This window comes from Pinus tabuliformis, chromosome 3_2 (assembly GCF_031772625.1).
Source record: "Pinus tabuliformis cultivar Carrire ecotype Pingquan chromosome 3_2, CPIR1, whole genome shotgun sequence".
Taxonomy (NCBI): domain Eukaryota; kingdom Viridiplantae; phylum Streptophyta; class Pinopsida; order Pinales; family Pinaceae; genus Pinus; species Pinus tabuliformis.
In genome coordinates, this window is record NC_142302.1 from 1285818785 (window position 1) to 1285962963 (window position 144179).

Sequence of the window (144179 nt, forward strand, 5' to 3'; positions counted from 1 at the left end):
CACATCTTTGGCACCTTGGGCACTTCAAGGCTTAAGCGTGAGCATCCTTAAATAAAGTGGGCCAATAGTAACCAACCCTCACTACCTTATGTGTAATTGTATCACCCATGAAATGTCCACCTATTGGTCCATTATGCAAATATTTTAACACCCTTTCTGTCATAAGGCTCTAAACATCTTAGCAAGAAACCGTTATGGTGCTTTCAGAAAAGCACTCCATGTATGAGCTGATAAGAGATAGTTTTAAGAAGAATTTCCCTTTTTTGTTTATTTAATAAATCCATAGGCAATGTGCCATGCTCTAGATATTGTCGTATATCATTATACCAAGACGTTTGTGAACTTGTCAGAGGAACTTGTTCAATATTGTACATTTGTATTTCTTGTTCCCATGATGAAATATCTTCTTATGGAGCATGTATCACTTCCACTACTAGTCAACAAAGGTAGTGGCCCTTCACAGTATGAACTGGCTTAAACTCAAAATCATATTCTTGTAAACAGGTCATCTAGTTCACCCTCTTCTCTCACATCTCTTGTTGCATGAGGAATGTTCTGACAGCTGGATGGGCCACATATATGATCACGTGATCTTTGAGGAGATAGGGCCTGAAGTGCTTAACTGCCTTATATATTGCATAAGGTTGTTTATCAATGGTAGGGTAATCCAACTATGACCCTTGTAAACCGACACTCAGAAAAGAAATAGTTCATTCATTTCCTTCATTATCCTTTTAAGTCAATATGGCAACAATGGATGAATCAAAAGCGGAGATATATAAAAGGAAATACTTTCCATATTTTGGAATATATAATGTAGGAGCATTAGCAATAGCTCTTTTGATACAGGAAAAATCATCCTTTTCACTTGCATCCCATTTATAAACTACATATTTCTTTATCATCTCTTGTAGCAGCTTCACAATTTGTGCATAGTCAGAGATGAACTTACGTGGGACATTAATCATCCCCAAGAATGATTGCATGGCCTTCTTGTTTACAGGGAAAGGAATCTGAGCTATATTTTTTACTCTTTCCAAATCAACCTTGATTTCGCTTTTAGTGATGATGTGTCCTATGAGGGTACCTTCTGACACACCGAAGATGCTATTTTTGGGATTCAAAGAAACCCCATACTTCCAACAACGCCCAAATATCTATTTTACGTAACACACATGATTTGATCTCCTTTTAGAAAATACAGTTACATCATCTAAATAGACCACTACACTTTGTCCAATTAAGCCACAGAAAGTGATGTCCACAACCCTTTGAAATGTAGTGTCAACATTGATGAGTCTAAATGGCATACGCTTAAAGGAAAAAGTCCCCAACTTTGTCCTAAAGGTGATATGTAAATGGTGTGGTTCTGCTACTAGCATCTAATTATATCTAGAGAATCCATCTACAAGTGAGAACATCTCTGACCCAAACATTGTTTGGAGTATTTGTTCCATAAATGGCATTGGGTAGTTATGTTTGTCAAATGCCTAGTTGATATTGCAAAAGTCGAGACATAGGCGTATCTCACCAGATTTTTTCCCAACAGGGACCAAGTTTGAAACCAAAATAGAATGTCTAACCTTGAAAATAATCTGAACGTCCAACAACTTCCTTAATTCCTTTTGGATCAGAGGCTCAAGCATTGGTTGAACTTTCCTCATATTTTGTTGAAACCACTTCGCCCCTTCTTTGATAGGAATGACATGTTGAATAATGTGACACCCTCCTCCCACATCCACCCAAGTAACCATGTCAACTGGGGTAAACATGAGACGAGACACTACAATGATCAGATTTCACCTCCTATGTGACCTTAAGGAAGTGGAATCGATGGAAACATCACATACAATCATCCAACATCAGCTTCAAAATCCTCATGAGACATGTCAACCACTCAAACAACCTATCCCTGGGTCCCACTGATGTTCTGGATCTTAAGGCCACAATCGTTATCATGATATAGGCAAGGTAGAAAACAACAACCTAAAGTCTCTCTCATAGGTTTGTCTGTCAGTGACTAGAGACCAAAATTGCCAGTTATGTGCAAGTGACCCCGGGATTTAAGCCACTTTTTCAGACCTAGAGCCCATGCCGCTGCCCAGAATGTAGTGATAGCTTAGAATCAGTAAAAGTACAGGGAAACAATGATGCAAAAGAAATAAGTTGAACAAGACCATAACCAGGCCCTACTAGCCATGACAAGAATTTTGTCAAACATATCATGAACATGTAACCTATAGGTGTAAACAACATAATTAAGTGTGGGGATCTCATACTTATCTGAGAATCCTTATGAGCCATTTTTCCCTCATGTCATTTGTTGCATTATCATCTATTAGGTCATAGACACATTATCCATTCAGGTACAAGTAAAAACAAGATGAGATACATACATATTTGTTGTCATAAAATATACATATAACCAACATAATAGGAATAGAAATACCATAAACATATTAGCCATCAAAATATACATATACATCAGTACATTTACACATGAAAATCAAGGGAATGAATTTTTCATTAATGAATTCAATGAACCAACTAGAGATGGGACTACCACGTTCCACCCGACCATAGATTGGCTAAGCCAAGTCTCTCTTTAGCCAATCACCCCTGTGCCATATTCCAAGCATGAATGTGGGAGTCCATAGAACACATCAAAAACACCAATCAACATGGATTCCATCAAAGTTATCCACCTACACCATGAAGAATTTGAGTGCCTCCTAGTCTCTTAGGCTTTACCACAATCCACAGTCTCATCCCGGGATCACTAGGCCCTACACCGAGACATACTCTCCAAGCTTTATCGTGCATCCCATCTTGGGACCACTAGGCCCAATGGAGAGAAAATCCACCTCTTGGCTTTACGTATATCTCGTCATTCACCCACAAGGATTCCTAGGCCCACTGAGGCACATAATTTGGCTTTACCACAACCCATAGTCTAGTTCAGGGGTTATTAGGCCAGTGGCTTCGTGTTCCACAATCTGGTTCAGGGACCACTCAAACCATGTGTTTATCAATTTGGAGATCCACCCCACTCAGTTTCGAATCCAATCCTACCATCCCACATAAACCAAATGAGAGAACCCATCTCATTAGAGCTACCAGGAAATGGCAATGTTAGGTTGAAAATACTGTTACACCTGAAAAAATCCATTCCATGATAGAAGACAACCACATGAAATCCCATGTATGCCAAATCTAGCAAGGAAAATACACATGCAAGTCAATATCTGCAAGGAAGCCTTTTGTAGCTGCTTGATCTTGCCTTTCCCTTCTTGATATTTGCTTCCTCTTGCCTTCTTTGCCTTTCTTTCTCCAATGCCAAAGTGCTCCAAGAAACTCTTGTACAAGAGTGAGAGAGAGATATATAATAATGAGAGAGCTCCAATATTAAACTGACAAAAGGTTACCAACTGATCCTCAGAAGCCTTTTTATGAATGACGCCTCTATTTTCTTCATTTTCCATTATTTTCCTTCAATTTCCTCCTCACATGAAACCTATGACCTTTCATCTCATTTTTCTCCTATTTTCCATTATTTTCATAAATAAATGTGCCAAAATTTCTATTTTGCCTTTCCAAAGCCTTAGCCATTTCCTTTGCCAATTTCCTTAGCCATAAACAACCAAATGAACACCCCTACAATGTCTTGCCAACATTTAGCTTGGAATAATTGTCCCATTTACCATGGTTATTGTTTTTAATTTTTATTACATGGAATTTTCACTAGGGATATTACAAAACCCTCCCCCTTGGGGACACCTTCCTCGATGTTCAATAACACATATACCTCAGAAACCTACTGAAAGAAGACATACTTCTCATGGAGCTTTATAACATAGCTCGATGCAGTATTTACATTGAAACGCCTGCTCAAAAGAAAAACATCATGACAACATAACATATAATGGGGCTTCATAACATAGCTCATTACAGTATTTACAATGATCATCATGCTAAGTGCCAACCCACATGACATCATAACATCATGATAACATAACCACATGATAGCATAGTGACATGACAACATAATCATAATGGAATGACACCCATAACGTATACTGGAGCTTTATAACATAGCTCATGGTGGTATTTACATCCATATACATATGTACATATAGAAATATCGCCAAAAAATATATACCAAAAACATATACCAAATCATATATATCAAAACATAGACCAAACCCCATATATAAGCATATACCAAAATACCATATTAAAGCATATACCAAAACACCATATCAAAGCATATACAAAAACACCATATCAAAGAATATACCAAGCCACCATATCAAAACATATACTAAATCACCATATCAAAGCATATACCAAACCACCATATCGAAGTTGTTTTGCCTCAACCAGAAAACAAGGAAGGATACATAGCCCGCATTTGATCCGTCATCTCCCATGTAGCTTCATCGGGCCCAAAGTGCTTCCATTTCATTTTAACTTTCTCGATTGCTCAGTTCCAAAGCATGAACACCTTTTTCAGCAATATACAATGAGGCTCCAGCTCGAATTCTCCATTTGGTTCCACCTACAATATAGACCAGTCAATCACATTATCATCATCCTTAACATACTTCTTAAGAAAAGATACATGGAAAAATTCATGGAATTTCACTATCGGAGGCAGTGCAAGTGAATAGGCCACTGGCCCAATCCTCTCAATGATATTGAAGGGTACATAAAACCATGGTGCCATCTTGGCACATGATCCAATCTGCAAGGAACTATTCTTTTGTTTGATGCACAAGTACACTTGTTCCCTGACCTAGAACTCCTTGAACAACATGTTCCTATCTGCATAACTCTTCTGCCTATCCTATGATGCCTTTAGATTCTTATTGATCACCTTCATTTCTTATTCCATGTCCACCAACATATCTGGTCCAATCAATACCCTACTAACCGAATCACTCCAACTGATAGGAGTGTTACAACTTCGCCCATACAGTGCCTCAAAAGGACTCATCTTCAATGACCCCTGATAATTGTTGTTGTATGTGAACTCTACCAAAGAGATATACTCTTCCCACTTTTGTTTTTGATGCATTCCATACATCCTCAACATGTCCTGCAATATCCTATTGACCCTCTGTGTCTGTCCATCTATCTATAGATGATAAGTTGTGCTGAAGGCCAACTCTGTTCCTAAACCTGTAAATAACTCCTTCCAAAACATGGAAGTGAACTTTGCATGCCTGTCTGACATAATATTATTTGGAACACCATGTAGTCTAATCACATCTCTAATGAATACATGTGCCACATCGCTATCTAAGAATCTAGACTTCACTGGAATGAAGTGTGCAACCTTTGTTAACCTGTCCACAATGACCATGATGGAATCATGCTGGTTCACTATCATAGGAAACCCTGTGATGAAATCAATGGACATAGCAGTCCACCTATATGTTTACACTCTTCTTTCACTCGTTGACAGTCAAAACACATCACTACAAAATCTACTACATCCCTCTTCAAATTCGGCCAATAGTAAAATATCTTCACCACTGTTAGTGTCTTCTAATAACCTAGGTGACCTGAATAAGGTTTTCTATGAAAATCCCTCAAGATCACCTTCTTGAGCTCATTGTTATCTGATACATATATCCTGTCTCGAGACCTGACCAATCCATATATTGTAAGATAATAATCCATACCCTATGCACCTGCACCTGTAGATGTGCCAGTACCTATTTTTATACTTGTACTACCACCTAAACTTGTACATGTACCTGTACTACCACCCGTACCTATACCAGTACCCTGCTGCAACCTGTGCACAATATCCATATACCTAACATCTTGATGACCTACCTACAAGATCTTATCTTGTAAGTCTGTCCCATAGGAGCTCATAGATGTCAAGTGATGTACATGTACCCGTATACTGAGAGAATATTCCACCCTGTTCTCTTTACCTTTGATGTACCTGATCTCGAAATAAAACTTGTTGATCATGGCCAACCATCTAGCCTACCTGGCGTTCATATTCAACTCGTCAAACAAATACCTCAACCTAATGTGATCACTCATAAGTACAAACCTCCTGCGAAGAAGATAGTGTCTCCACATCTTCAATGCATGTATGATCCTTGCTAACACAAGATCATGTGTCAGGTTGTTCTGCTCATGCTCATTTAGTTTTTGGGATTCATAGCATACCACTTCTCGATCCTGCATAAGGACTCCACCAAGCCCTCTCTTGCAAGCATCTTTGCATATGACAAACTCTTTGTCCGGATCTATAGTCTGTAAAATGCATGTAATGGATTAATGGTTGTTGTCATGAATGAGGTCATAGTATGCATTTCTGATATGGCCTTGCATTGATGACAATGGAGTAATGGTTGTTGTCATGCATGATGCCATAACATGAATTGCTGATATGGCCTTGCATTGATGACTGGACCCTAACTAGAGTGATGTTTATATGTTGATACATTTATTTGTGAATGTATATATGTTGTTATGTTTATGTCATATATGTATCACGCTGATTTGGTGATCTTGCAGACAAGGTATCCTACCCAAGCTATACTAAGGTACATTGATTTATTGGCATTTGGTTCATCTGACATATTATGCATTGCATGAAAGAGATCAAATGGCTAGCAAGATGGTTGGCTACAAAGACTCTCTTAATGAATCTAAAGAGAAGTATGGTTTTGGGCACTCTTCTGATTTGGCAGTTACATTGAGAATTTTGAAGGAAGAGATAAGGAATTGTAAGGAAAATAATGGTCAAATCATATAGGCACAAGAGAAACACGCAGAGGTTAATGCTATACTTCTTCAGAGTTTGTTAGACTTGCAGGGAAAAGGGCCACTCTAGATCAGCCATGGACATGGGGATGGAACTAATGGGGCATATGTTAATAGGTCTCCTGGTAGAGACGGGTTGGATAGATCTGACACAGTGAGAGATGGCAGGTTGGAAACTTTAGATAGGAAGGGTGATAAGTACATGTACTATTCTAGTTCTGGTTCCGATAGACATCATAATTGTCATCGTTATCATCCTTATAGGAGGAATGATAGGGGATACTTTTCGGATGAATTCAAGAAAGAAAAACCACCTAATTTTGATGGAGATGTGAAGAAGTTGTAAGACGAAGAGGCTTGGATACTTGGAACGAACAAATTCTTTGAGTTGCATGATTACGCAGATAACATGAAGGCCAAAGTAGCTATATTCAGCTTGAAAGGTAAAGCAGACATCTGGTGGGAAGATGTTAAGCGGGTCAGAGACATTAGAACATATGACTTGAGTTGGCGAGAGTTCAAGAGGCTTTTCAGGAAGAAGTACTTGTCAGAAAGGTACTACGATAGTAAGGATAAATAATTCTATAAGCTAAAGATGGGATCAATGACATATGAAGAGTACATGACTAAGTTTCTAGAGCTATTGAGGTATGTACCGTATCTTACTGATGAGAAGGCTAAATTTCAGATATTTGTCAGTGGTTTGCCATTAGAATTTAGAGATCAAATTGAGTATGATGAGCCTTGGTCACTTGAGGAAGTCATTGGGAAGCATTGCTATGAACAGTTAAAATGTAAGAATGAATCTCAACATGGATGGAAGGGAAAAGAAAAAGGTAGAGGTAAATGGTTTCCTAAGAGAACAAGGCCTCAGAATGTAGATAGGAAGGAAAATATGGCACCACAAAAGAAGTCAAATGCAACTAGATAGGGAAATGGGTCACAACAACAACAACATAGAGGTGAGGGCATTGGTCAGTTGGAGTGTTGGACATGTGGTGAGGAGCACCTTAGGAGAGAGTGTCCACAACATCAGGGTGGTAGGCCTAAGATATACAGTGCACAGGAGGCGCAAACTGTTGGGAATGTTGGTAAAAGTATTCCTCATATTTATGCGTCCGTGGACAATAGGCAGGCAGAACAGTAGGCATCTATCATTGAGATGGACGGTAATATTTGTGATCAAGCTATTTATATTTTGATTGACCATGGATATGTTGGTCCTGAATCAGTGGATAAATGTGGTTTGAGTAAGGAATTGCATGCAGAGTCTTGGTTAGTGCAATTAGCTATAGGTACAAAGAAGTGAGTTCATTAATGGGTAAGAGCTTGTGCATTTGATTTGAATGGTATGATTATCACAACACATCTAGATGTACTACCATTGCGATTATACAATATGTTGTTGGGAATGTATTGGTTGTATCTTCATAGAACCAAGGTAGACTTCTATGATAAAGCTATTGAGTGCGTTGATGACAATGGGGAATCAAGAGTCTTGTAGGGTAAGAAGAAATCCACATTAGTTAGGAAAGTGTGTATGTTATTTGCAGTACACATTTCTAGCGATAAGGGTAAGGAGGTTGAGGATGCAGATGTGTTGAGCAGGTACCCAGTTTTGTGGCAATTCAAGGATGTATTTCCTAAAGACATTACATAGTTTCCACCTCATAGGGAGGTAGAATTTTCTATTGAAATAGTGCCAGGGGAAGCTCTAGCATCAATGCATAAATTCATGTAATCGTTTTGAAAATGAAACAAGATGATGGAGCTTAGTGGAAAGGAGTCGCCTTCACTAAGTGGGCCCGCAGGCTATTTTTGGCGCAAAGTCTATTTTTAGACATATGGATCATGGTCTATGAGTTGCAGGATGTTGTTTATGGATGATTGGTCATGTTGGGAAAAATAGATGGACTTCTATTTTTGGTTCACAACGGAGTGATCAGAGTCTATTTTTAGACTGCCAGGCTAAAAATAGAAACATTCAAATATTATTAGCCCTTAGTAATATTTGGACTCTAAACATTATCTTATTCTCTTGGAGCACTTCAGTTCGAGCTACGGATGTGGCACATGCAGCTGACAGAAGGAAACATGTGGTTACTTATGTGTTAGTTGAGCTATTGCATGGAGGACTTCGGTTAGAACTCATGCATGTGAGTTCTGTGGAGTTGGATGTGGAGTTGATGCAGTTGTGTTCAGTTTGACTTGGTTGAACTAGTTGTATTCAGTCTAACTAAAGAATACACTAGTGATTAGTTGTGTGAATTGATTATTAATTAATTCAGTAATTATTAACTCATAAAGCAACTAAAGAATACATCAATTAACTCAGTGCATGGACAATTCAACAGAGACAGGTGTTAGAGGTAAGTGAAAGGGTGAGTTGTGACTATCAGTTGTGCATGAGATTTTGCACATGCATGGATTGAGTTATGCCAATGAGGATTGCGCAGTGTGGGCCAATACCAAGGCAATTGTATCTTGTGCTCACGTGATTTTGGATCAGCCAAGGTAAATAGGAGTTTGGATCAGCCATTCTCATTCATTCTCTTGCTGGACAGTTCAGTGGAGGCAGGCAAAGCAGCGGTGGAGATTTGAACCTGTGACTTGTTCGGATCTGAGCTAGTTTTGTGTGTAACAGGTGGAGATAGTACTGAGTACTTGTGAGGAGTATTGTACTATGTATTGTTACATGTTCTCAATCATTATAATATACAGATAGTGTGGGGTTTTCAGCTGTATGCTTTCCCCGAGTTACATAGTGTGTTAATGTGGGTATGCGATTGATGTTTCATTGTTTTTTGATGCTGCTAAATTGATGATTAGCGTAGAGGAGATTATGTATTGTGCATGTATTCCGCAATAGTGTATAATCGGGATAATCTTTGTGAATAAGTTATTAATTATTCAAAATTTCTACAAATCGAACAGGGAGGTAGAATTTTCTATTGAATTACAACAACTACACCTATGCATAAACGCATGTAGTCAAACATAGGAAATCAATTCTTGTAATCAACCTACAACACTGATACATGTAATCAAAATATTCAAAAATGTAACCTAATATACAAGGATGTAAGTAGGTGACATAAAATGAACAAGTAAGTGACATATAATTGATATGCAACCAATCACATACTCATGACAAATGAATTCCACAAAATCAACATCAAATTCTCCATGGCAACATTACTACAACCATAATCAATCATAAAGAAAATGAAACAAGCACATGGAATGCAAGTGTAAGAGACACACATGCAACTGACATGCATGCTTAACCAACACACACTGCCCATCCAATCCAAGGGTTGAACCATGCTCTGATACCACTCTATAACACCCTCCTCCCACATCCACCCAAGTAACCATGTCAACTGGGGTAAATATGAGACAAGAGGCTACTATGATCATATTTGACCTCCTATGTGACCTTAAGGAAGTGGAATCGACGGAAAAGTCACTCACAATCATCCAACATCAGCTTTAGAATCCTCGGGATACATGTTAGCCACTCAAACAGCCTGTCCCTAGGTCCCACTGATGTTCTAGATCTCTTAGGCCACAGTCGCTCTCATGTTATAGGCAAGGGAGAGACCAACAACCCAAAGTTGCTCTCAAAGGCTTTCCTGCCAGCAACTAGAGACCAAAAATTCTAGTTTTGTGCCAACAACCCTAGTATTTAAGCCACTTTTTCAAGCCCGGAGCCCAGACCACTGCCCAAAAAGGAGTGATAGCTTAGAATCAGTAAAAGCACAGGGAAACAATGATGCAAAAGAGAAAAGATGAACAAGACCATAACCAGACCCCTACTAGCCATGACAGGAACTTCGTCAAACATATCATGAACATGTAACCTATAAGTGTAAACAACAAAATTAAGTGTAGGGATCTCATACTTATCTGAGAATCCTTATGAGCCATTTTTCCCTCATGTCATTTGTTGCATTATCATCTATTAGGTCATAGACACATTATCCATTCATGTACAAGTAAAAACATTCTGAGAGCCATACATAGTTGTTGTCATAAAATATACATATAACCATCATAATAGGAATAGAAATACCATAAACATATCATCCATCAAAATCCACACATACATCAGTACATTTACACATGAAAATCAAGCGAATGAATTTCTCATTAATGAATGCAATGAACCAACTAGATATGGGACTACCACGTTCCACTCGATCATAGATTGGCTGAGCCAAGTCTCTCTCCATCCAATCACCCCCGTGCCATATTCCAAGAATGAATGTGGGAGTCATAGAACACATCAAAAACACCATTAAACATGGATGCCACTGGAGTTCTCTGCCTGCACCGTGAGGAATTTGAGTGCCTCCTAATCTCTCAGGCTTTACCGTAATCCACAGTCCGATCTAGAGATCACTAGGCCCTACACCGAGACATACTCTGCAGAATTTATCGTGCATCCCATCTCGGGACCACTAGGCCCAACAGACATAAAATCCACCTCTTGGCTTTACTGTATATCCCCCCATTCACCAGTAAGGATTCCTAGGCCCACCAAGGCACATAATCTCGCTTTACCACAACCCACAGTCTGGTTCAGGGGTTATTAGGCCATTGGATTTGAGATCCACTGTTCGGTTTAGAGACCACTCAGACCATGTGTTTGTCAATTCAGAGATCCACCCGACTCAGCTTCGAATCCAATCCGGCCATCCCACATAAACCAAATGAGAGAACCAATCTCATTAAATCTATAAGGAAATGGTAAGGCTAGGCTAAAAATATTTTCACACCTAGAAAAACCCATGCCATGATAGAAGAGAACCACATGCAATCCCATGCATATCAAATCTAGCAAGGAAAATACACATGGAATTCGATACCTGCAATGAAGCATGTTGTAGTTTCCTGATCCTGCCTTTCCCTGCTTGATCTTTGCTTCCTCTTGCCTTATTTTCCTTTCTTGCTCCAATGCCAAAGTGCTCCAAGTAACTCTAAGTGTCTAAGAGTGAGTGAGAGAGGGAGAGAGAGAATAATGAGAGAGCTCCAAAGATAAACTGATAAAAGGTTACCAATTGATCCTCATAAGCCTTTTTATGAATGAGGTCTATGTTTTCTTCATTTTCCATTATTTTCCTTCAATTTCCTCCTCACATACAACCTGTGACCTTTCACCTCCTTTTTTTTCCTAATTTCCATTATTTTCATAAATAAATCTGCCAAAAATGCCATTTTTCCTTTCCAAAGCTTTAGCCATTTCCTTAGCCATAAAAAATGAAATGAACACCCACTAGGACGTCTTGTCCAACATTCATCTTGGAATAAGTGTCCCATCAACCGTGATTATTATTTTAAACTTTTATTACATCAAATTTTCACCAAGGATGTTACAAATAATATGTGTATAGTATGTCTTTAAATCATCGTATGTCCATGCAAACACATTGCAGTACTATTTGGAAAGACGAATAAATTCCTCTTGTTCTTGTAGAGAACAATAGGTACCAAGGTTTACATATTTCAGATCATCTTGATTTTCCAAATTGACTTGTTCATATGATAACTTTGAGCTCCGAGTCTTAGTATTAATTGGTCCTCTGAGACATTTTTGTAGGTCGTAAACTTTTGCCAGAGATACCACACCTTTAGGAAAAGTATTCCCTTTCATTGCTTCAGTTTCTTCCTGCAAATCCTTATCATGCTAATCTTTTTCAATGGATGCATCTTTAAATACGTTCACATTGGCCATAAAATGCAGTGTTTTTTGGTCATCATTGAAAGCACGAAAGTTAGTTACATTATCGGTCATAGATGGTTTATAAATAATTTATATAGAAAAAGCATCTCTTAAAGGTGTGTTGACAGTGTTGGACCCACCAACATGTAAGGGGATCTCCCAAGTAAGAAGTCCCAATTAGACCTCAGACCGTTTGGTGTAGGAGTCCTAGCAGTGGGTCGTATGATAATGCTTTAACCGCGGTTTCGCACATAGGCAAGTAATATGTCCCTGTTGGTAGCAAGGGTGTGATAGTTGCAGTATGTCAAGGAAGGCATATGAACAGTTCTGACACATGGAAAGTGATGTGAGTACGCCCCTTGGAAACCTGTGATAGCACGGAGTTAAGAAGGGAACACACAAGCAGAGATGAACCACAAAATGGAAGGCAAGTTAGCTAGCAATCCAAAATGATGGTTAAACCAACAACATGTTTCAGAAAGATTCATACATACTTATACAGAATAGTCCATACATGCATGTGTAAGCGAACAAATACAAATATCATTTAGAGTAAACTAGATAGCATAGAATACAATACAACATATGCATGAAATGTGTTGGCTTTGTTATATTAAGAAGTGTAAGTTCCAGTCATACAATACATCCATGTCCAACCACTAGTTTTGATAGCGGAACATTATAGCGACAAAGACCTACTCCTCCAAAGAGATATACTAGCTTTGCATAGTGGAGAAGCCAAGGCTCATTACAATATTGTCCAAGCTCTCTCTAACATAGTCCTATCGGAAGCTTGGCTGACCAAAAGCCTTTACAATGAGTTATGAGGTTCTATTTATAGCAAAGGGTGGGGTGTCCCTTGACATTACCCTTTGTGACAGTTCATCTGCCCTCATGACTCTTCATTTACTCTATGATTGTTAGATCCAACTATTGACACTTGAACTTCCACTTGACAAGACGTTACATTACAATGCACATGTGCCCATGTGAGAAAAAATTCCCTGAGAAAGTATTGCAAGACATCACTAGCACTCGATCTCTTGTGATGAGACCAACTCTTTGACATGCTTGTGATGGTGAAGGTGGTGATTTGATGCCAAGCTTGGCCATTCGTGATGGTGGGCATGCACTCCATGGTGACATATTGCTAAAGCGAACTCTTGCCTACATTGTATCCCGATGCATTGGTGTGGCTCCTCCATCCAACTCATCTGCTAACATGTGCATGGTCTTCTTAGGTATGGCCGAACCGACAACAAACTAATGCATAGTGTCCACGTTGATCTTCCGGTGTGTGCTAGTGGTCATGTGCATCAACTATCAACTGCATGTTCAGCTCTAGTTGGACTTGCTTCTTCTCTTTGCCTCGGTGAGTGTGTTGAATGGGTGGGATTGCATGCGTGCGCACAATGACATGTATGATGCTGAATTCCCTTGCATGTGATCAACAAAACTACTCACCATGTCTGCTCCATGCCAGCTTCTGGGATGGATCTATAACTTGTATGGGCACAGTTTCATCTTTGAGTGCATGTTGCGCCTGTTGTTGTACTTGTTCCTACTGCAGCTCATTCTCTCATCTATGCAGCTCCTGTTCTTCCTTGAGTTGCTTCTTCAGCACATGCAACTCCTTCTCTATTATGTTCTTTGTCTTTGTGCGATCTTCATGTCGCATTGTCATCTCATAGCCAGAGTCTCCAAAGTTGCTTTCATCACAAGTGGATCTACTTGAGCTTGCAACTTTGTTCCATCTTTGTGTTGTCAACAATCTTCCTCTTGCATTCGTTGCATCCAGTGTGATGCCTTCAGCTATTGTTCATGGTCTTTCCTGCTATGATGTTGTTGCCATCATATCTTGATGTCCTTGTCTATGAACAACTTGATGTCTTCATAGGTAGGCAAGCTCATAAGCACTTGCTTGGTTGTAACCCAAGTTGTGCTCTCAACAGTGTCCTTTGACTCTACTCTCTTGAAAGCCATTGTACTTGTGCTCTGAGAGGCAGATGAATACTTGTGATAGCTAGAGACATGGCAACACCCATTGCAAGAAATCTGTCAGTCGAAAACAAAAATGAACTTGAGAAGTGACTTGCAACATACCTGTGTGACTGATCATGAAGAACGCGCAATTTTGGCCGGGAGGTCGGGAGACTGACTACCAAAACTGCACAAGGCACAATCCGGGCTGTCAGGAGGATGACTAACTACTGGAACTATGCAATGCACAGTCTAGCCTGGCCTATTGAGGACTGAAACTACGCAATGCGCAATTTCAGTAAGCAGTGACATGCAACCAGCAAATTGCATTGTGCAGTTTCTAGGGGCAACAGGACATTGCCTCCAAGAATTGTGCAATGCAAGCCTAGAGGTCAGTGCCTAGATAGAATTGTGCAATTTCTGGAGGGAAGGAAGAGTCTTTGCTTCCAGAAATGCGTAGTGCTAGCTGGGCAAGCCACGGTCCAGGCCAAGGCAGCCTAGTCCGGTTGACAGGTGACAAAAAACATGAGAAGTGTGAATGCATGATGAGATGAGTGCAAACAAGGGTGAATGATCATTCATGCAAACAAAAAGTGTAGTATTCAAGAAATGGGAAGGCATGCATGTGTGTGAAGTGAGTCACCACAACGATGACCGTCCGTGCAAAAATAGTTTCATGCATTCCACAGCAGTGAGATGTTAACACAAACTGAAACAGTGCTAGTACAAGCTAGTATGTATCAAAATGACAACAAGCACTCACTGAAATCAAGCAGACACCATTCATATGAAGCAAAACACAAAAAGCGCCAGAAACACAGCGCGAGACATGAAAAGTGGGCTTACCCCAAAATAGCTGAGTTGAATGTGTCGACGACTCCTAAATGCAATGTGGGATGTCAGAGCTACAAGATCGATGTGAGGAATGAGCTCTGCAGCGTCCAGTTGATGAGTGTTGATAAAATTGAGGTTGTGACACGCATGCCACAAATATAGGGAAAGTGACACTTGGTGGGAGGTTTCTGAAATGATCTTTGGATGTAACCTTTAGCTGCTAAAAATAGATCCCTAAAACAAGGGATACCTTTGCATGCTGCCTTGGGAGGAGTAGACCATGCACGCAAAACAGTTTTTCTCAGTCCTAGAGAGAACCGATCAACTCAACTGCACATGCAACAGTCTGCTCAACTAGGAAGAAAAAATGTGCATTTCTGGGAGGGAGCTGGGCTAGTTGCCCAGAAAGATTGCATAATTTTTAGATAGAGCAGCTGAGTGCTGCCCAAAATTGCGCAATTTCTAGGCTAAGCAGTCATGTTAGGAGGAATTTCACAATTTTCTCAAAGAACAGTGACAGGCAGATTTGCACAATTCTAGAGCCCAATAGGCTGCCAAACAGAATTGTGCACTTTATTGAGGGAAGGCTGGTTGCCCTCTAGAATTGTGAAATTTCTTGAGACAGTTTCTCAACCTACAGCTAGACTAAGTCCGGTGAAACAGACTGTGAGGTGGATGCAACAATCTTTGATGAACAGCCTGTCATTCCGCAAGAAAACCACTGAAGCTTGTGTACTAGACAAGACAAGACATGCTACTGTGAAAGGTTGGTAGGGAGGCTCCAAAACAAAGCTAAGGAAAAATTTTGGAGTGTGGTTGTAATGCTACAACACTTGGCAACACACTAGTAGAACGCCAACTCTCTGAATGGACCTTTTTCGTGAAAAGCAAGTCTAACGCCTCCGGAAGTATTATTTAGTTCTCAATTCATCTTGGTTTCCACACTTGCTTGATTATAAGATGTAGCATCTACCAAGCCCTTGGCCAGTCAACACACATTCCATGCCAAGCCAACACAGTTGTTTCAATTGGGGTTGAGGAGCATATGATGCACAAGCAGTATAGTCGTCAGTCTAGCTTCATCTCTGGTGTTGTTTCCTTGACAGTAGGCCTGGACACTACCCCGACAAAGTCACGCATGAACACAAGCATGGCTCCACTACCAGTGAGCCTAGTCAGTACCCCAACGGAGTTACTTGTATATCCTCTCTGTGCAGGAAGCCTTTCTCTTCTTTCGCCTTATTCATTTTTCATTTTTCCAAAAAAATTTCACTTTTTCACTTTTCATTTTTCATCTTCATAACTGTGCATAGCATTTATACATTTTAGAGGCAGAAGAGGGATCCCGACTTATTGAGAGAAAAAGAGGTTGTTCCTTTAGAGAAGTAGTTTATATATACCTATGATGTGCTTGTTAAGATTTTCCCCCTCACCTTACTCTACTTGACTGAGCTGACAAGGATTAACCCAAAAACAACCGACTAGAGTACGTGATACTAAGTGAGCAAGCATTGTGTTTTCACCAAGGTTCACTTTGAACAGTATGTATTTTCCATTGATGTATCATGGATTGAAGACAACAAGTTCTTACATAAGAGAGCGGACAAAAGATAACCAAATGTTCATAGTTGTACAAGTCCTCTTGTACTTTACCCATTTTGTTTCAAGAGTCGCACACGGTCCATGTGAAACTAACCTATGGACAATAACAAGAAAACAAACAAAAAAGCAAAGCAAGAAGCAGAAGCAAATGCAAAAGCAAAGCAAGTAAGCAAAAAAACAAGCAAGAAAACAAACACACAAAGAAAGAAGCAAACTTACATCCAAGCAAACAACTAAAAGGAAAACAATACTCCTACTCCTAAGCTAACAATCCATGGGTCATCTCACATGAATTGATACTTCCAATGCAGCCACCGATGCATTGGTTGACCCATGTTGGTGAAGGCATGGTTTGTGAACATCGCAGTTGCGCAAACCAACAAGCATGAAAGATATAACGATGAAGACGGACACACTTCAAGATTATAAGCGACCACAAAACAAAGATGAGTGAAAGCGCATGACATGCACTCTGTGGAGCTACCATGGTGTTGTGCTACACTGTGTGCAAATGTTGAGTGTATGCATCCTCTTTATTGTGACATGAAAACAAACGTAAGAAAGGTATACCACTTATGTTGTGCATGTGTGCTTGCTGTGTAAGATTCCTCCAATGCATGAGCGATGGGATTGTGTAATTCGGGTGGAGGAAGCAAAATCTGGGTGTTTGGTTGTTCTTCAATGCAAAGTAGAGAGTGATGAGGAGCCTTGAGTGTTTCAACAATTCCCTGATCGGAAGTCAAACCAACCTCAGGACAGTGAGGGCCTGTCATAACCATCAACTCGGACTGAAGTGCCTTGATAGTCTGTAGGGATTCAACTTCGTTGATAAATAGATCATCGTATACCAGTGCCTTAGATAGATTAAAAATGATTGAATCAACATCATAATCAGATGAAGAAGTAGAGACATCACGACAACCAAGATCATAAAATTCAGAATGTTTGTTTGCATCCTCATGATTTGATGAATCGGGTAGAGGGGTAGATGAGAAGCAAAAGTGTTCACCCTCTGTGTTTTAGAATGACAGATGATAGACTGGACAGATTTTTTTAGGAAGATGTGTCCTCTCCACATTGTGATGACAGACTCACATCTGACGTGGCCTGTGAATTATTGGAAGTAGAAACATCTGGAAATGGGTTTTCAAAGGGGAAATCAGCAGTGCAGAATCACAAGGGATGTTAGGATAAAGCGGATGAGGCATGGCTAGAAGGGAGTCATCCTTCACCACAAGTTCTTCTTTAGATTCCCGCACACACTCATCATGAATGATGGCGCAGGTTGGCTGCATAACACCAACTCCATCAACAACTTGATCCTCATTCACAACAAGTGAGGATTCCGAAATGGGAAAACACAAGACAGTACAATCCCGAGGATCAATAGAACACGGGGATGGAGGTTGAGGGAACGGATCCATGTGACAACCAATGGGCTTGCAAGCCAAATCTGCATAGATATCAAGAGCATGTAGGGTGGGAGGACGTGACATTTCAACAGATGTGTGTGCATGATCTCCCACATCACTCCGCGGTGGTGGAGCAGTTTGAGGAGGTGAAGGTGGACAGTCACTTGTGACAATAATTGTGCATGCCTGTGATTGCGCAACTCCATCACCGAAGTGTGCTGAGCAGGGTTCAGATATGCGAAGAAGATACTAAAATCTTCCATAAAGAAATTCCCAATCAATTTCATCTTCAGGAAATCAGTATGCAAGATCACAAAAGCGTGTGTAAAACTAATCAATAGATTCATCCGATGCTTTTCGTAATTTCAAAATTTCTTGATCGAGTGCTTTATGGTTAAACTGATTGAAAGCACGGTCTATCTCTGCGACCAGATGAGCAAGAGAATGAATATATTTTTCGAGCAGCGTGGCACGCTAGTGCATGGGGTGCCCTTGTAGTGTATAGATGAACAATGCGCAGGTCATGCACTCTTCAAAGATTCCATGTCTTTCGCATGAGCCTACAACGCCGACCATGTGCCTAACCAAGGCTACGTGGCCTCCACCATCAAATGTTTTATGTGACAAGTTATCTGAGAGATTTTTCGAGATAATGAAGTCGTTTCCATAAGACATACACTCCGAAAGAGAAACTCTGTAGTTAGTCATGATAGATATGTAGATATTCAAAACAGATGTGAGGACTCAGCTTGTCATTTGGCCCTCCTTCTAGCACCAAAATGTTGATGGTGCTAGACCCACCAACATGTAAGGGGATCTCCCTGGTAAGAAGACCCAATTAGAGGTCAAAACGTTTGGTGTAGGAGTCCCAGCAGTGGGTCGTATGGTAATTCCTCGACCTTGGTTTTGCATAGAGGCAAGTAAGATTTCCCTATTGGTAGCAAGGGTGTGACAGCTACAATAAGTCAAGGAAGGCGTATGAATGGTTCTGACACATGGAGAGTGATGGGAGTGCGCCCCTTGGAAACCTGTGATAGCATGGAGTTAAGAAGGGAACACACAAGCAAATATGCACCACAACATGGAAGGAAAGTTAGCTAGAAATCCAAAGTGATGGTTAAACCAACAACACATTTCAGAAGGATTCATACATACTTATATAGAATAGTCCATACATGCATGCGTAGCAAACAAATACATATATCATTTAGAGTAAACCAGATCGCATAGAATACAATACAACATATGCATGAAATGTGTTGGCTCTCTTATATTAAGAAGTGTAAGTTCCAGTCATACAATACATCCATGTCCAACCATTAGTTCTGATAGCGAAACATTACAACGACAACCGCCTGCTTCTCCAAAGAGATATAATAGCTCTGTGCAATGGAGAAGCCAAGGCTCGTTACAATATTGTCCAAGCTCTCTCTAAGATAGTCCTATTTGAAGATTAGCTGACCAAAAGCCTTTACAATGAGTGATGAGGTTCTATTTATAGCAAAGGGTGGGGTGACCTTTGACATTCCCCTTTGTGACAGTTCATCTACCCTCATGACTCTTCATCTACTCTATAACTGTTACATCCAACTATCGACACTTGAACTTCCACTTGACAAGATGTTACATTACAATGCACATGTGCCCATGTGAGACAAAATGGCTTGAGCAAGCTATGCAAGACATCACTGACACTCGGTCCGTTGTGATGAGACCAACTCTTTAACATGCTTGTGATGGTGAAGGTGGTGAGCTAATGCCAAGCTTGGTCATCCGTGATGGTGTGCATGCGCTCCATGGTGACATCTTGTTGAAGCGAACTCTTGCCTCTATTGTATCCAGGTGCATTGGTGTGGCTCCTCCATCTAACTCATCTGCTAACATGAACATGGTCTTCTTGTGTGTGGCCGAACTAGCAACACATTGATGCATAGTGTCCATGATGATCTTCTGATGTGTACTGGTGGTCATGCACATCAACTTTCAACTGCATGTTCAGCTCTAGTCGAACTTGCTTCTATCTTTGCCTCGGTGGGTGTGCTGAATGGGTGGGATCGCATGCGTACACACAATGACATGCATGCTACTGAATTCCCTTGCATGCGATCAACAACACTACTCTGCATGTCTGCTTCATGCCAGCTATTGGGATGAATCTATAACTTGTACAAGCGTAGTTTCATCTGTGAGTGCATGTTGCGCCCGCTGTTGTACCTATTCCTACTGCAACTCATTCTCTCATCTATGAAACTCCTATTTTTCCTTGAGTTTTTGCTTTAGCACATGAAACTTCTTCTCTGTTCCATTCTTTGTCTTTGCATGATCTTCATGCAGCGTCGTCACCTCATAGCCTGAGTCTCCAAAGTTTCTTTCATCACAAGTGGATCTGCTTGAGCTTGCAACTTTGTTCTTCATCTGTGTTGTCAACAACCTTCCTCTTGCATTCATTGCATCTGGTGTGCTACCTTCAGCTGTTGTTCATGGTGCTTTTGGCTATGATGTTGATGTCATCATATCTTGATGTACTTATCTATGAACAACTTGATGTCTTCATAGGTAGGCAAGCTCATAGACACTTGCTTGGCTACAACCCATGTTGTGATCTCAACGGTGTCCTTTGACTTTGATCTCTTGAAGGCCATTGTACTTGTGTTGCTGAGAGATAGATGAACACCTGTGATACCTGGAGACATGGTAACACTCATTGCAAGCAATCTGTCAGTTGAAAACCAAAACAAACTTAAGAATTGAATTGCAACATACCTGTGTGACTGATCATGAAGGTCAGGCAATTTCGGTAGGGAGGTCAGGAGACTGACTGCCAAAACTGTGGAAGGCACAGTCCGGGATGTCAGGAGGCTGACTGACTATTGGAATTGTGTAATGCACATTCTAGCCTGGCTTGTTGAGGACTGAAACTACACAATGCCCAATTTCAGTCAGCAGTGATATGCAACCAACAAACTGCATTGCGCATTTTTTGGGGTCAACAGGACACTGCCTCCAAGAATTGCACAATACAATCCTGGAGGTTAGTGCCTAGCTATAATTGTGCAATTTCTGGAGGGAAGGTAGAGTCTTCGATTCCGAAAATGCGTAGTTCTAGCTAGGCAAGCCACGGTCCAAGCCAACGCAGCCTAGTCTGGCCAACGGGTGACTGAAAACATGAGAAGTGTGAATGCATGATGAGACGAGTGCAAAAAAGAGCGAATGATCATTCATGCAAACAACAAGTGCAGGATTCAAGAAATGGGAAGGCATGCATGTGTGTGAAGCGAGTCACTGCAAAGATGACCGTCCATGCAAAAATAGTTTCATGCATGCGACAACAATGAGATGTTAACAAAAAATGAAACGGTTCTAGTACAAGCTAGTATGTATCAAAGTGACAGCAAGGGCTCACTAAAATCAAGCAAACATCATTCATATGAAGAAAAACAAAAAAAGTGCCAAAACATAACGCAAGACATGAAAAGCGGGCTTACCCCAAAACAGATGAGTTGAATGTATCGACGACTCCTAGATGCAACGTGGGATGTCAGAGCCGTAAGATTGATGTGAAGAATGAGCTCTACGGTGTCTGGTTGATGAGTTTCGATAAAATCGAGGTTGCGACAGACATGCCACAAATCTAGGGACGGCGACACTTGGTGGGAGGTTTTTGACATGATCTTTGCATGTAACTTCGAACTGCTAAAAATAGATCCCTGAAACAAGGGATGCCTTTGCATGTTGCCTTGGGAGGAGCTGCCCATGCATGCAAAATAGTTTTTCTCGATCCCGGAGAGAACCGATAAACTCAACTGCACATGCAACAGTCTTCTCAGCTGGGAGGAAAAATGTGTATTTCTTGGAGGGAGCTAGGCTAGTTTCCCAGAGGAATTATGAAATTTTTGGGCAGAGCAGCTGACTACTGCACAGAATTGTGAAATTTTTGTGTTGAACAGCCCTACTGGGAGGAATTGTGCAATTTTCTCAATGAATAATGCCAGGCAGATTTGCACAATTCTGGAGCCCAGCAGGCTACCATGCAGAATTGCACAATTTCTTGAGGGAGCTGCTCAGCCTGCAGCTGGACTAAGTCTGGTGAAATCGCCTACGAGGGGGATGCAACAAGCTTTGATGGATAGGCTGTCATTCTGTAAGAAAATCACTAAAGCTTGTGTACTCGACAAGACAAGACATGTTGCTGTGAAAGGTTGGTAGGGATGCTCCAAAAAAAATCTAAGGTAAAATTTTGCGGGGTGGTTGTAGCCGCTACAACACTTGGCGACACACGGGTAGAACTCCAGCTCTCTGAATGGACCGTGTTCATGAAAAGCAAGTCTAACACCTTCGGAAGTATTGTTTAGTTCTCAATTCGTCTTGGTTTCCACACTTTCTTGATTGTAAGATGTAGCATCTACCAAGCCCTTGGTCGTTCAACACACATTCCAAGTCAAGCCAACACAGTTGTTTCGATTTGGGTTGAGGAGTATATGATGCACAAGCAGTATGTTAAAATTGGAAACTAGGGCCAAACTCCATGTGGGTCATATTATTTATGGCAGCTGATATTTTTATTGGATCCCTCTCATTGAGAGGTGTAGGATTGATCTAAAGATCATCCGATTCTGATAAGTATTTATGAAGTTATGAATTTATTTATGTTATGGACAAATTGTTAAGTCAGCCAGCAACTTATGTAGGCTCAGAAGCCCAACAGTCATGTCTATTCAACCTCTACGTTTTAGTATAAATAGAAGAGGACTTCAAGTCATTTCTACACACACTTGGATCTCTTCCTCTCTCTACTTGTCTTTGGGTTTTAGTAGGAGGAGAGATCCTAAGGAAAAGCCGAAAAATCCGGAACTACTGGAAAAGCCAGAAAAGTCAGAAAAGCCGGAACTGCCGGAAAATCCAGAATAGCCGGAAAAGTCAGAAAAGTTGGAACTGTTGGAAAATCTGGAAAAGCCAGAATTGCCGGAAAATCTTGAAAAGCCGAAACTACTGGAAAAGCCAGAGATCCCAGAAAAGCCGTAAACACCAGAAAAGCCAAAAAAGCTAGAAAAGTCGGAAAAGCCAGAACTGTTGGAAAAGCCAAAAAAGTGAAAAAAATCCAAAAAAGCCAAAAAAGCCAGAAAAGCCAGAAATACCAGAAAAGCCAGAAAAGTTGGAAAAGCTAGAAACGCCGAAATTGTCAAAACTGTCAGAAAAGCCAGAACTACTGGAAAAGCTGGAACTACTAGAAAAGTCGAAAACGCCGAAAAAGTTGGAAATAGCGAAAAAGCCAAAAAAGTTGGAAAAGCTGGAAAAGCCAAAAAAGCTGGAAATGCCGGAACTGTCGAAATTGCCAGAAAAGCTGGAACTGCCGGAAAAGCCGGAACTACCAAGAACTGCTGAAACAGCTAGAGCATTTGTCTCCAAAGGAAGGCAGCATGATGTATGAGATCATGGGCAGCATAATAAGCAGCATGATGATATGAGCATGGGCAGCATAATAAGCAGCATGATGATATGAGCATGGGCAGCATAATGATGCATGATGATATGAGCATGTGCAGCATAATGATGAATGAGATCATGAGCATAGGCAACTTGATGATGAATAAGACCATGGAAGATGCAGCATGATGAGCAACATGAAGATGAGAGCAGCTCAGTCATCAAGGTTCAACACATGTGACAGTACAGCAAGGTGTCACACGGTAATGTGCAGCAAATAGACGAGATGCAACACTATGATAGGTGAATGAGTCACCTTAGAGAATCAGTTGAAGAAATATGTCTTCAACTAATCTCATGCCGATATGAAAAGTCAAAGTGATTGACCTCTATTATAAATGTACTATCTCTCTCAGTTTCTCTGCTGAACTTTGAAGAACATAAAGAAGAATTGATCAAGGGTTTCCCCACATTGGGTTTTTTCCCTGGCTAGTGCCAAATCTTGTGTCCTCTTCTCTTGACTTGTCTTCTACGATTTATATTTATCTTCTATCTATAGTTTACTTTATGCTGATGTGATTACTAATGTGAAAAACAAATTGAAATAAATTGCTCTAGCATAGAACATACCTAAAATTAACACAGTATAGTCATCAAAGTCTTATTTTCATCTCTGGTGTTGCTCCCTTGCCAGCAGCCCTGGACAGTACCCCAACGGAGTCATGCAAGAACACAACCATGGCTCCGCTGCCAACGAGCCTAGTCAGTACCCCAGTGGAGTTACTTTCATCACCTCTCTGCGCAAGAAACCTTTCTCTTCTTTTGCCTTATTCATTTTTCATTTTTCCAAAAAAATCCACATTTTCATTTTTTCATTTTTCATCTTCATAACTGTGCATAACACTTATTCATTTCAAAGGCAGAAGAGGGATCCCGACTTATTGAGAGCATAAGAAATTGTTCCTTCAGAGAAGTAGTTTATGTATACCTCTGACATGCTTGTTAAGGTTTTCCCCCTCGCCTTACTCTACTTGATTGAGCTGACAAGGATTAACCCAAAAACAACCGACTAGAGTAGGTGATACTAGTTAGTGTGCAAGCGTTGTGTTTTCACCGAGCTTCACTTCGAACAATACGTATTTTCCATTTATGTACAATGGACTAAAGACAACAAGTTCTTACATAAGAGAGCAGACAAAAGATAACCAAATGTTGATAGTTGTACAAGTCCTCTTGTACTTTACCCAACTTGTTTCAAGAGTCAGGCGTGGTCCATGCGAAACTAACCTATAGACAATAACAAGCAAACAAACCAAAATCAAAGCAAGAAGCAGAAGCAAATGCGGAAGCAAAGCGAGTAATAAAACAAACACACAAAGAAAGGATAAAACCTGCATGCAAGCAAACAGCTCAAATGAAAACACTACTCTTACTCCTAAGCTAGCAATGCATGGGGCATCTCACGTGAATTGATACTTCCAATGCAGCCAATGATGCATTGGTTGACCCATGTTGGTGAAGGCACGGTTTGCGAACATCGCAGTTGCGCAAATCAACAAGCATGAAAGATATAACAATGAAGATGAACACACTCTGAGCTTACAAGAGACCACATAACAAAGATGAGTGAAAGCACATGACATGCACTCTGTGGAGCTGCCATGGTGTTGTGCTACATTACGTGCAGATTTCGAGTGTAGACATCCTCTTGATTGTGACATGCAAAAAAACATGAGAAAGGTATACCACCTACGTTGTGCATGTGTGCTTGTTGTGTAAGATTCCTCCAATGCATGAGTGATGGGATCATTTAGTTCGAGTGGAGGAAGCGAAATCTGGGTGTTTGGTTGACCTTCAATGCAAAGAAGAGAGTGATGAGGAGCCTTGAGTGTTTCAAAAATTTCCTAACCGGAAGTGAAACCAACCTCAGGACAGCAACCATCAGCTCGAGCTGAAGTGCCTCGATAGTCTACGGGTTTTCAACTTCATTGACAGATAGATCATCGTAGACCAGTGTCTTAAACAGATTAACAATGATTGAATCAACATTGTGATAATATGAAGAAGTAGAGATATCACAACAACCAAGATCAAAAAATTCAAGATGTTTGTCGGCATCCTCATGATTTGATGAATCGAGCAGAGGGGTAGATGAGAGGCAAATATTTCACCCTCTGTTTTTTCGAAAATGACAGATGACATATTGGAAGATTTTCAGAGGAAGACGTGTCCTCTCTTCACTGTGATGACAGACTGACATCTGACGTGTCCTATGAATGATCGAAAGTAGAAACATCCAAAAATGGGTTTTCACAGGGGAACTCAGTAGTGGCAAAATCACAAGGGATGTCAGAATAAAGAGGATGAGGCGCGGCTAGAAGGGAGTCATCCTTCACCACAGGTTCTTCTTCAAATTCCCACACACATTTATCATGAATTATGGTGTAGGTTGGCTACATAGCACCAACTCTATCGATAACTTGATCCTCATTCACAACAGGTGAGGAGTTCGGAATGGGAAAACACAAGATAGTACAATCTGGAGGATCAACATAACACGGGGACGAAGGTTGAGGGAATGAATCCACGTGAAAACCAATAGACTTGCAAGCCAAATATGCACAGATATCAAGAGCAGGTGGGGTGGGAGGATGTGACAGTTCAAATGATGTGTGTGCATGATCTCCCACATCACTCCTCGGTGGTGGAGCTATTTGAGGAGGTGAAGAAGGACAGTCACTTGTGACAGCAACTGTTCCTACCTATGATTTTGCAGCTCCATCACCGAAGTGTGTTGAGCAGGGTTTGGATATGCGAAGAAGATTCTCAAATCTTCCATAAAGAAATTCCCAATCAATTTCATCTTCGGTATGCAAGATTACAAAAGCATGTGTAAAACTGATCAACAGATTCTTCGGGTGCTTTTCATAATCTCATAATTTCTTGATCGAGTGCGTTAGGGTTAAAGTGATTGAAAGCACAGTCTATCTCTGTGACCAGATGAGTAGGAGAATGAATAGATTTTCAGGCAGCGTGGCACACTAGTGCATGGAGTGCCCTTGTAGCATGTAAACGAACAACACGCAAGTCATGTACTCTTCAAAGATTTCATGTCTTTCACATGAGCCTACAACGCCGACCACATGCCCAACCAAGGCTAGGTGGCCTCCACCATAAAATGTTTTATGTGGCAATTTATCCTAGAGCTGTGCTGAGATAATGAAATCATTTCCATAAGACATATACTCCCGAAGAGAAACTTTGTAGTTAGTCATGATAGATATGTAGAGATTCAAAACAGATGTGAGGACTCGTCTTGTCATTTGGCCCTCCTTCAAGTGCCAAAATGTTGACGGTGGTAGACCCACCAACATGTAAGGGGATCTCCCTAGTAAAAAGTCCCAATTAGACATCAAACCGTTTGGTGTAGGTGTTGGGCATGGGATCCCCCCAAGGCATGTTTTGGGGCTTAAAGCCCAAGTTTTGACTAAGTCCATTATAAAGACTCTGCGATTTGTGGGTGTGGAGTGTGAAGTTGTAATAGAGTCATAGGGCTGTTTGCCCTTGTTTTTGTAATGTAATGTTGGTTTGAAAGATCTACCCATGGTCCGTTGTTCGCCCTTGTTTTTGTAATGTAATGTTGGTTTGAAAGATCTACCCATGGTCCATGGACCATGGGATTATATAAATAGAGCGAGGCTCTAAGTGTAAAAGAAACAGGAACGAATCTAAGGAATTAATGAAGTATTGAGTCAAAGTGTAAGTTGTGTCTTTGGGTCGTAGAGTAGGAGAAGGCTCTGCAGCTGAGTGCACAGAGGCCTAGTAGTCTACAGCTGAGTGCGCGGACCCCTGCAGCTGAGTGCGCAGGGTAGGTTGAGTCTGTAACCAGTTGAAGCATTATTAAAGAGAAGTTTTACCATATTTTTGTGTATCATTTCATGTTTTATGCATTGAAGTGTATTGGGTATAATTTTACTGTTATTTTGTTGTGCAAACTTATATGAATATGCTAAACAAGTAAATATAATATAAGGCATTTGTGTACGTGAAGATAACTAATTGTTATAAGAAGATAAGTAATACCAGCAGCAAAACTTGAGGAAATAGCACAGAATGCTACCCTAGTAGCACAAAATCCCCACATCCCCTAGTTAAGGTTAAACGAAGTCAAGTATAATGAGGGCATGAAGGCCCCACAAGTCAAGAAAGTGCGTGAAGTGACCTGCACAAAGGTACTCACGGTTGGACTAAATCGACCCCTCAGACATCTCAAGGGTGTTGAAACCTAATTCCAGCATCTCCCCGTACTACTTCGGGTGAGACCTCAATCCGCACTCCGCAGACTGTTGCTGAAAGGGCCAGTAGTATAGCAATGTGTTTGGCTAATTAACTCCAAACCTCGGTCAGGCCCTGACAAGCCAACAAATGGTTCCATTTCTGAGACCGGAATCTGCATAGAGATGTCTGATGTCATATCATTGGAATCCAACTAAGAAATAAATTGAAGGCTGGTTGGACAAGAGAATTCACGAGTTCGTGGTGCAGGAGAATAGGAACCTGCAACTATCAAAAGAAGAGTGGTTAGACTGCTACGTGTACACAGAGATCCATGAAATTTTCTTCACATATTTCCCCACTGAGCTATACAAGTGGATTGCAAAGCTAGCAGATAGCCAAGGAAGGTGCAAGCTCGACAGTCCTATTATGTGGACCCCAGAGTTGGTGCACAGATTGGAAGCATCGGAGGATAATATCATGCATGTTGTTGATCACTGGCTCGATCGAATTACAAGAGGATTCATTACTAAGTTCGCGGTAGATACTTCAGTCAACTATAGCGAGGCAGAGCGATGCTTTCTCAAAGGACCGTGAGGTAAGTACATTAAGTCTCTGAACATTTGGATTAAAATTCTACTGTGTGAAAAGCGGATTATGTGAATACATTGATGTTCAGGGCTACGCGAAGTGGAAGAATTTACAGAAACGAAGGTAGTGCAGAACTAGAAACTAGCCCCTTGATTTCACCTCCGCGAGGGGACGAGGAAGAGCTCGCGAAGGTCTCACCAAGAAGTGTGATCAATTTGATAAGGCAGAGGATTCCGCGCATACCACCCCCACCCACACCACCACTAGTTTCATCGTCTTCACCCCCATCTTCACCCATACCACCTCCGCCACCATCGCAAGTCAATATGGCAAGCACAATAAAGTTGTCGGTGTTCAAGGGAGTAGGAAATGAAGATCTGGACCAGTTTTGGTTCGTGATAAAGGTTGTATGGGAAGCGCAGGGAGTTACAGATGACAATATAAAGAAGGCAATGTTGGTCAGCACTCTGCAGGATCACACGCTGAACTGGTATATTAAGTATTCTAATGACAATCTGAATGTAGGGATCGCGGATATCCAAACTAAGCTGAATAGAGAATTTAGTAGGCCGAAGTTAGAGGCACAGTCGATCATTGGATTCAAGAAGATCATGATGCTACCATGGGAGACCCCTTGGGAATTAGATCAGAGACTTAAGTGCACGATTCGTGAAGCTAATAGGACTTGACGGATGGACAACGCCGCGAATGGTTTGTAGCATCGCTAACGCTGCATTTAAGGAATGATTTGTCACAAAAAAGGTTAAAAACTCAGTCAAAGGCCTTGGAGATCGCAATGAGGCTGCATGAAACCCCGATACAGGATACTAACCTGGGAGTTCAGCAGATCCACGCATAGTTGAAAAACTTTTTCCTTGAGATACAGAGTCTGAAACAAGACAGGATAGCTCACCCAAAAGTGCACGACGAGGTATGATGTGTTAAATGTAAGGGTCAGGGTCATGACAAGGACCACTACCCAGTGTTCGTGAATTACCTCGCGGGAGGAGGACCGATGCCGTTAAGACCGGAGGCCCAAGCAGGACCTAGCACAATGCTTGCGTTGTGGTGCGTGATTTGTCAAATAGGAGGAAAGCATGCTACAGACAACTGCCATTTGTTGCAGAAGTACACGCAGAATTCGCAACAGTTGTTCTGTAATTTCTGTAGATCAGTGGGACATGATGAGTACACCTGTAGAAGTTATGAGCTGATGATGGATAGAACTCCTACCTACATAGTTCAGGCCGAAATGCGGCCCCTTGACCAGAACACAGGAGTGGCGCGAACTGGATTTCAGGGGTGCGGACGAGGCCAAGGTGGAGGAGGACCTGGAAGAGGTCGTGGACAACTGATATGTTACAATTGCGGAGGGCTAGGACATTATGCCCGTGATTTCACAAATCTGACGCATCCATCATTCTTGTTTTATACATTGTTTGATCCTAAGACGGAGGATTTTCCCACACTGATCGCAAGGCTGCGCGACAAGGGAGAGCTCCAACCTCCCCTGACTCAGAACCTGCAAATGATGAGGTCTGAGCCATGTGAGGAAGACCCTAACGTAAACATTGTGCTCCAAAGTGGTATAACAATGTGGGATGATAAAGACAAGTAGCCTGAAGATAATACTTGGGTTTGCAAGGCTCCGACGAAACAACCAGAGTTTGATTTGGAGCGCACTAAGGAAACCTTCATGGAAGCTAGGAAGAGCTTCACTGATGCCTCCACTTCAGGAAGCAAAGACATACCGGAGCCCAAAATGGAGCCATCAATGCTCACGACGTTCCTAGAAACATGCATGAAACTACTGCACGACAGTAAGGCTGTAAAGGGATTGCAGGAACTCATAAATAGATGCATTGGGACTGAGCCAAGAGAACTGTGCGTAGTCTGGAAGATTGGAAATCATGTGACAAGGATGGGAAGAGAAATGAGATTGACCACGCAAATTGGCGAATATGAGATGGACCAACTGATTTTGGATCTAGGATCCAATGTGAATGTTCTGCTGAAGTAGACATGGGAGTGCATGGGAAGGCCTACACTACAATGGTCTCCTATCCAGTTGCGAATGGAAAACTAGCAAAAGATAATACCTATGGGAATATTGCAGGGAATCACCATGGATATTGAAGGAGCAAGCACGCTAGCATATTTTGAAGTGATGGAGATTGTTGATGACAGCAATCCCTACCCTGTGCTATTAGGAATAGATTGTGCCATGAACATGAACGGGGTGATAAATCTGAAGAAGCGCAAGATGATTTTTGAGAAAAACTCTCTATGCGTAGTCGTACTTTTGGACCCTGCAGAAGGATCGCGCTACATGGAGCCAATGTGTGAATATGAAAGGGACGATGACTTAGATTGAATCTACAAGATAACCGTGCGAGAGAAAGACTAGGTAAATCCCACCATGGATGGACGAATCTCATGGGAGCGTGAAAGCTCCTATACATCGGATTCAAATGAAGAGATAGAGCGATGGCAGAACCGATTACACGAGGTAACCACGCTGAACTGTAACATGATGACAAGATCATTGCATTGCATATCGATAGAGGTAAGGGATCTGCCTACTTATGATGGGTTAAGTGAGGTAGATGCTTTCTTGAACAGATTTGAAAGGGAGGTGTCGGAACAACAACATTTCGAGGCTTTGAAATGGGTACTGTGCGCTACACCCGCGAGGTGGTGGGGCACGCACCAAGGAAGGTTTGAAGACTGGCACGAATGCTGGAGAATGATGCGCATGCATTTTGGGAAGCCTCAGATGCGATTAACAGACAAGATTCCTAGATGGAATGATCCATGTGCGCAACTGTCCATATGGGTACAGGTATATGCTAAACAACCTGCACGAATGCACATGGACTTCGTGTTCGGGAACACGGTCAATAAGCAGGTGTTGGCAAGGCAATTGCGTGAATAGTTCCTCCAGTTGGGCTGACGAAGTGTGGAAGGAACGAGTGCATAGACACCTTCTAGGTTGGTCTATGGAGCAAATGATGTAGTTCCAATCGAGTACAATATGCCTAGTCCACACATAGCAGAGCCGGTAGATATGACGGTTCGCGAAGCCTTGGAAGAAGGAATAGCGCAACTGAACAAAGAGGAACACTTGGGACCTAAGGACGAAATCTGACAAAGTGATCTTAGGCTCAAAGAACTTATGAAAGAAAGGGTGTGATTAAGGGAGAAAAGCACTCTGGTGGAAGTGGAAGTCAAAAATCTTTAGGAAGAAATAAAGAAGGATTTTCTCGATAAGAAAATCAGGATGATAAAATAGGGTACGCACGATTGTAGTGACGAATTTGGGAACTACCACTGAGAGTTGATCAGCCTGATGCCTTGGATTATACCACATATTACTAAAGGGATCACCCATGGTGGCGCACTGCAGATGGTAAAGTGCGCGACAGTAAAAATAAAAGATAGATTTTTTCCAGGGAAAGTGATGGATGACCAGTTGAAACCCTATACCAGTGGCGCGGCCACCTGACTAGCCATGGAAAGTACATTCTTAGTGCTCCCGAAAGTTGAAAGGAGGCGTAGGACTATAAACTACTCTACTCGAGAGTTGCACGATGTCAAGGGTGCGCGTAGAAGCAAAGTGTCACAAGGTCTGCGACCACACAAGGGGGGATGTGATGCCGCATCGGTTGGTTGGAAAGTGACCATTGTAGTCACTATTCACAATGTGATGCTTAACTTGAGACCAAATGGAGCAGCAAACAGGCATTTAAGATGAGCTTTATGGGCAAGATTTGGGAAAATTTTCCGCCAAAGGAGCATTAATGGACCAGATTTGGGGGGAACGGTTGAATTCAAATTCAAAGGGTGCTATAAAATACAAAGGGCTGCTGAGCAAACAACCCTTGGTCATTTGCAAATTGAGTTGTCGAGTGCCCCGAGTATTCCGAACCAAGATCTGTTTGTCCTATGCAGAGCATTGTTTGAGCCCCTAACTGAGTGGTTGAGAGTTTTTGGGACGAACAAGATGGCAACGTCTAAGGAAGCCAGGGAAATCACAGAGATGACTGCTGAAGAAGCCGCACAGGCCATGACTATAGAAGATGCCCCTAAGAACGTCAAGCTTGTGGTGGAAATCCCTAAATCACCGTGCACACCATGACCAAAGAAAGATAAACAACCAATGATTCTAGTGCGTGTATCCCCCCGAAACCCGCTACGAACCAAATTAACTATGGAGGAAAAAGGGAAAGAGGTTAACCTGGAAACCGATGAGGAGGAAGAAACCGAGGGTGCGCTCCCTCTAAGTAAGTTTCCTGTGTATGTCCCTCCGCGGAAGGGGAAGGCGAAGGTTCCCAAGGACATTGATGAGAGCAAGAGCTCTCTACAGACTCCGCTCCTCCCACATGATATCATTTTTGAAGGCATGCATCTGGGACAAGTGTCGAATTTTAAGTTCAAAGATTGGGATCTCGCTAGCCATGAGAAATTTCCTCACTTGGAGACTGCATAGCTCATGAAGTCTAAGCAGAACACCACAATGGGAGTTATAGAATTGGAGCCGTGCAAGTGGTTACGCAGAGTCGAAAAGGCAAGGTTGTTGAACCTGCTCTGGGTGTCACATTACCATCACGCCCCAGTGACTATCTTCATCATCAGGTAGCTGCTCTACTGGTGCATGGTGGGTGTTTGTGGCTGGAGGAGCCCATCCCCATCACAGACCACCTATTCCATCGAATTACCCAACTCTTGTGTAAGGGAGAGGACCCGATAGACATTTCGAAGGGGAAGAGCAGTGATTTGGCCATTGCGGAGGCGATGAAAAATAAATACAAGCTGGAGAAGAAGAAAACGAGCTATGCAATCTCCAACATCAACAACAAAGCAGTTAAAGTTGCGACCTAGATACTGGCAGGAAAGCTCATGCGGAAGTGTCACGCGGACGAGGTGCTCGCACTGGTGGTGGCACTTGCTGAACAGTGTGGAGAAGGGGTCCAGTTTAACTAGCCCAAATTCTTGTGCAAGGAGTTCCTAGAAAATTGCTGCGAGGCACAGGAACAAGGAAAAACTTTCCACTATGCATGACTTTTGCTGTCCATAGTGCTGGTGGCTGGAGAATTGTCGAAGGATAGCCAGTTCCCCACAATTGCAAGGGAACTCCCACAGACCGCGAAGTACGCTTCACTATGGGCCACTAAGGACATGAACAGGATCTGCGACAACAAAATATTCTAGGTGTTCATGGAGGTGAACATCAGAATGGGGATTAACTGCAAGCCGCAATTATCACCCACTGTCTACAACAGCCTGCAAAGTTTTGTAGAATTTAAAGCAGATTTTCATCACATCTACCTCAGGGCATGCAAGGACCCTGCCAAGAAATGGACTGAACTACCTTATATAGCAACAGATGATGTGATCTTCGATGTTCTTGAGAAATTGCCGCCGGAGTGGCATGCTCTGGACATCTCTGCGCTGGAAAAATCTGCTACGCAGAAGAAGAAGGAGGAGGAAAAACTACGTGTGGTGCAGTTGGCAGAAAAAAGACAAAAAGAAGTAGCCACAGCAAAAGTGCAGGAGGCGTGGGACGTTGCGCACACAGCAGCAGAATAGAAAAAGGTCGCTACAGCTGCAACACAAAAGGCAGCAGAGAAGGCAAGCGAGGGCCAAAAGTCGCCTTCACCTGAGCAGGAGAAAGAGATGGAAACAAAGGAAGAAGAGGGCGGCGCAGACCCACAAACAGCGTCAACACAATTGAAGCGCTAGCACCCGAGCAAGCGGACAGGGTCGTGCAAGAAGGTAAAAGCATTCAAGTTGTCTATTGACCTGATCACCCTTACTGAGGGGGATCTGCATGATATAAGCGAAAAAGTGTGCGACGTCACCAGAGAGGCCCTGTAGAACTTCGCGGAGGAGAATCAAATTGTGTTGGGGGCCCTCAGAGCACAGATTTAGGAGTTGCAAGTGCGCACTCCTCAGGCTGGTACCCTATCGACCAACCTCGTAGTAGGAACAGTCGTAGCCAAGGAAATGTTGCGTGCTCATACAACCAACACAATAGTGCTGCCAAAGGGGCACTGGTTACAACAAATGATGCCGACCAGCCTACGGTTAGTACATGGAAGGGGATAGGGATCAACATGGTTGTGCTCCTATGGGAGACACTTTATGTTATGCAGGATGGGATTACTATAGAACTGCGGGCTAGGGAGAGCCACGCGTTGCAGGTGTTGAGTGAGCAGAAGATCAACATGGAGCAGTTGAGCTTGCAGCGTGACAAGCGCATGTCTTAGAACAGGCAAATGGTGCAGGTACTAGATGAAGCCTACCAGATGGTCCCTGAGCTGGCCATCCCAGCAGAAGCACCAATAGAGGCGTGCATCCAAAGATTAGCAGCAGGGGTGCACGAGGCACGAGAAGAAATGGATAAGGTTCAGTTGGAGCTGAACCTTCAGATAGCAGAGTTGTGGTTGAAGGTGTAGCCTTCAACTCCTCTAAAGGTAAGGGAACAGTGCGCCAGCGCCATTACATCGGGGCTGGAGGAGACCAGTAGTTTTGTAAGGGACTACATTAGAATGTTGGAAGAATCATTCAAGGTCCTCACAAATCTGAAGGAGGACCAAAACATACAGTGCTTGGAAATAGAGGCGCATGAGCTACAGAAGCAATACAACAACGTCAAAGGGACCATGCAGACGTTGGCCCTCACTCAGTGGCTCACATGAATGCAACAAGCCAAAGTGCTGAAAGAGCAAGTAGACGTAGCACGACACAAAGAAGCAGTTTTAAAGGCACGTGTTCAGCCTTGGATCTATGAGGCCTTTGTAATCATAGCAAAAATTGAAGGCAAGCTCGCACATATGCAGGGGACATAGGAGCAGATGCAGGGGAGAAGTTCCGATACCACGATCTCAGAACAATTTGTACAGGAGATTCAGCAAGCAGCCGCTCAGTGCGTTGCCGACCTTGCAGCCATCCGAGTAGAGTTGGTAGGTCTCCGCGCGAAGATCTCTGCACCAACAGAGTGACTCAAGGGCGAGTCACGATGTTTGTGTTGGGGGCCTGTTGGGCCTGGGATCCCCCCAAGGCATGTTTTGGGGCTTAAAGCCCAAGTTTTAACTAAGTCCATTATAAAGACACCGTGATTTGTGGGCGCATAGCGCGAAGTCGTAATAGAGTCATAGGGTTGCCCGCCCTTGTTTTTTTAATGTAATGTCAGTTTAAAAGATGTATAAATAGAGCGAGGCTCTAAGTGTAAAAGAAATAGGAATGAATCTAAGGAATTAATGAAGTATTGAGTCGAAGTGTAAGTTATGTCTTTGGGTTGTAGAGTAGGAGAAGGCTCTGCAGCTGAGTGCGCAGAGGCCTAGTAGTCCACAGCTGAGTGTGTGGACCCCTGGAGCTGAGTGTGTAGGGCAGGTTGAGTCTGTAACTGGTTGAAGCATTAATAAAGAGAATTTTTACCGTATTTATGTGTATCATTTCTTGTTTTATCCATTGAAGTGTATTGGGTATAAGTTTATTGTTATTTTGCTACATGAACTTATATGAATATGCTAAACAAGTAAATATAATATAAGGCATTTGTGTACACAAAGATAACTAATTGTTATAAGAAGATAAGTAAGACTCATGGCAGAACTTGGGGAAATAGCATAGAACGCTTCCCTAGCAGTGCAAAAGCCCCACATCCCCTAGGTAGGGTTGCACAATGTCAAGTATAACGAGGGCGCGAAGGCCCCATAGGTTAGGAAAGCGCGTGAAGTGACCTACACAAAGGTACTCACAGTTGACTAAATCGACCCCTCAGACATCTCAAGGGTGCAGAAACCTGGTTCCAACATCCCCCCATACTACTTTGGGTGAGACCTTAGTCCACGCTCCGTGGACTGTTGCTGAAAGGGCCAGTAGTACAAGGATTTGTTTGGCTAATTAACTTTGAACTTGGGTCGGGCCCAAACAAGCCAACAGTAGGAGTCCCAGCAATGGGTTGTATGGTAATGCCTTGACCATGGTTTCGCATAGAGGCAAGTAAGATGTCCCTATTGGTAGTAAGGGTGTGACAACTCCAGTAAGTCAATGAAGGTGTATGAACGATTCTAACACATGCAGAGTGATGTGAGTGCGCCCCTTGGAAACCTGTGATAGCACGGAGTTAAGAAGGGAACACACAAGAAAAGATGCACCACAACATGGAAGGAAAGTTAGCTAGCAATCCAAAGTGATGGTTAAACCAATAGCACATTTCAAAAAGATTCATACATACTTACACAGAATAGCCCATACATGCATGCTTAAGAAAACAAATACATATATCATTTAGAGTAAACCAGATAGCATAGAATACAATATAACATATGCATGAAACATATTGGCTCTGTTATATTAAGAAGTGTAAGTTACAATCATACAATACATCCATGTCGAACCACTAGTTCCGATAGCAGAACATTACAACCATAACTGCTTGCTCCTCCAAAGAGATATACTAGCTTTGTGCAGTGGAGAAGCCAAAGCTCATTACATTACTGTCCAAGCTCTCTCTAAGATAGTCCTATCAGAAGCTTGGCTGACCAAAAGCCTTTACAATGAGTTATGAGGTCCTATTTATAGCAAATGGTGGGGTGACACTTGACATTCCCCTTTGTGACAGTGCATATACCCTCAGGACTGTTCATCTACTCTATGACTGTTACATCCAACTATTGACACTTGCACTTCCACTTGACAAGAAATTACATTACAATGCACACGTGCCCATGTGAGACAAAATGGCTTGAGCAAGCCATGCAAGACATCACTGACACTCGATCTATTGTAATGAGACCAACTCTTTGACATGCTTGTGCTGGTGAACGTGGTGAGCTAATGCCAAGCTTGGTCATCTGTGATGGTGTGTATGTGCTCCATGGTGACATCTTGCTAAATTGAACTCTTACCTCTATTGTATCCCGGTGCATTGGTGTGGCTCCTCCATCCAACTCGTCTTCTAACATGCGCACGGTCTTCTTAGGTGTGGCCGAATCAGAAACACACTGATGCATAGTGTCTGTGTTGATCTTCCAGTGTGTGCTGGTGGTCATGCGCATCAACTATCAATTGCATGTTCAACTCTAGTGGGACTTGCTTCTTATCTTTGCCTCGGTGATTTTTCTGATTGGGTGGGATCACATGCGTGCACACAATGACATGCATGTTGTTGAATCCCTTGCATGTGATCAACAACACTTCTCACCATGTCTGCTCCGTGCCAGTTGCTGGGATGGATCTATAACTTGTAAGGGTGCAGTTTCATCTGTGAGTGCATGTTGCGCCCACTACTGTACCTATTCCTGCTACAACTCATTCTCTCATGTATGCACTCTTGTTCTTCCTTGAGTTGTTGCCTGAACACATGCAACTCCTTCTTTGTTTCATTCTCTGTCTTCGAATGATCTTCATGCCGCGCCATCACCTCATGGCGAGAGTCTCCAAAGTTGCTTTCATTACAAGTGGATCTGCTTGAACTTGCAACTTTGTTCCACCTCTGTGTTTTCAATAACCTTTCTCTTGCGTTTGTTGCCTCCAGTGTGCTACCTTTAGTTGTTGTTCATGGTGCTGCTTACCATGATTCTGCTACCCTCATATCTTGATGTCCTTGTCTACGAACAACTTGATGTCTTCATAGGTATGCAAGATCATAGACACTTGCTTGGCTGAAACCGACATTGTTCTCTCAACGATGTCCTTTGACTCTGATCTCTTGAAGCCCACTGTACTTGTGTTGCTGAGAGGCAGATGAGCACCTGTAATGCCTGGAGACATGGCAACACTCATGGCAAGAAATCTATCAGTCGAAAACCAAAATGAACTTGAGAACTGACTTGCAACATACCTGTGTGACTGATCATGAAGGTCTCGCAATTTCAGCCGAGAGGTCGGGAGACTGATTGCCAAAACTGCACAAGGCACAATCTAGGCTATCAGGAGGCTGATTGACTACTGGAACTATGCATAGCATAGTCCATCCTGGCTTGTTGAGGACTGAAATTGTGCAATGCATAATTTCAATCAGCAGTGACATGCAACCAGCAAACTACATTGCACAGTTTCTAGGGCCAATAGGACACTACCTCCAAGAATTACGCAAAGCAAGTCTGGAGGTTAGTACCTAGCTAAACTTGCGCAATTTCTGGAGGGAAGGCAGAGTCTTCTCTTCTGAAAATGCGCAGTGCTAGCCGAGCAAGGCACGGTCTGGGCCAAGGCAGCCCAATCTGGCTGACGGGTGATTGAAAACATGAGAAGTGTGAATGCATGATGAGATGTGTGCAAACAAGAGTGAATGATCATTCATGCAAACAGAAAGTGTAGGATTCAGGAAACAGGAAGGCATGCATGTGTGTGAAGCAAGTCGCCGCAACGACAACCATCCATGCAAAAATAATTTCATGCATGTGACAACAGTGAGATGTTAACAAAAATAGAAATGGTGCTAGTACAGGCTAGTATGTATCAAAATGATAGCAAGTGCTCACTGAAATCAAGCAGACATCATTCATACGAAGTGCTAGAAACGTAGCGCGAGATATGAAAAGCAGGTTTACCCCAAAACAGCTGCGCTGATTGTGTCGACGACTCCTAAATGCAATGTGGGATGTCAGAGATAGAATATCAATGTGAGGAATGAGCTTTGCTGTGTCCGGTTGATGACTTTCAATAAAATCGAGGTTGTAACAGGCATGCCACAAACCTATGGAAAGCAACACTTAGTGGGAGGTTTCTAAAATGATATTTTCTTGTAACCTCCAACTGCTAAAAATAGATCCCTGAAATAAGGGATGCCTTTGCATGTTGCCTTGGGAGGAGCAGCCTATTCATGCAAAACAGTTTTGCTCGGTCCCGAAGGGAACCGATCAACTCAACTACACATGCAACAGTCTGCTGAGCTAGGAGGAAAAAATGTACATTTCTGGGAGGGAATTGGGCTAGCTGCCTAGAGCGATTGCACAATTTCTGGGTAGAGCAGCTAACTGCTACCCATAATTACACAATTTCTGGGCTGAGCACCTCTGCTGGGAGGAATTGCACAATTTTCTTAGTGAACAGTGACAGGAAGATTTGCACAATTCTGGAGCCCAGCAGGTTGCTAGAAAAAATTGCACAATTTCTAGAAGGAAGGCTAGTTTCCCTCCAGAATTGTGCAATTTCTTGAGGGAGCTGCGTAGCCTGCAGCTAGACTAAGTCCTGTGAAACAACCTGTGAGGGGGATGCAACAAGCTTTGATGGACATGCTATCATTCTGCAAGAAAATCACTGAAGCCTGTGTACTCGACAAGACAAGACATGATGCTGTGAAAGGTTTGTAGGGAGGCTCCAAAACAAAGCTAAGGCAAAATTTTGGAGGGTGGTTGTAGATGTTACAACAAGGTGATATCCCAACATTTGTATTAGCTAATGTATTTGCGGAAACGTTACAAACTCTAGGAACCGAAATAATATTAAATGCTTTAAAATGAGAAATGCGTCGCCATAACTCTTGCTGATATTTTTTAAACTTGGCAAAACATAGTGGATAGTGTTCCGAACCTAGTGAGTGACAAACTTTAAATCACCAGTTACCTTAGGCACCTCTACCTTGAGCAAGTCAATGTTTTTCTTTAATCACAAAATGAGTGCTTCATATTCGATAGTTTTGTTTGTGCACTTGAACTCCAAGCGACATGATAAGATATGCTTCTTATAGTGGGTCTGTAAGAACACAACCAACTCTGGAGCCATCCTCAATTTTGGAACCATCAAAATACAAAATCCAAAGATTGGTAGCTACTAAGCTAGTTCCGATATTATTACTACAATGTACATCTATGTTATAAGATTCATTTGCACCAATTGGAGTGCAAGGAAGGAGTTGCAACTATGTATCTGATGGGACGGGTGATGATTGTGCTTGATAACACCTGTGATCAACCTCTAGGAAATAATTCCCAAAAATAATGTCTGAAAAGCCGACAAGTTCTTTATAACCCTCAAGTGGTGTCATAGTATATTTCATGTAGGTATCACTTTCTACTCGAATCTAGTTGTTTGTGCCCTTACATGGAAGCCATAGATGTGTCTAGTCTATTGAGAAATATCCTTGTAACTTACTGGACCAACCTCTATTGAAAAATAAATTATAGGAATTGGGAATGTCCACAATAACAATGCTAATGCATTGGTGGTCAAATGGAAAACTAATAATAACATTTTTGAGTTCACCAATTACCTGGACTAGCGATCTGTCCAGATGAATGATTCATGCGTCAGTTTTGTCCCATTTAGCATTGATTTTCTTTGAAACAGATAGAGGCATTACATTTGTGGATGCAATAGAATCAGCAAGATAATTATGGACATTATAATTAAAGATTTCAAATTTTAGGAGAAAATGGGGGCAAAGAGTGTTAATATTTAAATTTACAACATTAACTACATATTCGAGAATACCAAGAGACTTATCAGACATCGTTTGAGAAGAAGAAACTTTATTACCTAGTGGAGGCTATGATGAGAATGCTTGGACAATCAACTTGCATTGGCATGTTATCTTTGCGAGCTCAAATATCGAAATGTTGGCATGATCTTTCTTTGTGTCCTCAATGATGTTATAATCGATACTTACATTTCTAAAAGGCAGTGTCGAAGTATCTAGAGGTGTAGCCTTATTTGAAGATTTCGAAGTGACAAACTTGTTGTTATTGTTGATGGAAGGGTTCTTCAAAGTAGGAGCACTTCCAAACTTATTTTGAGCACTCTGAGTAGGATTGGTTAATGGTAAAATTCTTCTTAAAAAATTCTTCTTCAACTCTTGTTTTTCCAACTCCTACTCATAAATGGATCCTTTGCTCCTAAAATTATAGCAACTAGTTTGTTTTTGAGGAAGAGATTCACTTGCTGGTGGTTCTTTAGCACCTTTATTATCAAAATTAAATATGATATCAAAGGCATTAACTGATTGTCCAACACATGTACTTTCCTCGATCGTGGGAGGCTATTTGTTTCTTTTGTCTCCTAAGACTACTCATCTACTAATAAGGTATCAACAATATGGGCTTCCATAGCATTCATGTTGTGGTTCCACTGTGGGCATGTTTACTTTGAATGCTTATCTTGATGGAAAGTTCAATAGTTTTCCATGCCTAAGCTTTCAACTTTAAACACAACATGTGGACTCTGTGTAGATTTGGTTGGTTGGTTACCATTATTTCTTTTAAGGAAAAAAGGATTAAAGGAATTGTTGTTGGTAGATGCTTCACTTGACTTTCTCTTTAATTTTGATACTTCATTACATTACAGAAATTTTGAGGTCTTAAATGGGCCTCTTAAGGAATATTATAAAATAATAGTGGAAATAATAAAATAAGAATAGATTACCTCATCAAGTTTTGGAGGGAAAAAAGAAAAACATGTTTTTTCAACTTACCTACCTATGATTTTACTCAAATTTTGAGCGGGAGCACTCGTTGGATGTGGAATTTAATTTTTCATCCAAGAAATACCTATGTTTCATACTTTTGATGGACCCTACTACACATAAACTGTGAAATACATGAAAAAACATGATTGAAAACATGTTTTTTCATGTATTTCACATTTTTCATGTAGTAGGGTCCATTGAAAGTATGAAACATGGGTACTCCTTGGGTACAAATTTAAATTTTGTATCTAATGAGTGCTTCCACTCGAAATTTTATTAGAATCATAGGGATATAAGTTGAAAACACGAGTTGAAAAAGTAGTTTCTTTTCTTATATATATTTTTACCCGTTTACTCCAAAAATGGTGAATCATCCCCCATGGTTGACATCATCATATTGAATCATATTGGTTCTTATAAAGTTTATTTTTGTTGTGGATTTTTGTTTTGAGGCCCATTTTTTTCCTAAAAATTTCTTTAATGGTAAGTGACTTTAAAGATTTAGCCAAGCTTTCCATGTCTAAATAATCCTTTCCTTGGCTCTGGTTGAACAGGCTTGAGTTTTCTTACCAACATCCTTCGTATATTCAGAATCCTCCTAATCTTCAATCACTCCAATGGAACACAAGTTCATTTCAACTGCAATGGCTTCTACAAAATTGAAATCCAAAGTCTCCTTTGCATCTCTCTTAACAAATACATAAATGTTTGTGGGAAAGACAATTGTATAATAATCTTTAGTGATAGTTTAGTGTGGTTGCACATCTGCGGGGAACTTATTCAATATATAGCTAAATATTTGATTGAAATACTTCACCTTCTCTTTATCCCCCATCTTTATATTTCCAAGTTCTTTTAATAATGTGGTGAGAGTCTTATCATCCACAAAATTTTCTAAAAACAATCTCTTAAACTCCCTCAAACTATGAATTGAATTGGTTGGAAGACTGTGATACCATACAGACGATCTACCTTCTAAAGTGTACAACAAAAATTGACAAGAAACATCATCAAAGCATACCTCAAGCATTTGTAAATGCATGAAGAAATCATTGATATGATCCTCAGCTTTAGTCTTCTTTCCGAGATTGAAATTTAATAACAACTTTTCCATATGCTTTGGAATTTTATGTAGATTGTCTAGAAGAGTAAGTGGCCCTTGGGCCATCCAATCCAAATTTTGATCAACCATGTATTATTCTCCTTCCTCCTCTTCTTTCTCTGAATCTAAAGAGTCTTCTCCTTCACTGTCCAAATCTTCGTATCTTGGTTGTTCTTCGTCAAAAAATTGAAAATCTCGCTCGTCACCTTCTAAACCTTCCTCAATAGGTATAAGATCCCCATGTTGAACTATCTTTTCTGAGGGTTATGCTAACTCTTCAAGGGTGGAAATAATCAAATATTCCACTAAACCAGTGCACTAGTATGAGTTGTTTCTTTCTATCTTGGATTATGAGGAAGATTATGAGCAATGAGAAGTAATCCAAGATCTTTTGCAAACTAACGCGTAATTGTCTGAAGTGTCTAAATTTGATCGTAAGTGACTTCAAAAGTTTGTTCTGAGCCAAAGTGAGAAGTTTATGCAATATCAGGAATGGGATATGGAGTTGAACTCACACTGTTATTGCTTTGCAAAGATGCTTCATTGTTGGGGTGAGGTGGATTATCAGCCATAAAAATTTGGTTGCCCTCCTTCTAGTGCCATAATGTTGACATTGTTGGATCCTGCCAACATACAAGGGATCTCAACGAAATGAAGTCCCAATTAGACCTCACACCATTCGGTATAGGAGTCTCATCCGAAAATATGGCTTGGTTGCCATTAACTTAATGATTTTCATTGGCTCGAACAATTAGCATAAGAGAGTAGTGCACATGTACTTCTGAACGAGAAATAGAGTATGCTTTGTGAAATGTTCAATTGTAAATGTATCAAGCTTATTTTACTACAAGGAACAAAAGTGAGTCTCTAAAATGAAAAGTAATATTTCTATTCTAGTAAAGGCACACAAATATAAATAAGGAAGAATCGCTAGTCATCAAGTGAAAAAGATCACATAGATGCAACGATCATTAAAGCAATCACAACACACTTTCAACATGATAATCACTGAAGCCACCAAAATAGTTCAATTTCTTTAGTACAGGTGAATGTCAACATAAACCACAAACATTTGAAGAATAGCCTTGAAAAATCCGTTATCTATGCATGAAAATGTGTTGGCCCAATAGGCTTCAAGTATTAAGAAAAATTTGAAAGATACATGAGTGTAGGATTTAACCATGTGCAAAAATCATGCACAAAACCATAGGTAGTTCTGCCCAACCTAACATAGGGTCCAAAACCAAAATTTTCCGGGGCGCTACCCCGAACCCCATAGAGTGGGGTTACCTGCATCCCTCAAACCCCCTGTGACTCCTCCCACTACGCAATTAGCGCAACAAAGGGGGGGCTCCAACCCCCTTCTAACCCTCGATTAACTACATGGGCTACTCGTGGAAAGAATATAACACAACCCAACAATGAGTACAATGAACACCACTAGCTCCAATAGTGGAGCATTAGAGCCACTACTTTCTCTCCAAAAGAACTATCGATGTCTCTCTAATGCCTTATGGGAGAAGCCAAGATGAAAAGTCCCTTTTTTTTGAAGTAATGAGGCTTCTTTTATAAATAGAGGCATGACTCTTCATATCCCCATGAATCTTGGAATTGTTACATGACTTTTCAAATTCTAATGACCTTTAGACTTCTATACAGCCTTTTGAATTCCAAATGACTTTTGAACTTCAACATGACTATTGGACTTATACATGTCTTTTGGACTTCCACATGTGACCTTTGGACTTCTCTGTGTGGCTCTTTTGTCCTTATATGAATCTTGGACTTCCACATGTTACATTTACAAAATTAAATCATAATTTACACATCATCATGTGATGACATCAGATTACTTGGACCCATAGTGACGTGTGACATGGAATTTATTGAGACGTGACAATGCTACCACCTATGTCTTTGATGCTTGGTGCAGATTCTTCGTTATTGTTTCCTTTTACCCTCCAAATGTTCTTAGATCATATGGGATATGTATGAATCATTATGACCATCTGAATCCAGTGTTATTCGACTTGTCGCAATCATGTGTTCTTTATCTTTGGATGTTTCTTTCTGTCACTTCCTTCAACAAGTTTCCTCATACATCCATGTTGTATTATTCTAGAAACACTTGCAAGTAATATCATTCATGGTAGGAAAACATCAGCCCAAAAATATCCTATACTAACACTATTCATACAAATTTTCAGATTTTGAAGCACCATTTCCTTGGGGAAGATAAAAGGAGGTTTTTGGGGGCAAGGTGCACTATTAAGGAACAAGGGTTGAGTGTTGAGGACTAAGGATGTGTTGTGTGCTCCATTGGAAAGATGAGGTTTGATTGAAGGAACAGGGCATAGTATCAAGTGACAAGGAGGTTCAACTGGGAGGCCTGTCACAAGGAGTGTGTAAGGCGGAGTGTCAGGGGTCAAGGAAAGCTTGACTTTTACTTTTGGTGCACCATGCACTTAGATGAATCATTACGTAGGCTCGCAAGGTTGGAAATATCTATAAGTCTAGAGGATGAAATATGGGAAAAACACAATGAGTTAGGAGTAAAGCTAAGTGCAACACATACCAACTCATTAGTAAAACTTAGAAAGGACCTAATACTTAGAAGTATATACCAAAAATCTAGTTTACAAATTCTCTCCAATTATAACAGACAAAATATGCGCAATTGCGACCAAAAGTGTCATCTTATGACTAGAAAGCGTGTTATGACTATGGATTGCACTGTAGAAGTTCCTAATGATGAAACAATGCTTAAGAAAGAACAAGGACACTTAAAACATGTAAAATAACATGAAATGACACTTGGTGACCAAAAGTGATGCTCCATACGATAGTGAGGTAGGCTCCAAAATATTTTGGAGAGTGTTGTAGGAGCGAAAACAACTTCAAAGGCCTAGAGGGTCTATAGTCTAAAGAAAAGGAAGACAATAGTAAGAAAGGATGTAAATATTTAGGAAGAATTTTCATCCAAGAAGTCACATGAAACCATTTTAGTGATGGAGGATGAGGGATAGGAATCTTTGAAGGTTGAGATAGGGTCACCAAAGACACTAGCAATTTCTATTTCAAGATTACAACCTTCAAATGAGAAGGAGACGTTATCCCCTTCTAGTTCTATTAGGAGACCCTGATGGCTCACAAAAACATCGAGGGGTTCTTAAGAGTATGTTGACTCTCCTAGGAGAACATTTAGGGATAGCGGACCTCTAAAGAAGTATTTTATTTAGATGAAATTGATGAGAAACAGCATTGATTCTAAGCCTTCCTATTCTCAAGAGGAAAAAACAAGTATGTATGGCAGGTTTCCATGGTGGGGGAGTACATCTCTATTATGAAGAATTATGTTTGATACAATGTGCCAAGGCTGGAGGGGGATGTCAGTAGTAACTTCTAATTGGCTCTAAAAAATAAAGCATACTACATATGGAAACATCAACAAATTCAAGAAAGGTTTGTGGCAAGAGGGTTCTCCTAGAAAGATGAATGGACTATGAGGGGACACTTTCTCTAGTCACCTATGTTAGGCTCATGAAAATGGGAGAGATAATAAGATAAACATGAGATACATATCTTATTGATATGATACAAGAGATCTATTGGACTTCTCGTGATTGTTCATGTTCACCTTAGGCTTTCTAACTTCCTCTCAAGTGAAAAATTCAATTTCACTTTATCCCCTAAGGATTGCATTTACAACAACTAGGTACACTTCCATTAAAGGAATTATATCTTTAGCTTCAATAATCGAATGGAGGATACATCAGATGGATGTGAAGGCAACATTCATTTATGGGATTATTAAGGAATAAGTGTACATAGAGAAACTTTAGGGCTTTAAGGTGAATGGGAAGGAATCTCATGTTTGCAAGCTTCAGAAAGCCTTGTATCGACTCAAGAAAGCACCAAGATCATGGTATTATAGTATCAATGGATATTTTCTGAGTATGGGTTGTTGGGATCAAACAATATTGAGAAGGGAGTGTAGGTGAATCAATATTGCATAAACTTTTACAAATTATTGATTTTCAAAACTTAAAAAATATGAAAAAAGATGCAATAGTAAAGCACAATTAGCACAATACAAGAACACTACAATTTTAGGTGGAAACCCTCTAGGGGAAGAAAACCACCATACTTCTTTTGCTTCTCTTTTGAAAATCTTCTCTTTTACATATATGAGCTAGCCCCAACTAGTTATTTTGTTGGTCACCACTAACAAGGAGACACCACTCCTAACAAAAATTAAGAAATCCCCCACTTGCATGAGGCCACAACCTCAACAATGACAATTTTTAAATCTATGTGAAAAAACAAGGAAATTATTTCACTGAACTAATACAAGAAGTTGCATATATGAAATAAGTATAGAATATGTAGAAACCCCTTCAGCTTCCTCTTGAAAATAACTCAACACAATCTAAATGATAGGGACAATTATCCAACACTTTTCTTCATTCCAAACTTTCATACCCTGCATAAAAATATGACTCATACATGCACTGTAATCTTTGATATAATTCTTTGATATTCTTCAAAAAGCTACTATAGTAATTGAACAAATATATCCTCACATAATTTTCTCACAATGAATAACAATTTTACTCACTCCCAATGGAACCAACCCCAACTTTGCAATTTTTTCTCCTATAAATAATTTTTCTAGAGTGACTAAATAAAAATAGCTAGAAGAAGTGGAGAGACAAACACTCATGTTCATGCATTATTGATCTGGTCCTATGCAATGAATTCCTCCTTGACTCGATCCACCATAATATTCATTGAATGAGAGATATTTTCAACTTTAACCACCTTCTAGATGAAGTCTAATTTTCCTTGACTTAGTGGAGCAATTATCATGTGCAAATACAAAAGAAAATGCATGTTATTTAATTTGAGTGCACGCATAAATAGGAAAAATTTAATCTATAGGCAGTGCCATGGTCATGTAATAGGAAGACAACAACAATTAGCAGTGTTGTGGAGGTGTTTGTAGAAATTCCTTGTAGATTCAAACTGCTAATTGTAATTTACTAACACAATAGACTTGAATCTACGCTACTCATCAGCGAAAACAATTAATTGATCGAGAAATCATGAAGCATACAAGAGAAAGAAATAAATCAACACATTACACAATGATTTCTTGAGGAAAGCCACAGCTAAAAACCCCTGCTATCTATATATTTCATTAGTTAGAAAATACAAGAAGATTACGATTATTTTCTCAAGCCTGAGAAACCTCTGCATTATCTCTATCTATCTCACAACTTCCTAGACAAGCCTAGGCCAATACTTAACCAATTTTGTACTTGTTCAAGTCCTTATTTTATTGCAATGTTTCCTTGGTAATTAGCCTCTATTAATTAGGGAAATTCCTCCATTGGAATTGCACAATCCTCATAGGACTTCCTCTGACTACATGCACCACCTGTACAATTTGGATGATTATACAACTAATAGTACCCTGCCCTTGAACTCCAATATCAACTTGGTAACTCTTAGATCTGACATGTATCAATTATTTATGAGTGAATCATCAGTTAACTAGTTGAACACGTGAAACAACACCCCACTTTCTAAGCTTCTACTAGTTCCTCCATCAGTTGGAACTAGTTTAATTGACTTTAACTCAGTGAAACTGAATCAATTAATTACAACTCAAAATAAACTCAACCAAGGCTCCTATAAAGTAGGAGACACTCTACATGACTCGAGTTAGACCCTCAACTCGAATTATCTGAGCCAACTAAGTCAAATAAAATTAGTTAACTCATATAAGTTGTCTTGTGATGTGGAATTACAATTTTATTCCTAATTTAATTCAAGGACAAAATTAAATTAGGTATTTTCTTGTTGCATTTCAGACACTCCCTCTCAACAAGAAAGGGCAACAAGAAAGGGATTATCAGATACCCCAATCCTGCCTCTATGGAACTCGAAGTTTCCTCTTGATAGTGCCTTAGTTAAGATGTCTGCATCCTCTTCCTCTGTAGGAATGTACTCCAGCAACATGATTATCCTCTACTCACAATCTCATAGATGGTGATACCATATGTCGATATTCTTGTACCAATCATGAAAAATTGGATTATCAAATATTTTGATACAAATCTGATTGTCACAGTACATCATTGTAGGATCCATCTGTTGACCAAATAAATCAACAAGGATCTTCCTCATCCAAGTAGCCTCACAAGTTGCTTGACTAGCAACCATGTACTCTGTTTCTTCTGAACTGAGTGCAAATGATCTTTGCTTCCTGTTGTACCAAGAAACTGTTGTTGACCCCATACTAAAGATTCCCCATGATGTGCTCTTTTTTTCTGATGGACTCCCTACCCAATCTACATTTCCCTTTGTCCATTTGTACCAAAGACCAAATTGAGTGGTGTATCTGAGGTATCTCAACAAATGTTTAGTTACCTTCCAATAGAGTTTGGTTGGCTTAACCATTGCTTGACTAAGTTGGTTAGCTAAAAAACATATGTTCGGTCATGTGCTCACCAAATACATAAGTGAACCCACAATCTTCCCATAAATAGTAGCCTCCACTACTTCACCTGAAGTAGAATTTTCCTTCCTCCGGTTCTGCGCTAGAGGAGTCTCCATGGGTTTACTGCTCTCCATGTGGAACTTCTATAGTATCTCGTTGGCATACTTTCCCTGAGAGACAAACAGTTCCTCATCTCCTTGCCATACTTCCATACCAAGGAAATAATGCATGAGCCCCAAGTCCTTCATCTCGAATGCTCTTGCAAGATTTTAGCAGCTTCTCATCCCCCGTAAGAATTAAATCATCAACATATAATACTTTAATCAATAATTTACCTTCAACCACAATATGGTAAAGGTTTGCATCTGCTTTACTTTTGGTGAAGCCCAACCTGGTGAAATAGTTGTCAATCTTGGTCTACTAAGCACGGGGTGCTTGTTTCAATCCATATAGCACTCGCTTGAGTCTGCACACATGCGACTCTCTGTTGAATTTCTCAAATCCTTCCAGACACTCAATGTAAATCTCTTCCTCAATCACTCCATTGAGGAATGTTTTCTTCACATCCATCTGATGTATCTTCCATCACATATGTGCTGAAAGTGATAGAATAGATTTGATTGAAGAGTATTGTTCTACTGGAGCAAAGGTCTCTTCGTAATAAATTCCCTCCACCCAGTGAGAGAACCCTTCGACCATAAACATGGTATTGTGTTTCTCCACACTCCCATTTGTTACTTGCTTCACCTTGTAAATCCATCTAGAACTCACCATTGACTTGTTTGTTGGTCTTAGGACCAATTCCCAAATATTGCTTCTAATAATGGAGTCATACTCCTCTACCATGGCATCAACCCATACTGGTTGTTGAACTACTTCTGCGAATGAGGATGGATCAGTCTCTACACTTTCGCTCATTAGAGCTATGTAGCCAGCGTACTAATCTAGTGACCTCCTCTGCCTGTGTTATGATATGTGTGCTCCCACATTCTCTCTAGCATCATGCATCAATTTGTCAACTTCTTTGGTGCACTTCCTTCCATCTATGGAAGTCTCTGCATGAGTGGATGCTTCCACTCTCTACTTCTCTGCATGTGGCTGCTCCACATCATTTTGAGGCTCATCCTTTGGAGCTAAAATCTCCTCATCTACATGTAACTGAAGCTCCCTCTCAAGGGAACATCTCATGGCCTTCTTTTCATCAAAATTCACATCTCTACAAACAACTTTCATTCTTTGAGATGGAAGGTACACCCGATAGTTGTGAGGTGTATTAATGTACCCCACAAATATGCCTAACTCAGTTGTATTGAAATCACAAACTTGATGGGTAACTCCTGCACATTTGAAGTGCCCTAGGGGTTGTTGAATCCATATATGTAGTGAAAAAACCAATTTAAATAACACAAATCAAGATTTCACTTCAAATTTTTCTGCCAGATTCCGGCACCGAAAAGTCCAAAAAGTCACATTAAAGACAACTCCTTTTCAAGGGAGTTGTCTCTAGTGTGACTTTTTGGAAGCTTTTTTGGTGGGTTTTTCCGGTCTAATTTCTCTAAAATCCAGCAGAAATTTATTGAAATCACAAGCTTGATGGATAACTCCTGCACATTTGAAGTACTCTAGGGGTTTTTGAGGGTGCTAAATCCATATATGCAGTCAAAAAACCAATTTAAATAACACAAATAAAAATTTCACCTCAAATTTTTCCGCAAGATTCTGGCACCGGAAAGTAAAAAATCGCACTAAAGACAACTCCATTTTCAAGTGTTAAATCAAGAAAGAATAAAAAGATGCCAACACGTTAAGCTCTTCATTTACAATTTTTTAATCAACAAATTATTAAAATTGGTTAGTGAGTGCAAATAGGGTGCTCCTCGTGTGTAGGATTACTTAAAAATATTTAAAAAACATATTTTTTATTAAAATGTTAATCTAATGTTATTGGTCAATGTTATCCACTAATATAAATAAATTTTATTAAAATAATATCCGAAGGTTATTAGTTAAGGAGTTGTCTTTAGTGGGACTTTTTGGACTTTCCGGTGTCGGAATCTGGTGGAAAAATTTGAGGTAAAATCTTGATTTGTGTTATTTAAACTAGTTTTTTCTACTGTATATATGGATTCAGCACTTTTGAAAATCCCAAGGGCACTTCAATTGCACAGGATTACCCATCAAGCTTGTGATTTCAATAAATTCTTGCTACATTTTAGAGAAATTACATGGGAAAAACCCACCATAAAAGCTTCCAAAAAGTCTCACTAAAGACAACTCCATTAGTTAAAAAGGATTTGATGTAAACAACTCTGTGTCATAATCCCTACGAAATAATACGTGTTTCAAGAAAATGACAATTATTATTATTCCACAATTAAACATTATATACTTAAATTATTGTTTCTATATTATTATTATTATTAGGAGTTGTCTTTAGTGTGATTTTTTAGATTTTTTGGTGGTGAAATCTTGATGTGTGTTATTTATGGACTTAGCACCCTGAAAAACCCTAGGGCTCAAACTTGTGATTTTAATAAATTCGGATTTTAGAGAAATTAAACCAGAAAAACCCACCCTAAAAGCTTTCAAAAAATCACACTAAAGACAACTTGTTATTATTATATATAAATAAAAATCTAAGATTAATAATTTTTTAATGATGTGTGTATGTCTTAATTAAAAAGTGAATTAATATATATATTTTTATATAATATTATTATTATTATGTATAAATAATGGGTTATATTTAAAAAATCTAGTATTTTTTAATGATATGTGTATGTCTTAATTAAAAAGTGAATTAATAAGTAAGGAAGTTTTGTTTTAATTGGTTTATTTTATGAAAAATATGATAATTTGGATTATTTAAAAATAAATTATAATTGTTAATAACAAAATTCTTATCAATTAAGTAAAGTTATAATTTCTAATAATTTAAACAATTTTTATTTGTTTACAAAATTTAGAAAAAAAGTTTAATAAAAGAAAAGTTAAGATTCCCCTGTGTATATGTGTGTGTATTAATATAGATTTATCTTAAATTTGAATTTATTAAGTATTTTACACCGGAATTTATTACATTAGAGAAATCAAATTTCTTAAAGCATTTTTTTTTAATCATTTAATACCATACCATGTCATATATTAATTATATCTCAAGAGATTGGATCCCCCTAGAGACTTATAAATCTAGGTTTAAGATGCTTATTTAAAGTGTTCCTTTTGGTTTTTTTATTGGGTCATGTATGTTTTTCCTGCAAGTTAGGCAACATTTATATTACTTCACTAATAACATATATACAAAATTAGCAATGGCTACTATTTTACCACTGGGGAAACCGAATGAGTATCACAACAAAAATATATTTTGTCTAGATAAATAATTTGAATTTGATAACAATATTTAAAAGATAACTTAGTTTTTGCCTGTCTAATTGGTTGCTAATAAACACATTGCTAACTCTATCCACAATTTCACCCTTGCTATCAACTTTAGATAAAACCAAAATATTAAAAACAATCCATCTATTTGGATTGAGTCAACCTGAATGATATTAGGATAAGCTAATGCCAACCTAAGCCGCACATACCCACAGTATGCAAATAAAATTGCATGTCACACTATGTGTCCAAAGAATTCCGAAATTGCATACTTAGTAAAACCTTCACAAATCAAGGTTTAAGGCTCCTTAAATAAATGCTTAAGCGGAAACATAACATCTGATCGAAACTTACTTTATCAAAGGTTAATTCTTTAAGCGGAAATATATTCGGTTCTCTCTTAGTCCTTATAACTCAACCCTTCGGTTGATTTTATTACCCGCGATAACAAAATATCATATAAGCTTCGACTATGATTTTAATCACCCGCGCTTATCAACCATACCATGGTCTTTAGACTTTGGTTAAAACTCAACTTAACCCATAATCATTAATCCCACTTATTTCTATTATAATTCTCATATAATAGAAATATTTCATAAACCACACTTAACCTTACCTTTCCGCCATTCCACAAACCTTTGCACATATTTTGATACTCTCCTTAGCGCATTCAACCTCTGCCGTCGATCTCATTCCTTCAGATCCAATAGTTATCGCGTCTTCCACTCATCAACTAACCCGAACAATCTCTACTGTCGATCTGCTTCGTCCGATCCAATGGCTATCACGCAATCCCGCGTGAAATATTGCACAATCGATATCAGGTCAAGAGCGCGCAAGAAAAGTGGTTTTATCTTTCCTTTGTGTGCTATGTGTCAACAGCTAAGGTTGACCACGTGAATTTTCCAAATACCATTTACGACCTTTTGAGCACGCGAGATACCACTTACCCCTTGCGAATACTACCCTGCGTCCATTAACACGTGGCTTCATCTGATCTCTTCATTTCTTGACTTTATTCTACGCAACTTAATCCTAGTCATCTATCTCCCTCACTCTCGTTCGTTGATCTAATTGATCCAACGACTCTCATTCTTTGTTGTTTAATTCTTTCTACGTCTCATTGTATAATAGTCTTCTCGCCTTACGGTATTCACTTGTTCTGATCCCGATCTTCAACTCCGTTACTTCGTCCCTTTGCACCTTTACGCTTCTGCTGCGTAACTCCTTAGATTTTTAGGAAACCTTGCAGTTATACCTTCGTTGTAACATTAAAGGCTTTCTCTAATACGGACTGTGTGTAAACCTGTAACACTCCTCTCTGTATTTTGTCTCTCTCAGATTCTTTTCAAATTCCCTGCACACTTGTGCTATGTAAATACTCTGATACTATGCATATTTTATAATTCAATTATACAATACAATCCACACAAACTCAGAAATTACGCTTTCTGTATTAATAGGTAAATATTTACACAATGAATTCCTTCTCAACCTAATCTTCTATATCAGTGGCCTTTTGACACTACTTCACTCTATCTACCCGTAGCTCTCTAACTAACTCACTTACTAACTCCTAGCTAGCTAACCCTCTTCTATGCCTTTTAGGCTTACATTTATACAAAAGGTTCTGTAACCCATTTCTTGGTTCAGATCCTTAATCTTCTCATCAAGTCCTAAAATCTCTCAATGATCCCTTGAGGATCTCAACAACTTAACTAAATCCTAAGGATTCTCTTTAATCCCCAAAATCATGAAACCAATTCCTAATCTAAGATTTACAATATTTCAAAATCTCTCAATCCTCACTAATCACTCATCATCACTCATGTTCTCCTACATTCGAGAACATTTACAAATATCCTCACAATATCTAATTAATTCCTATTCTAAATATCTCTTATAAACTTACTTGAAAACCCTTAATTATTACATTAATTTAATACTCAGGAAACCAACTCCCTTAAAACACAAGACCCCCTATGTCTACTAAAATACAATGATATTTATGAGCCGAATGCTCCTGCATCATAAGCATTGTCTTCTTCAAAATATGTGAAATCTAGGTCTGCAAGTTTCTTAACCAAGCTGGTGACGCTCTCATTGAGATTCCTAATTTGTTTTTGCATCTCATAGATGGACAATAATATATTTTATTGAGCTTTTGAGCACTCCACCAAGATTTTACCCATGATAGTTTTTAGTTTCCAATAAACGTCTATGGCCTACATGTATTTAGTATATTGGATCTTGGTATTTCTAGTATCTGAGGGACCCAACCTCCAACCTCCTCCTCCACATTAGTGTCAATAATAAACCTTCTTTCTATCCTAGCTTACCTTCCAACCTCTTAAATTTCTCTCTCGATTTCAGGAGGCGAACGTTGCACATATGCAATATCAGAGCATTCTACTAAACATTGGACTTTGAGGCAGGTAGGGGGAGGTTGAGCTCTTTGTCCCCTGTAACCCTTAGCGTGACTAAGGTGGATTATTGTTATAGGAGAGGAGATAGTCAACATGTGACCTTAGCAAAAAGACATGGGATAAGGAGGAAGTAAGCAAGCTAAATGGAACAGGTAGATAACAGGGAGGGTGGGGGATTTAGGAGCTATGGATATAACATTAAAAACCAGAAAAATAAACCTACCAAGAAACTCAATCTTGATTCTCATAAAATTAAACCTAGAAGAGAAAATTATTAATTTTTTCCAAAGGAGGGAGTTGAATCAAAATCGAAACGGAAAAACAAAATCACTAGAGGAAAAATCCCTAACTAAAAGATAAATCACTCTATGAATGGATATAGAACTACATCCATAAAGGAATTAATTTTAATTCACACCACTTGTTTAACAACAAAAAAGAAAGAACCAACCTGAAACCTAAAGTTTGCTAGAGGATTTTTTGTGACCTTAAGACTCAAAGTGAGAATGGACTTGTCAGGTGCCACCATGATTTTAATCACCAAGTTTATGGTCAGTGCCTTTTGGCAAAGTGGACAGGACTCATTCCAAGAGTTTGATCGAAGCCTGAAATCCCATAGCATAGGATTGCACCACTTCTAAACATTGAAACTTCTCCCTCAAAGATGAAACATAACAAAGAATTAGAGAAATCTAAGACCCATAAGTGTCCTAAAATAAATACATAACTTTCCAGCAACCAAAATCCCTAGGGATTCTTCACAATGATCCTCCAAGGTGCTCCAATATCATCTACATGCAAACCTCCTATGACGATAAAAGCTTTACAGACATACATTAACATGATATGATAACAACACAAGGTTGGCTCGATTGTTGATTGAATCCACTACCCTATGCAAACCGATTGCTTCCCAACACCCATCACATGCATGGTAATAACTTTGTGTTGTTGCCATGTGGGAGGAAATGTAGGGCACCACTCTCCCTCAACGTCCCCTCACATAATGGCCTGAATCCAATGGTCACCCTAAATGGGGATTTTTCCATGTATGTTAAATATGTATGGATGCAACTATTTATTTTTTTGTTGATGTTACTTGAAAATATCTCCCACATAAAGAAAAGAAAAAAAAAATAATAATTTTATTTTTGCCAACTCATAAACATAAATAAGTATGTATTACTTTTCTTATTACAAAATAATTAAATAGCCATTTTTTTTGCTATTTTGAGGATCAGTTCATAATTAAACTGAAATTTTTATTATTTTTGCTATTAACATATAAGAAAATTAACAACATTTTTTTTATTTATAATTATAACTCAAAAATGTCCTTAGGGTGCAACTCAATTGGCAATCGCCATGATATGAAGTATCATGCAAACAAAGAGATCCAAGGTTCAAATCCCTCGAGTAACTCGGTCTATGAAGAGGAGGATAGGTCGTAAGCCCCAGAGTTATAGTCATGTAGCCCCTGTGTCACACGACTATGAGAATGACCTAGGCGCTAATTCTACATACAATTAAATGAGAGCACCATACAATTATACATACATTAAAGTGAGTTATTATACATTATACTTTATTTATGTATTTAAATGACGTTACAATGAACTTATACATATACATTAAATTGAGTTATTACACATTGCATCTTGTTTATTTAGCTATAATAAAAATAAAATATTATTTCTATTTATTTTAATTAAAAATTATAATTTAAAAAATAATGTGATTAGTAAATGTTTCATGCTAATTTGTTTTTATGTCCAAGTCTCTAAGAGACCTTTGGTGGAACAAAGTTCAAAGTATTTATAACTTTACCCAAATGATTACTTTCATAAATAAAGTTCAAATCTCAAAAAAAAAATCAAATCTCCTTTTAAAAAAATGTTTACTTTTATAAATTTATTTATGATTATTATGTTGAGAGGTGCTTTATAGCCTAGTATGGCAATGACGTTATAAAATGTTATGTAAGGTTGACTTAGCCAAATTATTTAAAATTAGATGTTTAGGTCCTAGAGTTTACCTTATTCCTTGTTCAAGTAACAAGTCTTATATTGGCCAAACTAGCAAGTCTTTTAAAGCTCATTTGAAGGAGCACATAGCCAACATGACTCACAACTGGTCCTGAAGTCTATTCTAGAAGAACACTCCTTCAACACCAAGTACCTCGTTAGCTTTGACCAAACTAATATCCTGGCTTCTACTCCTTTCCAATGCACCCATCTAATTCAGGAAGCCCTTGAGATTAAAAAATGTCTAAAAAACTTCAACAGGAAAGATGGCTACAATCTTAGTGGCTCTTGGAAACCCATTATCCATTGGCTTAGTCAATGACTAACCCTTATCTCTCTATTTTAATTTAATTCATTATCTTTCAATTTATTTTTCTTAGACTCCTTATTCTCTTACACCCCTTTTCCCTCTCTTCTCCTTCCCTCCCCCCTTAAATTTAATTCATTATCTTTCCATTTATTTTTCTCGGGCTCATTGTTCTCCTACACTCCTCTTTCTCCACACTGTCTCTAGACTTTTAATTTCATTCATTATCTTTCAATTTATTTTTCTTAGGCTCTTTGTTCTCCAACAACCCCCCGCCAATAATTTACTCATTTGGTAATTGCCTATTCTCTCTAATTTCTTAAGAATCTATCATCATTGTCATGTTAATATATTTTTCTCCTTCCAAATTTATTTTTATGTGGTCCCTCATTTTGCTATTTAATGTCTATTATTAAATTAATTTTATTATTAATTAATTAATTAATATCTAGGTCTATTATAACTCAATTTCTTCATCTATATGTTCCTTTATTCTTCTGTTTGAAATTTTCAAATTTCTTTGGAACATCCATTAAACATTTTATTTAATAATATTATTTTATTATTAATCGACACTATTATTAATAATAATAAAATGATTTGTTATTGTAATAATTAGAAGTTCAAAAAAATTTAACGATTAATTGCCAAATCTATTAATTATTTTTTATTTTAAATATTTATTAAGTTAATTCAATAATTAATTAATCTTTATTTTATTTCAATAGTTTATTATTTTAATTCAACTATCAATTTTTTTTCGTGAAAGATTAAAACTCAAATATTTTATTTCATTAATAATTTAAAATTCCTGGATCAAAATCGCAATTAATTGATATTTATAATTTTCAATTAAAGATTGATATTAACATTCATATTACTATTACCACAACTCAATAGTTTGGGCTCTTTGTTCCAATCCACTATGGTTTGCTTTTGTTTGTGATGATGGGTGGTGAGTCCACTCAAAACCTTGCACGACTTTAAAATTGAACACATTTGAAATCTAAAAATTGATAGCCAACATGACTAGCTATGAAATATGAAAACATACAGATGATGAAGATAACTTAGCCAACATAATGAGCAGCGATGAAAACATAAGATAATTTTGAGTTAGTCATTTGATAAGTTTACCCATGTTATTGCATAGCCCATGTTATTTATCCATAGTATTTGTTATGATGAATTCTATTTAAAAGTTTGAGAAAATCCATTATGAAATGCAAGAATACTAACTTAGATCCACATTAATGCTTAACTTGATCCCTTTATATCAAAATTTAAAATGAATTAGGCTGATATATAACTTTTAAAATTGTAAATGTGTAGTCATATGTAACTTCCAAAAATTACATAAATAACTTTCATTTCAAATCAATTATAAATTATAAATGAATTTAATTAAATAAATCTCATATTATAATATTTAGAATAAAAATAATGAAGTTTTTAAGTGTAATTTTTTGAAGTTTCTGTAGATTTTTGGCAAAACAAAATTGTGACCAAACAATATTTGTATTGTTTAAACTGGTTCAGTTCCCTCAAAAATCCTGGAACATTTTGATTGTAAAAAATTCACCAACACAAACTTATGATTATGATTTAAATAAATCAGTGCCAAATTCTAAACAAATTAAATAAAAATAAATCGAAAAACACTACTCCAAAGAAAAATAATACCGTTAAGTGTTAACCTGTTTAAAACACATTTCTCATTAGTTTCTAAGCTTTCACTAAATAATACAGTCGTTTATCCAACTTAAATATATGTAAATGGAATTTAGATTTCCCAAACTCTCGAGATGGGGATGCAATTGGCTTCATCGTTAACTTGCTGTTGGGATTTGTTACTCGAAATTGACTACTAATTTATGATCGAGGATTTGTTCCTCGAAATTAACTACTAGTTTATAATCGAGATTTGTCAAAACTGTGTAGAATTGTATTTTAAGTTCGAATAAAACTCGAGATAAGTCGGAGAAGCATCCACCTTCAATCCTCGAAATCCACTTACCCGGATTTCATCAAAGCGGTATGTCTGAATGAATAATGGAGGGATAAAAGATTTTCAATTTAAAAACTCGACATAACTCGGAGAAGCATCCAACTGGATCGGATTTCCTCGAAGCGGCATGTCTGACTGAAGAATGGAGGGATAAAAGACATTCGGTATATGTAGAGTTAGTCAATGGATTATTTGCGTCCAAAGTCATTCGGTAGAAGACTTTTATTTTAAACCTCCAATGTAGGGGTCCCATGGCTGCCCTTCAATCAATTGATTTCCTTGACTTATTCCTCAATTTCAACGGCCACTTCGTTCAGGCTAGCTATATCAGTTGCGAATGGCTGCTCTTTTCTGCTTTCTTCGACTACTACATGCTCTTGCATGTTCTTTAACCCCACTGGAAAGACTTCTTAGAATTTTATCATTTTTTCTCCCAGATCCATGTAGAGCTTTGAAATTACACTTCTCCTACACATTTTCCCAGACTTTTTCCCCTCACCAGCACTCCATAAGCTTTCAGAGATTATTGCATATTGATTCTAAAAGAGCATTTAAGTGGTTTTCTGACTATGGTTTTGTGTTCGCTATTTGAACTAGATTTTGTTCATTAGCTGTGGAATGCAGTGACTTTCCACAGCGGTTTTTGTTAAACTCTAGGTTGCAAGTGTCATCAGGCAAAACAAGCCACATGGGCAAGTTAGAAATGATCGGGACATGAATCAGGTCCTATTGGTTCAGCCGGATTCATCAAGGGAAGTTGTGGTCAACGGTGGTTAAACGATGGTCCAACGTAAAAGTCCTACGACAGCGGGACTTTGTTTTCAAACACGAGAAGGATTTTGAAGGATGCATGGCCGTTCCTAAATCTCTGGGGTCATGTTGTCACCTGTACACTGCCCCACGATGCGAATCCAATAGCCACAGTTGATAGATTTAATAGTCTCGGCAACCATTATGCTAAATCCATGGAAACTGTCTTTTACATGTCTCATGTTGACGTAGTTTCACAGGAAAACAATTATGTAACTTTTGTTATAAATAACGTGTTTCTATAACGCATAGAGTTAGTCTTTTTTAATGTAATTTTGTTGTTCAAAGTTCACTGTGCCGTGACACTAGTCTTATTGTTGTAACTGTGTTTTGAAGTATACGAGAAGACTCTGTTTCTACATGATTGCATGAACATAATTTTGGATTGATAGCCTATTGACCGAGGCTGTGCAGAGGGCCCCTGTATGCTGAGGTTTCGTTTTCGTTGTTGCTGTATATTCTTTATGTATCATTTCCTTATTTTCACTGCACGTGTTTTATAGTTATTCACCCGTGCATATATTTCTATCATTTCCTTCCTGTTTATGATTTTACAAGCTTTGTATATTGCTGCGTTAACACTGATCAGTGTGTGTATGTTTCAGGACAGAGTAGGCCCGGGTATTTTTCATGCAATTTTTTGTAATAACTAGTGACATGGAATTAACCTCTCTGCTGACTTTGCTTTTCTTAGTTTTTTTAATTCCGGTTATGCTTTGAATCCAGTGTTGTTCACTTGCCTTAGTAGTTAGTTTAGTTATCATATTGCTCATGTCATTGACAATTATCTCTGAAAGCCATAGCTAGACTAACTGGCGAGGAATCAGATTATGAATGTTGTGATTTGATTTTATTTTTACTTTTCTACAATTAGATATCAACTTTCTCATATCATTGACGATTATCTCCGAAAGCCATAGCTAGACTAACTGGCGAGGAATCGGATTATGAATGATGTGATTTGATTTTAGTTATACTTTTCTGCAATTAGACATCAACTTGCTCATATCATTGACGATTATCTCCAAAAGCCATAGCTTAGACTAACTAGCGAGAAATCGGATTATGAATGATGTAATTTGATTTTAGTTTTACTTTCTTTGCAATTTTTTATTTCTTTGAGTGCAGTAGTTTAAATCATTTTTCTGTATTTAGACAGCAATAGAGATAATAGTTTCATGATCAGTAGTTCATTATTTACTTGTTTTAAATAGCAGCACATTTTCCATTCTTGTTCAAGTATTTTTGTCATCACTAGTATATTCTAAGATGTTCTGAAGTGTTAAGTGCTAGAAACCATTATAGAGAACATAATTGCCTAAAATCCATATCCATGCTTGCCTTCTAAAGACTCAGGGATAGGATTTCCATTCACATTAAGAGATAAACAAAGATAAAAACCCCCAAAACAAAATAAAAATTGAAAAACGACAAAAATATAAGAAAGCGGCTGTCTTGCACATATAGTGCGCCACACTTCATCAGTTTACGCTCAAAGGGCTCGAGATCGCATTATACTCCAAATAATCAAACTTAGCTGGCCGATCTTTGTAATGGCCATATTTTCAGCCGGACAACTTCCCTTCCTGCAACCATGCGGTTTGAAGAGGTTCAGTGTCTGAATACAGGTCAGACTATAGCCTCTCCCAATTTCTTGAATCTTCTAGGTCGAACTAAACAGCATATCGGGCACCAATTATATTGTCGGAATTCTAGTTTTTTGGAAGGGCTGCAAGAAAAGAAAACTCAATATTCTCCCAAGGATGTTCCCAAGGGCTGCGTGGCCATTTATGTGGGAGACGAGCAGGAAAAACAGACTCGCTTTGTGATCCCCGTCTTGTATTTCAACCACCCACTCTTTCTCCATTTGTTGGAAGAAACTAAGCACGTCTATGGCTTCAACAACAAGGGCGTCCTCACGATTCCATGCCAGGCTTCTGATTTCGAGTATCTCCGATGGCTTATTGAGAGAGAGCGCAATCAACCGTGGGATTTGAACCTGGGTTATAGTGCTATGGCTCGCGTGAACCACAACCAGGAAAATGGGTAATACTTATTAGTTTCCTAATGAGCATTCGTGCAATTCTTTTTCACATTTGATCTCAGGGCCTAATTGTTGAGAAATATTTTTCAATTTTACATGTATTAGATTAATTGAATAATTGATCTCAAGGTCAAATTGTAGAGAAATACTTTTCAATTTTACATGTATTATATTAATGGATTAATTACGAGCTGTTGAGTAGTCTAGCCTTAGAATTACGTGTAAGGGTGTTTATTAGTGATCAAAGTTGAAATTTTGCTCATATTGGCCAAAATTAAAAATCTAAAAAATCTAAAAAAAAAACTATATAAAACATTTAAATAATCTAGGCTCATAAAAAAAATTGCACAGAAAGAAATTGGATCCCTCAAATTTGCACATAAAGAAATTGGATGTTAGATCCATATTTAAGATGGATCTATGTTGGTTTATTAACACGGTCTTTCTCCTTAAAGCTTAATATGTCATTATGTTCTGGTTATAAATAATAATCATTTTTTTCAACTATCTTTTTGATAATTATTTTTCTCTAATTATTTCTTTAAATATTTATCTATAATATTTTCTAAATAAAATAATAATTTACAATATAAATTTTATAATCATTTCCCTTTAATAAAATCCTAGCCTAGATCCATTTTAACCCCGGATCTATCAAGCGCCCGAGGTGCAAACCTCTTTTTTGAGTGCATAACTTGAGGAAAGGTTTGCACCTCAAGAGATTTGATTGCTCTCTACACTTGATAGATCTAGGGTTAAGATGGATCTAGGTTGGTTATATAATATTATATAATATCTATATTTGTATATATGTGTCTCTTTAATATTGCCTCTCTCTATCTCACCCCCCAAACATACGGACTCTCTCTCCATATCTATCTCCCTCTCTCTTGCCCTTCTCTCCCTCTCACTCTCCTCTCTTTCTTTCCTCCTGCTCTCCTCTCTCCCTCATTCTGTCTCCATCTCTCCCTTGTCACTCCCTCTCCCTCTCCACCTTTCTCCCTTTGTGTCTTTCTTCTTCCCTCCCTCCCTCTCCTTCTCCCTCTCCACCTTTCTCCCTTTGTGTCTTTCTTCTTCCCTCCCTCCCTCTCCCTCTCCCTCTCTCTCTCCCTCTCCCTCTCACTCTCATCTCTTGATTTCCTTCCACTCTACTCTCTCCCTCATTCTCTCTCCATCTCTCCCATATCACTCCCTCTCCCTCTCCACCTTTCTCCCTTTGTGTCTTTCTTCTTCCCTCCCTCTCTCTCCCTCTCACTCTCCTCTCTTGCTTTCCTCCCACTCTCCTCTCTCCCTCATTCTCTCTCCATCTCTCCCTTATCACTCCCTCTCCCTCTCCACCTTTCTCCCTCTCCCTCTCTCTCTCTCTCTATTGGGTCATATGTCTCTTCATTCCTTTCTTTGTCATTCTCTCCCACCTCCCTCTATCTCACCCCCCCCATCACTCTCGCTCTCTCTCTTCCCTCCCCCCATCACTCTCTCTCTCCCTTCCCTCCCCCCATCACTCTCTCTCTCCCTATTCCCTCTAACTCTGTCACTATCTCCCTCCCTCTCTCCTTCTCTATATCCCCTCCATCTCTTTGTCTCCCTCTCTCTCTTCCCCTTCTCTCCTTATTTCTATCTTCTCCTCTTCTCTCTCCCTTATCACTCCCTCTCTTTCTCCACCTCTATCTCTCTATGTATTTTTTCTTTCCTCCCTCTCTCCCCCTCTCCAACTCCTTCTTTGGCTCTCTCCCTCTCCTGCTCTATCTCCTCTCCTCTTTGTCTTCCTTCATCTCTCTCCCTCTCTCTCCCACCTCCCTATATCTCTCCCCCATCGCTCTCTCTCTCTCTCTCTCTTTTCCCTCCGGCTCTGTCACTATCTCACTCCCTCCCTCTCTCTTCCCTTCCTCCCTTTTCCCTCCCTCTCTCTCCCCGCATTCTCTCTTTCTCTTAAATTTGATTCCATGATATTGTGTTTAAGAAAGTATCTAATTTAAAAAAACTCAATTGTTTGTAAAATATTAAACCTATATTTTGGATCAACCATGTCAAAGAAAATACAATAATGAAAAACTTAAAACAATCATGCACTATCTTTCCTCTATTATTGTTAGTCAATTTTTTTGCTCTCATCACTTGGATCCTTAGTTAAGATGGATCTATGTTGGGTCTTAGTAATATTATTCATATTATATAAATTTCATATCTTTATATATAAAAGTATTCTCATTTTTTATTTTATTGAAACTTTGATTTAATTTCTATGTAAATCTTTTTAGTAGTCCTCACGACACAGGATTTAGATATAATGATAACTTTTTTTTTAGGTTTAATTAAAAAATAAAAAAATTAAATTACAATAAAATATTTTGATTGCGAAATAAATTATGATTTTTGTGTGTGTGGTATTGATAAGCCATGGTATTGACCTATGGTATTGTAACAAAGCCTATCTATATGTTAATAATATCCATAGTAAAGTGAGGGTGAACATCCATGGTTAAGAATCGTGTCATTGTTATAAAATATTTTGATTGGGAAGTAAGTTATGGTTTTTGGGCATGTGGTATTGATATGCCATGGTATGGTTTTTGGGCATTGGGTATTGATAAGCCATGGTATTGGCCCATGGTATGATAACAAAGCCTATTCAAAGGTAATAACTAAATCAAAATATAACAAATTGACTTTAACTTTATTTTTTATTATTATTTGAGCCAACGTTTAAATGTTTTTATGTTACTTTTAACTTTTTATGTATTATCCCTCTACTGGGCGGACATTGAGATTACATTAAATTTATAAATGTTAAATGTTAAACATTTACACCGACACATCTACCCATATACATTGACATTACATTAAATTTGTTAAATGTTAAACATTTACACTTGACATCATTACATTAAATTTGTTAAATGTTAAACATTTACGTTTGACATCTACCCCATACCGGGTTGTATACTTGACATCATTACATTAAATTTGGTAAATGTTAAACATTTACACTTGACATCTACCCCATACTGGGTTGTATAGCGCCTCTCCGCAATCAATGTTTTTACAAATTTAAAATATAGTTATAATGAGAAACATCTATAAGAAGTTGGAAAAAATATATATCTAATCTAACTTTTGCACTTGAGTTATTGAGATATAAAACTTGAAATGGAAGCAAGGGCATTAACACCTACATTTTTTTCATGTCTAAAAAAAAGGAAAGAATAATTGAATTAAATGTTTAAGTGTTATACATAATTAACATTTTTAAGATCACAATATAAAGATATAAATAGTATCATAATTTGAAGATAATATATATGTAGAATATTTAATAATTTAATAAACAAAAGATCATACTAATTTTGGGTTTAGGTTTATAGGACATAAGCAAGAATGTTCATCTTACTAGAAGAATATGGACCTACTTTCAATGATTGGGTACAAGAAGGATGGATCTCCTCACCACAGCCATGGTTAAAAGTAAAAAACTAGGGATTTAGCTCCTAAGTAATCTTTCTTGAGTCAATTGATTACGATGGGAATGCTAAACCATGATACAAATCTTTCATAAGGATCTTTTTCCCTAATGTGGGAATATAAGCTTGATTTTAGAGATCGGGCAGAAAATGGGATGGATAGCCTCACGCCAGACATGGTTTCAAATTAAAAACCATGGATTTAGCTCTTAATCCTGACTAGGCTCGTAGTCCACTCACAAGAACATAGACCTCGATACAAGACTTGTAGAAGAAATGTTTGCCCCAATAAAGGCATGCTGATCCAATTTTAAATATTGCCTCGATACAAGACTTATAGAAGAAATGTTTGCCCCAATAAGGGCATGCTGATCCAATTTTAAATATTGCGAGTAACAACGATGGGTTTCCTGGCCCTTGCAATGGTTAAGGGGTGAAATCCATAGATTAAACATCTAAACATTGTTTTTCAAATCCACAATGTCTTGGACCCTAGACCATGATAAATGATCTAAAAAGGACTATTTTCCTCATCAATATAGTCTCAATTTAAAAAATTGAATGCAATAAAGATGAATCTCCTAAATAAAACAACTATCCCCTTATTTTCTCAATGTAAAAATAATTCATTACTTTTAAATTAAACTCAAATTGTAAATATGTCGAGCACTCCTCAAAGTTTGCAAATTGGTTTAGTTTCTATGTCTTTCATGTCACCCATAATGCATGCAAATACATCCTTATCTCCTTGTTCAAAAATCCGAGTCACTTTAGTTATATCAAAGCGATTATATTATTTTTAATCCACTCATGTCTAGTGATACTTTTGTTTAATTTTGATAGGAACTTTCATTTCACAAAATGCATTTTATATTTCTTGGATATAAACATTTTCATTTATCCTCTTTAATATCTTATAAAAACCCATCTTCTTTTTTAAGATTCAATTTATGAAAGGAACTTTGGGGATACCTTTCCTTATTCAAATGAACCATGACTACAACTCTCCTGGGAATACATGTTCCCTTTGCTGAAGATCAACTTGTCTCTAGTATTCCTCATTTGCTACCTATAACTTTTTCCTTATTTGGTGCTAACTTTTGAAATGTGCTTCACAAAGTCTCAACATCTGTGCTAACTAGTATACCATTAGGAAAGTCAAAGAAACCCACCATGTTTTTAGGAATTTATCCATAACTAATTAAGAAATGAGACTTAACCATGTGTCTGTGAATGCTTGAAGTGTTAGCAAACATGGCCTATACAAAATTCATATCCTTTTGTTCTAAGTTCTCGCCAACTAGACTTCATAGTAAATTACCAAAAGTCTGGTTCATTACAACTGCCTCCTCATGGATGGTAGGCCAAGCTATATTATAATTTTTTGTCCATTTTTTCTAAATGTTTTCTGAAAGTTACTTAAAAATATGTGTCCTTGTCAATATTTATAGTTTTGGGAATTCCATGCAGCTCCATAATTACTTTGAGAAATGAAGAGTCAATTCAATGCAACTGAATAATTTCTCTCCAAGAATAAATGGACAATTTAGCTTGCATCACTTGTCTTTTGTAGCATAAGAAATGAGCCATCCTTAAAAAAATAGTCCACAACCACAACCATTAAATCATGCCTTTTTGTATTCAAGGTGATCCCAAAACAAAATCCATGATGATCTCAATCTATGGCCAAAGGTAGTGTCTTATGCTAGCCAATTTTTTTGGTGGTCACCTTTGGAAACTTGGGATATTTTTCATGTAGAAACAAACGTGTTCACTCCCTCTCATCAATTGGCCAAAATAAAATTTATTTTTCCAAGTTGTATATCTTGTCTCTTTCAAATTATCTCCCAAGTTGCTTGAGTGTGATTCTCTAATCAAATTTTCCCTCCTTGAGCCATTGGGAATTCATAATTGTATGTCTTTAAACAAAAAAACCATCTGCTAACAAATACCCATCAAAGGGGATTTTATTTGTGTCGTTAAGCTTACTAAGGGCTTCATAAGTGTTACCAAATAAAGAGAAGTTGCATATTCTCCCTCCATTTCCTCACATCTAATAATCTTTGTCCACATTGCGATAAGCTGACAATTTCTATGCAAGGCATCAATCATCACTTTTGATTTTCCATTCCTATGTTGCATAACAAGAGTGTGATTTTGCGAAATGAGATCACGGGAATTTATAAATTTCAGAGCCTAGTTTCTTGTCAATAAAATGAATTTCCTAACATTTCAATTTTTGAACAATAGAATACAACTCTTTATCATAAGTACCATATTTTTTCTTAGCATAATCCAATTTTCAGTAGATTAAGCAACTGGTTTTCCTTCTTGGCTCAACTCTCCTCCCATAGTCACAATTGAAGCATTAGACTCAATAGTAAAAGGCTTCTAAAAGTCCAGTAGGATGAGGATGGCAATTTCTATGCAAGGCATCAATCATCACTTTTGATTTTCTATTTCTATGCTGCACAACAAAAGTATGACTCTGAAAAAATGAAACCCATTTAGCGTGTTTATGTACAATCTTTCAAGAGAATTTATAAATTTCAAAGCCTGATTGCCTGTGAATCAATTGAATTTCCTGACATTTCAATGTTTTAACAATAGAATACAACTTTTTATCATAAGTACCATATTTTTTCTTGTTATCATTCAATTTTCAGTAAATTAGGCAACTCGCTTGCCCTCTTGGCTCAATCTCATCCAAAAGTCACAATTGAAGCATTAGACTCAATAGTAAAAGGCTTCTTCAAGTCCAGTAGGATGAGGATTGATGCATCAATGACTACCTTGTTTGGTAATCCAAAGCTCTTTTCAGCTACATTAGTCCATGTAAAATTCTTTCCTTTCGTGTAATCCGTTAAGAAAGCTAAAATAACACTAAGTTTCCCAAGAAACTTCTTATAGAAGTGCATTAATACATGTAAAGTCCTCTTCTCCATAGTGTTTTTTGGAGTTGCACATTCAAATATGTCCTTGACCTTATTTAGATGTATACTCAATCCATCTATTGAAAATACATTTTCAAGAAACACAAGCTTGTCTCTGCAAAATTCACTCTTCTCAAGATTTATATCCTTTCAACATTAACTTTTTCAAACATGACTTTTAATTTTGCAAATGATCTTTCATCTTTCTACGAAATATAGAAATGTCATCAAAATAGACTATAACAAATTAGGTGATGTATTTTCTTACCTAGTTCGTTGTCCATTTGAAAACAATAAGGCATTAGACAATCTACTCAAATCTATCTTTCAGAAGAGCTTGGTTATTGCTAAACAATCTAACATATAACAAATGTAATGATGTATTTCTGAGTACCTAGGCAGGGTCCATTTGAAAATATTAAGGCATTAAACAATTTACTTCTCAAATCTATCTTTGAGAAGAGCTTTGTGCTAGACAAACAATCAAACATATTGTTCATTTTTTTGTTATGGATATCAATTACTTCACTGTAATATTTTTAAGGGCTCTAACATCCACACGCAACCTCCATTTGCCTCCTTTGTTGGGTGATGGATGAGTAAGTGTAGCATAGGAATTGCTTTTTCTTATAAAACCATTTCTCCTATAAAACATGTGTCCAAAAATGCAGTAATTTTTTTTTCCTATTCATAATATTGAGGATCCAATTTGTGGGTAGCTTAGTTTGGACTCTGGAAGTCTAAAAAGTTGAAAATTAATGTAGAAAGTTTGTTTCACAGTAGTGCATGTGTCCTAGATTAGAGTTAGTTCCCATTTTCTAGGAGATGGTTTTTATCACCCTAAATTGAATGTAAACTTATATATTTCTATTTAATGATTAATGTGATAAAAAATACTACTTGGGCAGTCTCCAGGTGTAGCTTTCTTACCTGTGAGCTGCTAGTTTTTAGTGTGTAAGTTTCATTCCAGTTTTGTCTTTCCATTTCTTAACATGGTATCATAGCACAGAGAATTGGGTCTGTGGTAAGTGTGCCTTGGTGACTAGATTGAGAGCCTTGGTGGCTGAGATCCCTTGTGGCCGAGATTGGAGAGTGTGTAAGGCATGGTGGCTGATTCAATTGCTTTTGTGACAGAGCGCAGAAATTTTGAGGAAGCCTGATCAGCACAAGTTTTATGGGTCAAACCCACATTGATCGAGATAACTTACAAAAATTTTCCTCAGTGCAACCTGCAGTATAGTGAAAGGGTGCTCGTGTTTTTTTCCTATTAGAGGCAGACTGAGACCAGAAATGTGTAGTTGGTGGTCCTGTCCAGCATTTTTTTGAAGGCCACCTGTCTAGAGTTGGATTCATAACATCGGATCTGGAACTAGATCCGCAGATCGACTGTTGGTGGATCTAGATTTCGATCCGCCAATCCACTATTGGAGGATCTGGAGTTTGATCCGTAGATCGACTGTTGGAGGATTTGAAGTTCAATCCGTAGATCGCCTGTTGGAGGATCTGGTGTTGGATCCATAGATCAGGGGCTGTATTACTTGATCTGTAGATTGGACCAGTCGATATGTTCGTGGAGTCATGGTTTTTTCACAATGAATAACCACATTGCAGAGACGTACCTTAATGAGAGTAATAAGCTCGATGGGTCAAATTACGCCAACTAGAAGTTCAAGTTGTAGACTTTGCTTAAGGGCTCCAATGTGTAGATGATTTCAAACGAAGATAAAGTAAAGCTGACTATAGTCGGTGGTTTCATAGCCGCATCGGTTAAGGACTGGGAGAAGAGGGAAAATAAAGTGAAGGTGTTGTTGAAGATGTCAATAAAGGACAACATAATCCCTCACATCTGAGAATGAAAAATTGCTAATGACATTTGGGTGACACTCAAGGATTTGTATGAAACCAAAAATAAAAATTGCTGTTGTTTATGAAGAGTAAGAGTCTCTCCATCAGAATGGAGTAGAGTGAATCTGTTGATGCATTCATCTCACAAATCAAAGAACTGAGAGACAAGTTCAGCGACATAGGGGAGCAAGTGTCCAATACATATCTCGTCACAATTACCTTAAATGGTATGACAGAGAATTATCAAATGTTCGTTACAAGAATTGTGGAGAGGGAGAAAGCTCCCACCTTTGAAGAGTTGATAGGGATTTTGATGTAGGAAGAAGAGAGGCGTATGAATCTGAAGCCTCATAATGTAGATCTAGCATTGGTAGCGAAAAAAAATTTCTTCAAAGGGAAACCAAGAGGAGGACAGAAAAGATGTGGTCCATCTCAGAAAAAGCCATTTCAAGGTATGTCATCTGCTAGAAATGAATCAGGAATTAAGTGCTTTTACTGTGGAAAAACTGGTCATATTGCTAGAGATTGTTATAAAAGGAAGATTGATGAAACCATACATAGACACAAGAGGCATACAGGGCATTTTGTTGGTGAAGATCATAATCATGATCTTAAATTATGTGTGTCTGATGCTGCTCTTTCTTTTGAGACTGATGAGGATGAAACTTGGTTTGTGGAGTTTGGAGCATCCACTCATATGACAGGTAATAAACATTAGTATGAAAATTTCAAGGAGACTAGCAATGGTGCGAACATCTACTTGGGATATGACAAAGCATATCAAATTAGAGGATATGGAGATACTCCTGTGATATTGCCTAATGGTAATATCATGAAAATCGATAATGTCATGTATGTACCTGGTATTAAAAAGAATTTGATCTCTGTCCCCATGACTACAAATTGGAATTTAAAGGTAGAATTTTTAAAACTTACTGTGTTATAAAGGATTTGATGGATCATCAGAAATCGATCACATCAGGGATACAAGTTGGAGGCCTTTATAAGTTGAATGTTACAAGCATGAGACATCAAGCTTGAACTTCAACGACTATGACTTATTTCTCCTACAGAAACAAGGTATGGTTGACGGTTGATGGACTTCGTTTATCTCTCAGTGCTTAACACTTTCCACGGCGCAATGCAACCAAACTTCAAACCCTTGCTGCAATCCCTTCAATTCTTGATTAATATTTTTTATCTGTTGGAACATGCCAAATTTCCTATTAGTTTCAGCAATTAATCACACCATTCTCATGTTTTCATGGACCCACAAGCTAAGTCACCCCAAGAGTAATCTCTCGTTGCTCTAATTGCTTCATTAGGAATTCATCCCTCCTGAGTTTATGTGCCACTCTGCACCCCCTCACCCCCCCACCTACATGGCCCAATGCTTATGTCCATGCCATGTGCACAAACCCACATCACCACGGTGTTAAGTCATCCTGATTCTTCCATAATCAATGCATAAGGTCTACCTCTAAGCAACAAAATATGGGACAAGAATTTCCCCATCGACTGCAACATCAATTCTCTATTTAAGTGAACCATGCTTGTGCTCTTTCAACAACATGAAATGTTCCTCCATGTAATTGATCAATCTTCTCATCTTCCAAGGCACTGGATCCAACTCACCCTAGCCTCTGCCATGTCACCAGACCTCCATGGTGTCTTGATCCTTGTCATCCCATAGCTCTCGTTGCATGCTCCTCCTTTGAACTTCTAAGGATGAGATCTTCGAGAAACATCTCCTTGGCATTTTCTTTATCACGCATTTAACATAGATTCAACCTGCATAGTCTCATCCACATCCCCTTCTCCCTCGTGTCATCTCAATCCTTATCATCCTTGGACTCCTCCTCAAGTGATCCTCCCTAACCCTTCGCGGATGTAGTCTCCACTCTTGGTTACGTGTTATGGTTATATGGACTAATGACCTAGTTATCAAGACAACCTCAACACAGCACAATAGATCCTGCCACAGTCATGAGTCAAGGTTACGAGGGCTAAGGGTTGAGCTATTATTAATTATAAGGGCTATGATTAAATATTTGGCTTACGTATTAGCTCACGCTGCATTAAGTTGAATTTGGTTGCATATAAGGATAAAGGGAATCATCCTTGTGCACATGTTTGTCTATAGTTGGTTGATTCCATGGTGGTTCTGCCCAAGTATTGAGCCATGTATGTCATATATATATATAGATATACAATTTCTTTGATCCAGTGGTTTTATAAAGGAATTCTACCACTTTGAATTATTACCCAGTTGGATTGAGGGAGTTGCCTTTCTTCCATATATTGGCATATTAGAATACAAAATTTCTTGGATCTGGTGGTTTTATAAAGGAATTATCCCACTTTGAATTATTACCCAGTTGGATTGAGGGAGGTGCCTTTATTCCATATATTGGCATATTGGAATTAGGTCAGTATATTATTAGCACAATTCTTTCCCACACCAACACACAATTTACTCCACAAGAGCTACTAACACTCACATGGGTGTGTTAAATTGTGCTTACAACACATGCATATGTGTGTGTGTGTAACTAAGTAACCTATCCTTCCTGAGATTAGAAATACTAAACCAGGACTTAATGGAAAATTCTTCTGGTAACATTTTAAATAGGACAGGGACCTATCCATTCAAATTCAATGAGATCCTTAAGCCACTAACGACTTATAGTCATTCAAAGATCTACATGACTTTTAATATCAACCAGGAAAACAGGCTCATGGGAGAAAACATGGCACCACACAATGCCCACAACCTCTATAATAAATCAACATTCCATAGTTAAACATGAACCTCATTCCTAGCTAGATTTACATGTCCAAACCACACATTGTTCCAGCAATTTAAAAATAGTCTCAACAACAAATTAATAAACCATGTGAACAATAGATTAACACCATGATTCATACATCATTAGCACCAGTTCAAATTAGAAATGCAAACATATTTTCGTTGTGACTAAAGAGCATAAGAGACACTTATCTTATACAGTGGAGAAGTGTTCCAACTGAGAGTGGAACTTCAACTCTCCACCCAACCATAGACAAGATACAACCACTATTAATTTTAGTTGTCACCTCGATCTAGATTCTAAATCTTGAGGTGGAGTTATTTCTAAGGAAGATTTTAACAAATGCACAACCGGGACATGGTGCTACCAAGCCACACTACCCTCATCCAGCAAAGGAAATCCTCTACTCTCTCAATGAAGCTTATCCCCAAAAAGTTTTTAAGAGGGTATCTTAGTTGGATTTAACTCTGTCTGACTTAACTGTGCACTGTGCAGTCTCAGCCCTCAGTATTGTGACCTTGCTACCTGGAATTGTGTAGTGCACAATCACTGTCCTCACGGGTAGTTGCACTGTGCAATTCTAGAGCCTAGCAGTCTCCCTTGACCTCCAGAATTGCATAGCAATTCCTCCTAGTTTGACTTGAATTGTGCACTTCGCACTTCCAGTACTCAAGCTCTTCCCCTTGCCTGCTTGAACCCCACAATGGGCAGAGAACCCAACCTCCCTTGGCCTCCAAAACTATGTAGAGGTGTTCCCCAATGTCCTCCCTTAGCTGGAGCTCACTAACCTCAAGAACTGCACATATTTGTCCTCTAGGTATCTCTGCTACCCAGTCCTCCTTGCCTCTCAAAAATGTGTCTATCTGTCTTCCAAGGTCCCATCCCACATCATCCATTGTTTTCCTGAACTACGCAATCCTGACTCCTAGTGGCCACTACAAAATTTTTCTCCCCAGTAAGGACAGTGCTCATAACTTCCTCGGTTAAGCCTAATCCGCGCTCTGCACAGTCTATATGATCAACTCCTCTCATTGTCAACTGGAACTGTGCAATGCACAGTCACTAGGCCCTCTCTCCCAGCCTATCATCGATCCTGGGCTCAGCTCGCAGATAAAAATGCATCATTATATATTATGGAATTTTCGAATAAATGTCGTTCTGTCATGAGTGAATTGCAGGAATAGGTACACTCTCCAATCATGAAAATATGATGAAGAAGGAGAAGAAAGAGGAAGCATGCATAAAGAATTACTTGTAGCTGAAAGTATGAATGAACCTACCAAGAGAAAGCAAAAGGAACACAAGTGTGCAACCATCTCCCAAGATCGAAGATCATTGAAGACCCTACATCATCAAGCTATGCAGAGGAGAAGAGAAAGCACATCCAAGAACACATCTATCACTCAACAGCACTAGTGGCTTGACATTGCCACATCATCAAGCCATTCCATCTCAGTAGTGTCATGTCAAGTCGTGTCATGAGTTTTCATATGCCAAATCACCATTGTGGGCCATGTTTATTGTAAATCAAATGTATTTTAAAGTGGAAGTCCAATGGACACACTTGAATATGAAGAGTCATGTAAGTTTAAAATTCAAAGGAAGTTAAATGGTCATGAGGGTAATCAAAGAGTCACAAGGGGTATGCATCACCCCTTGGTTATATATACCCCCTCATTGTATGAGAAAAGGAATTTTCACCTTTGCTCCTCCCACAAATAATTAAAGAGATCTGTTAGTTCTTTGAGGAGCAAGGAAGTGCTCCAATGTCCCACTACTGGGACTAGTGATGTACAATGTAAATATGTGTCTTGAAACTTTTGCTTAATTACAGAAGCCTTTTCAGGGAAGCAAGTTTTCATGCATGACTTATGGATGTTTGTAAGACTATTCTATGAACATTTGTATTTCATGTTTGCTTTCACATGTACTAATATAGTTGAAATATTTCGGTTATTTTAGTGCTTATCTTGTTGCGAACGTGATGTAATGGTTTTGACTGTTGTCTCATCCTTGTGGAATATTCTGTGGGATACTAGGCATACCTTTCCTTTCTTATTGGTTATAAGGACCATCATATTCGTTGTGGACTATTCCGTTGGATGGTAGACGGATCTTCTCTTGTTCATTGGTTTTAATGATTGTCGCATCCATTGTGGACTATTCCGCTGGATGTTGGACATGCATTTTCAGTTCATGTGTGTCTCTTCCTGGGTGTTACTATTACCTCTCACTTAGAGGCTCACTTTTCAACCCCTTTTTGAAGTAAGAGAACCTAGACACACTCCCCAGGCACACTCACCTTGCTTTTCGAAGATACCACTTCATCACTCTCTTATGCTGACAGCTAGAGCCAAGGCAAATATTTAATTAATTAGAAATCAGGCCTTCTTACCAGATGGGAGTCCTACACCAAACGGTCTGAGGTCTGATTGGGACTTCATAACGAGGAGATCCCCTGAATGTTGGTGGGTTCAACACCATCAAAATTTCTAGTGCTAGAAGGACGACAGCCAGAATTTTATGGCTCGCACTGACCCCACTAATCCATCTTTTGATCAAGGCAGCAACATACACTCTCTCTCCCCTACTTGCAAATCTAAAGTCAGTAACTCCTCATTGCCTAGGCCTGAATGTGAAATCTCATACCATCAACTTTGGGTTGTCTTCCCCATCACCTGTCAATTTGTAAAAGTTGTTGGACTGATTTCAGGAGTAATCGCTCTTCCATATTCTCAAAATCAGACCAAAACAACCCCCACAAGAGTAGTGGTCTCATCTGTTGAATAATAAATTCTCACCACTCTTTAAGAACTAGCAGAATTTGTGGAAAGGGAAGAAGAACCTCCGCTCTTTCAAGGAGGAGAAGGAGGCAACCCTTTACTCTTGGGTTCAGGTTCTGGAAGGGGAGGCAGAGAGGAAGGAAACGAAGAAGAAGAGGAGGAGGAACCATCAAAAGAGGAAGAGGAAGAGGAAGACAACGAAGAAGAAGACATGGAAAAGAAAAATATGGATTGGATGACTTAGGGCCCATTGGCACTTACGAGTGTCCTCCACAACATGACGAGACACACAAAGAAGCTCTTAACGAAATATGACCCTGACAAGATAGTGAAGGTTGAATATCACTTATACAACTTTTACCTACACTTGTAAACACTTGAGGTACATTATGGTGATGTTGCATGCATACTTTTCCCTGTACCTTGGATGGTATAGAAGTTGTATGGTACCACAGCCTTCCTCCATACTCCATCTAGAATTGGAGGGCATTCAAAATAATCTTTCTTGAGAAATTTTCTGAAGATAAGACCCCTACCATGTTATTGAAATAGTTGGGTAGTCTTAAGATGGAGCAAAAAGAAATGGTTAAAGATTTCAATCAGAGGTTCAATTGCATCTTGAACAAGTTTTCGAATGACACAAAACCTCATGACTCCACCACCATTGGCTACTACACTTCTTCCTTGCCAAAAATTATTGTGCAGTTTGTAAAGCGATCTATGAGATCAACGTTAACAAAAAACTATGAAGAGACTATTGTTGTAGAGAAGGAGCTGTGCTCTATTGGAGTCATCAAAGATAATGAACCCACAAAGGACTTCAAAGACACAGGTAAGAGGTCTCAGGCCTCTATGAGCAAGGCTAAGAAAAAAGAACTGAACTATCTTGAAAGCCTTACTCATCTTTTCAAGTCCCTGACCACCGAAATGGTTGAACTTAAACAAAGGACAAGTGAGACTACCATGTATAGCAACCCCCTGTGTTCATGTCTAGAAGGAATATAGCTTCTAGCAGCGGTAGCAATCACCCAGAAAAATCTGCGTAGAGTTCCAATGTGGTGCTAAACATTGAAAAAATTGGCACAGACTCATACTGCATGTTATATAATGAGCATCATTCGAAAAAGACGTGCCCAGAGTGGAACCATCTTGCAAGCAGATTAATTGCACAGTTTGTGGACACAATCATGGTTGAAGATCAGGCTGAACCCAATCAAGAGGAGGAAAAGGTTGCTACAGTTGATGAAGCTCCAAGCATTGGGCATGCAGTGAACATGTATCATTGTTTTCTCACGGCCTGGAAAAGTATTGCCGATAAGGAACCTCCAAGTGATGGTCTGTCCCAAAATTAGAGAAACTAATACAACTTGAGAAGTCAAGGGCTGGCCACTGTGATTGAGGTGTCGAAACATAAATTCAAAGAAAATTTGTTACTAAAACTAAGCCCTTTGGCTAACTCAGCACAGAACACACAAAGCAAGTCCGAGAAAATAGTTCTAATGAAAAGTGTTTCCGCCAATAGTAAAGTCAGAACCATTCCACCGAAAACCATATACCTCCACCACCGAACATCTCGGTCAGTCTTCCCGTTGTATAGTACAATAATTTAGAAGATATGAATAAGTTTCATGCAAACATCTCCCTGTTTGAACTTACCAAGATCACGAGCCAACAAGACATACTTCTGCGGGCACTTGGACAAACCTCTACCAATAATGCTTCCTCTTCATACAAGGGATCTAGTAAGTCTCCTAACTCTCTCGCATTTATGCTTAATGCACTCCGTCTGGAGACAAACACACTTTTCCCACCATTTGGGTTAACGTTTGAAATCTTTAACTTCAATGTACACAATTTCTTGGTTGATGCCAATGCTTCGGTAAATGTCATACCACTATCCGCTACCAAAAATATCAATTCTTAATGGGATAGGACAGATGCACATATCATTCAGCTAGACAAGACTTTTGTTCCAGCAATTGGTGAACTCAAGGATGTCATCATCCAGTTATCAGCTGACGGACGAGTTCATCAATGCATCAACATTGTAATTGTGGACATTCCTTAAGCATATGGGGTATTACTGAGCAGAGACAGGTCAAGAGAGATGCAAGTATAGTTTGCCACAGATTGGTCACACTTATGTATTTCATACAGAGGCAAGAATAATCAGATTTGGGTAGAGTCAAAGAGATATATGAATCACACGATACCTCCCTTGAACAGGCACAATGAGTCGTTGGCTTTCGCAGAACTTATTTTTGGAAATTTCTTTCTATAGACATAGTTGGGGTGCTATCTTGCAGAGTCATCCCCAATCCCACTAGACACACAGTTGAACCTCCTTCCATGTCCAACTGGCGATAATGAACTTTGTAAAGCTAGTAGTAGTAGTAACAGTAGTAGTACTAGTACAGTAAGTAGTCCTTATATAGATGATATGTGGACAATTTACTTTGATGGATCCAAGACATGGGAGGGATCCGGAGCCAGTTGTTTTTTAATAGACTCGCTATAGAAAAAACACTTGATCTCTAGTCACTTGGAACTCGAGTGCACGAACAACAATGCAGAGTATGAAGCATTCATCTTAGGCTTACAGAAAGCCATTGACCTCAATGTTGTTGTCCTTAAAGTGGTAGGTGACTTTGAAATCATGGTACATCAGGTACGTAACATTATACATTGTGTGTAACCTCGTCTTAAGATTTATCAACAAGAGATATGGTGACTCATCTCTTACTTCGATGATTTTAATATTATTTAAGTACCAAGAATGTGTAACGCAGTTATGGATGCCTTAGAAAACATAGCTGCTAGGATGTTACCTTTAAGGGATGACATTTATATTGAAATTTCGTATAAACCATCCATCCCAGATAACATAACTAACTTACGTGTTTTTTATGATGACCAACAAATATTGTACTTCATATCCAATGCTGACGTACTGAAAGACACAGTGATTGGTGAGGACGAGCACGAGCGGACACTATAGGACACATGAAACGCAAGAAAAGGAAACCTCATCCCTAAGGGTGTGGTATCACTGGAAAAGTTGTATGATCTATAGAGCTACTTCCAGGGACTTGTGAATGCCAAGACCCACAGTTTTACGTTTTCACATGAGCAAATCAATTTAGGAACTGAGAAAGATCCAAAGTATGTTAATCTCGATACTTGCTACACACCACAAGAGCAGCAAGATTTTATCCACCTAATCAAGTAGTACTGTGATGTCCTCATGTGGATGTATGATGATCTCAAGACATATGACACGTGAATAATACAGCATGATATACCAATCAAGGAAAGGGCCAAGCCTTTTTAGCAAAAATTAAGAAAAGTTCATGCAATGCTTGAGCCCCTCATATAGAAGGAATTGAGAAAATTGTTGGATGCTCAGATCATTGACAAGGTGTGACATTCAACGTAGATATCCAACTTAGTCCATGTGAGAAAGAAGTTTGGGGATATCCATCTGTGCGTAGATTTCCGCAATCTCAATCGCGTCTCGGACAAGGACTATTACACAGTGTTGTCCATGGATCATATATTGCAAACAGTAACTAGGGCCAAAATTTTTTCTTTCCACAATGGATTTTTGGGTTACAACCAAGTTCTAGTAGCAGAGCCTGACAGATTAAAAACTTCATTCCGTATAAAGTGTGGCACGTTCGCATTTCCTCGAGTGTCTCTTGGGTTGGTCAATGCTGGTGAAATGTTCCAACTTGCAATGGAAATTGCCTTCCGTGGGCTTATTGGACAAAGCGTTGTGGTCTACCTCGATGATGTGACAATATTTTCCAAATATAGGTCAGACCACCTATGCCATTTGAAGAATATTTTTGAGCGATACCAAAAATACAGGATATCCTTGAATCCCAAGAAAAGTATCTTTGCAGTTTCCAAGGGTAACCTTCTTGGACACATCATTTCTCAAAGTGGGATCAAGGTAGATCTAGAAAGGGTTCGGACCATCACGCAGATTCCCGACTCGTGAACAAAAAATCCATGCAGTCCTTTTTGGGGAACATTAACTTCCTTAGAAATTTCATCTCTGATTATGCTGAGATTGTTAAACCAATACAAGAGATGACCAAGAAAGACGCAATTTATAAATGGGATAAAAGGGAAAAGGATGTGTTTGCCCGTATTAAGCAAGCTTTATTAGAAGCACCCACATTGTACAGCCCAGACTTCAACAAAGACTTCTTGCTCTACATTTTCTCTTCTGAGACCTCTCTTGTTGTTGTGCTCACTCAGAAGGAAGAGTTAAACAACGAACGACCTATCTCCTTCATGAGTGCAAGCATGCAGGGGCCAGAGCTACATTACCCTACCATGGAAAAACAAGCTTATGTAGCATACAAGGTTGTAAAACACTTCAGACCCTATCTATTGAAAAACCATTGTATTATCTTTGTTCCACACATAGCAGTCAAATCACTGCTTGTTTAGCAAGAGCTCGGTGAAAGAAGGGCGAACTAGATGACAGGATTATAGGAATATGATCTTGAAATCAATCCAGTTCACACCATCAGGGGTCATGGTCTATGCAAGTTAGCAATAGAAGCAGTCAACGCAAAAGAGGAAGAAGAAGAGGTCACGGATGGGAGCAAGAGATTGAAATGTACAACATTGAGCGAGCCTCCCTCACTTTGGATAGAAACTCTTGGTACACAGATGTGCACCAATACCTTGAGCATGGCACCATGCCCTCTCACTTCTATATGCGGAAGAAGAGGGAACTCTGACTCAAAGCATTGTCATATTAGTTGGTGCATGGGGTGTTGTTCAAGAAGCACCACAATGGGATATTGCTCAGGTTTTGGAGGCACATGATTCAAACAAGGTTTTACGTGATCTCCATGATGGACTAGGTTGGGGACACTTCGCAGGAAACACTAGAGCATACAAGCTCATACGGGCCAGTTTCTACTGGCCAACATTATTCAAGGATGCTCATGCTTATGCCCTCAAGTGTCTGGTCTATCAGATGTGTTCCAGCAGAAATCGGAAGTGGGGCTTGGATATCATTGGGGAAATTTTCCCTCATTCATTGAAGCAAAATTACTATATCCTAAGTGCTACATATTAATTTACGCGGTGGATGGGGGCAATTCTGTTGAAACAAGTGAATGATCAAGAAGTCATCAACTTTTTGCAGTAGAAGTCATCAACTTTTTGACAATGCAACATATTTTTCCTCGTTAAAGCTTTATGATTTTTCACTGGAAAATTGTATCATATTGAAACATTAAAATAATTACTACCCACAAGGGAATGGTCTTGCTGAATCAACAAATAATAAACTCATTTGTATCATCAAAAAGACCATATTCTCTAGACATTGAAACTGGAAATCTGCTTTGGTGAATGCCTTATGGTCTAGCCAAGTCACACCTAATCCTTCTCTAAATACCTCCCCTTACTTCCTGGTGTACGGAAAAGAAGCCATCCTCTCGTCAAACTTCTACTTTCCCACTCTACAACTATCCCAAGGCAAGCTGTGTCTTTTAGTTCAATGTAGATTTTGAGTCCTGAAACTACATATCTCCTACACACTTTCCTAGACTTTTTCCCCTCACCTGGACCTCATAAGCTATCAAAATCATTGCATATTGATCTTAAAAGAGAATTTAAGTGGTTTTCTAACTATGTTTTTGTGTTTGCTGTTTGAACTAGATTTTTCTCATTAGCTGCGGAATCCAGTCACTTTCCGCAGCTGATTCAACTTTCCGTAGCTGTTTTTGTTAAACTCTAGGTTGCAGGTGTTATTAGGCAAAACAAGCCACATGGGAAAGTTAGAAATAACCTGGACATGGATCAGGTCCTATTGGTTCAGCCGGATTCATCAAGGAAAGCCATGGTCAATGGTGGTCAAGCAGTGGTCAAATAGAGGAGTCCTACAGCAACAGGACTCCGTTTTCAAACACGTGAAGGATTCATGGCCATTCCTAGATCCCTGGGGTCATGTTGACAACTGTAGACTGCCCCACGATGCAAATCCAATAGCCACTTTTGATAGATTGAATAATCTCGGCAACCATTATGCTAAATTCATGGACGTTGTCTTTTACGTGTCCTCTGTTGACGTAGTTTCACAGGAAAACAGTTATGAAGCTTTTGTTATAAATAATGCGTTTCCAAATGCATAGAGTTAGTCTTTTGTTGATGTAATTTTTCTGTTAAGTCTACTGTGTCGTGACACTAATCCCACTGTGGTAACGAGAGGATTCGTCCTCTGTTTTGAATTATAAAGAAGACTTTGTTTTTATATGACTGCGTGAGCATAATTTTGGACTGATAGCCTGTTGACCAAGGCCGTGCAGAGGGCCCCTGCACGCTGAGGTTTCATTTTCCTTATGCTGTAAAGTTTTATGCATTGTTTCTTTATTTTCATTGCACATATTTCATAGTTATCCACCTGTGTATATTTCATTTTCTATGGTATTAACATTTCATTCCTGTACATGATTTTTCAAGTTCTATATATTGTTGTTAACACTGATCAGTGTGTGTATGTTTCAGGATAGAGTAGGCCTGGACATTTTCATACAATTTTCGCAATAATTAGTGACATGGAATTAGCCTCTCTGCTGACTTTGCTTTTCTTAATTTTTTTTTTTTAATTCCAGTTCTGTTTTGTTGATTTTAGTCTTATTCACTTGCTTTGTTAGTTAGTTTAGATATCAACTTGCTCATATCATTGACGTTATCTCCGAAAGCCATAGCTTAGACTACTTAGCGAGGTATCAGACTATGAATGATGTGATTTGATTTTAGTTTTACTTTTCTGCAAATTAGACATCAACTTGCTCATATCATTGACATTATCTCCGAAAGCCATAGCTTAGACTACCTGGCGAGGTATCAGACTATGAATGATGTGATTTCGTTTTAGTTTTACTTTTCTGCAATTAGACATCAACTTGCTCATATCATTGATGTTATCTCCGAAAGCCATAGCTTAGACTACCTGGCGAGGTATCAGACTATGAATGATGTGAATTGATTTTACTTTTACTAGATCACAGTTTTTGATTTGTTTGAGTGTAGTAGCTTAATTCATTTTTCTGTATTTAGACAGCAGCAGAGATAATGGTTTCATGATCAGTAGTTCATTATTTGCTTGATTTGAATAGCAACACATTTTTATTCTTGTTCAAGTATTAATTTCACCACTAGTATGTTCTAAGACCCTCTGAAGTGTTAAGTTCTGGAAATCATTATAGAAGACATAATTGCCTTAAAATCTATATCCATACTTGCCTTCTAAGAGTATTCTTAAAACTCAGGGATATGATTTCCATTCATATTAGGAGATAAATGAAGATAAAACCCCCAAAACAAAATAAAAATTGAAAACAACAAAAAGGTAAGAAAGGGGCTGTCTTGCACATATAGTGTGCCACACTTCATCAGTCTACGACTCCCGGATTGATAATTAATGTAGCAATTTAGGACACACTAAATTAACTAAACCGTAGGATGGTGTTGTAGCGGCTACAACCACCCTCCAAAATTTTGGCCCGCACCCAATTTCGGAGCCTCCCTTGAAAGTTTCGCTCGATGACTACACACCCCCAGGTTCACTCTATGCGCCCGTGTGAGTCTTTGCATCTGCCTTGCTTGTGCATTTCATTCGATTTTTTGCATGTTGGAGTCTAGGTCATGCTTGCGACCATGTTCTAGTTATGCTCAAAGTATTTGCTTCATGTGTACGTGTTGTGTATGTTGTAAAAGCATCTATCACACTCACATGAGTCACATTCACTGTCACACAAGCACCGTCATGGTCGATCAACGATCAATCACAAGTGTCGCACTTTTCACTTGCACCATCAGTCAGTCATGTTAAACATGTGTGTCTGGATGGTTTCAGTCATCTCGTCGTCGAGTCATGTGAGTGTGTGTTTGCACGATCACGTATGCATCTTTCTCTCATTCACACACTTAGTTATTTTGTTGAAAGTTCTTACGACCGAACTCCCTTCTGATAGCAGACCATCACCTCTCCATCTCCTTGATCGACTATCAACCAGAACAGCACAGAATCACCAAGCAAGTCTTTTCAAATTGTGCTACCCGCAAGAAATCCAATCAACTTTCATGGTGACCGCCCAGACAGTCAAACCCGGCAGTAACCCCAAGACTAACTCCCCTAAAAAATTGTGCAGAGGCCACTAACCTTACTTACTGAGCTGACTGAGGAAATTATGTAGACAAGCTGGACAGACACCAAGTGCCCATCCCTGTCTCCCTCAAAAAATTGCGCAATTTGCCTAGTCAGTCATCCCGACAGTCGACCCGCTGATCATCCAAGAAATTGCGAAGTTTTCATGAGCAAGCCTTCTACTTCCAATCACTCTGCTCAACTTAGAAATTGTGTAGAGATGATCAACAGTTCGGCCTCCCAGCCTCAGCACAGTTTCCCTCCCCAACAGCTCCAAGAAGTAGATTACCAGTTCCCTCCAGGAATTGTGCAATATATGTTGCTAATGACCCAACAACCAACTGCCAGTTCCCTCTGGGAATTGCATAGTTTTGGTTGCCAATGACCTAGTAGCCAACTACCAGTTCCCTCTGGGAATTACGCAATTTTGGCTGTCAAGCTCCCGGGCAGTTCCTCCTGAAAATTGCACAATCTCTTCCTGGTGACCCTCCATGCAACCCGACCTGTTCCCCTAGAAAAATGCACAAATTTGGCCTTCCAGCCCCTGCTGCCTGCTCATTCTGGAAACTACGCAAATTCTTCCTACCTTGCCTTCCTGCAGCCCAGACTGTCCCTCCCAACATTTGCACAATTTTTCCTTCCAGCCGAGCCAGACCTCGCAGACAGTCACTGTTGACTTGGATTGCCCATCTCCATCACTTAGTGACTCTTGCACAGTTTTCATCAGTAGTGCCCAAATCCATCATCCCGCTTCACAACCTTGATGCCTTTCTTAGTCACCTACATCTAAAATGATCATGTGTCATGGTAGACTAGGAGGTTTTGGATTTGATGTCATCTTTTCATGAGTGATTGCAGGTACAGGTACGCCAAAAAATATGGTGCGAAGATGAATGGGATGAAGAATGGGAGCACATGTAGAAGGACAGGTTCACAAACAGACGAACAACAATGCATGTGAAGAGATGTGCTCACGAATGGACGAGCATGCACCTTTGTGAACAAATGAGCCTATCAAGCCTCCCAACATGCAAGCAAGGAACAACATGCCAAAGCTTCATCAAGTGAACCAAAGACCATCGAAGACTCTACGCACTTCACCATGCGAAGGTGAAGCTGTGATACACCATCAAGACATCCATTACCCAGCAACACTGTAGCTCGACATACCCTCCAACAGCAGCACAAATGTACCAGCACTATCATGTCAAGTCATGTCATGAGTCATGTCGCCCACATCTCTACTATGGAATATGTTTTCAATCAATGTAATGTAATGTGGAAGTCCAAGAGACCCACATGTTGTACAAAGAGTCGTGTAAAGTCGAAAAGCCATGGAAGTCAAACAGTCATGAGGGTAGTCAAATAGCCACAAGGGTCAGTTTCACCCTTGGTTATAAATACCCCCTCATTTGTACATGAAAGGAATTTTCACCTCAGCTCCTCCCACATAGCCAAGAAAGTTTGTAATCTTTTCTTTGAGGAGTAAGTACTGGCTCCAATGCCCCGTACTCGGGGTTAGTGATGTATGGTGTAATGATGTGTCTTAGAAGTTTCACTTAATTCAAAAGCCTGCTAATAGACCAACACGTTTTCACACATGTATTGTAATTGTTGTAAGACTAATATTTAACACTTGTGATGCATGTTGCTTTAACCTGTGTTCTGCATCTGAACTATTTCACTTGTTGTAATAAATAATCTATTAATGGAAATGTGTTGTATATGTTGTTAACGTTGTCTCGCTCATGTAGACTACTCTCTCGGACATCAGACAAACCTTTCACATAGAACTTGTTGTAACAACTATTGCACTCGTGTGGACTCATAAGCTGAGTGTTGTATGTGTTATCTTACCTTGTGTGTTGTGACTGTTGCATCCATGTGGACTACTCCTCCGGAAGTTGTGCACGTCCTGTTGTGTTGTGCATACCTATCTGAGTTGGGAATTCATCCTAACCATCTTGGAACTCACTCCCACCCTCTCCTTCTACAGTGAAAGAACCATTGACACAAGTGACACTTACACTCACCAGGCACGTGAACCTCACTTCTCAAAGGCAAAGCATACCACTCTCATGTTCTAACAAGCAAGAGTTGAGGCAAATCCTTAATAAAATGGCAACCGAGCCATCATACTAAATGGGACTCCCACACCAAAGGGAGTGAGGTCTAGTTGGGACTTCATACGGAGGGGATCAACTGAATGTTGGTGGTTCCAGTACCATCAACATTGCTAGAGGCAAAAGGAGGGTAGCCAATTGTATATGGATGAAATTCCCCTCACACTCATTCATCAACCATCTGTTCAATGCAGTAACTCGCACTCCCTCTCACCTACACGCAACTCTGCAGTTGGTTACTCCGCACCTCCTATAATTGAACATGAGATTCCATATCAAAACCTTCGCTCCATCCATCCCATCACTCGCTAGTTTGCGAAAGTAGTCAGACTGATCCCAGATAGACAGCATCTTCCACACGCATCTAGGAAGCCAAAAGCCACTCCCACAAGAGTTGTTTTATCATCAGTGGAAGAAGCATCCCTTGCCACACTTGAAGGTCTAGAAGAAGCTATTGAAATGGAGAGGAACCTCTGATCTTCTGGTAAGTCTAACAAGACACTCTTGTGATCTTGGGATCAAACTATGGTACATGAGGCAGAGGGGAAGGCAATGGAGGAGGTGGAGGTGGAGACGAACCAACAAACTCTAAGCCAGAACCATCAGACCTTGAAAGAGAGGAAGAGGATGAAGAAGAAGAAGAGATGGCTTACCCAAATCTTGAATGGATGATTCAGGAACTACTGGCTCTCTATGTCATTCTGCACGAGATGTCAAGGCAAGCGGAGAGAATGAACATCAAGTTCAACCCTGACAACATGGTGAAGGCGGAAGACCACTTATACAACTTCTACCTACAACTGCAGACCCTCAAGGTACATTATGATGATGTAGCATGTAGATTTTTCACATGTACCTTGCATGGTCACGCAGTTTCTTGGGATCATAGCCTTCCACCGAACTCTATACAGAACTGGGTTGCATTCAAATGCATGTTCCTTGAGAAGTTCATTGATGACAAGACCCCAACCATGCTACTCAAAGAGTTGGGAAGCCTCAAGGTGGAGGGAAAAGAGAAAGTGAAATATTTCAATCAAAGGTTTACACGTATATTGAACAAGTTCGCAACATACACTAAACCTCATGACTCCATCACCACTGATTACTACACATCCGCACTGCCAACTAGCATCACGCAATTCGTCAAGCGAGTTGCAGAACCATCACTGTTGGAAAACTTTGAAGAGGCTATCATTGTTGAGAAATACCTGTGTGTAGTTGGAGTCATCAAGGATGACGAATCGAAAAAGGAATCCAAGGATGTAAGAAGGAAGTCCCAAGCAACGGCGAGCAAGGGTAGAGACAAGGAAGCAACTGATATTGAGACCCTCACTCGTCTTGTCAAGAGCTTGACCACTGAAATGTTTGAACTCAAACAACGTAAAATAGACACATTTGCAAGCAGTCACCCGCCTAGGCAGAGACAGGAAAGCATCTCATCAAGCACCAGTCAGTTCATTTCAAAAACTACGCAGAAGCCCGTGTACCAGCTCGAACAGTGTGCAGATTTGAAATTCTGTTCTTTCCACGAATAACTTCATCCCGAGAACTCTTGTTTGGGCTGGAAGCATGTTACAAATGCTTTCTACAGTCATACACTCAATGCAAGAATAAATATGCAAGAGCAACTGGAAGACACTAACAATGACGAAAAGGTTGCACCTAATGAGCCATCAAGCTCGAGGCATGTGGTGAACGTGTATCAGTGCTCGCAAATAATGTCAAAGATGAACACCAAGAAGTAACCCTGAAAGAAAACTGACCATTAAAATCTTAGGAGTAAAGGGGCTCCCCCCGCACTTGAGGAGATGCAAGAAAAAATCAGACTATTGATAAGGAAGACTGACCCACTGGTCGCCCCAAAGAAGAAAACACAAAACAAGTTTAGGGAGACAACGGTGGACAAAAGCACATCCATGAGCAACAAGCTTCAAAAATTCCACTAGACAACACAAACACTCATTTTACCCTGGACACCTCAGTGAGTCTACCATATTTGGATTACAACATTGTTGATGACATGAAGAAAACTCGGGTGAACATCAGTTTGTTCGAGTTGGCTAAGATCTAGAGTCAGTGAGATATCCTGTTGCGTGCATTGGGATAGACCACAACAGACAGTGCAACCTCTACCAGCAAGGGATCAAGCACACCTCCCATATCACTTTCCACGGTTCTCAATACACTCCAAATGGAAGAAGCAAACTTAGGTTGCCCTCCATTCCTACTTTCATTTGAAGTTTTCAACTACAATGTTCACAACTGTTTGGTTAATTCTCGCATGGCGACCAATGTCATGCCACTCTCCATTGCTAAGAACATCAATGCACAATGGAGCAAGACATCCACATGAATCATCCAACTTGATCGAAAGTCGGTACCAGCCATTGGTGAACTGCGAGACGTAATCATTCGTCTATCCCGTGATAGTCGAGTCCACCAATTCATCAACATAGTTGTTGTGGACATACTAGAAGCATATGGTCTATTACTCAGCAGAGATTGGTCCAACGAGCTAGATGGATATTTTGCTACAGACTGGTCTCACATGTGGCTTCTGTACAAGGGTAAGTGCAACCAAATCGTGGGAGAATCTGGGAGGTACACGAAACATAATGTCACTCCCATCAATGGCGAGAATGAACCATTGGCCTTCGCAAAACTCATGTTCGGCAACTGCCTCCTTGAGACAACATTGGGGTGTTATCCTACATGGCCAGCTCCAACCCCACAATACGTGCAGTTGGGACTCCTTCCTTGCCCAACTGATGCTAATGAAACTTGTACTGAACATTGTACCAATAGTAATAGTAGTAGCAGCAATAGTAGTAGCAGTAGTACTAGAACATCAAGTGGTCCGTGTACAGATGAGTTGTGGACCATGTACTTTGATGAATCAAAGACATAGGACAGCTCATGAGCTGGGTGTGTTCTGATCGACCCTTGCAACAGGAAGCATTTGGTATCAATTTTCTTGGAGTTTGAGTGCACGAACAATGTAACAGAATATGAAGCACTCGTGTTGGGCTTGTAGAAAGCCATCAGCCTAAACGTGGTCATACTCAAAGTGGTAGGTGATTTAGAGATAGTGCTACGGCAGGTACATAACACCATTCATTGTTTATCACCGCATCTCAAAAGTTACCAACAAGAGTTATGGTGACTAGTATCAAATTTCCTAGCATTTAATATCATTTTCGTACCACATATGCATAATGCAGCTACCAATGCACTGGCAAATGCAGCCTCGAGAATGTCACCAATTAGGGATATATTTACTATTGAAATTTTGTACAAACCATCTATCCCAGAAAACATAACTAACTTATGCGTGTTTAATGATGATCAACAAATACTACATTTCATGGCCAACACTGACATCTCCAAAGATGCAGCAATATATGATGACGAGCACGAGCACTCTCTGCAAGCAGAAGCTAGTAACATGAAAGGCCACGCTATCACAAAAGGTGTGGCATCATTGGAAAATCTATATGAATTGCAAGAATGGTTCCAGGGGCCAAGGAATAGCAAGACCCACAGTTCCACCATGAGGCACGAACTGATAAACTTGGGAACATAACAGGATCTGAAGTTTATCAATCTTGGTACATGTTGTACACAGCAAGAGCGGCAAGCCTTTATCCGCTTGTTCAAATAGTACCGAGATGTGTTTACGTGGATGTATGATGATCTAAAAACTTATGACACACGGATCATCCAACATATCATCCTAATCAAAGAAGGGTTCAAGCCATATCAACAGAAGCTGAGGAAAGTACATCCGTCGCTTGAACCCCTCATACAGAAAGAGCTTACTAAGTTATAGGATGCACGGATCATATACAAAGTTTGACATTCCAAATGGGTCTCCAAACTTGTTCCAGTATGAAAGAAGTCAGGTGAAATCCGCTTGTGTGTTGATTTCCGAAACGTAAACCGCACCTCAGACACAGACAACTACCCCGTGTCGTCCATGGACCACATTTTGCAAACAGTATCTGGGGCACAGATGTTTTCTCTCCTTGATGGTTTCTCAGGATACAATTAGATTCTGGTAGTAGAACCTAACAGACTCAAAACTACTTTCCGTACCAAGTGGGGTATGTTCACTTATAGATGAATGTTGTTTGGGCTTGTAAACGTAGGTGCAACATTTCAGCGCACTATGGACGTCACCTTTAGCAGACTCATTGGACAGAGCGTAGTGGTATACCTTGATGATGTAACTATGTTCTCAAGAAGATGAGAAGACCACATACACCATCTGAAGAAAATCTTTGAGCGATGCCGAAGATACAGGATTTTCTTGAATCCCAAAAAGAGTGTATTAGTTGTGTCATAGGGGAACCTCCTCGAACACATTGTTTCCAGGAGTGGGATCAAGGTGGATCCAAACTAGGTCTAAGCCATTACACAGATTCCTTACCCAGTCAACAAGAAAGCTATGGAACCCTTCTTGGGCAACATAAACTTCCTCTAGAAGTTCATCTCGGATTATGTGTAGATAGTTAAGCCCATGCAGGACATGATCAAGAAAGATACGGTCTACGGTTGGGGTAAGAAGGAAAAGTATGCATTCGCCCAGATCAAGTAGGCCATTACAGAAGCGCCTGCTCTCTACAACACAGATTTCAAAAAAGATTTCCTGTTATACACTTTCTCTTCTGATAACTCACTAGCTGCAGTACTCACTCAGAAAGATGAAGCTAATTATGATGAACATCCCATCTCTTTCATGAGTTCAAGCATGTAGGGACCAAAGCTCAACTACCCCACCATTGACAAGCAAACTTATGCAATTTACAAGGCAATGAAACACTTCAGACCCTACTTGCTAAAAAACCAATGCATAGTCTTCGTCCCCCACCCAGCAGTCTGCACATTTCTTGTATAACAAGAAATGGGTGAACGACGTGTGAACTGGATGACAGGCTTGCAGGAATATGATCTTGAAATCAAGCCAATGCACATGATCAAAGGACATGGGCTCTGTAGACTTGCAGTTGAACCAGTGTAAGCACCGGACAACGAAGAAGAGCTCGTCGGTTGGGAGCAGGAGATTGAGATGTATGACATAAGGCGAGCAACACCCACTGAATACGGAACCTCTTGGTATGCAGATGTGTGCAAGTACCTTGAGCACGGCACCATACCCTCTCACTCTTCTATCAGACAGAAGAGGGAATTGCGCTTGAAAGCCTTAGCATATCAGTCGATGCACGGAGTGCTTTACAGAAATCACAGTAATGGAGTTTTTCTCAAGTGCCTCAAGGCACATGAATCAGAGAAGGTACTTCATTATCTTCATGACGGACCCGCCAGGGGTCACTTTAAGGGAAATACCACTACACACAAAGTTATGTGAGCTGGTTTTTACTAGCCCACATTGATCAAGGATACACATGCTTATGCCCACAAATGCCTGGTCTGTCAACAATGTGTCGACAGAACAAGAAGATCAATAGCCCCACTGCACCCTATCGTAGTGACCGGACCATTCCAATAGTGGGTCTTGGACATCATTGGGGAAATTTTCCCTCATTCGTCAAAACAACACCGCTATATCCTAACAGTGACTGACTACTTCACACAGTTGACAGAAGCAATTCCACTTAAGAAAGTGAATGACCAGGAGGTCATCATCTTCCTCCAGTAGAATATCATCTCATGCTTTGGTGTTCCGGTATCACTTGTTTTTTATAATGCAACTTATTTTTCGTCTTTGAAACTCTATGACTTTGCATTACATAGTGGTATTGTGCTAAAGCATTCATCGAACTACTACCTGCAAGGAAACGTTCTAGCAGAGTCCACAAATAAAAACCTCATTCATATAATCAAGAAGACCATTTTCTCTGAGCAATGTAACTAGCATACCACCCTGACGAATGCATTATGGGATGACCGTGTAACACCTAAGCCTTCTTGGAATACCTCACCGTACTTCCTGGTTTATGGTAAAGAAGCCATCCTTCTACCAAATATCTACTTGCTTGCACTTCAGCTTTCCCAAGAATCCCAAGGCAAGCCTTGCCAGCTATTTCAGCGTAGGATGGATGCTCTCCATAAGCTTCAAGAAGAAAGGCTGAAAGAAAAGAAAAACTCACACTCCACCAGAACCGTATCAAGAGATGGTTTGATAAGAAGTTTGCAGGGAAAGCTAACTTCGATGTGGGTGACTTAGTTATGAAATGGGATAAGCCCTATGAAGACAAAGGCAAACATACGAAGTTCCAATCCCTGTGGATTGTCTCATACATAGTCCACGATAAGTTGGGCCCACACATGTATCATTTGCAATCACTTGGCGAGAGGATTAAAAATCTTCCTGTCAATGGCCAAGATCTCAAGCATTATTTTTAGTAGGTTGGGCCACACCCCTGTCATGTACATAGTTTGCTTGTTGGTTGTTGTTTTCATCTTGTTTGTTTGCTTATCATCTCTGCTTTTACTTTGTTTGATTATGCTTACTATTTTTTTTTTACATTTGTTTTGTTTGCTTCGTATATTACTATTTTTTTCTCTGGAAATAAGTCCTTCCAACTACTACGTTCTGGCTTTTGAATAGAGTATGTGGCTAAAATTTGAAGAGACTTGTGACACTGTAGCACTTGTCCTGTCTTGTGTCCATCTTCTCTGTGCTTGGTTATAACCTTTAGCCGATGAAGTCTTGACGGAAAATACGAGCCATCTGCAAGGGAAGCTTTGGTCCAACCATGAACCTGTGTCCACACTGGGAAGCCCCATTCTTGTACTATGCCTTCTGCCCTGTGTGTTCAAGCTCATCTAACTAGTAGAAACGAGGAAGGGGAAAGTCCAAATGAGAAAACCTATGTCAGAGGTCTTACACGCTTCTCTGAAGGAAAAACCTCTTCTTCTCTCAATAAGTTGGGATCCCTCTTCTGCCCCAAAAATAAATAAGTGCCTATGCACAGTTCTCTTGAAAAATACAAAGGAGAAAGATGAGAAAGGCTTCCTGTGCAGTGAGGTGAAGCGTGAAACTCCACCGGGGTACTAACCAAGCTCGTTGGCAGTGGAGAAATGTGTGTGTTCCTGTGTGAATCCATTGGGGTACTGTCCAGGTCTGCTAGTAACAAAGCAACACCAGAGATGAAAACTTATACTCTAAAAATATTCAACTTATGAGCTAAACTACCCTTCCCGAATTCAAAACACTGAGATCAAGATGAACTTTTGATTGTGTTTGACTGAGGTGGCAAAGGGTGAACCATGTATGTCCATGGTGTAAGTGGGGAAGCCGAAGTAATCCACACAATGATTCAACACTACCCGAAAGACCAAGGCCCTGTGATAGCAATGAATCGAAACAGAGAAGCTGGAGTTCTACCGGTGTGTCAACAAGTGTTGTAGCAGCTACAACTACCCTCCAAAATTTTGGTCCGCACCCAATTTCGGGGCCTCCCTTGAGAGTTTCGCTTGATGACTACACACCCCAGGTTCACTCCGTGAGCCCGTGTGAATCTTTGCATCTGCCTTGCTGGTTCATTTCATTTGAGTTTCTTCATGTTGGAGTCTAGGTCATGCTTGTGACCATGTTCTGGTTATGCTCAAAGTCTTCGCTTCATGTGTACTTGTTGTGTCTGCTATAAAAGCATCTATCACACTCACACAGGGAGTCACATTCATTTTCGCACAAGTGTCATCACGGTCGATCAACGATCAATCATGAGTATAACACTTGTCACTTGCACCGTCAGTCAGTCATGTTGAACGTGTGTGTCTAGATGGTTTGAGTCATCTCGTAATCGAGTCATGTGAGTGTGTGTTTACACGATCACATATGCATCTTTTGCTTGTTCACACACTTAGTCATTTTTCTAAAAGTTCTGACGCCCAGACTCCCCACTTGACAGTCGGACCATCACCCCTCCATCAACTTGATTGACTATCAACCAGAATAGAGAAAAAGCACCAAACAAGTATGAGAAAATAGTTCCAATGAAAAGTGTTTCCGCCAATAGTAACTTCATAACCATTCCACCGAAAACCATAAACCTTGTCCCACTCCTAAACATCTCGGTCAGTCTTCCCGCTGTATATTACAATAATGTAGAAGATATAAGGATTCTCGTGCAAACATCTCCCTATTTGAACTTACCAATATCATGAGCCAATGAGACATCATTCTGTGAGCACTTGGAAAAACTTCTACTAGTAATGCTTCCTCTTCATACAAGGGATCTAGTAAGTCTCCTAACTCTCTCGCATTTATGCTTAATACACTCTGTCTAGAGGCAAACACACTCTGCCCACCATTTGGGTTAACGTTTGAATTCTTCAACTTCAATGTACACAATTTCTTGGTTGATTCAAATGCTTCAATAAATGTCATACTGCTATCCATGGCCAAGAAGATCAATTCTTAATGGGACAGGACAGATACACATATCATTTAGCTAGACAGGACTTGTGTTCCACCAATTGGTGAACTCAAGGATATCATCGTTCATTTATCAGCTGACAGATGAGTTCATCAATGCATCAACATTGTAATTGTGGACATTCCTGAAGCATATGGGGTATTACTGAGCAGAGACAGGTCAAGAAAGATGCAAGTATACTTTGCCACAGATTGGTCACACTTATGGATTTCGTACAAATGCAGGAATAATCAGATTTGGGTAGAGTCAGAGAGATACATGAATCACATGGTGACTCCCTTGAATAGGCACAATGAGTCATTAGATTTCGCAGAACTTATATTTGGTAATTTATTTCTGGAGACACAGTTGGGGTGCTATCTTCCAGAGCCATCCCCAGTCCGACTAGACACATAGTTGGACCTCCTTACATGTCCAACTGGCGATAATGAACTTTGTAAAGCTAGTAGTAGTAGTAGTAGTAACAGTAGTAGTACTAGTACAGTAAGTAGTCCTTGTACAAATGATATGTGGACAATGTACTTTAACGAATCCAAGACACATGAGGGCTTTGAAGCTGGTTTTTTTTAATAGACCCACTATAGAGAAAACACTTAAACTCTAGTCACTTGGAACTCGAGTGCACGAACAACACTGTAGAGTACGAAGCATTCATATTGGGCTTACAGAAAGCCATTGACCTCAATGTTGTTGTCCTGAAAGTGGTAGGTGACTCTGAAATCATGGTACGTCAAGTACGTAACATTATACATTGTGTGTCACCTCGTCTTAAGATTTATCAACAAGAGATATGGTGACTCATCTCTTACTTTTATGATTTTAATATTATTTCAGTACCAAGAATGTGTAACGCAGTTGTGGATGCCTTAGAAAACGTAGTTGCTAGGATGTTACCTTTAAGGGATGAATTTTCTATTGAAATTTTGTATAAACCATTCGTCCCAGATAACATAACTAACTTACATGTTTTTTATGATGACCAACAGATATTTTACTTGATAGCCAGCGTTGACCTATTCAAAGACATAGTGATTGATGAGGACAAGCACGAGTAGACACTATAGGACACAGTTGCAAGAAAAGGAAACCTCATCCCTAAGGGTGTGGTATCACTAGAAAATTTGTATCATGTATAAAGTTGCTTCCGGGGAATTGTGAATGCCAAGACCCATAGTTTTATGTTGTCACATGAACAAATCAATTTAGGAATTGAAAAAGATCCAAAGTATGTTAATCTCAAAACTTGCTACACACCACAAGAGCAGCAAGCTTTTATCCACCTATTCAAGTAGTACCGTGATGTCTTCGCATGGATGTATGATGATCTCAAGACATATGACACGTGAATAATACAACATGATATACCCAAGGAAAGGTCCAAGCCTTTTCAGTAGAAATTAAGAAAATTTCATGCAATGCTTGAGCCCCTCATATATCAGAAATTGAGAAAATTGTTGGATGCTCAGATCATTTACAAGGTGTGACATTCAACGTGAGTATCCAACTTAGTCCTTGTGAGAAAGAAGTCTGAGGATATCCATCTATGTGTAGAATTCTGCAAGCTCAATCACGCTTCAGACAAGGACAATTACCTAGTGTCGTTCATGGAGTAGATATTGCAAACAGTAACTAGGGCTGAAATTTTTTCTTTCCTTGATGGATTTTTGGGTTACAACCAAGTTCTGGTAACAGAGCCTGAGAGATTAAAAACTTCATTCCGTATACAGTGGGGCATGTTCGCATTTCCTCGAGTGTCATTTCGGTTGGTCAATGTTGGTGCAACATTCCAACTTGCAATGGAGATTTCCTTCTGTGGGCTTATTGGACAAAGCGTTTTGGTCTACCTCGATGATGTGACAATATTTTCCAAATATAGGTCAAACCACTTGTGCCATTTGAAGAATATTTTTGAGCGATGCCAAAAATACAGGATATCCTTGAATCCCAAGAAAAGTATCTTTGCAGTTTTCGAGGGTAACCTTCTTGGACACATCATTGCTCAAAGTGGGATCAAGGTAGATCTGGAAAAGGTTCGGACCATCACGCAGATTCCCCACCTGTGAACAAAAAATCCATGCAGTCGTTCTTGGGGATGATTAACTTCCTTAGAAAGTTCATCTCTGATTATGCTCAGATTATTAAACGAATAAAAGAGATGACCAACAAAGACGAAATTTATAAATGCGATAAAAGGGAAAAGGACGTGTTTGCCCATATTAAGCAAGCTATATCAGAAGCACCCATGTTGTACAGCCCAAACTTCAACAAAGACTTCCTGCTCTACACTTTCGCTTCCGACTCCTATCTTGTTGTTGTTCTCACTCAGAAGGCTGAGTTAAACAACGAACGACCTATCTCCTTCATGAGTGCAAGCTTGCAGGGACCAGAGCTACGTTAGCCCACTGTGGAAAAACAAGCTTATGCAGCGTACAAGGCTGTAAAACACTTTAGACCCTATCTATTGAAAAACCATTGTATTATCTTTGTTCCACACACAGCAGTCAGATCACTACTTGTTTAGCAAGAGCTCGGTGAAAGAAGGGTGAACTAGATGACAGGATTATAGGAATATGATCTTGACATCAATCCAGTTCACACCATCAAGGGTCATGGTATGTACAAGTTAGCAGTAGAAGAAGTCAACAAAAAAGAGGAATAAGAAGAGGTCGCAAGATGGGTGCAAGAGATCGAAATGTACAATGTTCTGCAAGTCTCCCTCACTTTGGATAGAAACTCTTAGTACATAGATGTGCACCAATATCTTGAGCATGGCACCATGCCCTCTCACTTCTATATGCAGAAGAAGAGGGAAATCTGACTCAAAGCATTGTCATATTAGTTGGTGCATAAGGTGTTGTTCAGGAAGCACCACAATGGGATATTGCTCAGGTTTCTAGAGGGACATGATTCATACAAGGTTTTACGTGATCTTCATGATGGACTAGATGAGGGACACTTCGCAGGAAACACTACAACATACAAGGTCATACAGGCCAGGTTCTACTGGCCAACATTATTCAAGGATTCTCATGCCCATGCCATCAAGTGTCCGGACCTGTCATATGTGTGCCGGCAGAAATCAGAAGTCAATAGCCCCACTGCATCGTGTTGCAGTAGAAGAACCATTTCAATAGTGGGTCTTAGATATCATTGGGGAAATTTTCCCTCATTCATCGAAGCAACACTGCTATATCCTAAGTGCTACAGATTATTTTATACAGTCGACAGAGGCAGTTCCGTTGAAACAAGTGAACGATCAGGAAGTCATCAACTTTTTGCAGAAGAATATCATCTCCAGGTTCAACGTTCCTACGTCACTTGTTTTTGACAATGCAACATATTTTTCCTCGTTAAAGCTTTATGATTTTGCATTCTAAAATTGTATCATCTTGAAACATTAAACTAATTACTACCCACGGGGGAATGGTCTTGCTGAATCAACAAATAATAAACTCATTTGTATCATCAAAAAGACCATATTCTCTAGACATTGAAACTGGCACTCCACTTTGGTGAATGCCTTATGGTCTAACCAAGTCACGCCCAAGACTTCTCTAAATACCTCCCCTTACTTCTTGGTGTACGTAAAAGAAGCCATCCTCTCTCCAAACATCTACTTTCCTGCTCTCCAACTGTCCCAAGAATCCCAAGGCAAGTCATGCCATTTAGTTTAGCGTAGGATGGTGTTGTAGCAGTTGCAACCACCCTCCAAAATTTTTTCCCACACCCAATTTCGAAGCCTCCCTTGAGAGTTTTGCTTGATGACTACACACCCCCAGGTTCACTTCGTGAGCTTGTGTGAGTCTTTTCATCCGTCGCTTCTACATTTCATTCTAGTTTTTGCATGTTGGAGTCTAGGTCATGCTTGCGACCATGTTCTGTTTATGCTCAAAGTCTTCACTTCATGTGTACTTGTTGTGTCTGTTGTAAAAGCGTCTGTCACACTCACACATGGAGTCACATTCACCATCACACAAGGGCTGTCACGGTCAATCAACAATCAATCACGAGGGTCACACTTGTCACTTTCACTGTCGGTCAGTCATGTTGAACATGTGTGTCTGGATGGTTTGAGTCATCTCATTGTCGAGTCATGTGAGTGTGTGTTTGCACAATCACGTATGCATATTTCTCTCATTCACACACTTAGTTATTTTGCTGAAAGTTCTGATGACTGAACTCCCCTCTAATATCAGACCATCACCCCTCCATCAACTCGATCAACTGTCAACCAGAATAGTGCAGAAGCACCAAGCAATTATTTTCAAGTTGCGTTGCCCGCATGCAATCCAATCAACTTTCATGTTGACCGCCCAGACAGTCGGACCCAGAAGTAACCCCGAGACTGACTCCCCTCAAAAATTGCGCAGAGGCCACTGACCTTACTCACTCAGCTGACTGAGGAAATTGTGTAGACAGGCTAGACAAACACCAAGTGCCCATCCCTGTCTCCCTTAGAAAATTGCAAAGTTTCCCTAGTCAGTCATCCCAACAGTCGACCGACTACTCATCCAAGAAATTGTACAGTTTTCATGAGCAGGCCTTCTACTATCCAGCAGTTCCCCAAACTCAGAAATTGCACAGAGATGATCAGCAAGCCGACCTCCTGGCCTCAGTGCAGTTTCCCTCCCCAGCCACTCCAAGCAGCAGACTACCAGTTCCCTCCAAGAATTACCCAGTCTCTGCTGCTAGTCATCCAATAGCCAACTGTTAGTTCCCTCTAGGAATTACATAGTTTTGGCTACTAGTGACCTAGCAACCAACTGCCAGTTCCCTATGGGAATTGCACAGTTTTTGCTTCCAGGCTCCCAAGCAGTTTCTCCTGAAAACTGTGCAATCTCTGCCTGCTGACCCTCCCTGCAGCCCAACATGTTCCCCTAGAAAATTGCGCAAATTTGGCCTTCTAGCCCTTGCTTCCCGCTTTTTCTAGAAACTACGCAGATGCTGCCTACCTTGCCTTCCTACAACCTAGACTATCCCTCCCAACATTTGCGCAATTTTTCCTTCCAGCCGAGCCAGACCTCGTAGACAGTCACTGTCGACTTGGATCGCCCATCTCCATCACTCATTGACTGTTGCTCAATTTTCATTAGTAGTTCCCGGAGACATCATCCCGCTTTACAACCTTACTACCTCTATTGGTCACCTACATCCGAAATGATCATGTGTCATGGTAGACTAGGAGGTTTTGGATTTGATGTCGTCTCGTCATGAGTGACTATAGGTACTGGTACACCAACAAACATTGCGTGACGACGAATGGGATGAACAAAGGGAGCACTTGCAGAAGGACAGGTTCATCAATAGGCAAACGAACAATGCATGCAAAGAGATGTGCTCATGAATGAACGAACATGCACCTTTGCGAACAAATGAGCCTGTCAAGCCTCCCAACATGCAAGCAAGGAACAACATGCTAAATCTTCATCGAGCGAACCAAAGACCATAGAAGACTCCATGCACTTCACCATGCAAAGGTGAAGCTGTGATACACCTTCAATACATCCATCACCCAGTAGCATTGTAGCTTGACATACACTCCAACATCAGCACGAATGTACCAGCACTGTCATGTCGAGTCATGTCATGAGTCATGTTGCCCACATCTCTACTATGAGCTATGTTGTCAATCAATGTAATGCAATGTGGAAGTCCAAGAGACCCACTTGTTGTACAAAGAGTCATGTAAATTCAAAAAGCCATGGAAGTCAAACAGTCATGAGGGTAGTCGAACAGCCACAAGGGTTAGTTTCACCCTTGGCTATAAATACCCCCCTCATTTTTACATGAAAGGAATTTTCACCTCAGCTCCTCCCACATAGCCAAGAGAGTCTGTAATCTTTTCTTTTATGAGTAAGTACTGGCTCCAATGCCCCACACTCAGGGTTAGTGATGTATGGTGTAACGATGTGTCTCCGAAATTTCACTTAATTCAGAAGCCTGCTAACATACCAGCATGTTTTCACACATGTATTGTAATTGTTGTAAGACTAATATTTAACACTTTTGATGCATGTTTCTTTAACCTGTGTTCTACATCTGAACTTTTTCACTTGTTTTAATACATAATCTATTAATGGAAATGTGTTGTATATGTTGTGAACATTGTCTCGCTCGTGCAGACTACTCTCCCGAACATCAGACAGACCTTTCACATAAAACTTGTTGTAACAACCATTGAACTCGTTTGGACTCATCTGTTGAGTGTTGTATGTGTTATCTTACCTTGTGTGTTATGACTGCCACTTCCGTGTGGACTGCTCCTCCAAAAGTTGTGCACATCTTGTTGTGTTGTGTGTACCTAGCTAAGTTGGGACTTCATCCTAACCAACTTGGGACTCACTCCCACCCTCTCCCTCTACAGTGAAAGAACCATTGACACAAGTGACACTTACACTCAGCAAGCACACGAACCACACTTCTCGAAGGAAAAGCAGACTGCTCTCCTATGCTAAAAAGCAAGAGATGAGGCAAATCCTTAAGAAAATGGAAACCGGGCCATCATACCAGATGGGACTCCCACACCAAAGGGAGTGAGGTCTAGTTGGGACTTCATACCAGGGTGATAACCTGAATGTTGGCGGGTCCAGCACTGTTAACATTTCTCGAGCTAGAAGGAAGGTAGCCAATGCACTGGAAAATGCAGCCTCGAGAATGTCACTGATTAGGGATATATTTACTATTGAAATTTTGTACAAACCATCTATCTCGGACAGCATAACTAACTTACATGTGTTTAATGATGATCAACAGATACTGCATTTCATGGCCAACATTGACGTCTTCAAATATGCAGCAATAGATGATGACGAGCATGAGCACTCTTTGCAAGTGGAAGCTAGTAACATGAAAGACCACGTTATCACAAAAGGTGTGGCATCATTGGAAAAGCTATATGACTTGCAAGAATGGTTCCAGGGGCCAAGGAATAGCAAGACCCACAGTTCCACCATGAGGCACGAACTTATAAACCTGGGAATAGAACAGGTTCCAAAGTTTGTCAATCTTGGTACATGTTGTACATAGCAAGAAAGACAAGCCTTTATCTGCTTGTTCAAACAGTACCAAGATGTGTTCGCGTGGATGTATGATGATCTGAAAACTTATGACACATGGATCATCCAACATATCATCCCAATCAAAGAAGGGGTCAAGCCATATCAACAAAAGTTGAGGAAAGTACATCTGTCACTTGAACCCCTCATACAAAAAGAGCTTACTAAGTTGTTGGATGCATAGATCATATACAAAGTTCGACATTCCACATGGGTCTCCAACCTTGTTCCTATATGAAAGAAGTCTGGGGAAATCCGCTTGTGTGTCAATTTTCGGAATGTAAACCGCACCTTGGACAAAGACAACTACCCCATGCCGTCCATGGACCATATTTTGAAAATAGTATCTGGGGCACAGATGTTTTCTCTCCTTGACAGTTTCTCAGGATACAATCAGGTTCTGGTAGCAGAACCTAACAGACTCAAAACTACTTTCCATACCAAGTGGGGTGCATTCACTTATAGACGAATGTCATTTGGGCTTGTAAATGTAGGCGCAACATTTTAGCGCACTATGGAAATCGCCTTTCGCAGACTCATTGGAAAGATCATGGTGGTATACCTCGATGATGTAATTGTGTTCTCAAGAAGACGAGAAGACCACATATGCCATCTGAGGAAAATGTTTGAGCGATGTCGGAGATACGAGATTTCCTTGAATCCAAAAAAGAGTGTGTTCGTCGTACCGGAGGGGAGACTCCTCGGATACATTGTTTCCAAGAGTGGGATCAAGGTGGATCCAGACCGGGTCCAAGCCATTACACAGATTCCTTACCCAGTCAACAAGAAAGCTATGCAATCCTTCTTGGGCAAGATAAACTTCCTCCAGAAGTTCATCTCAAATTATGAGCAGATAGTTAAGCCCGTGTAGGACATGATCGAAGAAAGATGTATTCTACAGATGGGGTAAGAAGGAAAAGTATGCATTCACTTGGATCAACCAGACCATTGCGAAAGCACCTGCGCTCTACAACCCAGATTTCAGAAAATATTTCCTGTTATTCACCTTCACTTCCGATAACTCACTAGCTACAGTACTCACTGAGAAATATGAAGCTAATGATGAATGTCCCATATCTTTTACGAGTGAAAGCATACAGGAACTAGAGCTCAACTACCCCACCATTGACAAGCAAGCTTATGTAGTTTACAAGGCAGTGTAACACTTCAGGCCCTACTTGTGGAAAAACCACTGCATAGTCTTTGTCCCCCACCCAACAGTTCGCACATTGCTTGTACAACAAGAACTGGGTGAATGACCTGTGAACTAGATGACAGGCTTACAGGAATATGATCTTGAAATCAAGCCAGTGCACATGATCAAAGGACATTGGCTCTACAGACTTGCAGCTGAAGCAATGCATGCTACGAAGAATGAAGAAGAGCTCGACGGTTGGGAGAAGGAGATTGAGATGTATGACATAAGGCGAGCAACACCCACTAAAGACGGAACTTCTTGGTATGCAAATGTGCGCCAATAACTTGAGCATGAAACCATACACTCTCACTTTTCTATCAGACAGAAAAGCGCATTGTGCCTAAAAGCCTTATCATATCAGTCAGTGCACGGAGTGCTCTACAGAAAGCACAGTAATGGAGTTTTCCTCGGGTACCTGGAGGCACATGAATCAGAGAAGGTACTTCAAGATCTATATGATAGGCCCACTGAGGGTGACTTTGCGGGAAATACCACTGCACACAAAGTTATGTGAGCTAGTTTTTACTGGCCCACATTGTTCAAGGATGCACATGCTTATGCCCGCAAGTCCCCAGTTTGTCAGTAATGCACCGACAGAACACGAAGATTAGCAGCCCCACTGCGACCTGTTGCAGTGACCGGACCATTCTAACAGTGGGTCCTGGACATCATTGGGGAAATTTTCCCTCATTTGTCAAAACAACACCGCTATATCCTAACAACAACTGACTACCTCACGCAATGGATAGAAGCAGTTCTGCTCAAGAAAGTGAATGACCAGGAGGTCATCAGCTTCCTCCGGCAAAATATCATCTCACACTTCGGTGTTTCGGTATCACTTATTTTTTATAATGCAACTTATTTTTCATCTTTGAAACTCTATGACTTTGCATTATAGAGTGGTATTGTGCTAAAGCATTCATCAAACTACTACCCGCAAGGAAATGGTCTAGTAGAGTCCAATAATAAAAACCTCATCTGTATAATCAAGAAGACCGCTTTCTCTTAGTGGTGTAACTGGCATACTTCCCTCACAAATGCATTATGGGTTGACCATGTAACACCTAAGCCCTCTCTGAATACCTCACCATACTTCTTGGTTTATGGTAAAGAAGCCATCCTTCCGCCAAATATCTACTTGCCTGCACTTTAGCTTTACCAAGAATCCCAAGGCAAGCCTTGCCAGCTAGTTCAAAGTAGGATGGATGCTCTCATAAGCTTCAAGAAGAAAGGATGAAGCAAAGAAAAACTCACACTCCACTAGAACCATATCAAGAGATGGTTAGATAAGAAGTCTGCAGGGAAATCTAACTTCGATGTGGGTGACTTAGTTCTGAAATGTGATAAGCCCCATGAAGACAAAGGCAAACATACGAAGTTCTAGTCCCTGCGCATTGGCTGGTGTGCAGTTCACGAGAAGCTTGGCCCACACATGTACCATTTTCGATCACTTGATGGGAGGATTGATAATCTTCCTGTCAACGGCCAAGATCTCAAGCATTATTTTCAGTAGGCCAGGCCACACCCATGCCATGTACATAGTCTACTTGCTACTTGTTTTTTTCATCTTGTTTGCTTTGCTTATCATCTTTGTTTTTACTTTGTTTAATTCTTCTTACTATTTTTGTTTACGTTTGTTTTGTTTGCTTTGTATATTACTAATTTTGTTTCCAAAAATAAGTGGTGTCGACTACTATGTTCTGGATTTTGAATAGAGTATGTGGCTGAAACTTGAAGAGACCTGTGACACTACAGCACTTGGCCAGTCTTGTGTCAGTCTTCTCTGTGCTTGGTTATGACCTTCGACTGATAAAGTCTTGATAGAAAATACGAGCCATCTACAAGGGAAGCATTTTTCAAACCATGAACCTATTTCCACACTAGGAAACCCCATGCCTATACTCAGCCTTCTGCCCTGCGTGTTCAAGCTCATCCAACTAGTAGAAACAGGGAAGGGGAAATCCAAACGAACAAATCTATGTCAGAGGTCTTACATGCTTCTCTGAAGGAACAACCTCTTCTACTCTCAATAATTCAGGATCCCTCTTTTGCCCCAAAAATAAATAAGTGCCTATGCATAATTCTCTTGAAAAATACAAAGGCGAAAGAAGAGAAAGGCTTCCTGCTCAGAGAGGTGAAGCATGAAACTCCACTAGGGTACTGACCAAGCTCGTTGGTAGTGTAGAAATGTGTGTGTTCCTGCGTGACTCCACTGAGGTACTCTCCAGTACTTCTAGGAGCAGAGAAACACCAGAGATGAAAACTTATACTCTGAAAATCTTCAACTCGCAAGCTAAACTACCCTTCTTGAATTTGAAACACTGAGATCAAGTTGAAATTTTTATTTTGTTTGACTAAGGTACAAAAGGGTGAACCATGTATGTCCATGGGGTAAGTGGGGAAGCCAAAGTAACCCACATAGCGATTCAACACTCCCTAAAAGACCAAGGCCCTGTGCTAGCAATGAACCAAAACAGAGAACCTGTAGTTCTACTAGTGTGTCGCCAAGTGTTGTAGTGGCTACAACCACCCTTCAAAATTTTGGCCCACACCCAATTTCAAAGCCTCCCTTGAGAGTTTCTCTTGATGACTACACACCCCCAGGTTCACTCCGTGATCCCGTGTGAGTCTTTTCATCCACCTTAGTTGTGCATTTCATTCACGTTTCTACATGTTGAAGTCTAGGTCATGCTTGTGGCCACGTTCTGGTTATACTCAAAGTCTTTGCTTCGTGTGTACTTGTCGTATCTTCTATAAAAGCATCTATCACACTCACACACGAAATCACATTCATTGTCACACTAGCGCCATCATGGTCGATCAATGTTCAATCACGAATGTCGTGCTTATCACTTGCACTTTCGGTCAGTCATGTTGAACTTGTGTGTCTGGATGGTTTGAGTCGTCGAGTCGTCGAGTCATGTGAGTGTGTGTTTACACAATCACACATGCATCTTTCGCTCATTCACACACTTAGTCATTTTGCTGAAATTTCTGACAACCAGACTCCCCTCTGACAGCTGGACCATCACCCCTCCATTGACTCAATCGAATGTCAACCAAAATAGTGCATAAGCACCAAGCAAGTCTTTTCAAGTTGCACTTCCCGCGAGCATTCCAATCAACTTTCATGTTGACCACCCGAACAATCAGACCCAACAGTCACCCTGAGACTGACTCCCCTCAAAAATTACGCAGAGGCCACTAACCTTACTCACTTAGCTGATTGAGGAAATTTCGCAGACAGGACGGACAGACACCAAGTGCCTGTCCCTGACTCCCTCAGAAAATTGTGCAGTTTCTCCAATCAGTCATCTCGGTAGTCAACCAACTACTCATCCAAGAAATTGCGTAGTTTTCATCAGCAGGCGTTTTGCTACCCAGCAGTTTTCTCAACGCAGAAATTGCACAAAGACGATCAACATGTCGGCCTCCTAGCCTCAGTGCAGTTTCCCTCGCTAGCAACTCAGAGCAGCAGACTGCCAGTCCCCTCTAGGAATTGCACACTCTCTGCTGCCAGTGACCCAACAACCAACTATCAGTTCCCTCTGGGAATTGTGTAGTTTTGGCTGCCATTGACCCAGTAACCAACTTTCAGTTCCCTCTGGGAATTGCGTAGTTTTCACTGCCAGGCTCTCGGGCAGCTCCTCCTTAAAACTATGCAATCTCTGCCTGTTGACCCTCCTTGCAACCTGGACTATTCCCACAGAAAATTGCGCAAATTTTGCCTTCCAGTCCCTGCTACCCACTCGTTCCAGAAACTGCACAGATCCTGCCTACCTTGCATTCCTACAGCCTGGACTATCCCTCCCAAAATTTGTGCACTTTTGCCTTAGAGCCGAGCCAAATCTCGCAGACATTCATTGTCAACTTAGATCGCCCATCTCCATCACTCAATGACTCTTGCGCAATTTTCATCAGCAGTGTCCAAAGCCATCATACCGCTTCACAACCTTACTACCTCTCTTGGTCACTTGCATCTAAAATGATCATGTGTCATGGTAGACTATGAGGATTTTGGTTTGATGTTGTCTCGTCATGAGTGACTACAAGTACAGGTCCACCAACAAACATGGCGCGATGAAGAATGGGATGAACCAAAGGAGCACATGCAGAAGGACAGGTTCACCAACAGACAAACAAACAATGCATGCGAAGAGATGTGCTCATGAACGGATGAACATGCACCTTCGCGAACAGATGAGCCTGTCAAGCCTCCCAACATGCAAGAAAGGAACAACATGCCAAAGCTTCATCAAGTGAACCAAAGACCATAGAAGACTCCACACACTTTGCCATGTGGAGGTGAAGCTATGATACAGCACGAAGACATCCATCACCCAGCAACACTGTAGCTCGACGTACACTCCAACAGTAGCATGCATGTACCAGCACTATCATGTCAAGTCATGTCACCCACATCTCTACTATGGGCTATGTTGTCAATCAATGTAATGTAATGTGGAAGTCCAAGAGACCCACTTGTTGTAAAAAGAGCCATGTAAAGTAGAAATTCCATGGAAGTCAAACAGTCATGAGGGTAGTCAAATAGCCACAAGGATCAGTTTCACCCTTGGATATAAATACCCCCCTCATTTGTACATGAAAGGACTTTTCACCTCAGCTCCTCCCACATAGCCAAGAGAGTCTGTAATATTTTCTTTGAGGAGTAAGTAGTGGCTCCAACACCTCGGACGCGGTGTTAGTGATGTATGGTGTAACAATGTGTCTTGGAACTTTCACTTAATTCAGAATCCTGCTAACAGGGCAACACATTTTCACACATGTATTGTAATTGTTGTAAGACTAATCTTTAATACTTGTGATGCATGTTTCTTTAACCCGTATTCTACATCTAAACTATTTCACTTGTTGTAATACATAATCTATTAATGGAAATGTGTTGTATATGTTGTTAACGTTGTCTCGCTCGTGTAGACTACTCTCCCAGACATCAGATAGACCTTTCACATAAAACTTGTTGTAACAATCGTTGCACTCATGTGGACTCATCCGCTGAGTGTTGTACATGTTATCTTACCTTGTGTGTTGTGACTGTCGCATCCGTGTGGACTGCTCCTCCGGAAGATGTGCACGTCCTGTTGTGTTGTGTGTTCCTAACCAATTTGGGACTTCATCCCAACCAACTTGGGACTCATTCCCACCCTCTCCCTCTACAGTGAAAGAACCATTGACACAAGTAACACTTACACTCACCAAGCACATGAACCTCACTTCTCGAAGGCAAAGTAGACCACTCTCATGTGTTGACAAGCAAGAGTTGAGGCAAATCCTTAAGACAATGGCAACAGGGCCATCATACCAGATGGGACTCCCACACCAAACGGTGTGAGGTCTAGTTGGGACTTCATACCGGGGTGATCCCCTGAATGTTGGTGGGTCCAACACTTTCAACAGATGGACACTTTGCACAAGCTACAGGAAGAAATTTTGAAAGAAAAAGAAAAATTCTCACTTCACCGGAGTCATACAAAGAGATGGTTTGATAGAAAATATGCAAGGAAGAATAACATCGATGTGGGTGACTTAGTCTTGAAGTGGGACAAAACCCATGAATACAAAGGAAAACATACTAAGTTTCAGTCCCTATGGATTGGTCCTTACAAAGTCCACGAAAATCTTGGCCAACACATGTATCATCTTCAATCACTTGATGAGAATATTCACTCTGCCCCTATCAATGGCCAAGACTTAAAATGGTATTTTCAATGAAAATTTGGGGATGCGCCCCGCACTATGTACATAGTCTTTCGTTGTTTATTGTTATGTCTTTCCTTTAGTTTTGTGTTGTTTTGGTCATGTAAATAAGTGTTGTGCCTTACCACATTGTGGCTTCTAAGTGTGTGTGTCATTAAAGTTCAAAGAGTCTTGTGAAACTGCAACTCTTGGCTACTCTTCTATCTATCTTCCTTATGTTGGTTGTATCTTTTCGTCGATGAATTTTTTTAAGGAAAATATGATACGTTTCTAAGGAGATTTTTGGTCCAACTATGAGCCTATGTCCAGTCTGAGAACTTCATGCCTATTACTCAGTTTTTGTTTTGGTGTTTTCAAGCCTATCTAACTAGTATAAATGGAGAAGGGGTAAATCTAAACGAGAAAACCGAAATCAGAGGTCTTTATATGCTTCTCTGAAGGAACAACCTCTCCTACTCTTAATAAGTCAAGATACCTCTTCCGCCCCAAAATAAATAAGTGTCAATGCACAGTTCTCTTTAAAAAAAAAGGTGAAAGAAGAGAAAGTATTCTTGCGCAGAGAGGTGAAGCAAGCAACTCCACCAGGGTACTGTCCAGGGCTGCTAGTAGTGGAGCAATGCTTGTGTTCCTACGTGACTCCATCAGGGTACTGTCTAGGCCTTCTGGCAGTGAAGCAACATAATAGATGAAAAGCTATACCCTAAAAATCTTAAGCTCACACGCTAAACTACCCTTCCCAATTCAAAACATTGTGATTATGTTGAATCTTATGTCGTGTTCAACTGAGAAGGTACAGAGGGGACCATGTCTTCCCATGGGGTAAGTGGAGAAGCCAAAGTAATATTCACGATGAATCAATATTCCCTTAAGGGCCAAAGCCCTGCACAAAAGAAAATAACCAAGACAAAGAAGCTAAAATTCAACCAGTGTGTCACCAAGTATTGTCGCAGCTGCAACACCCTCCAAAATTTTGGCTTACACTCAAATTTTGAAGCCTTCCTTGGTATTTCCCTTGATTGTTGCAAACACTTAAGCTAATTTCATGAGCTTTCCTAAATGTCGTCTTTTGGCATGTTTGACTACTTTTCCATGTTTGTGAACCTTTTATGGTGGTTTCAAAGGTTTGTCTTCGTGTATAAGAGTTGGCTAGCTATGTAAACACATGTTGAACTCGTTTTTGAGCACTGTCGCATAGGTGTCATCACGATCATCCTAAATTTTATCTCAAGTGTCGCACTTGTCACTTCTTGTTATGAGACAATCACACATAGGGTAATTGATCCAGGTGGATCAATCAAAAAAGTACCAGTGGTATGGTAAAAGGCTCAAAACTCAAAATGGAAGAATCTAGATAAACTTAGCATCGAATCAAAGTGCTCGTCATCCTGATTCCAATGGTGTGAACGACACTCAAATCCAAGTCCGGATGAAGAAGTTAGAGCAAGTCAAATTCAAGATTTGACTTGTCCAAGTGGAAGGAGGAGTGGCAGGCTGCCATTAGGTCCCGCATATCACATATCTAGGTGGATGATTATTAAATAATCGGCCTTGGCAAAGCCCGTTGCGAAGTGATTTACTGCATATCACAATCGTAGAAAAGGGTTGGTGTTTGTGAAGCGGTCCGATAGTAAGTGTCGATTGTGATTTGCAGGGAGGATCCAAACACAATATTTTTATATGCTGCATTTATATCCCTGTTGGGTCCACTGTTACCGTGGTGTAATGGGCCGATGTGCCAATCATTCAAAATGACGATTTCGATTTGTGGGGAGGATCTAGACGCAATATTTTTATATGATACATTTTATATCCCGTCATGTCTATTGTTACTACAATGTAATTGGTCGATGCGCTAATGGTTCTAGCATCGATTGCGATTTGCAGGGAGAATCTGGATGCGATATTTTTATATGTTGTGTTCTATAAGTCTGGTGGGCCCATGTATCGTAGGGTGCCTATTGCTTTGGCTTTGGACTATTCTCCAATAATTGGAAATGCCGATAGACATGTCGCTAAGCATTATGCGCAGTTGAATGGGTTTGCCATGTTTAAACAGGTTTTCACCATTATTGTATGGTTGTTACCATGTATCATTCCAGCCCAATCCCACCTGCTTAACTTGGTTTTTTATGTTAAAAATACACGAGTTTTGAGGGATTTCTGTCATGTTATATATATGACTATTTGTGTCAAGAAAGGGTAGAGAGGACTGGCCGAATAACTCATAATCTATTGCACACAACAAACCCTAACCCTAGCAACAGGTCGGGACCTCACCTTAAGTAGTAGGGAGGTTCCAAGAAGTTGCAAAAGGCTCGATTGTCAAAATTGGGTGTTTGGATAGACGTTTTTGCATGATTTTTTGCCACGAGTTCAATGGTACTGTCTATTTCTGAAGTTGGGCTCTCCATTCTTTTTCCATATTCCAGCTTAGGGGTATAAGGATTGTAAAGAATGTTGCTTGTACTTTTATCTCTTTTTATGCCACTTACTGAACGAAGTTCTCCCCACTATTGAGCAGGGCCCGAAGACGTATTCCAAATTGGACAAACTCCATAATCAAATCATTGTGTCATGGTTTTCATGTTCTTCTGAATATTTCCACAATTTTTATGTTCTTTGAAGTTCCATGGTTAATTAGCTATGTTATATGTAATTCCAATGCATCTATAAGTAAAATATCTTGGGTCAAGTTTGGTATCAGAGCAGGTATTTGTAGATGCGAATTTCATGAGTTTATGCTAACCAAGAACAAGCTGTGAAAAGGAGAAGGAATGTTGAAGCCCTTTGATCCTGAAGCAATACGTGCACAGTGAAGAAGAAACATGGCCAATGAAGAAGCTCGTTGGAAAGAGGAACAAAATTTCCGTAAGGTATTCTACAATATGGCAGGGAAAGTAGGCAAGTTGTTTTCAAAGTATGAGAAGGCACTTGGGCATGAGAAGAAGGATGTTGATGACCATGGGTCAGAAAATCATGAAGGTGGTGGAGAAGAGCCTCCTCTCTCTCCTTCTTCAAGTGATGGTTCTCATCACTCTCATCGAAATTCTAAGCTTACATCAAAGAAACTGTTCTCCAATTTAGACATAAAGTTTGACCTGCCCATGTACAATGGAGAGCGTAGTGTAGAAAAATTAATAACTTGATAAGATAGATAAAGGTTTACTTCTGAATCTAGAAGATCAAAGAAGTTGAGGTGAAAGTCCAGTTAGCATCTCTTCGGTTGAGTGGCACTGCTCTCGTTTGGTGGGAGAGCAAGTTGTAGAAGGGCAGTAAAAATTCAGGTAACCTTCTATCCTCTTGGTCTAGTTTTATTTCTGCATTGAAAGACCAATTTTACCATTTGGGTTATAAGCAAAAGGCACTTATGGAATGGCAATATTTAAGGCAAGGTAACGGCCAGAATGTGCAAAGCTTCACTAAAGAATTTCATAAACAAGAATTGAATCTGGGCATCTCATTAGTTCACCCAAGACTGTAACTAAGTATATTGGTGCACTACATAGTTACATAAGACACTCACTATTACTGTTTGAGCCTACTACAATTGATGCGACTAGCGTAAAGGTTATTCATCTTGAAATCTGAGGCAAGAATGATAGAGATGATCAAGCCAAGAATACGTCGTTCAAACCTCGGCATGGAAAATTCCAGAAGAAAGGTAAATGGAAGGATAAGAAGACTGTCATGGCCAAGAAAGGGGATGGAGCAAACTGTCTTGCACTCATTACAATAAAGGGGATGGAGCAAACTGTCTTGCACTCATTACAATAAAGGGGATGGAGCAAACTGTCTTGCACTCATTACAAGAAAGATGGTCATGATGAGGACCACTGCTGGAAGTTGCATCTGGAGCTGAGACCAAAGAGATTCAGCGGAAAAGGGAAGTAGAAGATAGTGGCTACAGCACAGGACCTTGGATCAAATTCTGCTGATGAGAGATTGATCACAGCCGTGGGAACAAAAGGTACTTTTTTTGTTAATGATAGTTTTGATTCGATTGCAAGTACTAGTTATTTGAATGAGCTTGTAAGTAATGAGCGAAATAGAATTGAGTTATTCCACATTAGAGTTGTTATAAAACATAAAAAGGTGGAAACTTTGTTCGATTCAAGTTCCCAAGCAAATCTAATCTCAGAGTCCTTAGTGAAAAAGTTAGGCCTCGAAACTAAGCCTCATTTGAGTCCATACCCGCTTGGTTGGCTAAGCGATAAAGCCAAATTGAAAGTAACCAAGCAGTGTAGGGCTATATTTGTTATTGCTTCTAAATTAGTTGATGAGGTAGAGTTATATGTTGTGCCTTTTGACATCTGTGGAATCATCTTGGGAAGCCCATATCTATATGACAGAAAGGCAATTTTCTTTCGGCATGAAAATAAATACCACCTCACAAAGGATGGGGTAGAATATATAGTCAGAGCTCATCATACAAAAGTTAGTGCTAGCCTTGTAAGCACAGAACAGATTAAATGACTAGTTAATTCCAGTAAAGGGTGCATGCTCATGGTAGTGAGAGCAAAAGAGGCTGAGACAAAGGATACTTTCAAAGGTTGTGTTCCTGATCATAAGAAAGAATTGTTTGAAATTATTTCTGACTATGATGGATTATTTCAGGAACTGAGAGGATTGCCCCCAAAACGAGAAATCCAACATGAGATCCATTTACAACAGGATGCTCCTTTACAAAATTTTGGCATGTATAGGATGGCTTTTATCGAGATGGAGGAGATCAAGAAACAGGTACAAGAACTGTTAAATTAGGGAATCATTAGACCGAGTTCTTCTCCGTGTGGCTCACCGATCGTGTTGATGCCAAAGAAAGATGGCACATGGAGAATATGCATGGACTACAAGGCAATAAACAAGATCATAGTGAAGAATCGATACCCTCTCTATTAGAAAATTATATATTACAGAGCGATGGAACACATAAAATATTGCAGAAATATAAACATAGAAAACACATAAAACAAGCGAGACACAGATATACGTGGTTCACCCAATTTGGGCTACATCCACGGAGAAACATCCAGTCCTTCCTTTTATATTATCCAGCAATCTAAAGAGATACAACCTAGAGAAAATCCACTATAATTCCCTCTTTGCTCTCACACAATCTCCTCTCTCTTTCTCACTCCAAATACAGATCTATGTAGACACAATGCAATTCTCCCATATATAGCGAGGTGTTTCCTTCTAGGGAAAAAAACCCTAAGTTAAACACAACTTCTACCGTCAGATATCTGTCTAATGAACGGGCCAGATTGACTACGAAATTACAATATTTTACAAGGCAATTTTACAACTAGTTTTAGCTTCGGGGGCGCTGCCCCCAATCCCCTGCCAGGGGGGGATCCAAATATTCGTTGTCACACCCCCCTAGAGGCATACATTTTATGGGTGGCGTTGCTGCCACATTACGAAATGGGGTCCAATGTGGCGATACCTGTGAATAAGGAAGATAATCAGGCTCCACACCCAACAATCTCCCACTTGGAGACTAATTATAGCAACTCCACCGCTACTTCATTTGCTGGACAATGACTCCACTTTGGACCTAGTTGTTTCTCATCTACTTCATCATACTTGAAGACCAATTGAAACTAAGCATAATCTCAGTTTCTCCCTGGTTACAACTTTTGTTAACATATCTACAGGATTCTGGCTAGTGTGTATCTTTTCCAGCTTCAATTTTCCATCTTCCAATGTTGACCGTATGAAATGGTACTTGAGCTGTATATGTTTAGTCTTGGAATGAAATGCAGAGTTCTTTGCAAGATGTATGGCACTCTGGCTGTCACTATATAACTTGCCCAACTCCTGCTTCTTATCCAATTCATCTAGAAACCTTTGTAACCAAATCATTTCTTTAATAGCCTCTATAGCAGAAACATACTCTTCTTCCATTGTTGAGAGTGCAACAACACTTTCCAGTTTTGAGACCCAACTGACACTTGTTCCACCTACAGTAAACACATACCTTGTGGTGCTCCTCCTGTTATCTCTATCACCTGCCATATCTGCATCAACATATCCCTGTAAAGCAATGTTTGAACCACCAAAGCATAATGATTAATTTGTGGTACCTCTCAAATACCTAAGAATCCACTTCACTGCCATCCAATGTTCTTTTACTAGATTGTTCATGTACCTGCTTACAACTCCCATTGCATGTGCAATATCAAGCCTAGTGCAAACCATTGCATACATTAAGCTTCCAACCGATGATGCATATGAAACTTTAGACATATAATCCATTTCTTCTTGAATCTTGGGACACATTTCCTTACTTAGTTTGAAATGGCTAGCCAAAGGTATACTAACTGGTTTTGCATTCTGCATATTAAACAATTTCAACACCTTTTGTATGTACTCACTCTAAGACAATGTTAATTTGCGATTCTTCCTGTCTCTAGCTATTCTCATACCAAGGATTTTGTCTCTAGTATAACCTTGTTTAGACATAAACCTGTCAAATTTTAGATACCACTACCTTGGAGCCTATTTTAAGCCATACAAGCTCTTCTTCAACCTGCACACTAGTTTATCCTTCCCTTTTACCTTATATCCTTGTGGCTGTTGCATATATATCTCTTCCTCCAAATCCCCATGTGGAAAGGTTGTCTTTCCATCTAATTGCTCAAGATGCAAATCTTTAGCTGCTACTAAACTTAAAATGATTCTAATTAAAGTCATTTTAACAATAGGATAAAATACCTCATCAAAGTCTATACCCTTTTTATGTGCAAACCCCTTCACTACAAGTCTAGCTTTATACCTTTTTCTGCCTCCATCTTCTTCCTTCAACCTATAAACCCATTTATTCTACAATGTTGTTTTACCTGCAGGAAACCTGACTAAGTCCCAAGTCTGGTTATGTGCTAAGGAGTCCATCTCTACTTTCATGGATTGCTCCCACTTCTTCCTAGTTTCTACCTACACTCCTTCATAACATTTTGGTTCACCAAAATCAGTCAACAATACATAATATAATGAAGGGGAGTATTGTTCAGGGGGTATACTTACCCCGGTAGATCTTCTAAGACCACTTTCAAGAGTTTGAGGTGCTTGTTGCTGTTGTGCTTATTGTTGTTGTTCTGGTTGTTGATCACTATGATATTTAGGCACCTTCACTTTTTCCATGATCTCATCAAGCACCATGTATTCTCTATTTTCTTTTTCTTCTTTCTTTTCCTACATCTAATCCTTATACAAAACCTTTTCATTGAATATGACATCTCTTCTCCTAATTATTTTGTGTTTTTCATAATCATAAAAGTGATAACCAAAATCATTAACACCATATCCAATAAAGGTACATTTCTTTGATTTTGCCTCAAGCTTTGTTCTATTTTCTTTATTAATGTGGACAAAGGCTTCACAACCAAAAGTCTTTAAAAATGAGTAGTTTAGCTTTTTACCTGTCCATTCCTCCTTTGGAATACCACCATCCAAGGAACCTGAAGGCCCTCTGTTTATTAGATAAACAACAGTATCATATCTACAACATCTGCCCAAAATTGTAAGGCAATCCTACATGCAGTCTCATGCACCTTGCACGCTCCATGATTGTCATGTTCATCCTTTCTCACACACCATTTTCTTGTGGTGTTCTTGGAACTGTCTTCTCTCTGCAAATTCCATTCTCTGAACAATACCTATCAAACTCTTTGCTACAATATTCACCTCCATTGTCTGACCTGAGACACTTAAACATTTTTCCTGTCTCATTTTCAACCAAAGCTTTCCATTTCTTGAAAGTATCAAATACATCAGATTTATTTCGAAATACAATAAATCTAGGTTTTTTTGGTTGCATCATCAATAAAAGTAACATAATAATGAGAGCCACCAAAAGATTATACCTGAGCAGGTCCCCATACATCTGTATGCACAAGCTCTAATGTTTCACTCTTCTTTTCTTTCCCAACTCTGAGGAATCTGACTCTATTCTGTTTTCCATAAAAAAAAATCTCATAGAATTTTAAATCAACATGATTCAAACCTAGAAACAAATTTCTTGAGTGAATAATTTGCATCCCCTTCTCACTCATGTGCCCAAGCCTATGATGCTACAATGTTGTATCTTCTCCTGTAGAGGTTAAATCATTAACATAATTAGAAATACCATTGCATAAATACAATGTACAAACCTTTTTCTCATTTTTCTATTACCAAGGCTCCTTTAGTGACCTTCCAGGTTTTATCTGTAAAAGCAGTTACACAGCCTTCACCTCCCAACTGCCCTGTTGAAATCAAATTTTTCTTTAGATCTGGAACATGCCTTACCTCTTTCAACAACCATTGATTTCCATTCTGCTGTTTTATGAAAACTGTACCCATTCCAATGATTTTATAGGGTTTATCATCACCCAATCGAACATGTCCAAAATCTCCTTGAACATAATTATGAAAATGTTTCCTATCAGGCATGGCATGGAATGAGGCCCCTGAATCTACCACCCAGGCATCAATAATATTTTCTAATGAAAGAATCAAAGCATCTTGCAACACATCACCTGTCACATTCGCTTCATGATTGTTTTCTTGCTGTGTGTCTCCTTCATTTCCCTTCCGAGACTTGCAGTGTTTCTTCAAGTGTCCTTTCTTCTCGCATTTCCAACACACTATCCCTGATCTAGACTTGGATTTGCCTTTCCTTCACTTATTTCGATATCCTGGGCTCTTTCCTCTTTCCATTTTATTTCCTCTAGTCTCTATAGTCAAAGCATTACCTGATGTCTCACCAGAGCTTTTCTGACACATTTCCTCGCTAAGGATTGCACCAACAACATCATCAAACTTTAAAGTACTAGATCCAGAGACAGAGTTACTAATGGCCATAACTAAACGATTCCAACTTTCTAACAATGAACATAGAAATAACATAGCCCTAACTTCATCATCAAAAGTTACCCCTACAGAGCGTAACTGACTGGCAATTGTATTAAATTCATTTAAATGATCAGTAACAGATCCACCTTCTAACATCTTCATATTAAATAAACGCTTCATAAGAAATACCTTATTTTAGGCCGAGGGTTTTTCGTATAGTTTGGCCAATGCCAACATTAAACTATCTGTTGTCGTGTCCTTTAAAATATTAAAGGCTACCGACGCTGCTAGGCACAGCCATATTGTTGCAAGTGCCTTTCTATCGAGAATATCCCATTTTGTGTATGTCATACTCGTCAACTTCTTTGTCTTTCCGCTCAATGGTAGGTACAGATATTTCTGATACAGATAATCTTCCATCTGCATCTTCCATGGCTGGTAGTTTTGGCCATTAAATTTTTCGACCCTAAATAGGGGTTGTTCGAATGGATTGTGATGACATTCGGACTGTGCAATGCTCCAGCCACATTTATGAGGGTAATGAATGATTTGTTTAGGCCTTTTCTTGATCATTTTGTGCTTGTATATCTAGAAGATATTCTTGTGTACAATAAGACTTGGGATGAACATGTGTGTCACGTGAAGAAAGTGCTTGATGTTCTGAGACGAGAAAATTTGTATGTAAAAATGTCAAAGTGTGATTTTAGGAAGACCTCTCTAATTTATTCAAGCCACATAGTCGGTAATGGGCAACTGAGGATATATCACTCTAAAGTAGATGTGATTATGAATTGGCTTGAGCCCACAAATGTTACAGAGGTCTGAAGTTTTCTAGGTGCAGTACAGTATTGGAGAAGATTCATTGTGAACTTCTTTATTATCGCAGCCCCCTTGCACACATTGACCAATGTGAAGCAGACCTTTCAGTCGGGAGGAAAGAAACAAAATTTCTTTGACATGATAAAACAAAATATCAGCACAGCACCAGTGCTAGCCTTACTAGACCTTCATCAACCTTTTGAAATTGAAATAGATGTCAGTAGATATGCCATGGGTGTTGTATTGATGCAGCAAAGAAATCATTTATGTTACCATTTGGAGGATTTCTCCCAGGGTGTTGTGGATTATCCCACATACGACAGGGAGTTGTATGCCTTGGTTCAAAGTGTGAAGAAGTGGAAACACTCTTTGATTGGCAAGGAGACCATCATCCATACAGATCATTAGCCCTTGCAGTACGTTCAATCAGAGACCAAGCTTCAGCAAGCCTGTCACTTCAGATGGATGGGATTCCTCCAACAATTCCATTTGGTAATAAAATATAAGAAGCGCACCAGAAACAAAGTAGCAGATATGCTTTCTCGCCCTCCTATTTCTGCATCTGTAGTTTTGCAAAATGTTTCTTTATCATTATAAAGTTATGTTGAATAGTATGTTAATGATGATGATTTTAAAGAGATTTATACAAAACTGACTCGTGGATCGTGGGTGGACAATTATCATTTGCAGGGAAATCTATTGTACCACCTTGGAAAATTGTGCATACCCATTGATGAAAGGGTTCATGTAATCCGAAAGGCTCATATCTCTTTGGATTCTGGTCATTTTGGAATTAAAAATACTTTATGTCATTTACAGAGGTTTTTTTTTGGCCTCATATGAAAATCATTATGACTCGCTTTGTAAAGGGTTGTGTGTTGTGTTCTGTTTCAAAGCCCTCTAATAGAAAACTTGGGCTCTACACACCACTCCCTATTCTGAGTCGACCATGGGAAAGTGTGTCGATGGACTTTGTAGGAGGTTTTCCTATGTCTAGGAAAGGTCACGACGATTTGTATGTCGTTTTGGATCGTTTTAGTAAAATGTGTATTTTAATGCCTTGTAAAAAGCAGGGCACTGCTGAGAAGACTGCTTATCTTTTCTTTTAGCATGTTTGGGTCCATTTTTGGTTGCCCACATCTATTGTGTCAAATCGAGATTCTCTCTTTCTTGGAGAGTTTTGGACCATCTTGTGGAGAATGATGGACACTAAGCTGAAAAGAGGTACGACATTTCATCCACAGACCGATGGGTAGATAGAGGTTGTCAACACCACAATGGTACACTTGTTGCGAGGCTATTGTGGAAAACATCCCAAGTTGTGGGATGAACATGAGCATCCTTGTATGCAACATGCATACAATCAAGCAACACATTCATCTACATAGAGATCACAAGAAGTTTGTGCATTAGAATGATCCAAGGTACAAATTGCAATGAACCTGATGATGAACCATAGAGGTTGGTTCGAAATGTCGATACAAAAAACATGAACGTGATGACTCCAAAAGACATCACTACACAAAATGTAGATCGCAGAAGCCTCAAATCTATAATTTTCAACCTATACGGAAGGGAGAAATCACAAGAAGTTCATGCATTAGAATGATCCAGGGTACAAATTGCAATAAACCTGATGATGAACCATAGAGGTTGGTTCGAAACATCGATACAAAAAACATGAATGCGATGACTCCAAAAGACATCACTACAAAAAATGTAGATCACAAAAACCTCAAATCTATAATTTTCAACCTATATGGAAGGGATAAATCACAAGAAGTTCTTGCATTAGAACGATCCAGGGTACAAATTGCAATGAACCTGATGATGAACCACAGAGGTTGGTTTGAAATGTCAATACAAAAAACATGAATGTGATGACTCCAGATGACATCACTGCACAAAATACAAATCACGGAAGCCTCAAATCTATCATTTTCAACCTATATGGAAGGGAGAAATCACAAGAAGTTTGTGCATTAGAACGATCCACGGTACAAATTGCAATGAACCTGATGATGAACCACAGAGGTTGGTTCGAAATGTCGATACAAAAAACATGAATTCGATGAGTCTAGAAGACATCACTACACAAAATGCAGTTCACAGAAGCCCCAATATAATTTTCAACCTATACGGAAGGTAGAAATAACAAGAAGTTTGTGCATTAGAACGATCCAGGGTACAAATTGCAATAAACCTGATGATGAACCACATAGGCTAGTTCGAAACATTGTTACAAAAAACATGAATGTGATGACTCTGGAAGACATCACTACACAAAATGCAAATCTCAAAAGCCTCAAATCTATAATTTTCAACCTATACAGAACGGAGAAATCACAAGAAATTTGTGCATTAGAATGATCCAAGGTACAAATTGCAATGAACCTAATGATGAACCATAGAGGTTGGTTTGAAACGTCTATAAAAAAAACATGAATGTGATGAATCCTAAAGACATAACTACACATTTGAGACATGTTTTGGCTATCTACCAAGAGATCCCTTGGACATGGTCTTTGGGAAAGAGGAGGATGTAAATGGACGAGATGATAGGGACAAAGCACAGAAGTTTATTCAGCGGATACAGGTGATTCATCAGGTAGTACAGGAGCAGCTGGAGAAGAGTCAAGCTCGGTATAAAGCTCGACATGATAAGCACTGAGTTGACCATCAATTTCAAGTTGGGTCAAGGTATGGCTCCACATTAGTAAGGAAAGAATGAAGGGAGAAGGGAAGAAATTGAGACCCATTCGATATGGTCCCTTCACCATATTGGGAAATATTGGAAACAATGATTTTTGTCTTGACTTGCCTTCTTATATGCAAATGTACTTAGTGGTAAATGTTGAAAACCTAAATATTTATGAACCTCCATTGGTTATGGATACCAAAGAGGTTGCACAAATTCCTACAATGGATGATTTTTCACTAGAGTATCTAGATAAGTTACCAGAAGATATCATTCTCGACCGGAAAACCATAACTTCACAATGCGGAGATGTGGAGTACATTCATGTTGGCTTCAAAGGAATGCATCCTAGTAAAGCTCGATGGATGGAGAAAGAGAAAGTGAGGGAGAAATTTCCTCACTTTCCAATTGACTGAAAAGGCTTTTGGCGGTCCAAAAGCTCTTAGTGGGGAGGATTGATCCAGGTGGATCAATAAGAAAAGTACCAATGGCATGGTAAAAGGCTCAAAAATCAAAATGGCAGAATCTAGATAAACTTAGCATCAGATCGAAGTGCTCATCATCCTAATTCCAACGGTGCGAATGACACTCAAATCTAAGTCTAGATGAAGAAGTTAGAGCAAGTCAAAGTTCAAGATTTGACTTGTCCAGGTGGAAGGAGGAGATGACATGGCAAAGGTCCCAGTGAATGGGGAAGCACCAAGTGGTAGGCTTCCATTGGGTCTCACATATCGCATATCGGAGGTGGACAAGTATTAAAGAATCGACCCCGACGAAACCCGGTTGCGATGTGATTTACCGCATATCGCAATCGCAAAAGAGGGTTGGTGTTTGCGAAGCGGTCCAACAGTAAGCACCAATTACGATTTACAAGGAGGATCTGGACGTGTTATTTTTATATGCTACATTTTATATCCACGTCGGGTCTGTTGTTACCGCAATGTAATGGTTCAATGCGCTGATGGTTCAAAGCACCAATTACGATTTGCGGGGAGGATCCAAATGCGATATTTTTATATGCTGCATTTTATATCCCTGTCGGGTCCGTTGTTACCGCAGTGTAATGGGTCGATGTGCCAATGGTTCCAGCATCGATTGTGATTTGCGGGGAGGATCCAGACATGATATTTTTATATGTTGTGTTCTATAAGTCTATCAAGTAGAGCGCCTATTGCATTGGCTTTGGACTGTCCGCCAATAGTTGGAAACACTGATAGACATGCCGCCGAGCCTTATGTGCAGTTGAATGGGTTTTCCATGTTTGAATATGGTTTCACCATTATTGTAAGGTTGTTGTTGTGTATCATTTCAGCAAAATCCCTCCTAATTAACCTGGTTTTTTATGTTAAAACTGCCCGTGTTTTGAGGGATTACCGCCATGCTATATATATGACTATTTGTGTCAGGAAAGGGCAGAGAGGACTGGCCAAATAACTCAGAATCTATTACACACAACATACCCTGACCCTAGCAGCAGGTCGGCACCTCACCTTGAGTAGTAGGGAGGTTCTCAGAAGTTGCAGAAGGCCTGATTATCCAAATTGGATGTTTGGATAGGCTTTTTTGCACGATTTTTCGCCAGGAGTTCAATGGTACTGTCTGTTTTGAAGCTGAGCTCTCCATTATTTTTCCACCTTCCAGCTAGGAGGTATAAGGATTGTAAATAGCGTTGCTTGTACTTTTATCTCTTTTTATTCCACTTAATGAATGAAGGCCTACCCACTATTGAGCAGGGCCCGGAGACATAGTCCAAATTGGACGAACTCCATAATCAAATCATTGTGTCATGGTTTTCATGCTCTTCTGATTATTTCCACATTATTTATGTGCTTTTAAGTTCCATGGTTAATTAGCTTTGTTATATGTAATTCTGATGCATCTGTAAGTAAAGAATCTTGGATCAGTAATTCTTTCTTTTTTCTCTAGTGGTCTGTGTTGTCGTGTCGACAAAGTATGCTAAGTTTGTGATCACAAGTTCAAGTTCATCACAAGTCTATCTCCCTCCCGCACTTAGCCATTTTCCCAAAACTCTTGCCGACTAGGCAACTCGGCTTCACCGAACCCCAAGTGAACTGCGCACTGCACAGTCACAGCCCTCAATGTTGTGACCTTGCTACCTAGAACTACCCATTACACAATCAATGTCCTCCAGGGCAGTTGCATTGCACAATTCCAGAGCCTAGAAATCTCCCTTGACTTTCAGAATTACGCAACATTTCCTCCCAATCTAACTTGAACTGTGCAATTCGCACTTCCAGACCTCAAGCTATTTCACTTGCCTGTTGGAACCCCACAATGCACAGAGAACAAAACATCCCTTGGCCTCCAAAACTACATAGCGGTGTCCCCCAGTGTCCTCCCTTAGCTGAAGCTCACTGACCTCAAGAACTACGCATATTTTTCCTCTGGGTCTCTATGTTTCCTAGTCCTCCTTGCCTCTGAAAAATACGCAGATCTGTCTCCTAGGATCCCATCCCGCATTAGCCACTTGTAGTGTTGTTTTACTCAACCTTAATTGACTCAGACTGCAACATTAATTGTCAACCCAGGGTAGGTCTTGTTATTTCAATGGAGTTTGCACTGTCTATGCCAATACACTCTAGCCAAGCAGAAGAAGATGTAGAAAACTGTAAAAGATGTCGTTGATCTAAATTGTTGAATCAAACCGTGCGTGTAGATATAAAAACACTATACAGAATTCAATTACAACTCGCAGCTATTAAAGTAAGGGCGCGCTACACAAGAACTAACATCTACTCTAGCTGGTTACTACCACTCTGTTGATTAACTCAGTGTAACAACATAAGATAAATAGAAACAGCAGCGAATGTAATCCACGATTTGTATAGCAACAGTGAGAAACCATAAATCAATGAACTAAATTAGAATGTACTCTAACTATATCACTGCAATCCCTACCAAAGAGGAGGGCCCTTCCTCCTCAGTAGGGCACAGGAAGAACATGAAAGTGATTAACGAATCAGTTGGAAAGCAGTAACAACATCATCGTGCTAATTGATATTAAAATAAATTCAGAATTACAGAAACAGAGTAACGGTACTCTTCTATATGTTGTCTCCTGATACATAAAATGTCGAGTTTTTTATAACTATTACAACCCGAAAATTAGAAACAAATCAGTCATGAGAATCTCCCGATTCTGATGCTGATCAAAAATAAAGAAGTTACAACCTATTGCTAAATAAATATACATCAGTTGCAACTGCTGGAGTCTTGTTGCTTCAAAAATAAACAATCCCTACTGCCGACAATTGTTATGTGGAATAGTACCCACATTTCCAGCTTCAGTGCAACAACATTGAGCGAATGGTGGTTCGAGATGACACGACATAACTAACGACAGCACTGTTGGTGTGACGACGAATCAGTGCGAGGTGTAACAACATCCAATGTGTAACAGAAATTTGTAATAGCATCCAATGTGTAACAACAATCTGTAACAGTAGAAACCTATAATAGCAGCAACATGTAACAGCACCTAGTGTGTAGCAGCAACCTATAACAACACTCGGGGTGTAACAACAAACCGTTCTACCCTTTCCTGCAGTTAATCCTTGTTGCATGTCTGCTTCATAACTTCATTCTCATGAGCCAACACCTGAAAAGATGAACTTCCCAAAATACTTCTTCAATGCTCTCCCAGTTAGCCACAAAAAGGAATAAAGCCTCGTATTATTTGGTAAAATATAGCAAAGTAACATGACAGTAAAATGGATTAAAAAGGTAAGAAAATAGGGGGTTTGGTCATATAAGGGCACAGGCCTAGAGAACAAAAAGGTCAAAACAGGGGAAAGAATGTGCAGAAAATAGGTAAGAACCCCCACCCAACATCTCCCCCCGACTGAAGCAACTGCATGTCCCCATGCAAAATCTCAATTCCTTCTACTATGCCCCCAGTGGAAATCTGTGAAATTGTAGGCACCAGCAATATCATCACCCAAAGCTCTGAATCCTTGATCATCCATTAACTCACGTGGCCAAGATTCCTCTTTGTAATCACATAACCAATAATCGGGTTGATACTCCTCCAATGGCAACCATATCAAAGGGAATTTGAACCTAAGGCCAATCCAGAACGCCCCCAATGTCAGCACAATTTGAGCATATTCTGGCACCCGTGTAATAGCAGCCACAAAGTTCTTATACTCAAAGGGGTCCCCTTCCTGCAACTCTGCACTACAGGCCTCAGTGCACTTGAGACATCCGACTAGCACTTGGCTCTTCATATTTGCAAACAAGTTGAGGCAGATCCTCATGATTCTTCTTCTGTAAATGGCCGATTGATCTCTGATTTCCAGAGTTCTTAGGAACTGCTTGAACTATCGCTAGAGTTCGTAAGCCATTCCTAGTTCAACCCTAACCCACAATGTTGTCTTTTCCTCGTTGGCCTCCATTGTTTTCTTGGCCAGTTGCCACTCAATCTGATTCCTCATAAATGAGAGGAATGCCTGCAACTGCAAGTCTCCCATGAAATAAAGGACACTCACCACCATCTTCATGCTCACATATTCGCACATAATATTGTGCAAGAACAACTCGCACAACAAACTTTGATCATCAAAATCATAGGAACAGAAAATTTCCAAAAAGTTGTGGGTTAAAGAACCCATATAGGACCTGTTCTCATAAAATTCCCTTAACTGAAATAAGTAGTAAAGTTCCCAGAGGAACACAGGGTATGTCAGGGATGGTTTCCTGCATTCTATCAGGTTTAGAGCAAGGTCACGGAGTTTGGTCTTATCAAACGTCAGGTCAGAGACCTCCCGATGTAGTTGATACAGTTGTTCATCCTTTTTCTTCATAATTTCTTTATGCCTTTGTGCCTCCTCTTCTCTTTCCCTTTCTTCTTTTAGCCATTTTTCTCTCATGGAATCCATCATTCTTTTATGTGTCTTGAGTGGAATCACTCCCTCTTGTAGAGAGAGCGCCAGCTGCTTCCACTTTTGCAGCTCTACCAATAACAACAATTTCTCAAAATGCCATCCTTCATGAGGACCCTACGTTCTTTCACATGCACTATCAATTGAGGGTGTAGCAACCTCCTGAGGGAAAAACTATCCCACCTCGGCTGCCGGTTCTTGTGTAACAACAGCTTCGTCAGTGGGTTTTATCACAGTTTATTTACCTTCCTGGTTAGCTTCCATTTTCACTGTTGGTTTTTATGTGGCAGCAGTGATATCCACAGGCTTCTATTCATCGATTTCCTTCGGACCAGCTTCAGTTTCTACTAATGGTTCTTTTGTAATAGCAACATTGACCATCAGCTCATGGATATTATCTTTCTCCTCCTCCTCTTGGCTGATTTCCTCCTCCACTGCTAGTTCTGATGAAACAACAGTTTCAGCCAAGGGTTATTGTGTATCCATTGCTTGATCACTCTTTGTGGATTGTGTTGTCTCGGTTGTTGGTTCTTATGTAGCAGCAACGTCCTCGACAGGCTCTAGTGTAACAGCTTCCTAGATTTTAGTTTGAGTCCCCCTCGAGGTAGTGTCTGTTGCACAGACTTTGAATCCTACTTCCACCAACTTCTCAGCACAGGCTACGCACAGAGTGCCCGGGATTTCTCCCCTTCTGGCCTTGTCCACAACCTCTACCAAAGTATCTAGCCTTGGGGCTCTTGGCTCTGCCTTTCCTATTGCTAGCTATTCCCTCAATTCTTTAATTTCCTTTTCTAAAATTTCAATTTTTGACTGCAAAGACTAGGTTTTGCTCTTACCAGGTGAAGGAGGTTTTTCTGGCTAAGCTTGCTCCTTGTCCTTCTGCTCAACTTCTTTTTTGTTATTTCTCGACATGGATGGGGACTCTGGGTGCCCGCTAACCCTTATTCTCTACTTCAGCCTTCTGTCGCCAATTAGTTTATCAACCGACTTCTTGCTGACCCTCACTGTCGAGGACTGGGGTTGCTCCTTTGTCACCTCTGGAGTTTCCCCAGCCATCTCTGTTTGCCTTCTGCGAGTGGTCCTGGGCCTTTTCTGCATGAACTCTTCCCAATTCTTTCCTTGTCAGCTCAAGGCATCCAGCACAATGAGTTTAATAAGGCCATGGTTAGTAACACACGTTTCTGGATGTGCAGCCGTTTTCACAGCCGCAACCATGTGCCTAATATTGCCCAACAAGAAATAAGGAAGGTTGATCAGCTGTTGATGTTGGAGATGGTTTAGCAATGGAAAATGATAATTAAACACAATTGTTGCCCTTCCCTCACAAGTAATGTACTTAATGAGGAAGAGAGAAACATCCGCCCATGGCTAGGGGAGTGACAGTCTATCAATTCCCCTGCCTTTCTTAACCAGCAACTCGCTTTCCTAGAGAAAATCCCCTTTCAGTGAGGGGTCATTAACCTTCCTAGTAAACCATCTCTTCCCTTCTGCTAGAAATCTTGTTACTCTAGCAATAACTTCTTCCATGACCTCCAATTTCAACCCTCTAACTTCCATCGAGTTTCTCTCCAGATTCTTTGCAAATTCCATGGCTATAACACTGTCTGATCCTTCCAATCTCCAGAAGAATTCGAACCAGCATGCATCTTTGAAAACCTAGCATGCTTCAGGGAAATCTTCCAGGGCTTCTATAGACCCTGGCTCGTGTTGTATTGCTACTCCTCCCACTGCTTATGCAATTTAGTGCTATTTCACCTTCTTATCCTTCCCTTCAACACACACTCTAGCTGTTTCAGCCTGTACTGCTATCTTATTCCTCTCCGAACACTCTGAATATGGATTCAGTGTGTCTAGTAGGGGTAAATGGTAGGGTGGCAGGGTGGTGCAGGTGAAGATTTTGGATTAGGATTTGGCAAGCATGATTCATACTGCACAATGAATTTTTCCTTAATGGTGAGTCATGGGGAGGTCTCGTCAATGGTGCACTTACCCTTTTTGCTATGATTTGGCATTAAGTAACAATAACTACCGGGTCACATGCCTTAATTCCTGGATTTTCCAAATAATTACAAATCATGCAACGGTCATGTCGCAATATGATTTGTTCCCCCCAGTGTAATTATGACAACCGTCCTCAACCATCAATAGTCATGTTAAGTTGCCATAATTACAAAATAAAACGAATTCAATATTACCTTTTTGATGATATACCTGGGTGACATGGGGAAAAGTAATGGGCAGCGAGACCGACAAACTTAATTCTAATGACGAGGATCATGGTGATTTTCTTGCTATTTATTACAATAAAATATCTCATTTTACTCTTGAAAAGTCGTCGGCTATTACAGATGTAACAGCCAAGATGACTAATATATATTAATTTAATTTCTACAAAAAGATAAAGAAGAAAAGATCGTGTAATAGCACTTATCACATGATATACTTTGGAATAACAAATGTTGTTACAAAGGGTGTAACAACCGCCACCAGGTGGTTTTCAACTACTACAAAAGTGTCTGTCTGCACCTGAGAAAGGTTTTCACAGCCGGATTATTATTATTATTACATTTTTTATTTTTTATTTTTTGAAAGTTTGTAGGTGTAACAGCTGCCACCAGGTGGTTTTCAGCTGTTACACTTATTGGAAAAATTATTTTTTTTGCAGCACAGGGGGGCTTTCCCCTATTCCCATAATTTGTAGACCTAGATTTGTGACAATGTTGACAAATGAATCCTTCGAGGTAGGTTTGTGATACAACTGAAGATGGTGCCCATTTGCAAGTAATGGTGTCCTCGCACTGTCAATGGTCACCAAATTTACAGTCCCATTGTCAAAGACTGCATCTACCTCATAAGGACCTAGCCATCTAGTGCAGAGCTTACCCTTGAAGTCTTTAAACCTTGAGTCATATAAGAGAGCCCAATCTCCTTTCTAGAACTGCTTCTTCTTTATAAATTTGTCATGCCACTTAGCTCTCTGCTATTGGATAATCTCTGTTTGCTGGATAACATCCAACCGTTTTTCCTCCAATTCATTGAGCTGGTTCAATCTCTGCCTTTGTGTTGTAGCCAAATCCAAATTGACCTGCAATGTTGTCCTTAGTGTCTTAATTTCAAATTCAATGGGGAATAAAGGGTTCTTGCCATACACAAGTTCATATGGTGAGAATCTAGTGGTGTTCCTCCATGTAGTCCTGTATGCCCATAACACTTCTGGAAGTTTGTCAGCCCAATTTCTTTGATGACTGGCCACAGTCTTAGTAAGGATCCCCTCAATGACTTTGTTAGTGCTTTCTACTTGGCCATTTTCTTGTGGATGATAAGGCGTTGTGATTCTGTGATGGATTTTATATTTCTCGACCAACTCCCAGATCTTATGAGATGTGAACTATGGCCCTCCATCTGTGACTATCTCCCTGGGTATGCCAAACTGGATGAAGATGTCTTCAAACAGAAAGTCTGAGACAGCCTGCTCCATGGCTCTAGTTAGTGCCTTCACCTCAACCCATTTTGTGACATAGTCAATACAAACCAAGATGTAGGATATTTGTCTAGATGAAGGATTGACTGGTCCCACAAAATCTAGAGCCCACTTGTCAAAGGGTTCTATGATGATCTGGGGCTGTAATGAAATCTCATCTAATTGCAGTGGTTTTCCCATCCTTTGACAACTATCACATCCCTTCACAAACTTCTTGGCATCCTGGATTATTGTCGACCAGTAGTACCCTATTGAAATGACTTTGTATCCTGTCTGTTTGTCTGTGAAGTGTCCTCCGCAAGGTTCCTCACAGCAAGCTTTGAGAATATCAAAGACCTTATCCTCTCTAACATAGTGTCTGATCTGGAAATTAGGTCCAGTGTGGTAGAGGTTCCCATCTATCCAGGTATATGTAGCACTTTATTGTATGATTTTCCTTTCCTCCTTGGAGGACAAATACTGGGGAAACTTCCCTGCAACAAGATAATTTGCTATATCTGCATACCAAGGTGAGTAAGTAGAAATAGCAAAAAGATATTCATCAGGGAAAGAATCTTCAGTAGGAGTGCAACTGTCATCAATAGTTAGCCTAGAAAGAAAGTTAGCTACCACATTATCTTTTCCAGGCTTATCTACAATAGCAATATCAAATTCTTGTAACAGCAATAACCAGCGTGTAATCCTACCATTTGTAATTGGCTTATTCATTAAAAAACAAATGGCAGAATGGTCAGTGTGTACAAATACTTGATACCCAGTGATGTAATGCCAGAATTTATTGATGGCATGCACGACTGCTAAGAACTCCTTCTCGATCATTGTGTAGTTGAGCTCAGCTGGAGTTAGATTTTTACTTATGTAGTAAATAGCGTAAGGTTTCTTATCCTCTAGTTGGCCCACATCAAAACCTACAGCAATATCCAATGCATTCGTAGCTATGTGAAACGATAGTTCCCAATTAGGTCCTCACTAGACCGGAGCTGCTAATACACAACATTTTAGCTTTAAGAAGGCCTTCTCACACTTCCCTGTCCACAAGAAATCAACATCCTTCATGAGCAAGGAAAATAATGGCGATGCAATTCTTGAAAAAAATTCTATAAATCTTCTGTAATACCCTGCATGCACCAAGAAACTGCGTACCTCTTTCTACATTTTAGGGGTTTGGATTTTTAGAATTACCTCTATTTTTGCAGGGTATACCTTGATTCCGTCAGCAGAAATGTAATGTCCAAGCACGATCCCTTCAATCATCATCATGTGACATTTCTCAGTGCTCAAGGCAACATTAGTCTATACACATCGCTCTAGCACTTTTTCCAGATTGACTAATGCTGTTTCAAAAGCATCTCCATAAGGTGTGAAATTGTCCATGAAAATTTCCATAAATTCATTCAATAATTCAGAAAAAAAATTCCCAGTATTGCCCTTTGAAAGGTTGTTGGCGCATTACAGAATCCAAAAGGTAGCACTATGTATGCGTAGGTTCCCCAAGGACAAATAAAGATCTTTTTATCCTGGTCTTCCAAGGCAATCTGTATCTGATTGTAGCCACTAAATCCATCCAAAAATGAAAAAGAATTTCTTTCCGGAGAGAGTAACAAGGACCTAATATATAAATGGTAATGGAAAATGGTCCTTCTGAGTGGCCTTGTTGAGTTCTCTATAATCAACATAGACCCTCCACTTGCCATTCTTTTTAGGAACGATGATAAGCGATGACACCCACTCACTGTCAGATATTGGATAAATAAAATTAGCACTTTTTGTAGTTCTTCTTTCACCACTTCCTTTAGTGCAGGGTTCATGCGACACTGTGGTTGTCTAACTAGTTTGCGGCCATCGTTCAAATAAATAAAGTGAGTGCATAGGTTAGGGTGGATCCCTTTCATATCCATATAATCCCATGCAAATTCCTTTTTATACTTCTGTAATAGTTGTAACAGCCATTGGTTCTGTTCAGCAGTCAAATTGGGATTAACATTCAAAAACTTTCCAAATTCAATCTCAATTGGACTGCTAGCAATATTTGGAGTGGTTCTCATTTGTTCAAAATCTATATCTTCCACCTCTTCCTCCTCATTTGCATTTTTAACAGAAGCAACAAAAAGTGAATTACTAATAAAACCATTAATAACATCATATTTTGTCTCATCTTTGAAATATTGGGCTTTCCCCAGAGTGAGGAGTGGCAGGGAAAGATTTGACTCAAGCTCAAACTCATCCCACCAAGGGTTGTACACATCCATATTTGGTTTTGGGGGATAAAGATCAATGTTCTATGTTTCCTGGCCATCCGAGATCACCATGGATCCCGTCCTGCAGCATATACATGTGTCTACAGTGGCCAGCCAAGGTCTCCCTAAGATCAAAGGATGGCCGCCCAAATTGGATTTTGGTTGTATATCAGTCGGATATCTCCAGGAAGCTATCATAATCAATATATCTTCTAACATCCCCTTGAGTTTAACACGGGACCTGTCTACCAATTCTGGCACAGTAGGAGTGTGTCTGAGTCCCTGTAGCCCAAGAGTGATAAAGAGATCTTTCGTCATTACATTAATGGTAGCCCCAAGATCAATCAATGTATTTTCTATGGGTTGATCATTAATGTACACAGTGACCATAGGATTTCCTGGATCATTGTACTTAGTAAGGAGAGGCTGAGCAAACATTAATTCATATAACTTTCCCATCACATGTATGTGGCAGGGTCTTTAGGCTTCCTCCCAGGCTTCTTAATGCACAAATCTCTCATTGTCTTGCATAGATGGGTATTTCTTTAAGGGCTTACAACAGAGGAATTTGTACATACAAATTTTACAACTCCTTAAGAAAATCAGATTCAGGTTGTGAATCCATCCTAGGTTCATTCCCTGAGGTTACGGGTGGTCCTGCATAACAACAGTCGAATCTATTGTTACAGGTGTATCAGCCTTCCCCGAATTAGTTGTTACAGATGTAATATTTCTTCGCGGGTTGGTTGTTACAGATGTAACGGCTTCCTCTATATCAGTTTTTGTAGGCGCAGTAGCTGCCTCAGAGCCTCTGACTTCTCCTCTGGATGGTTCAGAGTCCTCCTTTGTAAAGATAAGGGAGTGACTAGCGTTAATTACCATGCCCGATCGCAATTGTATTTCATTAAGTTCCACGGGGATAATAAGGTAGGTCTAGAAGGTCGTAGAAGCCTCTATGCCCTACGCTACTTTATTGTTTGGGTTTGGGTTAGGTTGCACAGGTAGTTGGGGTCGCATAGTGTTTCCAAGAAAACTAGTATCTTTTTGATCTGCTAGTCCCACTAGGATTGGCAACTATCCTAGAAACAAACAATCAAAGCAATTTGCGATTTCCTTTATGTATGATAGATAAGAGATAAGCCAAGGGACCAACCTGGATCTTCCTCTTGACTCCTTGCTTGATTTCTCTCCCCCTTGATAGAGCTTGCAACTCCTCTCCTACTTGTCCTGCTTAGAGAACACCTGTAGAAACAAAGTGACAAAACACCGTCAAAGCATCTCGATCTATTATATCATAAACAATGCAGGATCAGAAATACATTGAACATACAATGGCATTCACAAATAACAAGATTCACAAGTACACAATTGTATGGAGGAAAACTCAAAGAACTTTATTAAAAGAGAAAAGAGAATTACAACCCAGCTGTCTGATCCAACATCATCCTCCCAGCATCAAAGCCCTCTTCACCTCATGAAAAGCAATATCACCCAACAATACAATGCTCCTTCTCAAAGACAAACTAACAACACTTCCTTACAAATTACAAAATTTCAGCCTCTAGATCTCTCAGATGAGGGATCCATTTATAGATGTCTGCAAGGGTGTGAGTCATCTCTGGGTTTTTTATTAGTGTCATTCCACTTGTTGTTCTTGGTTCCACTTGGAGATTTTTTGGATCTCTTACTCATCCCTGGGAAAATTCAGAGAGGCAAGTGTCATAGGAGAAGTTTCTAGAAGATTCCATGAGCATCCACTTAGCAAACTGTCTCAAACATTTGTCCATTCTCGCTCATCGCACCCCACAAAAGGCCTCTTTAGTATGCATCGCACCTGGCTAGTGTAGAAGTTAGTATGCATCGCACCCTAACAGTGGAGCAGTTAGTATGGTCCAGTTTTGGCCAGTTTTGAGTGGTTTTTCAGGTGGAACTTCTGGGGAATGATGTAATCAGTTGACCATGATCCTTTAGGGTATGAAACAACACTTTTAGGGGTTAAAGAGCCCTTGGTTTATCGACATATAATATTGGGGTTGTAGTGCCCAAATATGTATATAACAGTTGCCCCCTAAAGCATGAAGTCGTAAATCTTTTGATGTCGGATGAAATTCTTTATCATGAGGATCCGAGGTATTCGAACTGGAAGGTGAACTATATAAGATACAATACAATACATCATCATCATATTATTTTCATGATCTAGCTGAGGCAGGCATTCCCATGCTTAGCTTTATAAATTCATTTTCATGTACATAGGACAGATAATCATCTATAGTTGTAGACTGGTGATTCTTTATATGTAGAGTCATCATCCCTAGCTTGGATGATCATCTGTGTAGCTTCTGTGTACATTTGATGTCTTTATATTCCTGAATATATCGCAGCCCGAATGGATGAAACTAGATCCGAGGTCTTCAAACTCGTTCAATCTTCGCCCGATGTACAAGTTGATCCATGTGAAAAGATGTTCTAAAGTTGAACATGGAAAGACATCGTCTGATTACCAGCCAATAATGTAAGCTGTTAACAGGCACGAGAGGAATCACCGATAATGATAATGACCCTCAAGGTACTACAGTACAATTCACATGGTGTGAATATATGATCCAATGTCAAACACCACGCAAAATCTTTCGATTGAAGGCCATTGATGTAAACCTGTCGCCGGAAGTGAGAAACTTGCCATTGAGGCATGCAAGCTTCAAAGTACTAAAAGGGTTGTTTCTAAGTCAACTTCTTGGATAATGAGTTGATGTCGACAAGAAGTGACCCGTCGTAGGAGGGCCTTAATGTATCCCACATCTATGACACGAAACAAAGAAAATGATTTTCTGGAGGTGAAAACAATCTGATGATACAAGGTTCAGGAATGGCGGTCATGAAAAATGGAGGGTGAAGGTATTACAGTGGATGAGGCATTTATTGGATGGTGAATTCTCTGAATGACTTCTCTTGAACATATCGGCGACACTGAAATGGATTGGTAGCGTTAACCCCAAAAATGGATGGTATGGAGTACCAATGGTGATATGACCGGTGAACGGAATAACCCAACCCAGCTCAATCATGGTGACAGAGTGAAAGTGTCATTTTCAAGAGTGACCTACTACTAATAAAGTTCTTTAAGTTTTCTTCCCTTTTTCCCCAGTCATTGTTGACCAGTACCTCTTTACTTTTGTCAAGCTTGAGGAGCATAACATATGCTTGTTTTATAATTTTCCCTTCGGGAAAACCTGTCGCTATGTTTTAGCAAGCCTAGCGACAGTGAAACTCGTTCTTGTCTAGGTGGACAAATTTGTCGCTATTGTTTTAACAAGTTTAATGACAAGGATAACTCAGTCCTTTTCATGTTTAGAGAGTTTGAAAAGGGACAAAAAGGAAACTCCAACAGTTCTTTTTTGTAGCATAATCCCTTAAGTCTGAAAAAGATTAAAATAATACAAAAGGGATGACTTTTCTTATCACTTTAGCGAGCTGAAAAAGACAAGCGCTCGATCTTTTTTGTGGGATAATCCCTCAGGTCTGAAAAAGATTTAAAATGTACAGGAGGAATGGCATTTCCAATCACTTTAGCGAGCTAGAAAGGCCAATAGCTCGACAATCTTTTCATATTTAACGAGTTTGAAAAGAGTTTAAAGGAGACTCGTTTTTTAGGAACGAGTGGTGTTTAGGGTAGCAACTGGTTCCAGGTAAGCTTGGAACTTCTCAAAACATGGTGATGTGAAGAGGGTGGCTAACAGGACCACTCATTGCAACTGTTCCTCAAAATGGTAAACAATCAAGTGGAAGCATATGATCAGCCAAAAGGATGGAGGTGATGGCAGGAACACAACCAAGGTTCAAAAGGCTGATATAATGGCGATCACAAAGGTTATTTACTGAAGGTGGGTTCATTTTTTAACGAGCTTGAACTCTGGGGGAACATATGCTCAGAGGCGGGTTTATTTTTTAACAAGCTTGAACCTTGCGGAAACATTGCTCATTGGCAGGTTTATTTTTTAACGAGCTTGAACCTTGCGGAAACATTGCTCATTACCTTTTTATGTAGGCTATAAATGACCAAACTACAAAGCTAAAAAAAACTAAAAAGTTAAGGAACTACTGAGGTTAGGTAGGATGGTTTCATCAGCAGTTTAGACAAAACCCTTCCTTTGCTCTGTCTGTAGCGCAGACATTGTCGGACCAATCACCTAACCTAAGAAGTTGAAAAACTAAAAAGCTAAAAAATGAAATTGGTCATTTTTCGCTTGCATAAAAAGGTTTGCATGCCCCCAGGCATCGAGAAAAGGAGAGTCTCTAGTAACCATATGGGAATCACTGTGGTTAAGCAGGATTGTTTTTGTCAGCGGTTAGACAAAAACACTTCCTTGGCTTTGTCCGCCAATTAGACAAAGGTGAGTGGTGTGTCAGACCAATCACTTAACTTACAAGGACATTCATATGGTAGGATGGTTTCATCAGCAGTTAGACAAAACACTTCCTTGGCTTCATCCACAGAGTGGAAAAAAGTGAATGGTGTGGGATGGCACTTCCAATCACATAACCTACAGGGAAACCTATCTTTTCAGCTGGGTTCGTCCGCCAAATGGACAAGGGTGCATGCCCCCTAAGCTTCGTTACATTCACCATACTACCCGCAGTAATTAGGTGGATGGAATGAAGGTTGAAGAGACACTCTCGACGCAAAAGGACCATTTAGGGATGATGTTTGACTTGAAGTTGTGTTTGAACTGGGAAATGAAAGCTAGTCAACAGTGACAATTTTGCCTTCATGCGAGAAGCACATCACTCGAAAAACTGTTCAAACAATAGCTTCCATGCTGTAAACATAGTTGCGTCCAAGGAGTAGATTGTAATCTAATGGTCCTTGGACTACCATCACATGCAAGTGAACAGTTTTCCTTCTCAAAGTAATTGGTAACCTAGGAAGGATCCCTAATGGTCGACTGGTTCCTTTGTTAAAGCCTGATAAATTTTGAGTAACAGGCATAAGCGATGGAAAACCAAGCGCTTTCCAAGCAGTTGAGGAAATGATACTCACTGATTCCCCTTCATCTATGATAGTGCCAGACACGATCATTTTGTAAACTTGTACTATGATCCGGAATGGTACATTAGAAGGAAGGCAGGATCTTGCTAGTCAATTCCAATCAAAGGAAGTGACTAGACTGCTTGGAGGGGGTACTGAATAAATGGTTGAATTGACCCCTTGAGTAGCAGGAACTGGGGGATTCTCTTCCTGTTGTGAAGGAATGGGTGGATTGCCCCCAAGTTCATCGGACTCTGAAGTAACAAAAAGAATTTGAACAGTATCATTCTCACTCTCTTTGGGAATGGTATCATCTAAAGGTGGACCTTCCGAAGGTAAAACTGGGTTGATTGCCATCTCGACCTGTTGACTTTGGTCCGATACAGACTCAGAAGATTCACTTTCAATGATAGGTATTTCGACCGATGGTTGAGTTATGTCAGTCGGATTTTCAACTAGTAAAGGACTTGGGTAGAGTGTCTTGTATCTAGATGGAAGTCGTTGTGGTGAAACAGGACGGTTATGCAAGACTCTCTTGGCCTCATCCAAAAAAGGACAACGGGGAAGGGTATGGTCCCCTTCACATAGTCTACATGGATTTTTGACCTTTCCTTTCTGTCCAGGAACTTCATTTTCACTAGTTGATGGTGTGCTATCAACATGATCACTAGAGGTTGATGACACCAGACGGTGTGAATGGGGATACCATTCTCTCAAGATCTGCGGAACGCAAGGACATTCTCGATGAAAATGATTCCCTCTGCAAATTACACAAGGATATCTGGGAGATTTAGTGTGCAGATTTTCACCAGATGATTCATGGTTTCCCCCTTGCTTGATTGACTTCTTCTTCTTCTTCTCCTTCCCTTTCTTCTTCTTCTCAGCTACTTGGTTACTAGTATCACTATTTTCACCAAGCGAACAGGAAGAAGGGAGGGAGAAACAAACGAAGTAGAAGGTGAAGGGTTAGCTTCAATATCAAATGATTGCTGATTCGATTGCTGAGGAATTATGGTATTTTGAACGACAGAGGTTGAGAATAGCCATAATGGCAGACCAATTGTGATTCTTGGAAGGGACAATGTGACCATATACCGAGCACCAATATTTCCCCAAGAAGAAAATGGACTAGGATTCCCCTCAAGAGGGATTCCATGATTGGTGGACTCCATTATCTCAACCTCAAATCAACGAAGGAATAGGGATTATTTCAAACTAAATAAATTTTAATGACGCTTTGACACAACTTTGCTTTTTCAATTTTTAAGAGTCGAGAAAAAGCTAAAGATGACTCTAGTCGCCTTCGATTTTTAATGAGCCTGAAGTGACAAGTGCTTAGATGGACATTTTCTTTTAAGGAGTCGAAAAGGAACAAAAGTGACTACTCTAGAAATCTAGACAAAGGGATTACCAAACCAATTGCAAAACTAAAATATACACCTTGGTGATAAATTAAAGAGAAATTACCAAGGACTTATGTACGGCAGTCAATCTTCCCGAATGTTGTGTTCAATGCATTGCGATCGATAAGGCGGCAGACACGGTTTCCTATGGATAAAGGATATAAGCCTATTATGGTCTCCCAATATATACTCGACGATACATGAAGCACAAGTCTGTGCTAGCACTTGTCGTATCAAATAGGAGGAATCACCCGACCTTCGATGAAAACGATAGTTACTAGATTTTACGACGCCGGAACATGTCTCTAGCTTAGACCTCTAGATGTGTTGCGTTAGGTTCCAAAGCGTTGTTAAGTTCATTGACATTTATTTTAGAGTTGATCTTGTTTAGAAGTTTGCCTTTCAAAGGTTCACCGTGTGATGTAGATATAAAATTCCTAAAAATGCAATCTACAATGATAAACAATCGTTGTTTATTTTTAGCAATGAAAATCCTAGCTACTAAGGAAAGAAGATTATGATTCTTTCAAACAAAGAGCAAAGAGCACACACTAAATGCACTTTTCCTAAATCATTTTCTGCACACAGTCTAAATGCAAATGCAAATGCAAAGGCATGTATTTGTTTTTCATTCCCCTTAATGTGAAGAATGCCAAAAAGGAAAACTAAGCAAAGATTTGAAATGTTTTACTCAAAGCGACATTTCGACAATTTCTTTTCAAAATGGAAAGGAAGACTTAAACGACACTTTTCAATTTCAAATAGAAGATGCTTTCGACACTTCAAATATCAACAAATCAAATCAAATACATGACAAAAATTTCAATCGACTATCTAGAGAAGGAAGACTTTACGACACTTCTCTTTTTGACACGAAACGACAGTTACGACACTTTTTGCACCAAAACGACAGATCGATTTAAGCAACTTTTCAACAAAGGATCGTAAATGATGGAAAAATACATAAAAAAATTTACTAATCCTGATCAATGGAGGTTGAACTATGTAAAGCAAGCAGGCTTCAGCAATGAGATACTATTCATAAGCAGCAAAAAACAACTAAACAGAGCTGAAAACAAGGACAAAAACCCCAAATTTCAAGGAGAGAAATAGGATTACTCAGTCATCGCACCTGTGCTTCATAGAAATAGGGATGCATCGCACCTGATACACTCGGGAAGTGTGATGCATACTGGCTTTCAGTGATAGACAGTGTGATGGGCCAGGGAGCGCAACTGAGATGGGCTTTGGCTCAAAATTGTAGCTGATTTCAGTGAGTTAAGCTGAGCTATTATGGACAGTAAAGAGAAAAGTACAAGGGTATGATCTTGGGAGGTTAATGAGCTACCAAAATGGCATCTAAAATGCTTGTAAGTTAGATGTTTAAATCATAAACTGAACTGGAGATTGACTGAAGCAGCATTCATCTACTTTGCAATTGCAGAGCAAGAGCAGTTCGAAGCCTATCTGGCTAACTTCAGGTTCTATCTATAGTTTATAAAACAAACAACAACAACAAACAAACATCTATTCGATGCCCAGCGGAGTCACCAATTTGTTTCCGGGAAAACTAGTGTCTTTTTGATCTACTAGTCCCACTAGAATTGGCAGCTATCCTAGAAACAAACAATCAAAGAAATTTGTGATTTCCTTTATGTATGATAGATAAGAGAGAAGCCAAGGGACCAACCTGGATCTTCCATTTGACTCCTTGCTTGATTTCTCTCCCCCTTGATAGAGCTTGCAACTCCTCTCCTACTTGTACCGCTTAGAGAGCACCTGTAGAAACAAAGTGACAAAACACCGTCAAAGCATCTCGATCTATTATATCATAAACAATGCAGGATCAGAAATACATTGAACATACAATGGCATTCTCAAATAACAAGATTCACAAGTACACAAATGTATGGAAGAAAACTCAAAGAACTTTATTAAAATAGAAGGGAGAATTACAACCCATCTGTCTGATCCAGCATCATCCTCCCATCATCAAAGCCCTCTTCACCTCATGAAAAGCAAGATCACCCAACAATGCAATGATCCTTCTCAAAGACAAACTAACAACACTTCCTTAAAAATTACAAAATTCCAGCCTCTAGATCTCTCAGATGAGGGATCCATTTATAGATGTCTGCAAGGGTGTGAGTCATCTATGGGTTTTTTATTAGTGTCATTCCACTTGTTGTTCTTGGTTCCACTTGGATATTTTTTGGATCTCTTACTCATCCCTGGGCGAATTCATAGAGGCAAGTGTCATAGGAGAAGTTTCTAGAAGATTCCATGAGCATCCACTTAGCAAACTGTCTCAGACGTTTGTCCATTCTCGCTCATCGCACCCCACATAAGGCCTCTTCAGTATGCATCGCACCTAGCTAGTGTAGAAGTCAGTATGCATCACATCCTGAAAGTGGAGGAGTCAGTATGGTCCAGTTTTGGCCAGTTCTGAGTGATTTTTCAGGTGGAACTTCTGGGGAATGATGTAAACAGTTGACCATGATCCTTTAGGGTATGAAACAACACTTTTAGGGGTTAAAGAGCCCTTAGTTTATCGACATATAAGATTGGGGTTGTAGTGCCCAAATATGTCTATAACACATAGGTGGTGGAGGAGTAGGAGCTTGGAAAGGAGGTAACTGCAGCTATTGTTGCATGGGTGGTGTAGGTAGAGCTGAATTCTGGGCATTTCCTCTCCATTTCTGGTTCCACGGGTATGGTTGGGGTTGAGGATATTAAACAGGAGGAGATGAAGACCATTGGTTCCAGGGTGAAGGAAACTGTGCTGAAGGAGGGGCAGAATATTTCCATGGATATTGTTGGTTATTATATGCATTGTTCCACCAATTGAAAGAGGAAAAGTCTTGAGACATACCTGGAGGTCACGGTTGCCATGGCCTCCTTGGTGCGATGAAGTAAGAGGATCGCACCTCCTCGCTTGATTCTCTGAGTACTACCTTTAGTCTAGGAAGCTCTGGACACTTCTCTGTCGAATGCTCCAGCTTGCAGATATTTTTTTTTCCTGAATCAGTCTATTTCTATTATAGTACAAAAAAGTCAAAAGTTACATCAGAGTTACAACAAGGTCGTGGCCTTGTAAATCTTGCCATGAGATTGACAGTTTGCCCAGAATTACACATGCCAAAATTGAACACAGTCAAAAATTGGGTGACTTCCTTTTGTTGCGTCTTCTCCTAAGACTCTAAACGGTGCATAACAGAGACATGCTGAGGCAGACAATCATAACGATGATGAACACCGCTTAAACATGGACTTAGAAACATACTGACCCATATTGCTGACACAAAGACTTTGAGACCCAGACTACAGTCGAACACATACAGAAAAACAAGATTCGAAGACAGAGTAAAACGCCTACTTCCGAGGCTGCCGAGAGCAAAATGCCTGACCGGATCAATCATCGTCCGTGGTGTATGGTTCTTCCTCTACCCTGCACCCAAATTGCAGGGAGTCTTCCGAATCTGAGAGTGGGACCACCGAGCTGGTTGGGACTCCCTGAGCAGGCTCGCTTGGACCCGCCAGGCCTGCTTGAGTAGCTAAGGAGGAACTAACTGGGCGTTGCAAATCAATTGTGGGCACTGTCCCTTGAACTGGTGGATTTTCCAGATTTACTTCTGCCTGACCTCTGAGATTATCACAATGCTCTACAGTAATAGAGACAATGAAAGTGGAGTTGGCGAGTGTGTAGGGTATCTGATACCTGACCATAGGATGCGCCTCATGTCCACATTCTGTAATGCTTCCTCTCCCATGCCCTCTACCACGGCCAGCTCTGTTGCCATGGAGGCGGTGCTGCTCAGGTGCTAATTCGATGGAGGAAGAAGGGGAAATGGGGGCAGACCTCTGAGTGGTGGCCCGACCGCGAGAGCCTCCTCATCTGCTGCTCATTCTAAGCCGCTCTCGCCGCATTGCCAGATTTAGAGGATGAACCAACGTGCAGATACCCGGAGAGGAGAAATTAACCAGGATGGAGGCCGCAGAATTTGGCGTGCAATGCTTATAAACCACTCGCAGGCTTGGAACAATGTCTAAATTGGGCGCAGAGAAAGAATGCCCCTGAGCAATCCCCCACACCACAAAGGAGTGCGCCGGTGTTGCAGTGGTATGCCAAACGACTGCAAAGGAATGCGAAAAGGTGGCAGGAGCTCCAGGGTTATGTAGCTCCATCGCTCAGGTTACCAGGAGGCGTATTAAGGCGGACAAGACCAGAGTTAAAACCTGCATTAAAGATCCTGCATGCGACCAGCTAAAACATGTTGTGGGGTACTGGGTGGCGCGCATGGGCTGACACCTGCCCATGTGAAGCGCCACCTTGGAACTGCCAAACTCATTGATCACCCGCATCCGGGAGGGAGAGATCTTTCTGCACCAAAGAAATGCAATCCTTTTTGAGTTGGTCATCATCTACCATGTCAAGAGATCCTGAGAAGTGCAGAAGTAGCTGAGTTATGCCCTGGTTAGCTAGTCTGTCTGCTACTTGATTTGCTGTTCTTAGAACATGCTGGAAGGTTATGCTTTGGGGATTTTTGAGCTTTTCCTCCAGTGATTCCAATCTACTGAGCAATCTCCAGCTTGATGCAATCTTGACTGCTGTGGAACCTGCTTGTATTCTTTTAGCAGCGGCTATAAGAATGAGAGAGTCTCCTTCGACCTCAAGAGGGAAGAAGTGCTTTTGTTCTGCAATGCAGATCCCTTCCCAAAGTCCTTCCAATTCTGCTGCATTGTTAGTGTCTTTGCCAATCGATCCATAGAATATATGCAATATTGCTCCCGTGTGGCTTCTGAAGATTCCTCCAAATCCCGTAGGCCCAGGATTACCTTTGGCAGCCCCATCAAAATTCAGCCTGCAGGAGTTGATTGGCAGTGGGGACCAGAATAGCTGAGAGGCGGTGCTAGTTATGGGACGGGTACTGACCTTTGTTAAGAAGGAGAGGTCCAGATTCCATTCTTTCAATATGTTGCATTCCTGCTGAGATTCTGGTAGATCTGTATCATACCAGGTTCTGATGGCTAGAGTTTCTTGTAAATTTTTTTTGAAGAGGAGCCACAGAGCGTCTATTGACCGGTAGGAATTATTGAAGATTCTGTAGTTTCTTTCCTTCCAGAGAATCCAATATAGAAAGCCTGGTATTAGACTCCACAGAGAGTTAAGAAGTTGACTTTTAAAAGGGTTCTTAGTCCATTTCCTTATAGTTTCTGTTACATCCTCCATCCTTGCTTCCGATCTCATGTTACATTTTTCAACTCTCTTCCAGAGTTGCGTAGCTAGTGGACATGTTTCCATTAAATGACTGATGGTCTCAGAGTGGAGATTACAGTTTGGGCATCTTGAGGGCCCAATGAATCCACGCTTTAACAGGTTGTCCCATGTGAGTATGCGCCTTTTACTTAGAAGCCATAAGAAAGTTGAGATTTTGGGCCATATTCCTGGTTGCCAGACGTTTTCCCATATTTGGTCCTTGTCTGTCTGGATATCTGAATAGCGCAGTCGGTGTGCTTCTTTAGTGGTGAATGTTCCTTTGGGCGTATGACCCCATCTGAGTTTGTCCTGCTGGTTGGAGTAACGAATCCTTCTGTAGGTGAGTTCTTGATCTA